This window comes from Zalophus californianus, chromosome X (assembly GCF_009762305.2).
Source record: "Zalophus californianus isolate mZalCal1 chromosome X, mZalCal1.pri.v2, whole genome shotgun sequence".
Classification (NCBI taxonomy): Eukaryota; Metazoa; Chordata; class Mammalia; order Carnivora; family Otariidae; genus Zalophus; species Zalophus californianus.
This window is the reverse complement of record NC_045612.1, coordinates 20,638,320-20,769,468: the sequence shown is the minus strand read 5'-3', so window position 1 is coordinate 20,769,468 and position 131,149 is coordinate 20,638,320. Positions and strand designations below refer to the sequence as shown.

Genomic DNA, 131,149 nt, shown 5'->3' with positions numbered 1-131,149 from the left:
GCTCCCTGCGCAGCGGGAAGCCTGCTTCTCCCTCTCCCACTCCCCCTGCTTGTGTTCCCTCTCTTGCTGTGTGTATCTCTCTGTCAAATAAATAAATTCTTAAAAAACAAACAAACAAAAATCCCACAAATATCTTCTCATAGTAGCTACTCTGTATTAATTCCTGAGATTTCACTAGAGGATGTTTCTTCTCTCTAATAACTTTCTCAGCATCAGAATTCAGTTGTATTTTGGGCTGTGCCTAACTCACTATAAACACTCTATGCATTCTTGTCTTTCCTGTTTATTTAGCAAATTAGAAAAACAATTTAATGCATAATTGCTTAACATTACTAAGAGATGGGCGCCTGGGTGGCTCAGTCAGTTAAGTGTCTACCTTTGGCTCAGGTCATGATCCCAGGGTCCTGGGACCGAGCCCCGCATCAGGCTCCCTGCTCAGTGGCGAGCCTGCTTCTCCCTCTCCCTCTGCCGCTCCCCCCTGCTTGTCCTCTCTCTCTCTCAAATAAATAAAAATAAAACCTTAAACAAAAGATTACTAAGGGACCTGGTAATCTTAAAGTGGTGCTTGTCCTCTCTCTCTCTCAAATAAATAAAAATAAAACCTTAAACAAAAGATTACTAAGGGACCTGGTAATCTTAAAGTGGTGGTTGGAATTTTGGATTATGAATCTTTTCCACACTTGAAATAACCTCATAGCCATTTGGCTATAATTTCTTGGTTTAGTTTTCTTTCTTTCTTTCTTTTTTTTTTTTTTTGAGAGAGCATGCCAGCAAGGGAGGTGGGGGGCAGAGGGAGAAGGAGAGAGAGAATGTGAAGCAGGCTCCACACCCAGCGCAGAGCCCGACACGAGGCTCGATCTCATGACCTGAGCCAGAATGAAGAGTCGGATGCTCAATTGTCTGAGCCACCCAGCTGCCCCTAGTTGTCTTACTTTTTAAGCCACTTCTGAGATGACATGACACCAGTTTGCTTTTCTATAGAAAGTGCTTTAGTATTTGTTGAATGGCTCGGTGGGCAAATCTGCAAAAATATTATGAGTGGTAAAAGCACAATGAACAGCTTTATAAGACAGTGTGGCATTTTTTTTTAAGATTTTATTTATTTATTTGAGAGAGAGAGAATGAGAGATAGAGAGCACGAGAGGGAAGAGGGTCAGAGGGAGAAGCAGACTCCCTGCCGAGCAGGGAGCCCGATGCGGGACTCGATGCGGGACTCGATGCGGGACTCGATGCAGGACTCGATGCGGGACTCGATCCCGGGACTCCAGGATCATGACCTGAGCCGAAGGCAGTCGCTTAACCAACTGAGCCACCCAGGCGCCCGACAGTGTGGTATTTTATTGGGCCAACGACTGTTATCTCAGCATGTTTATCAGCTTTTTAGTGCTTTAATGTCAACACAACCGAGACAGAACTGGAACTGATACGGATTCATTATAGTAAATAGGAAATATGATTCAATCATGGGATTGTTGGGCAACATACACCAAATAAAAATAAACCTAAACAAATAAAGAGACCCTCCTCAGGCTCTTGGTCTTACATGACTTTAGTCCCCTCCTGTGTGCTGGAGCAAATGGATCCTGCCTGCCCTATTGTGTGGAAGGCATTTTAAAGAACCAGGAACTGCTTTATCATTAAAACAGACTCTGAGACCCTTGACAGCTGCATTGGTTGTTTCTAGGACTCCTCATGAGAGGGCTCTTTGAGCCCAGTGGCTGATTATGGTCCAACAGCTTGTAAATCCAGTGAACATATGGCTGGGTAGTAGCATGTTAAGCTCATGCACTTTAGCCTGCATGGTTGATCCATTAGGTGGAGCACACCTTTCTCTTTCAGCAACTCAGCAAAACTATGGCCTCAAGACCTCATGTGCATCACGACCGGCCTCCTGGCTCCATGTGATTATGTGTTCATATTCTCATGCCTACTTAGCATTTTATGGTGTTGCACAAAGCAACTAACTCAGAAAATTTGAAGAGTGAAAACACACTGAAATTGATACCTGAATATTACACAGTGCCATATTGATGATGCAGTTGTAAGAGGTGTTCTTAAACTGCGGTGTCCCATTAATCCAGATTTCTAAATCTGCAGATTAACTCTAGCAGTAGGGTGTATCAATAGGCTTCCTTTTGTAAACAAATAAACAAACAACAACAAACAACTGGTTAAACCCTTGGCATGGTTTATGCCTTCAGAAGCCATGTACTTTTATATCTTTGAGATATTCATATCAGTGTGGTCTTTTCATTTATGGCTTGCTCTTGACTTCTCTTAACAAATATCTTAGGCAAATGTTACACTTTACGAAATGCCAGCAAAAATATGAATCAAAATTCTTATATATGTTTAATGCTTCTTGACCTGGTAATACTTCTTTGTAGAATTTATCCTAAGGAATTAAAAAGATGTGTCAAAGATTTGTACACAAAGATATTTATAGTGGTATTATAACAGTGAGATATGGGAAATAACAAATGTACAACTATAGGGAAATGGTTAGAATATTATATACTCATATGTTGAAATAACATGCAACCATTACCAGTCATGGTTTTTAAAATTTTATTTATTTATTTATTTTAGAGAGAGCAAGCGAGCGCAGGGAGGGGCAGAGGGAGAGAGAAACTCCAGCAGACTCCTCTCTGAGCTCAGAGAGGGACATGGGGCTCAATCTCAAGACTCTGAGAGCACCACCTGAGCCAAAACCAGGAGTTGGATGCTTAACCAACTGCACCACCCAGGGGTCCCACAAGTCATGTTTTTGAAGAAAAGTTAATTACATAGGAAAATATGCACAGTATAATGTTAAGTGAAGAAAACACATGGAGAATAACAGTGATCATCTCTGCATGGTACAATTACAGGGACCTTTATGATTTTCTGTATTTTTAAAAATTTCTGAAATGAACAAAGATTATTTTTATAATCAGAAAAGAATAATGAACCTCATATATACATCATTATATATTTCTGAAAGAAATCCCAGCAAAGCTGGGGCAATTTTAGCACCTAGCTCTCAAAAAATGTTTGTGGAGTAAGTAGATAGATAGATGGACAGATGAATGAATGAATAACAGTTGACACTTGTAGGTACCATTATCAAGTTTATATGACTGCAGAAATAACAAATGATTTGTTAGTTAAAAGGAGAAGATTCCAGACCAGCCAGCAGTTTGAAGGATGGCATGGGAGGTACTGAAGGAGTCACAAAATGAGTGGCTGATGGCAGCGAAGGAGTTGTGGTCTGGCCTTGGGTCCATTGTTGCTCTTGTTGCCCAGCTATCAACACCATGTTTCTTCTTGTTCTCTGTGTGTCCTTGAAATATATCTTGTGCTTGCTATTTTCATTGGTCTCTATTCAGTTTGGCCACTGATTGAGCAAGTGTGAATGAAATCAAAGTCACAAGTTCATTTTCCATTTGAATCAGTAAATGCTTTTCCTTATGGGGAGAAGATACCCCAAGGCTAACTCTGGCTGGCCAACTCTCAGAGTTTTAGACTTATTAGACAAGCAGGAGAGTTTGGTAGATCAGGGCAACCTGCCTCTAACACTTGTGAGACCACTCAAAATGCCCCCAGACAGAGGGTTTGTGTGTTCTTATGTTCTTGAGAGTAGTCCTCTGAAACAGGTGTGCTATGCATAATGTTAGCTACCCAAAGAAGTAGTAGAAAACTTAGTCATGTCACATTTTTTATAACAAACTCACAAGCTCTTTATGGTAAATATAAATGGAACCGATTGACCTACATTCTGTCCTACAGGGTCGTAATATCTTTTGGCCATTTTGATCAAATTGCTGAACAGGATCTGGCTTCTTTGCAAGTCCACCAGGAGACAGCATCGGATGTATGAATGAAATCTAAATGTTTCCTCTCCAGTGCATTCCCTTACCTGTGCTGGAGCCTACATCAAAGAGCCATTAGACTTTTGCATAGCATTCTGTATCTCTGCTCTTGGTGGCTTATTAGATACCGTGTCCATAATTGCAGTTACTCTTAAACCCAAGTGTACCTTGTTTGTATCTGCTGTCTCTTGATCCTGCTAAGCTATTAGATTTACTGTTTGTCTTTTTCAACCTGAGTCCTCTCTCATCACTCATTTTCAAAAACATTCAGGGGTTGAGGAATTCACAGTTTGGAGCCTAATTGTCCTTGTCCTGGAGGCCATAATATCTACAGATATGACAGACTCCCTAAATTGGTCAGCTGAATATTTTATTCTTCAGGATTTTTAAGGATGAGGAAGAGAACATTTTCTGAGTACTAACCATCTGCTGTAGTTTACTAGGCATTTTCCCATACATTATCTGAGCTAATCTTCTCTATAATCATATAAGGTAGGCATTATTACCCCAGTGTTACAAATGAGGAAACTGTAGCTTTGACAGTTTAAACAAATGAATCATAATTTGAACACTGGTCTATCGGACTTCAAAGCCTGTGATTTTTCTACTCAACATACTGCCTCCCAGGGATAGCAAGGTTTCTTACACTGAACCTAACAACACAGCAGTCACTTAGCTTCCCCTCAGCTCCTGCCTTTCTCCTGTAACTGACTAATTTCCATTCCACTTTGCTGGTGTTACCTTGGCAGGATCAGTCCTTTGCAGCAAGGCCAGGAAATTAAGCTTTGAACCACCAATAAAGAGGGCATGGATTTGAGCCAGCTTCCCATCTTGTCCCCAAACCCAGTTACTGTTTGTGTTTTACATAGTTCCCAGTAACTCCTAACCCAGTCCAAGAGGGTGCCTTATTGGTAGCATAAGTGGTACTTGCTGGGCGCTCAGCACTTCAAAGCACATTGGGTTCCATCATCCACTTGAAAGCCAAAAAGTTCTTCAGTTGTAGGAACATAAAGCCTGCTGCGGTGAAGGCACACACAGTCCTCCTCTGGGCCAGAGTGGCAAGCAAAGCAACTGCAAAAAAAAAAAAAGTCTACCAAAGGAGGGTTGGTGTGTATTAGAATAGATCAGTGAGCAACAGACCATTTGTGCTGAAGGAAGAGGGTGAAAATAGAGAGAAGGGAATTTTCCAGAGTATGGAAATGGAAAGGGATGATCATTAACCTCCAAACAACTGAGGGAAGCCAGCGGGGCATTAATCTAAGACTGAAGGGGAATTAAAACCCAAGTGCAAAACATCATGGTGTGGTGCCATCCTGTGGAGAGGAGGATGGCCAGATTCCCTCCTGGTTCCGAACATTATAGTTTCAGATTTGAATGAAAAATTTCATGGGCCTCTTGGCATTAGCCTTTACACATGGGATTCACATGCATCCTCAGGCCATCAGTTTAGACATGTCAAGGGGTTAACCTTCCAAGGTTGTTTTGGCACCAAATCCCAGACACATTTAATCCATTCTGTATTGGTTTCTTCTTGCCTTCTTTGGTTGTCCACTCAGCAGCTTTCTAGGGAGATAATCTAGTTGAGGGCCTTAAGAGGCAAACTTCCCTGCAATCCACTGTGGAGCCCAGGAGATTGAGGAAGGGATTACAGGGAAGCTCAGGAAGATTGAGCTTATTTCCCGGGTTTCTTCCCCACTCAGTTCTTGAATTTCTGCTGCCAGGGGTGCCCTGAGGGAGCCTGGCCACAATTCCTGGCTGCCAACAGCCATTTTCTGTACCCACCGAAAGCAGGAGGAGACACCGCTTCCTCAGCTGGTCTCCTGGGACATGTCAGAGGCATCCTCTTATGCCACTGAGTTTCTTAGGAAAATGCAGATTTAAGAAGGTCAAGCTCAAAGGGAAAAAGTGGGTCCAGTGTGGAGAGCTTGGCAGTGCCTTTCTTGGTACCTACCCCTTTTCCCTCTTTCTTCCCTTTCCAGTGTCTCAGAATTGGTGGTTCAGCATTGTTATCAGCAAGTAGCTACACGTGACATAAGAAGCCAACTGAGGGGATAAGGGCACCACAGAGTTAGTTAGAAAAGTGGTGGATTGGGAGGGGTAGTAGCAGAAATAACCACAAGATTCGCTATTTCCAAAGAAACAGTGTTTTGAACACCATGAAATGTAAAAGAAGACAAGCTGTAGAATCTAATTCAGGTCCCTACATTTTAGGCAAACTCACTGCCTAAAAAGTCCGATTTACATCAGGGAGGGCAGGACTCCTTACTTTATTATAGCCAGTCACTAGTCAACAGTTACAAGGAACCACCTCATTTCTCTAGTACTGTGCTGTCCAATATAGTAGCTACTTAGCCGTATGTGGCTACTAAGCATTAGAAATCAGGCTAGTTTGGATGGAGACGTTCTGTAAAGGTAAAATACACACCCGATTCAGAGATTTAGCATGAAAAACACAGTGCAGTAATTTTTATATCGATTACATATTGAAAGAATGTTTTAGATATGTTGGGTTAAATGAAACAGTAACATAAATTTTGCCTGGCTCTTTTTCTTTACCTTTTTAATGTGGTTACTAGAACATTTAAAATTATATGTGACTTGCGTGATATTTCTGTCGGATAGTGCTGCTGTAGGGCATTCAAAAATAGGATTTGATTTTTTATGATCATTTCAGTAGTACATTTCCTTAGGTAAGTATACCTGTACAGGAGAAACAGACTCATTGCAAAAGAAAGATAGGGAGGAACGGAGCTTTGCAGAGAAGGAAATGGATTATAGAAGAAAGTCAGCACCCTACCTCAGTTCCTCTCAGTCTGAGGTGAGGGGTGGTCAGCTGCCTGAAGCAAGGACTCTCATTCCCCTAGCTCCATCTGATTTCCTAGTTGGGGCCCAGAGAGGGGAGGGAGAAGACACTTTGAAACGTCTCTGCCCTTACCGTCTTAGCCATCAAGATGTGAGTGGGAGATAATGGCAATAGGATAGGAATTTTCCCTGGGCCCCTCTGAGGGGCCCCTCTCCCTGGCTGAGAGAAGGAGGAGGCACGAGGTGAGCCCCTTCTTCACTCCCAGGGCCATCTGGTAGAGCTGCTGCCGCACCTCCTTCTGCCAATAGGCATAGATGAGTGGGTTGAGCAGGGAGTTGCCCACACCGAGCAGCCACAGGTACCGTTCCAGCACCAGGTAGAGGTAGCACTTCTGGCAGGCCACCTGCACAATGCCAGTGATAAGGAAGGGGGTCCAGGACAGAGTGAAGCTCCCAATGAGAACAGCCACAGTGCGGAGAGCCTTGAAGTCGCTGGGAGTCCGTGGAGACCGGTATGCCCCGGTCATGGCTCCTGCTTGTTCCATCTTTCGGATCTGCTGGCTGTGCATGGAGGCAATCTTGAGCATGTCGCAGTAGAAGAAGACAAAGAGGAGCAGGGCTGGGAAGAAGCCAACGCAGGAGAGGGTCAGCACAAAGCGTGGGTGAAACACAGCGAAGAAGCTGCAGGTACCGTGGTAGGTAGTCTGCTGGAATATGGGGACTCCAAGTGGGAGGAAGCCAATGAGGTAAGACACCAACCACAGCCCGGCAATGCAGGCCCCAGCCACGAACCCATTCATGATCTGGAAGTAGCGGAGGGGCTGCTTGATGGCAAGGTACCTGTCAAAGGCAATCAGCATGACCGTGAGGACAGAGGCAGCGGCGGAAGAAGTAACAAATGCCATCCGAAGGCTGCACAGGGTCTTCTGTGTGGGCCGAGCCGGGCTGGAGAGCTGGTCTGTGACTAGGCCAGAGATGGCCACACCAAGCAAGGTGTCAGCCACAGCCAGGTTCAAGGTGAAGCAGAGACCGACACCATCATTCTTGTGGATCAACAACAGCACAGCCACGGCCACTAGCACATTAACAGCAATAATGAGGGAGGCCAGGACAGCAAGGATGGCTCCAAATGGGAAAGATGACTCCATGTCTTGAAGTGGCAGGATTTCCACTTACCGGGGCATGCCGGCTCTCCAGCTCAAATGGTCATGGGCTGGGGGAGAAAGAGCGGAGTTCAGAGCCGCAGCACAGCTCTGGCCGCCACTGGCAGTACAGGCCGGCAGCTTGCCATCTGGAGATCTTGCCGGTCCCCACGAATCTCCCGCTCTCGCTCAGTCCTCAGCCTCTGGCCTCTCCCACTCTCTGAAGGCGGCAGTCCCAGTTCGGACCTCCCCCTGGGCCCCGAGCTAGGCCCTCCCCCTCCAACACTCCAGTTGCTAGACAACTCCCGAGTACCTGATGTACTCTGTCTCCCCAGGCTTTCTTCCTTCATGGGTGCTTCAAGGACTTTCTCTGGAGGGACTGGGGCATTCATCGGGTTTCCTGTCTGGCAGCAGATAGATTTGACTCTAATCACACTTTTTCTTTCTCCACAGCTTGATATTAAACTTCCACTTCTTCTTTTCCTAAGCCTCAAGGACTAGCTTAACAGCTAATCTTGGCTTAATGAAGCATTTACTTACTAACGAATTCTCAGTCACTACTATTACTGCCTTCAATCCAGCAGGATGATCATCATCAGTTGAAGTGGGAAGTGAGGGCAGGCAGGCAATTTCAGGGCCCAGCATACCTTAAGGGGAGTCACCACACATTTAAGCTGTTTTTTTTTTTTTTTATCTTTTGTTTCCTAACACCTCGGATTCTAATTCTCTCAAATAGGTTGTGCTGTTCCCCTCATTCTCATCCCTCATAACTCAGCTGATTCAGAAGGGCAGGAAAATGAAAGGAGAGAATTGTTAATGGTTGTTATTCTGTTTGGAAGAGAGCCCAGTCCCTGTCTAAAGCTGCTGTCTGGGGACACCTGGGTGGCTCATTCAGTTAAGCATCTGCCTTCGGCTCAGGTCATGATCCCTGGGTCCCAGGATCGAGTCCCACATCGGGCTCTCTGCTCAGCCGGGAGCCTGCTTCTCCTCTGCCTGCAGCTACCCCTGCTTGTGTGCTCTCTCTCTGACAAATAAATAAATAAAATCTTTTTTTTTTTTAAAGCTGCTGTCTGTTGGGTATACTCAATGAAAACATGTCTCTGATCATAAGTAGTGGCTGCCAACCTTGCCCTTCTTGATCCTGTAGACCCAGGGTTTGAGACATGAGAAGAGGAGGTGGGCTGCATTCTGGAAAGTATCTGTTCTCATGTTTGGTTGTGGAATTTTCCATTTTCCATTGCGGAATAGCGTTAGGCTGAAGGGTGACAGTGTTGCTGAGGTAAGGGAGATGTGCTCAAGCAAGGCAGCTGTGTTGGTCACTCCTAGTTTAGGTCGTATATCCATTTGTTCGGGTACATTAGAACTAACCTTTTGCCTGCTACTCTCGGATACCAAGAAGAGAGGGGTGGGGAGAAGAGTGGTTTGAAGTGTATTTACTCAGTTCAGGTGAGAGCACAAATGGGCAAGGTTAGTGTTTTAAGTGAGGGAGCAGAGAGCAAGGTACAGTGTTGGAGGCAAATATTATATTCCGGGATGTTTTGACAGTCTGAGAGGGCCTCTGACAGATGTCTCTTCTACAAGGAGCAGAAGGGCCATGGCATGGGGGCTCGGTATCCCAGTTGCCAGTCTGAGAACAGTTCTTATTCTTATTCTTTGGTACCCCTGTTAGGAAACTGACTTCAGTTGCTTGGTACCTGGCCTGATTTTATGCCTGGATTGAAGGTTGTGCTCTTGTTTCCCTAGCTCTTGAGTACATGCATGGTGTCAAGATGGTCCTTTTGAAGCCCATTCTCAAACTGGAGAGTGCACCAGAATCCCCTGAAGGGGGATGTGCGTGTTTGTGCCCAGATTCTTGGGCCTCACTCGGAGTTTTGGATTCTTTATGGCTGGGGTGGGCCTGAGAATCTGCATTTCTAACAAGTTCCCAGGTGATGCTGATGCCGACTCGGGGACCCCATTTGAGAACCACTACTCTAATGAAATGTTTCTTAACCTTAGCTGTGCTGTGGAATTACTTGGGGGTTCCAAAAATACGGATGTTTGGGTTGTACACCAAGAGATTCTGATATTTTACTTGGACAAATGACTTCACCTCTCTGACTTAGCTCTGGCTTCCTCATGTGGTAACATGGGGACAATAATTTTGATGTCACAGGGTTGCGGGGTGACAAAATGAGGTATGATGGATAATTTGTAAGTAATCTCAATACTCAACGTGGGGCTTGAACTCACGACCCTGAGACCAAGAGTCACATGCTCCATGGACTGAGCCATCCGGGTGCCCCTGAGGTATGATGGATATTAAAAGGCTTAATGAACTGTAAAATGCTACACAGGTATTTTTATGGAGTGCCTTCTAGTCTCTTGTTAATCAAGGTGTGTTTCAGATCAGGAGCATTGGTATGACCTGTGAGCTTGGGAGAAATGCAGATTCTTAAGCCCTGCCCAAGACCTACTGAAGCCGAGTCTGCCTTGGAGCAAGATCCCCAGGTGATCTGTATGCACATCCAAGTTGTCCTTTCTTCCCTCCCACTCTCAGGTGCCTGGTTATATTAGTTAACTTTTGCTGCTGTAACAAACCGCCACAAACTTAGGTTGGGTATAAATGTACTATCTTAACCATTCTCGAGGTCAGAAGTCCAAAACAGGTCTTACAGGACTCAAATCAAGGTGCTGGCAGGGCTGGATTCCTTTGGGAGGCTCCAGGGGAGAACAGTTTCCTTGCCTTTTTCAGCTTTTATTTATTTTTTTAAAGATTTTATTTATTTATTTGACAGAGAGAGAGTGAGAGCAGGAACACAAGCCGGGGGAGTGGGAGCGGGAGAAGCAGACTTCTGGCGGAGCAGGGAGCCCGATGTGGGACTCGATCCCAGGACCCTGGGATCATGACCTGAGCCGAAGGCAGACGCTTAACGACTGAGCCACCCAGGCGCCCCACCTTTTTCAGCTTTTAGAGGCTGCCTGCCTGCCTTGGCTCATGGCACTTCACTCCAACCTCTGTTTCCATAGTCACATCTTCTCCGACTCTGACCCTCCTGCCTCCCTCTTTTAAGGACCCTTTTGATTATATTGAGTCTACCTGGGTAATCCATGATATCCTCCACATGTCAAGATCCTTAACTCAATCACATTTGCAAAGTGACTTTTGCTGGGTAAGGCAAAAAAAAAAATATTCACAGGTTCTGGGGATTAGGGGGCACATCTTTGGGGGGGCATTTTTCTGCCCACCACACCAAGTCTTCTCTGCTGCTCACGTCTTCTCCCTCCATCCCCGAAAGATGCTCTTCTCAGTGTAATCTTCCTTTGCTCGTGTCCTAGGCATTTATTTCTTTTAGCCATCAACACTCTCTTGTTTTCTGTCTTGTCCTCTCAGGCATCCACAAGCTGATTTAAACTAATCTCAGCAGCTTTGTAAAATAGTGAACTCCCTGTCATTGGAAGTATGCAAGCAGAACCTGAATGCTCACCTGTCGGGAGGGCCTTAGAGGGAATTCCTGCGGCAGTGCAAAACATCTGCAAAACACTGTTATTCCCATTGAGTTGGCTTTCAGTCTCTATACAACCTGTATCTGATGGGCCCCTGGTAGTCTTTTCCCTCCCTTAGCCCCCTCCCTTCCTTCTTAGCTATCCCCACCTCTGTGTCCTCCTTGGGCTTTTCTGTCCCCTTTCTCACACTACCACATGGACTCAGCTGTATGTCCTATGGCTGTGCCCAGGCTGGGGGATCAAAACCACAGAGAACATGGTTCCTTCCTGGAAGGTCGGTGGTTGGTCCTCACGATCCTGAGGCTGAGGGTTCTCAGAGTCTCTAGAGTGGAGCACTGACAAGGTAAACAAGCTGGGGTTGACAAAGGGGAGGAAGGTAAAGGATGAGAAGGCTTATTCTCTGGTCAAACTATCCTGTAACCAATGCATCAAATGCTGGTCATAGCAGGTTGTCACCAAGGATGCAATAGGGTGCTTTGTCCACCCTGAGGGCATGGGACCGAGGACCAGAGGCTTCACCTGGAATGGGAGTGGAGAAGCCAGGCTTCAGTAGAGACCACCTTCAGAGTGGGGCCTCTGGGAGAGGAGCTCTAGGAAGCTATCCAAGACAAGTCATGCCTGATTCCTTGTGGTGTCTAGACCAGCCATCTGCTTCTATAGTTTAGCTGCATCTTGCCCAAGGACAAAGGCAGCAGTGACATTTAATATCTCTTCGTGAATGACTAGACTGGTACCTCCATTGCTATTAGATATTATGCAGTGGTATTAAAAGAATGGGATAGGTGTATATGTCCTGACACAGACCTCCAAGGCATATTGTTGATTGATAAATCAAGTCACACATCAGTATGTAGAGTCTGGACCCACTTAGGAAAATAAAGCCCCAAACCCCAGCTTTGTGTACGTGAAAAATGCATAGAAATCACAATAAATGCATGTTAACAGAGAATAACTGAGGAGAGTAACTGTCACAATTTACTTTGACTACTTCTGACTTTTTATATATTTTCACAGCAAGGATGTATTCATATAATATCAGAAGGAAAAAACCCCTCAAGCCCCTCCCCATTCCAGCTCAAGCACCGCTTTGCCAAGGCCCTTTGCAGACCACACAAAAATGTATGTGGCACACACACACACATTTTATATATGAATATATATAGTAATGTATTTATTTTGCTTATATTGTTGTTACCTGCCTGTGCTGTAGTTGTAGAAGGAGGTGTGTGTGTGGATTGGGAGAAGTGGCAGGGCAAAACAGGGGAGAAATCAATCAGTATTTGAGGCTTTAGTCTCTTCGTGGGGTGGGAGGCACTTTAAGGAAACTGCCCTAGGTTTCTGGGGCTTCTGAGCCTCCTTGTAGCAGTGATACAAGCTAACATTTATGGGACCTTTATTTTTTATTTTTTAAAAATATTTTTCCTATTTATTTGAGAGAGAGACAGAGAAAGCATGAGCAAGGGGAGGAGCAGAGGGAGAAGCAGGCTCCCCGCTGAGCATGATCCTGGGATCATGACCTGAGCCGAAGGCAGAGAGATACTTAACCAACTGAGCCACCCAGGTGCCCCGGACCTTTATTTTTCTTCTTAAGATTTTATTTATTTATTTACGAGAGAGCGAGAGAGAGAGAGAGCAGGGGGAGAAGCAGAGGGACAAGGACAAGCAGACTCTGCGCCCAGCGTGGAGCCCAATGCAGGGCTCGATCCCATGATGCTGAGATCATGACCGGAGCCAAAATCAAGAGTCGGACGTTCAACTGACTGAGCCACCCAGGTAGCCACCCAGGTATCCCTTATGGGGCCTTTAAATGCCGAGTACTGTGCTAAATATACAGCATCTTCTCCTTTTATCATCACAAAAATTCTATAAGGTAGGTATTAGTAATACCTCAATTTTACAGATGGGAAAACCCAGTCATGCAGAGGCTGACTTATTTGCCCAAGGCCACATAGCTCATAAGCAGCAGGTGTTGGAAACAGTCAGGTTGGAAACCTGTGTGGAACAGCCACCGAGAGTTTGTCTTGGCTCTTATCAACCATAGAGACTACACGTTGTCCCCTTTCCTTCCAGTTTGTGCCTCTGTGCCTTTGCCCATCCTACGACTTCCGGCCTTCAAGCTGACACATCTATGCTTTGGGTTTTCTCACGGGTGCTTGAGCTGAACTTAAGTAGAAGACCCTCCCCTCTTTTTTGGTCACTAAAGCCCAGTGATTGTGGAAAATGAGGATTATTTTTTACCCTGAGCCCAAGGAAATATAGGATTCTGGACTCACTTATACCTCTCCATTTATCTTCCCACTCCTGCTTTCCGTTCTGGCTAGTGCCTCTCTCATTTAGCACTTTATTGTCTTTCTTTTTTAAAAAGATTTTATTTATTTATTTGACAGAGAGAGAGCGTGCAAGCATGAGTGGGGGGAGGGGCAGAGGGAGAGGAAGAAGCATGTTCTCTGCTGAGCAGGGAGCCTGATGCGGGGCTCCATCCCAGGACCCTGGGATCATGACCTGAGCCAAAGGCAGACGCTTAACCCACCGAGCCACCCAGGTGCCCCTAGTACTTTATTATCTTTCATCTGCGTTGTGGTCATAGCCTTCTAAATGCTCGTCCTGTCTTTCCCCATGTTAACTTCCCCTTCCAGCATGTTTATGGAGTGCCTGCTCTGTGCTCACCACTATGCTTAGAGCTTTTCATACATTCAAGTGTCTGACACCTTGTGAGCTGGGTGGTATTATTCTCCCCAGCTTACAAGTGAAGAAGCTGAGGCTTGGAAAGGCCAAGGGACCTGCCTGAGGTTACCCAGCCAGAAAGTGGCTGCAGAGCTGGGAGCGGCATCCAGTTCTCATCACTCTTTGTCCACTAGCTTTTTGCTCCTCCAAGCTGCGGAAGCCTGGGTATGGTAGGCTGAAGAATGACCCCCAAAGATGTCTGTGTCCGAGTCCCTGGAACCTGTGAATATCTTGCCTTACATGGCAAAAGGGACTTGCCGGTGTGATTAAGTAAGGATCTTGAGATGGGGTGATTATCCTGAGTTTCTGGGTGGGCCCAATGTTATAATCCCAAGGGTCCTTATAAGAAGAAGGCAGGAGATCAGTGAGTAATATTGGGGAAGATGGAAGCAAGAGATTGGAGTGATGCCAGAAAGGGGTCACAAGCCAAAAATTGCGAGAGGCCTCTAGAAGCTGGAGAAGGCAAGGGGACAGAGTCTCCCCTAGAGTCTCCAGAAGGAACTGGGCCTGCTGATGCTTTTTTTTAAAGATTTTATTTAAAGATTTTTTTTATTTATTCATTTGAGACACAGAGATACAGAGAGAGAGAGAGAGAGAGAGAGAGAGAGAGAGAGAGAGCATGAGCAGGGAGAGAGGCAGAGGGAGAGGGAGAAGCAGGCTCCCTGCTGAGCCAGGAGCCTGATGTGGGGCTCGATCCCAGGACCCTGGGATCATGACCCAAGCCAAAGGCAGACGCTTAACCATCTGAGCCACCAGGTGCCCCTAAGATTTTATTTATTTACTTGACACACACACACACAGAGTGCACACACAGGGGGAGTGGCAGGCAGGGGGAGGAGAAGCAGGCTCCCTGCTGAGCAAGGATCCCGACACAAGAGGTTCAATCCCAGGGCCCTGGGATCATGACCTGGAGCAAAGGCAGACGCTTAACCCACTGAGCCACCCAGGTGCCCCCCTGCTGATGCTTTGACGTGAAACCGATTTTGGACTCCTGACCTCAAGAACTGTAAGGTAATAAATTCATGTTGTTTTAAGCAGTAGGTTTGTGGTGATTTGTTACATTGGCAATAGGAAACTCATACATCGAACTAAAGGGTTAATATGAGGAGACAGTTCAAAAACTGGGTTTTGGTTATACTGTTTCTACTTACCAGGAAAGAGCAGCTTGCGGGACTGAGGTGCCAAATGCCAATGACCATGAAGCCCAGCAGAGGGCAGGCACTCTGCAGGAAGAAAGCGATCCTTGGAAAGCTTTGCTCCCATCTAGCTATATACATAGGAGGGGTCTTTGAAAGGAAGAAAGATCCTTCTAGGCACTTCTGGGTTGCTCTGATTGTTTTGCATCTTAGCTATACCTTCATGCAGGCCAGAGGGGCACGGCGAGTACAGCGATGTTTTCATTTGCCACCCAGGGCTCAGAAGTTTCTTGCTCCTTTTATTTATTTTTATTGTTGGGACTAGAGCATGGAAAGCCTTCCCTCTCCTGCAGATTAGGAGTTGGGTAATGAGGTACAAATACTTTTGGTTCATTCCCATGGCTTGTGCAGTGGGGGTGGGGTGAGGGGAGAAAGTATACATTCAATTAACACTTCTTGCTTTTTCTCATTGAAAGTCTTTCTTGAAGGCTTTTCAGGGTATGTTTCAAGAAAGACTGCACTCAAGGGGCCATTCTAGCCTAGTTTTATATTGCAGCCCTCTGGCTCTCAGACGGCCATTTCCAGCTTCCTACCGAGGAAGATCTGGGGGTAAGATTTAGGGGTTGCAGAAGGGGGGGAGGGATTGTAACAATGGCCGGAGGTATTTGGAATCTGAGAATAAGATTATTATTAATATTAATAATACCTCTTATCACACACACTTTCCATGCATGAACTCATTTAATCCTCACAATATGCCCGTGAGGTGATACTATCACCAGTGCACATAGAAGTTAATCGAAGCTAATTAAATCCCCCGAAGTTCCATGGCTAGCATGTGCTAGAACTGGGATTTGAACCCAGGCCTGCCGAGTCTCAGAGTCTAACTATGCCAGCCGGTCTCTCCAGAATTGCAATGTTGTTACAGAAGTGTAAGTTCCTGACCAGAGGCAGAGTGAAAGCCGTGTGGCATCACCCTTTGGCTTTGAAAGCTTGTGCCCAGCCTCGTGACAGATGCCAGCGTCCACCGTGCAGAAGAGGAATGCAGCCAGCCTGCCTGCAATGTCACTGGGCTTTGAGCCAAGACAGAGGCCTGTCCCGTGTCTCATCTCTGAGGGCTTTGCCTGCTTCTCAGTTTGTCCCTCCGATCACCCATCTGCTCTAGTCTCTATAAGCATGTGTCTCAGTTGTCTGGCTTCTCTGCCACGTGGCCACCTACCCCTTTTCCTAATATACAGACTGTCTCCTACCCTCTGGATCAGCGTTTCACCTGGCACCTCTGCTAACTGGCTTCTTCCCCCTTGGTCTCAGTATGCTATCCTCTGATGTGGCTCAGCAACAGAACACCCTAGAAGAAGTCTGGCTCAAAACAGTGAGAATCACGGAGAGGGCGATAAAAGCTGGTAATGCAAGGAATATTTTGAAGACTAGAGGGTAGGGCACTCACTAGTCATTGGCTTGGAGATTGACCTGCTTCAGTGCCAAGACCTTTTAGGAACTCCTGCTCTAGGCAGGCTCCTGCCATCCCTCAAAAATACTTTTCTATTCAGCTCCAGTCCGATTGGCCCACCTCTACTCCTCATCCCACCCGGTCCGATGATCCCATTCAGTTCAATTCTGCTCGCATGGTCCTTAGGCCTGTATGTCAATGGGGACTTCACATCATGAATTGAGAGAAAATTTGTGATTACAGGTGGGCTCCACTTGAATCAGAGCCATCTACTGCCCCAGCAATTTCTTCTTTAGAAACCGGATTCTGTTTTTAAAGTCAGTTCGTCAGAATTCTTAGCCACTTCTGAAATTTGTGTTGCTTGAGGTTTGGAAAGCTACTGCTTTGGCCTGGGCACTGGAGAAAAGTTGAACAACGACAAGCAGGTGATAAAAGGACATCTGCCGTGTATCTTCTAGAAGGCATGTTCACCCCTGGAAGTGATTTGGTCTCTTCCTCCTCAAGATTTTGGGATTCTCTGTCCAGCTCCTCAAGATTATACCTAAGAGTCAGATTGTTGGCAGCAAGCAGCTGTGCTGAGCCTTGGGGGAGCCAGCGGGGGTGTGGTGTGCTTCCATTTGGTCAATATCTGACTCACAGCTCATGCCAGTTCTCCTGCAACAGTTCTTGCTAAGCTTTGCAAAGTGCTCTGAATTATCTGCACATGACGATATTCACAGATAATGCTTAGATGCTCTAAGGCAGTGGTCCTTAGCTATTGTTTTCCCAACCACGGAACCATTTTGGAGTCTGTTAGAAGCTATGGACCTTCTCCTTAAAAATGCACATGTTCATGTAACATAGACATCATACCAACAAAGCAGGGACCTTATAGACTCACTGAAGCCCATGTATGGATTCAGGTTAATATCCCCAGAAGAGATGGTAAGATGCTATTAACACAACCCATCATTTCTTATTCTCTATTCCTCCAGACAACCTATAATTAAGGACCAGACATTGTTTTGGACCAATTAAAATAAGTAGGCAGAAACACTGAAAACTTAGAGGTGCTTCTACCACGAGAACTTTTATGTGGTGTTTGATAGCACTGATGACCTTTTGCTCTCTTCTTTTTTTTTTTTAAGATTTTATTCATTCATTTGACAGAGAGAGAGGGAGACACAGGGAGAGAGGGAACACAAGCAGGGGGAGTGGGAGAGGGAGAAGCAGGCCTCCCGCGGAGCAGGGAGCCCGATGCGGGGCTCGATCCCCGGACCCTGGGACCATGACCTGAGCCGAAGGCAGACGCTTAACGACTGAGCCACCCAGGCGGCCCTTTTTGCTCTCTTCTTGAATCCTACTTTCTCCTGCTGCTTCATCTTTATCTGTCCTCCTCCTCCTTGGTCTCCTTTGTTGGCTCCTTGGGTGCTTTAAACTCAACAATTTGCCAACCAAATCCATCTGTTTTCTCCCACCCCAGCCCTCCTCCCTGCTTTTCAACTGTCCCCTGCTGCACTGTAGCTTTCCCTGACACTTGCTTTCCACCCCCACCTCCCTCTGACCCCCAGTAGTCAGAATTAATTGATTCCTCAACTGGTTCCAGTGACATTTCACTCACACCTTCATTTTGACCCTCATCTCTTTGTATTATGTTTATTCACATATACAACTGTCTGGCAACTTTGTGAGCTGTTCAAGGGCAGGGACTGGGTCTTGTGATCTTGCTTACTGTAGTATCCTCAGCATCTAACCCAGCACCCGAGCACTCATAAACATAATATACCTTTCTGTTGATGTCATGTGTGTTCTTTATTTTTTTAAATATATTTTTTAGTTTAAAAAATACCAACATGGGCCACCCTCTCCTTAGCTGCTCCCTGAGGCAAACCACCATCATCTCCTGCCTGAATTATTGCAAAGCTTCCTAGTCTCCCTGACTCTACCTTAGGCACTCTCTCCAACCCACAGTTTGCAGCCAAGGTCATCCTGCTAAATTGTAAGCCAGATCAGAATCCTTTGTTGGCTTCTCACCTCACATTGAGTCAAATCTAAAGTTGATACCCAACATGTCCCTGCCTGATCTGTTCCTCTTAACCCCACTTAGCCTGTGCATAGTGGCTAAGGGTAATCTTTTAAAAAATAAAAATAAAAAATGTAAGTGATAATCTGGATAAAGGGAAGAAAATTCTAACAGTATAGAAAGAAACAAAGGGTAAGTAAAAGCCTCTCTCCTCCTTTCCTCATCTGCTTCCCCAAAGGTAACCATAGCTCTGCGTGTTTTCAATTTCATTAACCAATAGTTGTATTGGTTACTTGCTATGTGTGCAGAGAAATGTTTGAGGTGCTGAGGGCTTAAAAAGAAAGAACCTTTCTTTTCCAGGATCTCACACTCTTTCTGGGGAGATAACATGAAAATGTTATGATGTGCTGCAGAGTTCAGAAGTGGGAACCATCACTGTGTACTGATGAGGTCAGGAAATGTTTCCTGCTTAAGGGGTGCCTGGATGGGGGTTTGGAGCTTGGGCAGGTTTCAGAGAGAGAAGAGCCGTCCAGGGGTGTGGGGCTCTCCCAGCAGGGTGTCTAGGTTGGAAATGAAAGGAGCCCCTGAGGAAATGGATAGAAGTGAAACCTGACTGAAGTTGAGGCTTTGTGTTGGGGAGCAGTGGGAGGAAAGACAGGAGAATAGGGGCCAAGGCAGTTCTACGAGTAGGGAAAGAACTAGAAGGCATGTGATAATGAAACAGAACTGTTGGGGCGCCTGGGTGGCTCAGTCGGTTAGGCATCTGCCTTTGGCTCATGTCATGATCCCGGGGTACTGGGATTGAGCCCCGTGTCTGGCTCCCTGCTCAGCAGGGAGCCTGCTTCTCCCTCCACCCCTCCCCTTCCACTCGTGCTCTGTCTCTCACTCTCTCTCAAATAAATAAAATCTTTTTAAAAAAAGAAACAGAACTGTGACTGGATGAGATGAATTTTATAGACACTGCAGTAGCACAATGATTAGGACTTAGTGATTGGATAGATATCTTTGGGTGAGGAATAAGGATGACTGAAATATGAAACCCCTGTTTTGTACCTGGGCAACCAGGAAAATGGTGATAGCATTGCTTGAAACAGGGAAGTCAGGAGGGAAAGCTGTTTTGGGATGTGGTGTGGTGGGAAGCGAAGAGATGAAATTGGCTGGACATTATTACTTGGCCTTGCCTTGAATGTGAGGATTGCCTTTGGCTTCCTTAGCATTGCCTAGAGGACCTAGACCTGAGCTGTCCATCCAGTGGGTGCTAAATCAATGTTACTGGTGGAGATCACTAGTAGCCACCTTGAATAGCAAATCCTGGTCCTCCTCTCAGATACTAAGATCAGAGGGTCCCCTTGATCCTCATCCCCTTTCCACTTAGACTTGTGGATATCTCTAGGCATCATCTTACCTACCAATTCCTACCAATTGGAAGCATGTTGATGGAGATGTCCCAGGTAACCTGGGATGGTTTTAAGTTCTCCCAGGTTCAGAATATCTCTGCTGAACCCACTAGCTAGATAGTAGCAGTCTTCCCACACCCTCCTCCAACTAAATTGTCCTTCCCTTTGGTTGGTCTTAATCTCCTCTTTCACTTCAGCTTCCTTTTGAACCCTCCTGATGACCAAGACACAGGTTTAGCCCTATTTCTCTCATTTCACAGTTGCCTGAGGAATCCAGCCAGATAATGCTGCATGCTAGTTTACCACTTTGCAGTGGCTACTTCAACCCTACAACTAAGCAACCTATGATTCCCAGGAGCAGATAAAACCTGTATGCAATCTGTCACCGTTTAGTTTTCATTGCCAAGATAATTTCACAAAGTTAATGAATAGCTGGTTTGGACTGGGGGAGGGGCACAAACACAGAATGAATGAAGAGAAACTGTCATTGGTGGGGAGTTTCCTGCTTTTTGGCAGGACATGGGTAGATGGTGAGTCATTGAGGGTAGAGTTGTCATCATCATCATCAAAGTACTTGGTGAAGTGCCTAATTTCTGGGGCTCTGAGCTAGGCTTACAGAGAGAACTACACAGCTCTGGAACTTCACTTTTAGACCATGCATGGTCTGATACCAGTTATTGATGAGGACACATGCAAGATGGATTCAAAGCTTCAGTATGGCTTAAATCACACATTATATGCCACCATCTCTTCTATGGGTTCCTTGTTATTTCTGGAGTGAAATCTACCAAGCAAATTTATCTTGTCTCCTTAATGATATTAGCTCCTTCGGGCAGAGAACCTCACCTTACATTCCTGTCTACAGACATGCCTTATACGACAAATATAGATGCTCAGTAAGAACTGATTAAATCAACCAGACCTGATAGGTAGAGGAAGAGTACCTCTTTTGAATTAACTAATTAACTCCTTTGAATCTCAGTTTCTTCCTCTGTAAAATGAGGAGGGTAATTGTATGTATAGACTCTATGGGGGTGGTTGTGAGGATGGAGGGCCAGTACATGTGAATTTCTTAGCACACAACCTAGCATCTGCTCAGTTATTAGCTTTTTCACTATTTCTTTCTGCATCCTGCTTAAGTAGGAGCGAGACAATGGAAAAGGGTGGGTGAGGGTAACAGCTCTTAACACAAATCTGGGTATTCAATTCAGCCTATGGAGGCACACTGGTCAGTTGCCTATGCATTTGAATTTGAGGAAGAAAAAAATTTACCCTCTCACATATCTTCTTCACTTTGCTGTAATTCCTGAACAGGGATGCTTTGATGGGTGTGCGTGTGCGTGAGTAATTGGCTGGAAATGAAGCCCCAGTAGGGATTTGCACTGAGAGCAAGCAAAGGCTGGGACTAAAGTCGCCATAACGGGCACATTTTCCAGTCTTTTTTTTTTTTTAAGATTTTATTTATTTATCTGACAGAGAGAGTTAGCGAGAGCAGGAACACAAGCAGGGGGAGTGGGAGAGGGAGAAGCGGGGCTTGATCCCAGGACTCTGGGATCATGACCTGAGCAGAAGGCAGACGCTGAACGACTGAGCCACCCAGGCGCCCCACATTTTTCAGTCTTTATTCAGCAAACATTTATAGCTAGCCCAATCAATGCCAGGCGTCGTGCAGGGGCTGAGGGTCCTATAATAAACCCGGCTCACACCCATGTCCCCGTTCCATACAGGGACGGACCGAGGGCCTAGACAAAAATTCTCTGGTGCAGCGATAACTGACAGAGCGAGGAGTTCCTGTCTGCGCTAGTGCGCAAGCGCCACACCCCGGCGCGACCCAGCTCTTCCGGCGCGACGCGAGCTCCGCGGAGTCCAATGGGAGCGCTGCGTCGGGGCTGCGCACGCGCGGTGCAGACTCGTCCGGAAGTAAGTGTCTCGGTGCTGAGCGCGAACCTGAGAAGATGAAGTAAGGCCGCAGTTTACCTCTGAAGAAGTAGGGATGGGCCGCGGGAGGTGGTCCACCAGGACTGGGGTGGTAGAGCGTCTGCCGGGCCTAGGGGCGGCAGAGGCGCAGAGACTGGAAAACTAGTCCCCTAGTTTTGCTCACCCTTAACTCTGGCCAGGCCGCACTTAAGGTCCGCTTTTCCGCCCTTTTTGCAGCCCTTTAACTAAAGTGAAGCTGATCAACGAGCTGAATGAGCGTGAGGTCCAGCTTGGGGTGGCAGATAAGGTGTCCTGGCACTCCGAGTACAAAGACAGCGCCTGGATCTTCCTGGGTAAGGTCCACATCTTTCCCCTGCACGGCTCCTCCTCCTCTCCTGGCCTGCTTCCTAACCTTTCAGTATTCCGGCCGTTCATTTCTCCCGGCATTCATCACGCACTTTTATTTCCTTCTGCTGGCTGCCCCGTAAATCCGTTTTCCGTATCTCTTTTCTCTCCCATTTTTAGTTTGCTCCCCCTGCCAAACCAGTGTCCATGATAGTTACCCTTTGCCATTCACTGTGGTAAGAGTCTTGCCACTTGGTTTCAGAGACCATTGTTACACCTCGTCTCTCTATTACACAGCTGAGGAAACTGAGGTGCAGGGAAGTTAATGGACTTACGTAAGGTCACATAGCTAGTAAGTGGGACAACCAGAACTATGGGATTCTAGAACTCATGGTCTCAGGCACGATCCTGTATTACTGCTAGTCCCCTGCCCTTTCCCCTTCCCTCAGAATTCATTTTCCTCATCTAATTAGCTCCTGCCTTCTGCCCATGGCCATATTGTCATCTCTCTATTCACTTTTGTCACTTCCAGTAATTTGACAGTCTGTTCTGTTTTATTGTGCTAAGCACTTTCTATCCATTGTTTTATTTAATTCTTAAAATTCTGTGAAGTAAGTACCAAAGTCCCCATTTTACAGATGAGGAAGGAAAGATTTGCAGGGGAATTTATTTCCTATGAAGTGCTGAACAGTTGTTTATGAAGACAACTAAGGATTATAAAATCCTTAGTCTATGTGAGGTCGGGTTAATATTTTCATATTTAAACTGATTTTTGGATCTTAGCTGTGAATTTGTGGGTAAAGAGCAGGTGAGTTCAAGATATGTTTGTCGAAGCAGAGTTTTATGCCAGAAACTATCTGCTTTGTCCATAAGATTTTGGGTGTAAGGAGTATTTGGTTAGTGGGGACACCAACCTTTCCACAAAGTTAATCACTCCTTTTGCTGCACTAATGCTGCACCTTATATATGCTTCTCTTTTGTCATCGGACTGTGAGTTCTTTGAGGGCAGGCTCTGTGGCTTACTCTTCTTTGCACCCCCAGTGCCGGGCCTAGTGCATGGTATGTAGTAGACGCTTGGTAAATGTTTGTGGAACTGAAATGTGGTTTTCTCTTCTAGGAGGGCTTCCTTATGAACTGACTGAAGGGGACATCATCTGTGTGTTCTCACAGTAAGTCCTTTTTCATTTCCTGCCTTCTGGGTCATCAGAGTATGCTTCCATAATGCATTTTATGGCATCACAAAATCCGTTTATTTTATTGTAGGCTGACTGGCCTCCCTGCATGGGGAGGGCTGGAGCTTCTGTTCTAGTCTAGATCAGCACCAGGACATGGTTGTAGAACTCTTCCAATATGGACAGTCCAAGAAGTTGGATGATTTAGGAGGCTGTCTTGGGGATTCTGGTCTGTTTTTATTGCTTCTTCAGTGAGGCTTGTTCAGCCTGGGCCAACACTGGAACAGACGGGAACTCACAGGAAGCTACCATGTTGGGCTCTTTGGGCTCCTGCAAACTAAGGGTTATCCATGATCACAGAGCCCTTCCGGCTTACACCTGTGTGGTGTTGTAGGATTAGGGCAAAGCACAGAGGAATGGGAGAAAAAGCAAAAGGTTTAGGCAGTAGTTTGTTTTCTTTGTTTCTAGATGAGCATAAGGTTATTGAGCTAGAGCCAGTCTCTTTACCCAGAAGCTGAGACTTATAGGCTGTTGAGGAACAAGAATGAATAGATCAGCCATATATTCTTCATTCCACTATGAGATGAAAGCAGCAGCATTGGGTGGGAGAGCGTCTTGGCAGCTGGTAGAGAGGGGCTGGTCCCAACCCAGAGCTACACAGAGTGGTTAGACAGTCGGTAAGGCCAGAGGGGCCCCGAGGGCAGAGGACTGTTGCAGAGAAGTTGGACAGCCTGTACAGGCAGAGGACCGCAGCAGAAGGGTTTGGGGAAGCAAACACAGCCAGCCATGGCAGGGGATGGTTGGGCTGTCCGATGGGAGGAGGACCCTCGCTGAGTGGTTGGGCAGCATATGGGGGAGAGGGCCATGGGAAAGCGATTGGGCAATACACATTGAAGGCCATGGGAGCGGGCCTCTGCAGCCCACACTGCAAAGCGCCCAGAGAGGGACAGAGGCTGTTTCCTCCAACTTCTGGGGAGCTGGAAGGTCACAGGGGGTGCAGCCTGTAATTTCCACCCCTTATGATACCTCTGCCTGGTCCAGCCTTCCATCTAGAGGCTGTTTTTGTCTTATTTGCATTGAGTGATGATCAGCTAGTGTGTTTGTTTATTTTCATTCTCTCTTCTGGCTGTACACATTGCTCTCCATGAAGATTGCCTTTGCCATTGGTAGCAGTGGTTTTCAAAAAATGTTGTTTTCTGATTATCAAGGTAATGTATAATCCCTTTAGGACATTTGGCAAAAAGGAAAAGCATAGAGAACAAAACAGAATGTACTTTAAGGAAAAACTGTTAACATTTTGGTGTATTTCTTTATTATCTTTTTTTTTTAAATGTTGGGCATTATTTGCTGTTATAAATTGTATTGCATTTTAGTATATATATGTATATACACACACTATATGTATACATATATATAGTATATACATTGTAGCATATGTGTGTGCATGTTTAGTATATACATTGTAGTATATACATCCTTTGTATGCATTCCTGATAGTTTCCTTAGTGAAATTACTAGATCAGCATTTTTAAGATGTTTTATAAATATGGCCAGATTGCTCTCTGAGAAGGTTGTATCAGTTTCTACTCTCACTAGAATGCCCATTTTTCTGAATCCTAATTGGCAGTGATTATTTTAAAAAAATATTTGTTGTATGGTTTCTCATTATGAGTTTACTTTGCCTTTATTTAATCATCAGTGAGGTAGAACACCTTTTCATAGATTTACATGCCATTATTTCTTGTTTTTTTTAAGTTTCATAGCCTTTGCTTGTTTTCTTCTGTTGATGTGTTCCTCATTTTCTTAGTGATTTTACAAAAGCTCTTAATGGTTTCAACTCTGTTTTACCACTTTGTCATGTATTGTGTTACTGTGGACTTATTTTACTTAATTTGATGTGTTTTACTACATTGCCATCATTATTATTTCTTGATGCTCAGATTGTCCCAATTTGGTCTGTAGGAGTCAGACCCGTTTAAACGAGTTCCTATATTCTCTTTACATTTTATTTGGAAATAATTTCAGACTTAAAATAGGAAAGTTATAAAGTACTGTAAAGAATACCTGTTTCCCCTTCGCTTAGAATCCCCAGATGTTAACATTTTACTACTACATTTGCTTTGTCATTTCTCCCCACGTATACCTATTATTTTTTTCTGAACCATTTGAGAGTCAGTTGCAGGCATGATGCCCATTTATCCCTAAATTCTTCAATATTTGTTTCCCCCCAAAACAAGGACATTCTCTGTTTAACCTCGGTATGGTGATTAAATTCAGGAAGTTAACACTGATCTAATTCATAGACTTTATTCAGCTTTACCAGTTGTCCTGATGATGTTCTTTATAGCAAAAAGGAAAAAAATTACTTTCCGGTCCTTTATCTGTAATATGAGTTGTAAATATTTTCTCCTGTTTTGTCATTTGTCTTTTGACTTTGTTGTGGGTTGTTTTTTTTTTTGCTGTGCAAAATTTAAAAAAATTTATTCATTCATGTGTTTAAATTATATGGTAAAATTGACTTTAGGGAGTGTACAGCCCTGTGAGCTTTAATGTGTGTATAGATTTGTGTAGTCACCCCCACAGTTAGGATGAAGAACAATTCCATCACCCCAAAAACTCCTTTGTGCAGACCCTGTATATCTCACACTCTAGTGTTTTATATGGTCAGATTTATCAGTCTTTTTTTGTTGCTTCTGGATTTTGAGTCATAATTAGATAGTATTTCTCCCCACCCACCCATCTGTGTTCCCTTCTAGTACTTGTATGGTTTCAATTTTATGCACTGAAATCTCTGATCCATTTAGAGTTATTCTGATTATAGTGTGAGACACGGATGCAATTTCATGTTTTTTCAGTGGCTATCCAGTTGTCCCAACATTTATAAAAAAGTCATTTTCCCCCAGCAAACTGGGATGTCACCCATATCATCTTACTAATTTTTCCATATATACTTGAGTCTCTTTCTTGCCTTTCTATTCTGTTCTGTTGGTCTGTCTGTCTCTTCATGTGCCAGTACCACACTAATTAATCACAGTGTTTTCAGTGTGTTTAGTATCTGGGAGAGTTACTCTCCCTCATTGTTCTTTTTTAAAGTTTCTCCATCTACTCTTAACATGTTCATTTATCCATGAGAACTTTAGAATCAACTTATCCAGCTCCAGGAAAATAAAACACAACTTGTACTACATTAAATTTAAGTATTAACTTGGGGGAAGATGTTGCTGTCTTTATGATGTTGAGTCATCCTATCCAAAAACAAGGGATGTCTTTATATTTGTTCAAATCTATGTGTGTGTCTTTCAGTTTTAAAAAATTTTCTCTATATAGACTTTGTACATTGCTTGTTGCTAAGTTTATTTCTAAGTATTTTAAGTTTTTTGTTGCTAATACAAATGGGGTTTCTCCTTGGTTACATCTTCTGATTATTGTTTTTGTAAGAGAGTGTTTTATTTTTTTAACTTTATATCCTCTTACCTTACTGAATTATCCTACTGTTTGTTTTTATCATTGTTTATCATTAATTCTCTTGGGTTTTCTATGCATACTATTATATATAAATCTTCAAATAGAGATAGTTTTACTTTTTCATTTTTTTACATCTGTTTTCTCCTGTCTGATTGCACTGGCCTATACCTACACTGTTAAACAGTGTTAAATAGTTCCTGACCTTAGTTGAATCAGCTCCAGTACAGGTTTCCCCTGCTATCCGGAGGTAGAGTGTTCTGTGAAAGCTTTCTAAACTAAAACGGCATAAAGTGATGAAGCAGTTACCATGTCATAAGAGTGAAAATCCTCTTCAGCTTTCTTTCGGTTAGTGAAAACAGGTACTAATGTAGGTCTTTTGTAAAAGCGAAGTGGCATAAAATGAACATTTGGGTAGCGGGAGAAACCTGTATTTTCTGTTAGGTAAGATGCTAAATATCTGGCTGGAATGTATGTATGTGATCATGTTATTAAGTATCCACCAATTCCTGTTTTATTTTTATGACTTTACTTTTTAATTTATGAATCTTTAACTTACCTGGAATTTAACTTTGTATAAGGAGTAAGGTTGAATTTTTTTCTATTTTCTCTTAATTTCTGCTTTTATCTTTATTAACTCCCATCTGCTTTCCTTCGATTTGTTTTCTTTTATATTCATTCTGCCTTTTTAACAGTAAAATTCTCTAAGGTTACAGATTTTTCTTAATGTGGTTTTAGCTGCATCCCATAATTATGTTTTGGTATATATTCTTCTCATTTTTGTTATTTTTTAAGTAATCTGTTGATTTTTTTTTTTTATTTTACTTTCATCCAATTGTTAGCTAGGAGAGTAGGTTTCAAGTTCTAGCTAGTAGGGTATTTTTTATTTAAAATATTATTTCCAGCTGGATAGCATTGTGATTGGAGAACATATTCTCTGTTTTTGGAAGTTATTGAGGTTTATTTTGTAGTCAATTTTAATACATATTTCATGGATTCTTGAGAAGAAATTGTCCTCTTTTTGTAAGATTCAAATATATCTATATATCCACTGGTTTGACATTAATATTTCTTAACAACATAATTGTTATTTATTTATATTTATGTTATATAATTATATATTGATATTAATTCATCTGACCTTAGTTTTATCAATTTTATGTGTTATAAACTTAAGTGGTATGTTAAAATATCTCATAACCTTTGTTGCCAGTTTCTCTTTGTATTTTTAATAGTTTCTTTAAATTTTTGATTTGTGAGCTTATGCATAAAGGTTCATGACATTTCTTTGTAATGTATTAGGACCTTTTTCAGTGTAACAGAGCTCTCTTAGTCCCATTTAAATATCTTTTTTGGCCTTGAATTCATCTTTGATCTTAATATTACCACCCATTTTGTAATTGGGTGTTCCTGCTCTGTCCTTGTCTAATTTTTATTCTTAACCTTTTTATGTTATCTTGTTCTAGATGTGTCTCCTGTACAGATTATATTACTTGAATTTTGTTTTGTCATTCAGTCTGAAAGTTTTTGCATTTTAAATCAATAGTGTCTTACTCTTTTATAAAATAAATAGATATGGGGAGATTGTTAACATTAATCTGGTGCGGGACAAGAAGACTGGGAAATCCAAAGGATTCTGTTTCCTTTGCTATGAAGACCAGAGGAGCACAATTCTGGCTGTTGACAATTTTAATGGAATCAAGGTGAGTGTGTTCACTAAGCAGGATTTGGCTGGACTTTCCCTGTATGTAAGGGTTAGGTTTAATTTCCCACCTGATTGCCACAGGTTCAAGGGCAGTACTGGTCACCTGGGTGCATTGAGAGAGTTGCAGAGGTGTGGGGACATACTGACCAGGAAATGATCCCAGGAAATAATTTCATTGGCGTATGACCCTGCTAACACTTGTTCCTTTTCCTCATGTTCATCTTCCCAGGAGCAGAGGTACCATGCCCCCCACTCCCACCCACGCCTCTGGTTTCTCATCTTTCCATTCTCACATTCCACTCTCATTTCTGATGTATTGGGCAGCAAAGAGACTTCCATGCTATGCTCTGTCAGGGGATTTGGGGCTTTTTCGTGGCTTCATGCTCTAAGACATAGCTTTGTGGGTCTGTCATATATCTCCACTGACATAGCATTGCTCGGCCCTGGAAATTCTCTAGTTAAAAGTCTGATGACAAATTCTACAAAAGTAACTCATTCTGAAGTTGTTTCTCCTCTGTTCGCTCTCACTCCAGCCTTGGCCTGAGAGAAGGTGATGGGCAAGTCAGGCTTATCTATGCTCTACCTGGTTCCGATGCTTATTTAGGAAAAGCACTGCAGTTGGATAAGCATTGTCATAGCTTGGGGGGGGTGACTTTTGATTTGGAGAGTTTGTCACTGATTGCACCAGTATGGAATAGCTGGCAACTATAGGACAGGGTGGAACAAGGTACTAGGCTTGATTTTTAAGAGAGCCAGCAGTCAAGTGGAGTTACCATAAAAGGGAGGTTTTCAAAAATGTTTTCAAAAGGGGAATAGGAAAGATGACCAACTGCTCAGGCTTAAAGGTAAGAATAAAAATCTGCTCTTGTGTGGGAATATAAAAGCCAGACTTTTAAAATTTTGGATGATTTTGCCTGTAGAATAGGTCTGTACCTGCCTGAATTTTTTTAAGATTTTATTTATTTGAGAGAGAGAGACAGAAGGAGCAGGGGGAGGGGCAGAGGGAGAGGGAGAAGCAGGCTTCCGCTGAGCAAGGAGCCCGACATGGGGCTCAATCCTTGGGGCTCGATCCCTGAGGCTTGATCCCAGGAGTCTGGGATCGTGACCTGAGCCAAAGGCAGACGCTCAACTGACTGAGCCACCCAGGTGCCCTGCCTGAATGTTTCTAAGTGAGGGGTTAATTTTTGTTGTTCACCCGGAGAGTTGTGATTCACAGCAAAAATACCAGTGTGAGCCAGTTGTCCATTATGGTGGGGGTAGAGCAAGGTGTGAGGGCTTAAGAAAAAAGCTTCCTTCCCCCTTTTTAGCTATTGGTCTTCCTTGGCCTCATCCTAACTGCTGTATCAAGAAAACAGCTCGGCACTGCACTTGATTTCAGGAATTCTTTTTAGCTGCCAGGCCACAGTATGTTTTACTGTGAATAAATGTTACAGATTGAGGGTAATTCATTGTTTATGCATGTAAATTCTCATTTTTCCCTGCTGCTTGTGCTTTGGGGCAGTACTGCCCAGCCTTTCTTCACTTAATGGCACACGTAGAACATGAGGTTATTGTGTCGCACACTGGGGTAAACTGAGGAGGCTGTCTGGTACAAGTGCCTCAGGGACTCCAGCTGCCCCAGGCCCTACCTGGCCGCCCCAAGGGCTGAGCAAATTATTATCTAGGTATATGTGCTGTGACACATCAACTGGGCAGGTCTCCTTTAGAGTAATTTCCCCAGAAACAGAATTAGCAGGAAGGTAAAGGGTGTGGTTCAAACCATGGCATTTTGCAGCTGGGTTCAAATAGTTCAATGGGAGGGCCATCTCTGCTGAAGCACTGCCTGTCTGTCTTAGATCAAAGGAAGAACTATTCGAGTGGATCATGTGTCCAACTATCGAGCTCCCAAGGACTCCGAAGAAATAGATGATGTGACCAAAGAACTCCAGGAGAGGGGCTGTGGGGCTCACACCCCCTCAGTGAGTTCATCAGAGGGTTCTGAAGATGACAAACCCACAAAAAAACACAAAAAAGGTAAAGCGTTAAGACCCAAGAGAAGATTCTGGGTAGTCTTATTGTTTGCTCTTCCTAGCATTCCCTGAGAGCTGATAATCATTTCTTATGTATGAAGGGGAAAGGTGTGGGGAACCTTACTTTAACTGGGAAAGGAGAGGTGTCAGTGGAAGACTAATATTAAGGGCTGAATTCTGTCTCCTCCAAATTCATATGTTGAAGTCCTAATCCTGCAGTGCCTCAGAATGTGACTGTATTTGGAGGCAGTGTCTTCAGAAAGGTAATTAAGGGTGAGAATTGCCTTATACAGCAACTTGACCTCTCAAGGGGGCCAGACATCCAAGTTGGCTTCTCGGAGACACTTTCTGGAAGTGTCGATTATGACTGCTTCCCACTGCCGCCAGCAGTGCTTTCCTTTTGCATACCTTCCCCTCCTCCATCTTCCTTTCCTCATTGGTTGTGCCCCTTTTGTCCTCCAGACAAAAAGGAGAAAAAGAGAAGAAAGAAAGACAAAGAGAAGACTGACCGGGAGGTCCAGGCGGAGCAGCCGGCCCCCTGGTCGCCACCCAGAAACAAGGTGGTAAGGGAAAAGGACGACCCTGGCTCTAAAAAGCACAGCGGCAGGAACTCAGAGTGGGGTCAGAAGTCAGAGCCCAGGGAGGTGCGGAAGCACCAGCCCAGCTCTCCCGAGGTCAGGGCGACCTGCCGCGGTGGAGAAGGGGACAGAGAGAGGGAGCTGAAGAAAGAGAGGCCGAAGCATGAACATAAGTCCTCAACCAGAGAAGAAAAGAGCCGAGATAGAGACCGAGGCCGAAGCTCAGACACACACTCCAGCCGGCCCAGTGGGCGTTCTGAGGGGCGTAGTCAGCGGAGTAGAAGCAGGAGCCGGGAGAGGTCCCACGGGCCGAAGAGGGCCCGGCGCTCACGGGACCAGGAGTCCTCTAACCCCGGTGACCGCAGGCACCACTGAAGCTGCGGCCTCTCTCTCTTCCCAATAGAACTGGAACTGGAAATGCACTTGGTCTTTAAAATGCAATTGTGCTTAGTTATGCTTTTACTGTTACTGTAAGTAAAATCTCGGAGGCCGGATTCTTCCAATCCCTTGAGTATTAGAGTCATTAAGAGCTGTGGTTTTAACAGCCCCATAGGCCTGGATTTTTGAGCAAAATCCATTGTTCCTGGGAATATGCTCAGTACTTACCAGAGGAGGTATTCTAAATTTGGTTTCATAAATGTGGCCCTTGAATTTATGACCCCAGTGTATGATGAAATTGCCAGGAAAGGGGAAATAGCAGGCAATTCTAGAATTCTGGTCTTTGTGCTAGAGGTGTAGGTGACCTTTCCAGTTGGCAGGTACAGCCGTGCATAAAGAAGGGTGGTTTAACTAGGTCTAGACAGCTCGATGTGAATGGGATAGTGATTCTCAATGCCAGGCTGCTCCCTCTGCACCCCACCCTCTTTTTAAAAAATTTTTTAAACGTCTCTTTTTTAACATCCACGCACCTCCTTGCTATTTATTTATTTATTTATTTCTATTGAGGTGAAATTCACATAACATCAGATTAACCATTTTGAAGGGAACAATTCAGTGGCATTTGGTACATTCATAGTGTGCCAAACTACCGCTCCTGTGTAGTTCAAAAACATTTCCATCACCCCAGAATGAAACCCTGTGCCCATGAGGCAGTTACTCTCCATTCCCTCCTCCTCATCCCTGTTGACTACCAGTCTGCTTTCCATTTCTGTGGACCTACCTATTCTGGACATTTTATATAAGTGGAATCATACACCATATGGCCCTTCTGTGTCTGGGGTCTTCCACTTAGTATGTTGTTGAGCTTCATCCGTGTTGTAGCGTGGATCAGCACTTTGTTACTTTTTAAGATTTTTAAAAATTTATTTGTCAGAGCGAGAGAGCACAAGCAGGGGGAGCGGCAGGCAGAGGGAGAAGCAGGCTCCCTGCTGAGCAAGGAGCCCAATGCGGGACTCCATCCCAGGACCCTGAGATCATGACCTGAGCCGAAGGCAGACGCTTCACCAACTGAGCCACCCAGGCATCCCAGGACTTCGTTCCTTTTTATGGCTGAATAATATCCCATTGTGTGGATAGACCACATTTTGTTTGTCCATTCCTCAGTGGATGGACATGTGGGTTGTTTCTACCTTTTGGCTAGCCAGCTCCCTTTCCGAGTTTCAGACCTAACCAGGCTACTTATGGGCTGAATTTCCTTTTCAAGTAGCTGTTCTTGCTGAGATGGGAATACTTTGTCAGCTTCATTGCGTATCTCTCTGGTCTCCTTGGCAGTTTTTTCTCATTTGGAGAATCTTGTCCTTTTATTTTGTCAATCAGTCCCTTATGAGTTAGGTAGGAATTAGTTCATAGGACCTTAATACTGCTGCTGAATCACTAAAATTGAACTTCTGACCCTGCAAAACAAAGGAATAGAGCTTTGATAGTGAGCACATTTAATTAGTTTACCTGGTATGTTTGTTTGGGTCCAAGATTAGATGTGCGAGAGATTTTTTTTTTTTTAGGGGAAAATGCCCATGAAAGAAAATGGGAAAGGAGGTTGGAGGAGTCTGGGAAAGCAGTCAGACTCTGATAGAGGTCTAACCTCTGGAGAAGAGGGAAGGCAAGAAGGAAGGTTGGGTAGGAAAAGTCTCACACTGCTGTGGAGTTCTGAGAATGTGTCAGCCAGATCAATGATGCAGTAAGTCCTTGAGGCAGAGCACCTGTCACGAGGAGTCCCACTAGATCAGCCTTGGGAAGCAGGAGTCCTTGCTCTTGGGCCTTTGTCAGCCGTGTGGCCCTGTGTTTATGTGTCCTTTGTGCCAGTTGTGTGGTGGCCGCTGACCAAAGGCCCGTGCACCTGGCTTAGCCACTGTGTCTGCTTGGCAGTTTAGTGCCTCTTCCATGGTGGATGCTCTGATGGCTGTTAGCATGGGATACAGAACTAGTCACACTTTGCTCCTCCCACATGTCAGTCCCCAGTCTTCACACCAGCTCTCCTTGTCTCTGATCTTCAGCCTTGGTCCTTCCAGTCCCCCAACGAGACGGCCAGGCTATTGGCCACTGCCCAGGAGTCTGCATATCTGATAAATATTCTTACTTTAGGCCGCTTCTTTTATACCAAGTCAGGTGCACTGCTTGAGGTCCTGTCCATTGGAAAAGTTTTACTTCTGTACCCCTGCATGTGGGTGTAATGCAGATACCATTCATCTTCATTTTGTACCCACATACTGAGCTGACCCACCTATAAACCAAGCTCAAGTTGTTTTCTGTCTCTGCTGGTCACAGAGGAACCCCCATTTGGCTATAGGAGCAAAGATATAGGGGCTGCCATTCTCTGTGTCTTTTAGGGAAGTTGCACTGTTCTACTGTCTCCCCTGAGATGTAATACTGTTTTGATTTATGTATCAATTAGGGTTTTTCCAGGAAAACAACCAGGATATATGTATCCTGCTGTAAGCCAATTCCTAATGAGAAAGCCTACAGGCGTACCTCGTTTTATTGTGCTTTGCTTAACTGTGCTTCACAGATAACTGTTGTGGTTATTTTTATACAAATTAAGGGTTTGTGGCAACCCTGTGTCGAACAAGTCTTGGTGTCATTTTTCCAACAGCATTTTCTCACTTCGTTTCTCTGTCAGATTTTGGTAATCACAACATTTCAAACGTTTTCATTATGATTACATTTGTTATGGTGATCTGTGATGAGTGGTTATGATTCACTGAAAGCCCAGATGATGGTTAGTATTTTTTAGCAATAAAGTATTTTTAAATTAAGGTATGCACATTGTTTTTTTTTTACACATGATGTTATTGCACTTAATAGACTACAGTAGGGTGTAAACATAAGTTTTATATGCACTGGGAAATAAAAAGATACAAGTGACTTGTTTTATTGCGGTCTGGAACTGAATCCCCAGTAGCTCTGAGGTAGGGGTGTGTGTGTGTGTGTGTGTGTGTGTGTGTGTGTGTGTGTGTGTGTGTGTGTGTGTGTGTGTGTGTGTGTGTGTAGCTCTGAGGTAGGGGTGTGTGTGTGTGTGTGTGTAGCTCTGAGGTAGGGGTGTGTGTGTGTGTGTGTGTGTAGCTCTGAGGTAGGGGTGTGTGTGTGTGTGTGTGTGTGTGTGTGTGTGTAGCTCTGAGGTAGGGGTGTGTGTGTGTGTGTGTGTATGGCAAGGAATTGAATTATGCAGTTGTGGGGACTGATTAGGCCAGTCTGAAATATATAGGGCAGGCCGGCAGGCTGGAAACACTTGGGCAGGAGCTGAAACTGCGGTCCACAGGCAGAATTTCTTCAGGGAAATTGCAGTTTTGCTATTAAGTTCTTCAACTGATTGCATAAGGCCCACCCTGATTATCAAGGATAATCTCCTTTACTTAAAATCAACCAATGGTAGATGTTAATCACAACTGTGAAATACTTTCATAGCAAAACCTAGATTGATGTTTGATTGACTAGTTGAGTACTTAGCCTGAGCCAAGTTGACACAGAAAAAGTAACCATCTCAATTTATTGTTGTCCCTGGGGGAGGGGATCAGTTTCAGAGGTTCCCACTTGACTTTCCTCACCGTGACAGCTCTCGCCCTATTGGCCCAGGGCCCCTGTGGGCATTACTCTCAAGCACCACCTCAATCCCAGTTACACCTCTGAGGAGTAGGAAATGACCACTAGGTAGGTTTGCCGGCCCCCTGTGAGTCTCGTTTCAGGCCAGGACTTTAGTGATTACTCAACCCTGAAGCCCCCAGTCTAACTGGGCCGTGGTCATGCTTCAGGTCTCTAGGTATCAATGTCAACTTTGATCTTGAGTCCAGTATTCCTCAAATGTCCGGCTATGTACACTGTGTATATACACTGAAGTTAGTGGCTGTAGGTCCCGTTAGGGGAAGTACTTGGGGGGGATATTTGTCATTGTCCTTCCTTCTAGGGACCCAGCTACCTCTTCCAGGTCAGAAAACAGCTGAAGTCTGGAAACTGAGCAAGGAATTAGAGGACTTTTTATTGGGAAAGCTCCCTCACACCCCTGCTCCTCCACTGTTGTCTTTTTCAGCTTGTAGATCTCGATACCCTTGCTGGCTGTCCATCTGTATTATTCCTAGGGACACTTAGTCCATTTGCCATCTCTGCAGCTCCTTGAGGGGAAAGCTCCCTTGGCTGCCCCTCAGGCCTTGTGGTTTGTTTTGGTATTTGTGGCCTCCTGGCTTCTGGTGGGTAGCACCTCCACCTGGTCTCTATTACTCTGGGCCCCAGCTCTGTGATGGTCTCTTACCGCCATCCCTGGCCTACAGAGGAGGTCACCTCTGAATATAGTGATGCTGGTGCCCCTTTTACCACAGCCTTCCTGATGGCCTTGGTAAATGAGGTACCCTCTGCCTCCCACTGTTGCCCCCCCCTCGCCCTCACTGTGGAACACTGCCCTCTCATGGGGTTTTTTACCTCGTGCAATTTATCCACTGCATCATGTCTGCTTCCCTCTGCCTTTTCATTCTTTCTTTTGCCGTTGGTCAGGGCAGCTCAGGCGTTTCTACTTTGCTCAGTGGTAGCCATCACTTTCTCTAGGCCTCTAAGAACCACTTAGTAGAGACTTTGTATCCCCTGTGGGTCCTTGCCAGGGGATTAAATCTGTATTTTGAGGATGTGCTCCCAAGTCTCTGAATTTTTGCTTTTCTGCCCTCTTGATATATCACCCTTGAAATCCAACCCCAGTGCTTCCGTAGCTCCTGTCAGTACCCATCAGCTAATTCTTGCAGCTCTTTGGTGTATACTTTCTTCTCTTAATTAGGCTCAGGACTAACGTGGCCAGGTTATGCTGGGATTTAATCCTAGTTATCAGCTTAGTAACCAGGAAAGGGGCCGGGCACAACTCGGAGGGGGACGCGAGTGGCTTTGTTGGGGGAACAGGCTCTGCAGTATCTTCCAGCACAGAGGAAATGCTAGCTGTTAGGAGGGAAGAGTGGTCCCCTCTGCAAACTGAAGCCTGGGTGGGGGTGTCCACAGAGCCAACACCCTGAGGAGTGTCTGGCCACATGCTCCCACTCCATGTCTCAGGGTCCCAGGATTTCCCAACCACATGGAATCATGTGGCCCTGACTTGCACAAAGCAGACAGGCCACATTGTTAAATACTGAGTATTTAATCTCCTTTGTTTGAGTTCCGGCCACTCCATTATGTTCTCCGTTGGTCTGCTCCTTCACTGCAGGAGAAAGGGGCTTTGTGAGCTCCGGCAGAAGCCCTCTGGCCCCCACTCTTGGTCTTTAGCTCCTTATTAACTATCCTCCATTTCCATTCCCCGGCTGCAGGGCGTCCAGTACAACTTCACAGTGTCCAGCCATCTCCACCGTCTCTCTAGGCGTTATTCTTCTCGTGTATTTCGAAGATCTGAGTCACCACATCTGCCAGGCCATTCTCCCAGTGTTCCCAGGTCATCTCCGGAGAAATCCTGAGCAGTTGGACTGCCGCCCTGTGCCTGGGACCATCGGTGCCCCACACCTCCATCAGGACAGTGTCCATTCTGTCCAGCAGGCAATGCCTGATGTCAGAGGAGGTCAAGGAGAGCTGCCGGACAGACTAGGTGCAGGTCTAAATCCTGTGGGGGAGAGCGGGAAGGGCGGAGCGGTGGGTAGGAAAGACCTTGGACTGTGCGGTGCAGTTCTAAGAACATCTGGCAAAGCAAATGCGTCTGTTGGGAGAGGCGGTCCACTGTGGGTCGTGAGCATCCTTGCACGTTCTTGGTGAGGGTTTTTAAAGCCAGGCTTATTGGTCTCCAAATACTGAGCCATTTCTGTAGGGCAAGGTGACCACAGTGTGACTACCATTTAACTGCTTGCTTCCCAGGGGAGGGGCACTGGTTTGTTTGCTCATTGCTCAAAAAGTCCCAGGCCCTTGAGCCCGGGTTCCTCAGCTGCCATGCAACCCAGTGCATGGGCGGCACCCACCTGAGCCCATTACATTGTCCTGTGGGACTTGGGACAGGGGGGCCGGCACAACTACGCCAGTACTCCTGCTGATGCTATTTGCTGTGCCGTAATACACCCTCTTGTTCTAAGCCAGTAAGTCTCACTGTCTACCTCCCGCCCTGTGACGTGGTGACAGGTCTAGTCCTTGCTGTCCTTTGTGAGGCTGGACTTCTTCCCTGGTAGCATCTCTGACTCCCAAGTCGCCTGTGAAGGGAGCCCCATGTCTCACAGGAATGGCCTGTCTCAGTGTCCCTGCCACATTCGGGCACTGACGGAAGCTTGGCCTTCGTGGAAATGCAGGGATAACGGATTGCCGCGGCCGCAGCCGCCACCGCTCGTCACCCGCGCCCCGTGCAGTCAGAAATCTGAGAGGTGCACGTACACGCCGCACCAGGCCAAGCCTGACACAACCAGCCAGCAACTGGTTTAACTGATCCCTGGGAACAGTGAATGTTTCCTTGTTCCTTTCATGGATCCACTTCACAGAGGACAGTTGGAATTCATTGGTGGGCAAATTCCCAGTGATCTCAAGGCTAAACAGCCACGTTGAATGAAGTGCTCTTTAAGGACGTTTTTCGGTTCTTGCCGTATCAGCTTTTCTTCCATGGTGGCCTAATTAACACCCTAGTCTGTCTGTCCCTTTTTGCTTCCTCTAACCTACTGGGGCATGTACCTAATAAGTATCTATCTCAGCAGTTTATGGACTCATTGAATCCGAAATTGGAGATAATCCTTATCTGGTATAGGACATGCCTCCTGTAAACATGTTTTGAAGCTCTTTGAAAGGAATAACCTGGTCATCATCTAAGTGGGATTCTAGTGAAGTGTAAAATGCTCTTCCCTGTGCTGTTAGGACCAAAGAATAAAGTTAAATGCTTCCTGATGTCTTTTATTTTATCTGAAAATGTAAACTTTGAAGACATAATTTGGGGTGTGATTATTTGCACTGGAAGGATTTAACCTAGCATTCTTCCTTTACTAAATAAGTGGCTCCTGATTCCTGCAAGTGTTACTGGAAGCTGCATCATAAAATAGATAAGAGCAGGTCATAGTTTTCAGTAGGAAATAATCAACAATTACATTTATGATAAGCATTTGGTATTCTATAAATTAAATATGACCAATAGTATGTCATCAAAGATACATTGGTCTCTAGATAAATCACTAAAAATACAGAAATGATGTGCCAGGTCCTATAAAGGGGCAAAACTGTATGACATATGTTAATTGTTACTCTTAAGTGTATGTGAAAAAAAATTTTTTTAAAATAAAACATGTATCATGCAGATATATGGCTGTTGTGATTGTATATTTAAATTAAGGCCAGTATACTCTCTACAATGAACTTCAGTCAAAAACGTGACTACCTTTTGCCAGCTTAGGCTTTAGAAGAGTACCTTGGGGATGATTGGAGATGACCTAGCCTCATTAAAGAAGCCATTTTAAAAAGTGAACTGATGTTTTCCTTTTCGTCATGCCTCATAAGAAACTGAGGTATTAGATACCATTCCATTTGGCTTAGAAGAGGGTTACAAGTGGCTTAAGAGGTGATGTTGATAATGAGTATGATGATGTTTCTTCAAGAGAAAGGCATTTATTAGCAAGTAGCTAACAACAGAAAAAAACCCTCATGATTATTAAATTAAACCTCTAACTTCTTTAGATTTTTTTTTAAAGATTTTATTTATTTATTTGAGAGAGAGAGAACAGAGGGAGAGTGAGAGGGAGAAGCAGACTCCCCACCGAGCAGGGAGCCCGATGCGGGGCTTGATCCCAGACCCTGAGATCATGACCTGAGCCGAAGGCAGACACCCAACCCACTGAGCCACCCAGGTGCCCCAGATTTTTTATTAGTATGCCATATGATTACCAAATCATAAAGTATACTCTGGTTGTTGTCAGAGCACACATCTTATTTTGCAGGCTGGTTTTGCTTCTTTCAAATGTGCATTTCTGTTTGTTTAGGTTGTCACTAATCCTTGTCATTTTCAGTGTCTATATAGCATTCTTTCTTGTTAATAGGCTGTCCAGTTCCCCCCGCTTGGATTGTTTTAATTTTTCATCATGATTAATACTACTGTTATGAAAATTTTTATACAGAGTCCTTTTTAAATTTTTCCTTTTGTATTATTCCCTTGGACCACATTCCCCCAAAGGGGTGTTACCAGATCCAAAAGTGCAGACAGAACCATAGCTTGTCTTATTGTTAGATTGCTTTCCAGAAAGATCAAATTTGTGGCACCATCAGCACTGTAGAGTTCAAATATAATTTTTCCCCTACATTCTGGACAACACTGGAATTTATCATTTCCTTTTTTTCTTCTCTGGAAGGTATATTGTGATAACTTCAGGTTATTCTAATTTGCATTTTCTTCCATTGCAAGTGAAGCTGTGCATCTTTACTTTTAGTACTTTCATCTATTCCTATACATTTAGATGGTTCCATCTCCAAGGAGTGTAGCTACTAGCTCAAACATGCTTAGTGTATTTTGACCAGCAGTCTTTGAATTGCTATGGTAGGCATCTTTCCTCCCATTATGGGGCTCACCTTTTGGCATTTAGCTCATTTGACAAAAAAACATTTGTTTAAAATGAGGTCCGACTTTATTTGAAGCTACAAATGCAACCGTAGAAACAGACCAAATCAGTGGCTTGGGACAATAGTATCTGTCAAATAGCATGGTTGCATTCTCTCTCTCTCCTTCCTTTCTCACCTCCCTCCACCTCTTCCTTTCTCTGTTTTCTGCTTTTAGGAGGGATCCATTGGTAAAAGAGATTGCTTCTTTTTTTTATTATTTTATTTATTTATTTGAGAGAGAGAGAGAATGAGAGGAGAGGGTCAGAGGGAGAAGCAGACTCCCCGCTGAGCAGGGAGCCCGATGCGGGACTCGATCCTGGGACCCCAGGATCATGACCTGAGCCGAAGGCAGTCGCTTAACCAACTGAGCCACCCAGGCGCCCAAAAGAGATTGCTTCTGGAGAGCAGAGCCAGGTAGCAGCTAGAAGAGCAGAGGTGAAGAGGCTTACTTTTCATTGCACCATTTGTACTTTTGACTTCAAACTGGATTCATATTACTTATTAGTAAAGACAAATTAAATCCATATGTAAGATTAGTATTTGTCATTATTGTGAACCATTACAAAATGCCTTTAAAACTTAGGCTGCTGCATGTGATGAATTTCAGTATGTAGGGGAAGGAATGAGGGAGCAGATGAAGGTGGCCAACTTGGGAATAGGTGATATTTGGGCAGAACTGCCTGCCGTTTTATTTGCAAAAGTTCAGTTAACATAACATTTATGGACTATAGGTACAACATAAAAGAAATGTACTTGCCTGGAAATATTTCCCCAGGGAGTTTTGGATAAGGCTGGGACCTTCCTCTGACCTCTAACTTTTTGGATGAAGTTGGGGTATGAGAATGACTAGTTGAGTGATTCTCTTCCTGTTAGTGCATAGAGGGAGGCCGGTGTGGTGGTTTCAGTACCAGAGTGGTGTTTCTGTCTCATGGAAGCAGTTTCTAGCCAAGCACTGTGTTTGAAGCCAGGTGGCAGGTACAGGTTCTGATTTGCTCTTTGTGATTCCTTGACTTTGGTGTTCTAGAAGGGACCTATCCTTTCTCCATCAATGGAGTTTTTTTTTTTTTTTTAAGATTTTATTTATTTGTCAGAGAGCAGAAGCAGGGGGAGTGGCAGGCAGAGGGAGAAGCAGGCTCCTCACTGAGCAGGGAGCCCGATGCGGGGCTCGATCCCAGGACCCTGGGATCATGACCTGAGCCAAAGGCAGACGCTCAACCCACTGAGCCACCCAGGTGTCCCCATCAATGGAATTTTGGCAAGTGCAGGAGCAGAGATGTGACTGGAAAGCATGAGCTCCCTCTGGCCACTTCGGTGGTTCATGTGTCTTGAAGGGGCCAAGAGGATAACTGGAGGCTTCAAAACCCCTCTGAGGAGTCAGAGCCTTGCCTTGCCCTAGGTATTTGTGGATAGACGTTGGAACTGAACTTTCAGGGAATTCTTCTCCTGATCTGAATGGGCTACTGCCCATGAAGCCATGTACTAACTAGACTGACACTCTCGAATGAAGGAGCCGCTAGCTCCACATGGCTATTTAAATGGAGATAAAATGAAAAATTCAGTTCTCCTTTACTTATACTAGTGACTAAATAGCCATGTGGAGCTAGCGGCTACTGTATTGGAATGAAAATGTGGCCAGAGGGAGTATATCTATATATCGATGTACCTCTGCATGTGTGTGCGCCATTTCCATCATTGTAGAAGATTCCACTGGACAACACTGAATTAGATCATCCAGACATGGTGGCTTTATATGCAGCTCTGGCACCAGAGGTGAAAGCCTTCCTGGTGCTTTCCAGACCTACCTGCCCTTTGAGGATTGCCTCAATTCCAGTTCCTTTTGGTTTTAAGTTAGTCTTCTCATCCCAGCAAGGCTTCAGTGCCCTCAAGAGCAGAGATTGAGTCCCACTGGCAGATGTATCTCGATGGGAGGCACAGTCCCTCTTTTTGTGCCAAATGCCTATCAGAAGCATTTATCAAATCCTTCTTTTTTCCAGCTGCCTTTTTGTACATTCTTTGTTCTTATTTATTTATAAGAATTTAAAAGTATTTGTAAGAATCAGTGTGTAGGACACAATGTCATGTTTTAAAAACCATTTTTTTTTGAGGAAGGTCAAAAAAAACTTTATTGATGTTAGCTGTCGCAGCCTCAGCTTCTGTCCTGGTTGGGGGGTGTGGGGGTGAGGAAGATTTGGAAACATTGGCATTAGATCTTGAAAATACTTTGGACAGAGCTGATGATACCTTCTTCATCATTTCAGACCCCTGTTTGGAAGTACTGGGCTTATCAGCGTCTGTGAACAAACCAAAAGAGAAATCTGGTCATTTATTATTGGGCTTTCCAATTAAGGCTGTCAGGCTGGGGGTGATGATTTAGGATTCAGAAAGAAGCATTTATATAATAACTTTTGAGTTTTAAAGTGCTTTCACAGAGACTCTTAAAGTTTTTTTTAAAAAAGATTTTATTTATATATTTGAGAGAGAGAGTGAAAGCATGATGGGGGGCAGGGTCAGAGGAAGAAGCAGACTGCCTGCTGAGCAGGGAGCCCGATGCGGGACTCGATCATGGGACTCCAGCATCATGACCTGAGCTGAAGGCAGACACTTAACCGACTGAGCCACCCAGGCGCCCCCCCCCTCCTTTTTAAAAAGTTTTTAATTATCATTCCTGGGTAGTTAATACACAGTGGCATATGACTTTCAGGGATACAGTATAGTGATTCAACAATTCTATATATTACTCAGTACTCATCATGATAACACACTCTTTATTTGCTCCTTCTGATCCCCCTTCGGAAGGAAAGCAGAGACATTCAGTGAGGTTGGATGCCTCATGTCAGAGGGCCTTACTTGGCACTAGAGCCCAGGCTCTGGTTTGCAGCTCTGTCCTCCCTGCACGTGATGCTTCTCAAGCCAGCTCAGCAGTACCTTCTCCCTCATCCAAAATAGCCTGAGGAGCTGACTCCACAAGAAAAGGTAACTTCCAGTTCTCAACAGTGTGAGCATCCGTTTCAGAATGTCCAGGTAAAAGCAGCAGTGCATTAAAAAAGGTTATCGTTTCTGACTTGCTTTGGGTAAATTTTCAGTTGACTGACCCCAAATGATCTGTTTGTTGTGTGAGCTATAAAGGACTTGTGTGGCCAATAAGAGTCTCCATTTGGACCCATTTCTTCTGCACCACTTGTTTTGTGCAAATCATATCATAGTTTATGTTAACAGAATGATTACTCTGTCTATAAGGACAGAAATGAGCATTTATCTGTGTTGCTGATGCATCATGACAGGATGTCATGAAAAGACACAGGGCAATAAAGCATAGACTTTCTTGTTTCCAGTAAATGACAAAGTTCTCCTCTAGCTTTTGCAGTTACCTAGCTTTTAATCTCCAGCCATATAACCTTGGGAATCTCAAGAATCTATGATTAAAAGTAAGGTAGGAGACAGCAAATTTGCTCCCAAATAAGGGGGAAAATTTAGCTTTTCAAAGTAATAATGCAGTACTGGATTGTGCTAGTAGTTGACAAAATAAGAACCACCTAGAAATTAGTCAGGAAAAAGTCAAAATCTGCAGAGGCAAAGATAAAGGCTTGAGTGGAGAGATCTACGGTCTGAAAAAGCAAGCCAACGACTTTTAGTTACAGGTTTGAGACATGCGCTACAAGGCCATATTTGGGAAATCTCACTGGAGGGGAAAAAATGAAGATTTGTTTTAGCAATCTGAAGATCTTGTTAAGAATGCAGATGCCTGGATCCCATTTCCCAGAGATACGAACTGGGCCGCTCTGGGAGGGGCCAGGATTCTGTATTGCTAATAAGCATCCTGGGTGATCGTGACACAAGCGAGCCGTCACTGAACAACACTTTGGGACACTGCCCTGGGACATGGTGCTTCACAGGGTGGATGTGAGAAAAGCACTTAGCAGAATGCCTGATAAATGTTACTGCTAGGGACTGTCACCCCTTTGCTGGGAGGTTCAACTGAGAACTGCATACCAACTTGCAAATCACAATCTATATACGTAGTAATATTATTGCAACCCCATACTGGTGGCGGGGGAGGGTGCAAGGCAGGAGCCACTCACTGCAGGGGGAGTGAATATATTTAGAATGACATCATTGAAAGCTTTATTAGAAAATCATAAATATGTTGTACCTGAAGTGCCATCATTTGAAGAATACAGGCTGGCCAGAGCACTTTCGCGTTGATAGAGGGTGATAAACTGCCAAGACAGAGGTGAAATACTAGCTTAAGCCTCTGTCCTTTATTGGACAGCAAACACCAGAAGTACCTAGAAACCCTCAAGGGACAAAGCACAACCATGTGGCATTTGTACACCCCAGTGTTGGTGTTCTGCAGTCTCAAAAGAATAATTCTCTGGGATTTTGGCTGTTCCTAGGCATGACTTCTCGATTTTTGTCAATTATGATACCCAGGATTGGCTCCAGGCTTGGACATGCACTGCCCCTATAGGATCATTTCAAGGGCTCAAGTGTCCCAGGTTGCAAAAAATGCCAGCCATGCATGCCCCAGCCCCCTCCTGGGGCTTGGAATAAATGACATGTTTTAGATACTTCTCTGAGAGAAGATAATGGTGGGGGGGGGTCTTTAGGGGAGAAGGGGGAAAAGGGATGTCCAATTCACTACCTCAGTCTTCCTTTAAATAGTTCTTAACAGTTGTGAGGTGTGGAGCAAGTCAGTGGCCGTGTGGGGCTGCAGGAACATGGAGGCGGTAGGGCAGGGACAGTGGCTCGGATGCTGGCTCTGCTCTATGGACTTTTATCACCACCTAGGATGCAGAAGCGGCCTGATCCCAGAAGGACAGGCTGCAGGGTAGCCACTCCATGGTGGCGGCAGTTAAAAAGGAAGTAGCAGATCCATGAACTGAGGAATAAATGCGTGCAAGATGAGAGAAGTTGTGTTTTATATCGATGGGGCGGAGTATTATTGTAAAAGTTGACTCTAATTCTTCTAAGAGGATTCAAGGCAGCTTATGGATTAAGACATTGCAAAATAGGATATTTAAAGGGATCAGCCGGGACAGGGACAATCTAAAGAACTGGTTCTCAACACTAGCAGCACAAGAGAACCATCTGGATAAATATTAAAAATAGGCATGCTTTGGCCCCACCCCAATTGAACAGGAACCCCTGAGGGTGGGGCAAGCATTTATCTGTTTTCTAAGCTATCCAGGTGACTCTTAATGTGCAGCCAGGCTGAGCGCTCCTGGTCTAAAGGAAGGTGGGGGGTGGGTGCTTCTGAATGGCCTGACATGAGTAGGTAGAGTCAATGGTTTGCAATGTTGGCTATCCATTAAAATCACCTGGGCAGCCTTTAGAACTCCCCAGGCCCAGGCTGCGACCCAGACCAATCAGAATCTCTGGGGCTGAGGCCTGGGAATCCATTTTTAAAGTTTGCCGGATGATTCCAATGTGCAGCCAGGATCGAGAACCTCTGTGTAGTAGTTCCCAAATATGGCTATACATCTGACTAATGGGGAGAGGGCTAGGGAACTCCCAACATAGAGATTAAATTTGGCTCTGATGGCTAAGGCTATTCTTTCAAAAAAATGTTTGTTGGCCTTCTACTATATTTCAGTCCTGTGTTAGGTGTTGGGCATACAGTTATGAACAAAACAAAGCCCTTGCCATCATGAAGCTTATTATGAAGTCGACCAGAGGATGAGAGCAGGAATATTTGTCTGCTTTCTTTACTGCTGAATCTCCGGTGCTTGGCACATAGTAGGCACTTGATAAAAAACTTGTTAAATGAATGAATGGTTGACTGAATAGTGACTTAAGTGCTGTGAAGAAAAATAAAGCAGGGTGAGGGAAGATAGTGTGTGTGTTTCCATCTTACATGGGGTGGTCACAGAAGGCCTCACAGAGATGGTGACTCTTGAGCAAAGACTGGCAGGAGATGGGGGAGGAAGACACACAGCTATCTGGGGATAGTTGTGTCCCTGGCAAAGGAAGAGCAAGTGCAAAGGCCCTGAGGTGAAGCTTGCTTGGCAGTTTAGGGGAGCAGTAAGGAGGCCAGTGTGGCTGGAGGAGTGACAGTGAGTGGACAGAGGGGTAACAGAGTGACATACGGGTAATGGGGGTTGGGAAGAGAGAGGGTGGGCAGCTCATATTAGGGCCCTGTAGACTACAGCAAGGCCTTTGGCATTAAGGGGAACATGATGGCTTCTTTTTCTGTGTCTTGATGCTGGAGAGTGTATGTATTCATGTGTACAGTGACTAATGTTTACCTGGAGCTGAATGCAAGCAGAAATTTCTGTGCTACTCTATAAAGAATGCTGAATATCTTAGTGGATCAGGCCTTTAACTACAATTTACAATGGGAAAAAACTCAGCAAGCAAGAAGGACAGTCAGCAAGGAGTCACAATGAGCCAGGGAATCAGCTTGGCAATGGAAAAGCCTGTCAGCAGGCCTCCAGACTCGCCTCTAAGTGATGCCTGAGGTTGTCAAATAGATGTTACTGTTGCTAAATGAGAAGTGTCTAGAAAACCGACGGGGGGTGTATGAGAGGGTGTGTGTACACGCTCACTGGGGAGCGGTTAGAGTAAACCTAGAGGAAAGCAAAAGTGATATGAAACAGAGAAGAGGGTCCAGGCAGATCTGTGGCTTCAGCCATTACTGGAAACTTCCTAAGAGCACCTTAGGGAAGGGGAATTTCTTGGGATCACACTGAGGAGTTGGCCAGACATTTGGAAAGCTGCCTACGAAGGGTCAGTGCTCAGGGACATTTGGAAGTAGTTGGAAGCAGCACTCATTTCCCTCAAGCAGTGCCCCTTCCTCTTCAGAGCATCTGTTCTCTCCCTGCCCTCACCAGGTCCCTTGCCTGGGCCTACCTGGGAGTGTACTATGACTCACTCCTGTTCAGCTTTTCTCTAGAGGCTGCAGGAACCAAACTGAGTGGCATTGTGCTAAGGTGCTAAGGGGGCCATGGCTTACTTGGTGCATTTGCATAAGGACAATAACCCAAATGCGAGGATTTCGATGAAGGGATTTTCAGGCACCAGGGGTTGGCCCCAGCTGGGAGAGATTTGTGTGTGGGAAGGTGTGAACAAGGGAATGGTTCCTCAGGCCCCTCAAAGCATGACACACAAGCAGTCCCTTATTTGAAGGGAGTCCCTTATTTCTGTAGGGGCTTCACTAGCCACAATAAGGGGCCAGTGAAAAATATTTACCTTAATACTGCTTGCATTCTCCAGATCTGGATATTCAAAACTTTCTGTGGTCAAAATACAATATTGGAAATTAGTTATTTCAGAGATGTACAAATTTGGACACGAAAATTACCTCAAGAGTTTTATCAAAGAACTGCAGAAGTTAGGCAAACAGAAAAAGCTGAAAAGAGGTGAGATTCCCTAGAATTCTGGGCACAGGTCTTGACTCTACTCCCAAACTGGGAAAGATGGGGCATGATGTGGTGGGAAGAGCACCGGCCAGAACATCAGGGAAGGCTGGGGCTGTACAACTAGCATCCTTGCACAACAACTCTGTGGGCTTCTTTGTTCATCTGTAAAATGAGAAATTAGGCCGTGGGTGATTTCTAAGGACCCCCACAGCTCTCTGGTTGTAGACAGTTGAAAAGAACTGAATGAGGCTGCCAGCTAAAGGAATGCTAGAAAGGAAGGTGGCTGGTCTTAGGAAATGGTTACTTCCTGTGAAAATTAGCAGAGCGCTGAGGCATTATCCTGAATTCCAGGAGACATTGGGGATTGAAATTTGGCCTAAGGAGGTAGAAATGATACCAAGAGGGAAGTTTCCAAAAGACCCACAGCGAGGGAGGGAACGAGCAGTAAAAGGAGAAATGGACTTGTTTGGGAGTCAGAAAAACTGTGTTTGAATCTTAGCTTCACTCTCTAAAGCTCTGTGAATACGGTGAGTTCTAACTTCTCTGACTCTGTTTCCTCATATGTACAATGGGGATGTGACTACTTTCTCACAAGAGGGCCAGGTGAAGTAATGTGTATTTGATATACATTTTATACATGTGTAGTCATAAAGGACCAAGATGAGAAGATCCTGGATTAACCTTTGAGCCAAGGATTCTAGAAAAAAATACAGTAAAACCTCAGTTACCTTGAAAATGAGAGAGATCCCATTACTTGAATTATGTGATGAAATTGGTTAACCAGAATATCCACTCAATTTTATTATCAGTTGCTAGTTGTTCAAAAGTGTCTGAATGTATTTTCCTATTTTAGGAAGTCTTGTACACTGTACATATTTGCACTGACTTTTTTTGGTGATTGGGGCCATTTGGGTTTATCTGGGCCATCATTCCAATATAATTTTTAAGCATCTAGGCTAAATGCATGGCATCCCTTCTAGATATATCTAAGAAGTTGTTTTGATAAAGAGGGAATGAAAAAATTCCAGAGTTCCAGATGGTCAGAGTCAAGTTGAGATTTTATTGTCTCTTCTGTGAAACGAAGAATTCGTATTGCCAGCCCTGACCTCCCCACTGAATTCTAGACTTAACTATCCAACTGCTCGTGTGATCTGTGCATTTGAGTGTCCAATGGCTTCAATCTCACACAGCCCAAATGGAATTCTTGTTCCCTCCGCCTTCACTCCCCTGCCTGTCTCACCACATGGTACCACAAGCCACTTAGTTGCTCAAGCCAAAATTGTAGGACTCATCCTAGATTTTTCTGTTTTCCTCACTTCCCACACCCACTCCATTAGCAGTTCCTGCTGATTCTACCTTCAAAATACATTCCGTATCTGTTCACTTTTTACCACCTCCGTGGCCACACCCCTAGTCCAGGCCACCATTATTTCTTGGCTGGATTATTATGAAAGCCTCCTAACCGTTCTCCCTGCTTTAATCCTATCTATACTTAGCTCACTCTCCAAATAGTAGCCAGAGGGATTTATTTTAAAAAATTCATAAATTAGATTATATCACTTCTCTGCTTAAAATCCCCCACAGGATTCCTACAGCAACCCAAAAAGTAACCTACACTCATTTCCACTGTCTGTAACAGGCCCTAACATGATCTGACCCCTAGCTATCTATCTCTCTAACCCCATCTCATACCACTTTCCTTCTCACTGGGCTCTAGGTGCAGGCCTTTATTCTTTTCCGCTAACATGCCAAGCTCATCCCATCCTAGCGTCTTTGCACTTACTGTACCCTGTGCCTGGGATCCTCTGCTTCCAGATCTTCCTGTGGCTGCTTTCTTTTGTCATTAAGGTCTGATGTTGCTGGACTTCTTGGATCAGCCTAATCTAGCCAGCCACTCTCTAGCTTTCTTTTCTTCTTACTCACTCATGAATTCCACAAATACTTACTGAGTGCCTACTGGGTGCCTGTTTTCTAGGTATGTGGGGGTATGGCGGACAGACAAAAATCCCTCCCCGCATGGAGCTAAATTCTAGGGGAAGGAGACAGTCAACAAACAAACAAAAACACACAATCTATCAGATAGTATAAATGCTAGGGAACAAATTAAAGCAGGGCAGGAGGATAGGGAGTGCTGGGGTGGCAGTGAGTTCTGGGGTTGCAATTTTAAAGAAGGTGCTCAGAGGTGGCTTTACTTAGAAGATGATACTTAAGCAAAGATCTGAAGAAGGTGAGGAGTGAGCTCTGCAGATACCTGGGAGAAGAGTGTTTTCGGCAGCTCAGTAAGTGCAAAGGTTCTGAGAAAGGAAAATGCCTGGCATGTCTGAGGGTGAGTATGGCTGGGGTGGAGTGGTTAAGAGGGGATCATAGGAGAGGTGGCCAGAGAGGTCATGGGGAGGGGGGAATGCTGTCCCAGACCATGTGGAGCCTTGTAAGCCACTGGCTTTTACCCTGTGTGAGATGGGGGGGTACTTATTTTTATCTAGATTTATTGTGTTTATGTTGCCCCTGGCTCCCAAGTTAGAATGAGGGTAAGGACTTTGTCTCTTACTCATGGCTTTATCTCCAGAACTCAGGACAGTGTCCAGCACAGAGAAAATGCTCAGAGAATCTTTGTTGAACGTGATTGAATGAACCAACTGAACAGGTGCAGTATTACCAAAGGATACAGGAACTAAGCATAATGTAGTGCAATGAAGTTGAGGAAAACAATACAATGGATTCAGGTTTAGGAGACTTAGGATCTATACTCTGACTCAATGTATGACCTTGGACAAGTCACTTCCCTACTCTGAACCTCAGGCTCTTCATCTTTAAATTGAGGTTATAGTAGATGGCTTCTTTCTGGCTCTGACAGCCTATAATGATTCCATACTGCAGGCTGCACACCATTGATACGTTCTCTCATCGTCTGACTATGACCTGTTCATGGAATTCTGGCAAACTTAACAATACTCTATGGTTCATCTTTTTTTTTTTTTTTTAAGATTTTATTTATTTATTTGAGAGAGAGAGAGAATGAGAGATAGAGAGCATGAGAGGCAAGAGGTTCAGAGGGAGAAGCAGACTCCCTGCTCAGCAGGGAGCCCGATGTGGGACTCGATCCCGGGACTCCAGGACCATGACCTGAGCCGAAGGCAGTCGCTTAACCAACTGAGCCACCCAGGCGCCCCTATGGTTCATCTTTTAATAAATGTTTCCACTTACAAATGGAGAGGATAGCTTTCTTGAGTAACCTTTTGAGTGGGTTGCAGGCTTGAAATAATCAAGGTCAACTCCAGTCCTGCAGTTTGTATTTCAAGGCCACCTTTATAGTAAACATTACACCCCCAACTTTAGGCCAGTGCTGCCACTGTGAGAACCACATTGATCCTTTGCAGTTTAAAAGAATAGGGGACTGGGGCGCCTGGGTGGCTCAGTCCGTTGAGCGTCCACCTTCGGCCTTTGGCTCAGGTCATGATCCCAGGGTCCTGGGATCCAGCCCCGTGTCGGGCTCCCCACTTAGTGGGGAGTTTGCGTCTCCCTCGCCCCCTGCCCCTCCCCCTTCTCATGCTCTCTCTCTCTCTCTCTGTCTCTCTCAAATAAATAAATAAATAAAATCTTTTTTTTTTTTAAAGATTTTATTTATTTATTTGAGAGAGAGAATGAGAGATAGAGAGCACGAGAGGGAAGAGGGTCAGAGGGAGAAGCAGACTCCCTGCTGAGCAGGGAGCCCGATGCGGGACTCGATCCCGGGACTCCAGGATCATGACCTGAGCCGAAGGCAGTCGCTTAACCAACTGAGCCACCCAGGCGCCCAAATAAATAAAATCTTTAAAAAAACCTGGGAGATGGCCACATCACGTGGGAAAATAAATATTTGAAAACTGTATATTACACAGTTTGGAGAGATATTAATTAGGGTAATTAAAATAATTATTTTAATTAATTAAATATTTAATTAAAATAATTAATTAGGGTAATTAAAATAATTTAAAATTATGCATTGAAAGCTTTTATAAAAGTCCTTCCTCTTTGTCTTCTAGAATTTTTCCTCCAGACATATTTGCAGAGATATAGAAAAGTATCCGTCACTGCCTACTCAGTACACATAAATATATGCATATAAACATACGAACATGGATATCTATCTATTTATCTAAATGGAAAATACCCGATAATCTTTGAAAATTTGTAAGTAGATGATACTGCATCTATATAATGAAATAAAAGATTTAAAATTGAAAAAAAACTGTATATTATTTCATGCTTTAAAAATTCTTTAAATTTGTATTGTGAAGTCCATTGCACTCAGAAAAAAAATAAAAGAATGGGGACTAAAAACTCAAGTTGTAAATATTTTAATGAGCCAGTTCTAACAGAGACAAAAGATAAAGTGAAGTCTACCCTAGCCAGATTCTAACATAAATAAATTTAGGTTTAATTTTTAGCTTTAAAAGCTTTTGGGGGCACCTGAGTGGCTTAGTTTGTTAAGAGTCTGCCTTTGGCTCAGGTCGTGATCCCAGGGTTCTGGGACTGAGCCCCAGGGCAGGCTTCTTGCTCAGCAGGGAGTCTGCTTCTCCCTTTCCCTCTGCCTCTCCCCTATGCTAGTGCTCTCTCTCAAAAATAAGTAAGTAAAATCTTAAAAAAATAAAAGCTTTTTAAATATATTTTACTGGGGCTAAGCTAGTCCTACAAAGGAAGGATACACTCTTAAAGAGAGATTAAATCCTCACAGCATGAGCTCCATCCACATTTAGATGTGATAAACCCATATTTTCTGGATATTTCCTACAGGAGCATGGCAATTTTACACCCATAATATCACACCATGTACTTTATACCAAAATTATTAATGAAATTTTGGTGATTCAGAAAAAGCAAATTCGTTGGCTCATGTTAACTATTCCCCCAAAGTAGGTCAACCTATTAGAAAACTTAGTGTTAATTTCATGTTTCATAAGAGGAAATTTTATCAATTTTATCATTTCAAGCAAAGAACAAAGTCTCCTTTAAATAGTATCTAAGAAAAAAAATCAATCCAACCTTCTTTTATTTTGGCACTTGGATCTGAGGGACGATCATCATCATCACTAAAAAAAAAGGAAAAAGACATTTTATTTACTGTGTATTTAATATATGAAGGAATACTGGTTAAGTAAAAGAACAATGTCAAAATCATTACTCATATAGAAGTAAATCTAGAATGGTATGTCTCTGAGTTCTCAAATCAAGTGAAAATGACTGCTACATTGACTTTTATTTGGTTTTATATATGCCCTCTTATCTTCTCTGGTGACACAAATAATTGAGAATCGCCTGCTTTACTACTTAGGTATGTTACAACAATCTTGAAGGGAGAAAGGATCAATGGTGGGTTAGGGGCAGGTGTCCTAAAACAGCATCAGGTCAAAAAGACACCTTAATTTCATAGTGCCAAGTAGAAAAGAATATAGTTATAATCAGGTAGATTTTTCTCCTTATACCCTAGTTTTCCCATGATACAAAATGCTACCCTTCCCAGTTTGTGGATATTCTTATAAACACTGGAACAATTTTAGGCATGTTTAGGCTATTCTAGAAAAAGCGTTAATCAGACTTCAAGTCTACAGTGTACATTATTCCTCTTTGTCTCCTATAAATACTGCAGAGTCCATCCTTTCTCTTACAGTCTTCCCCAATTTGGATGGTCTTGTCTAAAGCTCATCCATCCTTCAAGGCCCAACTCAAACTCCACTGCTTTTGAGGATTCTTCCCTGAATGCTCCAACTTACATAACCTCTCCATTTTGGGGATCCCTGTGACAGTCAGGGCCACACTGTTGAGTGTTTAGGTACATAAGGAAACTAAGTAGGAAGCCCTTTAGGTGGGCCATTAGTGCAGGAACTACTGTTGACCCAGGGCCTGTCTCTTAGGTTCCAGAATCTAACACATTAAAGACTTAATCTAACTATACTAACTAGACCACTATACTAGAAAGAAGGAAGTAGAGACCAGATAAATAGAAATAGGAGAGAACATGGAAAAGGGAGGCCCAGGAAGTAACCACAGAGAACGAGGGGAAGGAGTGAGGGGAGTTTGAGGGGAGAGACACTGGCTTTCTCACATGTTTACTTGAGGGGCCCGTGCTTCGCATTAACATAATTTTCATTTTGGATTTCTATTTTCTTAGCCAACTCATATTGCTTTAATTGACTGTACCTAGAAAATGAAGGCAGACCCTCTTCATTGTATGAGGATGAACTCATAATTCTATGTAAGAAGTAATATGCCAGTTCAGTACTAGCATTACTTTCTTCTCTCTGGAAAAGTACAAGTCAGGTAATTACAAAAGGAGATTTTGTATTAAGTAAAATACACTATAATGTTTCCTTAGTTATCTATGTAGCCAGCATTCTGATCAGGCACACTGTGTTTGCCCCTAAAATCTCACATGGCTTCCTAATAAATAGATCCTAATAAATAGATGTGAGTTTGTGTTGAGGCTACTGTCCTGGTGAGCCTCTGAATTGGCCAGAGTTGTATCTCTGTGTTTTCTTGTAGTTTCTGGGTTAACTGCAGTTTCTGGGTTAATTTGGAAATCATTGCAAATGGATAATCCAGGGGGACTGTCTCACCAGGAAATCCTAAATCATGTGTATCTTCCAAATGCATGTACAGTGCAATTTTTTTTTTTTTTTTTTTTTTGGGTAGGGCCAACCCAAGAGGATGATAAGTGATCAATCACTAGAATGATACAGAACCAGGGACAGGAGCTGTGTGTCAGAGTGATAGTGGGGCTTATGGACTGAGGAATATTCAACATACTTTGAATAACTTGCTATGTTTCAACAAATTGGGTAAGGAATTTTTGAGAGTAACTTGCCCAAAGGTCACATAGCTACTAAGTGGCAAAGCCAGAATTCAAACCCAGATAGGCTGAATTTGCATGAATCTTTTTACTCTCCTCCAGCCCATTTTCTGGTCCTGCCCACTGGCATGGAGTTTCTGCAAACAAAACTTCCAGTGACTTTTTATAGGTCAGAGTACAAAGAAAAATTAAACATATGATTTTAAATAATTAGACTGCTCTTCTCCTAACTGGTTTCCTTTTTCTGTTTTTCTTGTGCTTCTGACTAACCTAGAACATTTTCCATGATCTATTTTTCTTCAATTGAGGCTTCTAACTTCATCTGTTAGTCATTTCCCTGTAGTTGTAAATACCATCAAAGTTGGGAGAGACTGTCCGGATTCAGTTTTTGCCCTCTTCTTCCTACCCAATGTAAATTACTTGGACTAAGTTTGTGAAACTCTGTACCTTCTCTATAGAAACCCGGTCACTGAGAGTCCCATTTGTCACTTACACTTAGTTGTGTTTTTCTCTCCCAAAAGGAAGAATCTGTGCCAGTCGAGGATTTGGAGGTAGTCATATCAGCATTAGAAACAATTCTTCGCTGTGTCTCCTCAGATTCTGTCCATTGATTTGGTGATGCTTCAGTATTTGTTGTAGTTTCAGTGGATTTGCAATGATAACATTTTCCTAGTGACAAAATTTTTTTCAGATTTCTCTTGCTCTTCAGTGGCTTGGAAAAAGCCACTGTGCTTGTAATGGGCTTCATGTCTTCTTTTACTTGATCTTCCAATGGGCCTTCTGGAAGTTCTTCTTTCTCAACGTCTTGTAAAACAACTTCCTCTTCATTGGAAGTTAAGCCCTCTTCCACTTTATTTTCTGAAACTTCTTGATTAATATCATGAGTTACCAAACGAATGATAAGATCTTTTTTGCTGTGGACATCTTTTAAAAGCTCCACTTTGGTGATGTCAGGCATGAATTCCTACTAGCAGTCTGGAATTGAAGAGAAAATATTAAAAACTATTGCCTCAGTCATTTTTCCTATGGTTCTGTAGTAATAAAGCAATTTTCACATGGTTTTCCGCTTCAATTTAGTAAAATTATCCTCAAATGCCACTTACTGGTAGAGAGAGAGAGAGAGAGAGAGAGAGAGAGAGAGAGAGAGAGAGAGTGTGTGTGTGTGTGTGTGTGTATGTAATAGTGATATATTTAAAAGAAGAAATAAATAAAAATCATAAGCAATATTTGCTCATTTCAGTAATCCTTTCTTTGCATTCAAGAATGTTATTCTTGGGCCGCCTGGGTGGCTCAGATGGTTAAGTGTCTGCCTTCGGCTCAGGTCATGATCCTGGGGTCCTGGGATCGAGCCCTACATCGGGCTCCCTGCTGAGCAGGGAGCCTGCTTCTCCCTCCCCCTCTGCCTGCTGCTCCCCCTGCTTGTACTCTCTCTCTAATAAAAAATAAAAAATCTTAAAAAAAAAGAATAATGTTATCCAGTCCAAAGAAGGGAACCCTAGTAAGTTTTGTTTTTGCTTCAAATTTTACTTTTTACTTGCCAAGAAATGCAAAATGCACAAATACTGTAATTACATTCTGTTTTCATCATTTACCTGGAAAGTTCTGTGACAGACTTAGGACATGTTTTTCTAAACTTTTAGTGAGAGAACCAATCATAAGAGCAATCTAAATGTAGATATTTTCATGAACAAAAGACAAGGTATTGGCTGACCTGGATTTTAAAACATGATTGTGAAAGACTTTGCATGTTCACTTTTCACCCTCCACATTCTAACCCTTGAACATATTTTCCAAAGGCAGCTTCAGAGAGTAACTTTTCATTCCTCCTCACCTCCCTGGTCAAATGTTACTTTCCATTTTGCAATGGTAAAGACAGATCAGTCATAAATGACTTTTCCATTTCTGTAGCCTTTGATGATGCCACAGAACCTTTACATTAATTTGGGTTATCAATCTTAGATCTCTGTAAAACTGCAACCCAGAGTTTCAGATAAATGCTGCCTTTACCGTAGTATCTTTTGTGCAAAACAAAATGAAAGAAGAACTCCTGTAAGAAACTGAAACATAATCAGTCTTGATGATCTGTGCTGGTGGAGGGAAATAGTGGTTCAAAAGCTCAAAGTCGTCTCTGTGGCTCCAGGATGTGTCACTGTAGGAGTCTGATAGGCATTTGTCTGGTGTGTTGGGAAGTTCTGGTACCTCAGAATAGCAAATGAAGCATTGCTTATGGATTCCTAACTGAGGACTAGCCTGGGAGTTGCCTGGGTTCCTTAAACTGATCTCCTGTTCTTTTTTTTTTTGGTTTTACTTTCATTTATTTGAGAGAGAGAGCACAAGAGGGAGAGGGAGAAGCAGACTCCCCACTGAGCAGGGAGCCCGACGTGGGGCTCGATCCCAGGATCCCGGGAGCATGACTTGAGCCGAAGGCAGACGCTTAACTGACTGAGCCACCCAGGCACCCCTCTCCTGTTCTTTCTGAAACCTCCATGCCCACGTTGGGGATGGACGGCACCACTGTCCACCTAGCTGCAAAGCATCTGTCTTAACTGAGCTAGCTAGGTCCATTTGCTTTCCCTGAGATAGCCTTTGCTTCCCTTACAAGTAGCAGCAGTAGTTTCTTTGGATTAGCTATTCTCTTCCAACTTTCTGTGGGCTATAAAGAGATAGTTAAAGTACTGATAAAGGATGTAAAAGAAGAAAGCAGGTAGCCAAAACTGACAGGTGATTAAGAGGTAATCACTTAGAGGAATGTTCTATAGTTTCAACACATAGATCTTGTGCCCAAGGAATTACTTATATATAAGTGAAAGCTACTAAGCAAATGATAATGTAATTTTGAGGAACCCAGAGAGAAAAGGACATTTTAGAACTGGAAAGGACCTTTAACTGGTCCAAGAAACTAAGGACCAAGGAGACTCCATCAGTGTCTACGACAATCTCAGTATTTGAGACTAAAAAAAAAAAAAAAAAAAAGTACCCGTAATGTATTCACCAGCTCTGAGACTTAGTTCAATGGGCTGGAAAATAATGCTAAGGAAAACACCCTCCTAGGCTTGTGCTCCAGGCAGGCTGGTTCTATAGAACTTTGCTCAGTTTGTAAATCACAGACTCTATCCTGAGTGTGAGTGCATACCATCATCCTTGCAAGAGGCTCATTTATGCAGATGGACTTTGGTATTATGTGAGAATGTGGGGCTGGATTAGTGTAACTCCATCTCCCTGAAAGACCATCCCTATGCCCTAGTGCCCTAAAATCTGTAAACAGAACTACTTTTGCAATAGTTATATTGTACCAAGGACAGTGTTTTGGCATTTCGAGCCCCTTTAAAGTATATTTAAAGCCCAAATATAAGACTGCAGAAAAACTAGTTCATAAAAATAGAAGTATGAAGACAGCTGGGTCTAGAACAAGGGTAGACTAGGAAAGAAACTGGGTCCCTCCTCAGTATGTAAGAGTATAGGAAACTGGGAAAGTATTATGTAATGGAAGTGAAATAAGAAGCAAATGAACTCTAAAGAGCTTGCAGTCTGATGTTTGTTGATGAATGTTGCTAAGTAAAAACAATACTACTGTGGAGCCTTAAGTTTGAGGATTTCAATTTTTAACAGGTTGACCTGTTATTCTAACTGGCCCTTTTGGACCCATATAATACTATGATAATGTATATCCATTAAAAAGAACTGTGGGGACTATAAAAATTGCATTTCTTTCGAGTTGCCAAATGAGGACTACAGTTCCATTCAGTCCTGTTTGCTGGTAAGGGTATTTCCCTGTATTCCATTCTTCAAGAAATGGCAGTTTAGTCTGACTGGCTAATGGAAGATAGCCTGCCACTTTTACGCTGAGCCACACTGCTGATGGGTGAGTCCCAGGAAAGCAGAGAAGTGGCTGAATCATAGTGTCCCAATTCTACAGTGCTGGGCAAGAGGAAATTGACCATATTTTATAAATGCATTCTCATAGACCTCCCCGAGGAAGGAGATCACAGGACAACCAGGACTCATCAACTACTCATTTCTTTTCACCATTGCGTTTAGCGCTTACCTCTAATGGTTTTACATTCAATTGTCCCACCTCATCCAATGAGATGCGTCTTTCTCGCTTTTGCTTTCCTGCATCAGGTGTGCCCATTGAGTGACTCCTCCCACTCACTGACACTCTTCTCAGTGCCTCGATGCTGCATCCGGTTCTAGTTAAACACTCCAACTGCAGTTTCTCAAGAGGTGGTGTTTTTATAGAAATGACTCCTAGGTGATCTGCCACAATGTCTGGATCGATATTGATTGGTTGTTTCCCACGGTGAGGAATTATTTTAATTGGAAGTTCCTCTTCACTTAAATCTTGACCTAATTCTTTTTGCTCTAGCTCAGGCCCTCTTTTAACAGCATGCTCATGCACCTTTTCAACAATTCGACTAAGATCCAAATCGCCAAAGAGATCAGCCTGTGAATCTTTTGGGCTAATTGTTTCTAATGGACAATTGGAAATTTTACTGATGAGTAAAGAAGCTACCTCTTTAGGGAAGACATTGTTTGTACCTTTCATGTCATAATAAAGTTCTTCATGAGTTCCAGGTTGTTGTAGTACCTGATTATAAACAGAATCGATGATCTGAGAAATAATTTCTATACTTTCTGGACTTAAAAATGTTTCTTCAGGCTTAGCAGCTACACTAATGTTATTTCTGGAAATTTCAGCTGTCACAGATTTTGTCAATTGAGATGCAATTTTATTTACCTCAGACTTTGATAAGTTTTTCACATCTCTGCTTGAGACACTTGGCAACTTTACTAGTTTAGCCAAGAACAAGGCCAGCATTTCCTCTAAAAATCTAGCATCTAACACAGTCTCTTTTTTGGTTGAAGGCTTTTTCTTTGACTTAAGGTCATCAATGATCTTAACCACTTTTTCCATAATTTTGACAGCTTCCAGAACTAACTCTGAACTTGATGCTTCCTCTTCTACTTGAGGATGAAGTTCTGAATTGGAAATTTCCTTCACCATTAAAAATCCTATTATATCAGAAAGGACATTGCTCTTACCAATTAAATCTTTATACACTGAAATATGGGAGGCCAGAGCGCCTTAAAACACTGTTATAAACAGAAGTAACTACTTTTTCAATAGTTGTACTGTCTCCTAAAGATACAGTGGGTGATTCTTTGCCTGTGGCACTACTATAATTAGACTTTTAGAGAGATATTCTTGGAATGAATTTAGGATTTTTGAGATTATTGTTTGCATTTCAGCATTTAGAGAATTGTTTTGTTTCTTATCCACTTTTGGAAACATAGATAAAAGCTTTGACAAAAAATTTACAGCAGTTTCTTCTATTATGTAAAAAGGCAGTTTGTAAGCCCATGATGGCTGAGGCTGGGGAACTTCAGTGGTTTGGATGACATCTTTAAGGATACTTTCAACAACACTGTCAACTTCTGTATACTCATGTGACGTTAGCTCTCCAGAAAAATAGTTCTGCAATTGGTTGCCAGTCACTTCCTATACAACTAAATTAACTATGGTTTCTGAAAGGATTTTGCAACCACTGCTGACACAATTTTGTATGCTCTCTTGAGATCCAAATTGTGGCAAGAGATTATTATAAATAGTCTGAGCCACTAATTGAATAATTTCATCGTCATTAGGATGTAAGGATTCTACCTACTGTTCAATCATATCTTCATCTTTGGAGATCTCTGTCATAATTGTACTTACTAACTTCATTTGAAGGAAATCCAGTTCTGTGTGCAAATTATCTTCAGATATTTCTGTTTTAGCATTGGCTACTGTTGAGAAAGTTTTTGATAAAAGAAAAGAAATTATACTTTCTAAAAATTCATAAGGTAGCATTATGGTATATGGTGATGATGTTTGACATTCTTTGCAGGCTGTTTGGACTACCTTATGGACCTTTTTCATAACCTCCTTAGATTCTAGAGGCAAACATGCTGCAGCCGGAACCTCATCATAAAGTAGCAAGTTTAGCTGATGCTGAAAAATGTCTTCTATTACTGCATTAGCTAGCTTTCTTGCTAAATTTTCACCATTACTATTTATGTCTTTATAAATGGAGTCTTGAGATCAGTATTCCTGCAAAATATTGCATATAGAGGAGTGGACAATCTTGTTGACCAACATTTTATCGCTTGATGATATGTTAGCCATAGAAGGTGCCTCATCTAAAGAATCTATCTTAGTTGCAGCTGCCATTTTTTTCTCTTGAGGTGCTATAAATTCACAGATGGTTCTTTTTGCCTGAGAGGTACATTGTGAACTGATGAAACTTTATCTATAGATGGGAAGAACTGACTTCCCTGACCTAGGTTCAATACTTTAATTTGAGCATCTGAAAACTCCTTTAACAGGCAATCAATCAGTTTCATAGCTGTGTCACAGAGCTCAGTTTGATTTACATTTTTGGTTACTTTGACATGCATCATCTGTACCCAGTGAGGAATCAAAAACCAATTTGTTTACTGTTTCAGAGAGAACATCTCCTAAAAAGTTAGCAGGAAAAATCCCACAGTCATTTTCTGGTGGATTGTCTGGTTTACTAGGTTTACTTTTAATCTCTTTATCTTTACTTTTTTTATTCTCTTCCTCTTTTGCAGGAGCATTGTGTTTAGCTGGATTTGTTGAGTCAGGCTGGGCAAAACCCTTGCCATCTGCTTGAGTTACATATACTGCTTTATCACCTAGGGGATTTGGGGATTTTGAATCATCTACTGGTTCTTGGAAAGGAGACAATTCTAAAACATTTCTGTAAATGCTTTCAGTGAAATTCTGGATACGTTTAAGACGCAAGGTCTTTTTGTCATCTGTAACTCCATAAGCTGGAGAATCTCTCCTCTTCTCTTGGATCTTTCTGTTTCTCACTTTGGATTTCAGAGATGGTAATTCAGAAGTTCTATTGTCTTTTTCTAATGAACTCCCTCTTTTCTTGTCACTCTTCTTTTTATCTATTTTTAAATCTGGTTCCAGGACAAGCTTCTTGTTTTTTGTATCATCAGTAGCTGATGAAAGATCTTGGTATACCTCATCACCTTGCCCTTTTTCCTCTTTTATACCCAAAGTGTCTTTCTTCTTGCTTTCATTCTTTTTAGGTGCCATACTCAAATCTGGTCCCCGAGTATCTTCACTTTCCACATTAGTTGTTGGAGAAGTAACTTTTGATGCCTTCTCATTCTCTTTTCCAATTGACCTTTCCTTTTTCTTTTCATCCCCTTTCTTCTTATCTGCCACACCTCCAACTACACCTGATGCTAGGGTAGTTAATTCGCCCTTCACAATGCTAGTTAGAGAGGTACATATCGGCTCCTGGATGCTGCCTGTCTTCATAAATGTCTTCTCCTTTTTGGAATTCTCTTTTCCATGAAGTGCTCCTCTACCTATTTCCAAAGTGTCCATTATGTCTTTCAGGCCTGAGGTTAGAGGAGTAAGTGTAGATAATTGTTCTAGTGAAGAAACTGGGTTCTCCTTCAAGCTTTTATTTATTTTTGTAAAGGTATTATATGGTAGGTGTTGAACTCTTTGGATGATATTATCCACATTTAGAAATGAAAAGAAGGCAGAAGACCAGTCTCCTGAAAAAAGTGGTTGAATCTTGAAAGCAGAGATTGCCTTTTTGGCTAAAGCAGCTATCATCTCTATAACAATGTTACTTCTATCATCTTTCTGAACATTGTTAGATCCATACATTTCTGTGACCTCATCATACACAGAATCAGATACGTTATTGACTGTCTCTTTATCTATTGGTGGAAAAGAAACATTTCTCCAGAATTTGCTAGGACTTTAATTTTACTTTTCCTAAATTCTCCTACCAGGGCATTTGCAAATTTTATAGCCATGCCCATGGGGTCTTTTTCTGATATCTCTTTGTTCTTAGGGTTTTCAGCAATACTTGGGAGAGTATAAAATTTGCGAACAAGGTCAATTATGACATCTTCCAAAAATATAGCAGAATACACAGAAGCCTGTGGGAAGCCTGTATTTTTTCTTTCTCAGGATTCAAGAGTTCAATGATATGGGCATTTTTGGGTAAGTCACAGGAAGGTGATTCTTCGTCATATAAAAATGGCTGCAGATGGTGGTCCACAATTTCTTTCATAATGAAACCAGCTATTTTCCTGAGGAACAAGCCTCCCTTTTTGTATGTATCACGCTGTGTTTCATTTTCTAATTTAAGTTTTTTCATAATACCATTACATATGGAGTTAACAAAGTTCTCACTTGCCTCTAATTGCATACTTTCCACATGCTCCGCTGCTGTGGCAAGTCTAATTTCATGTTCAGAAATTTGTTATAATTTCATCTGTCAGTTTTGAAGCTGTATTCACAAACTCATAATCTGGTGGCACCTCTTTCTCATTGAGTTCAGTTTCGGTCTCAGATGAAGGGAATATATGTGCTAGAAGCTTATAAGTAATATCTTTTAAAAGGGAACGCGGCAATACAGTGATGCATGACGGCAAGACATGGCTATCATCGTTGATGCTGTCAAGCACATTTCTGATGATGTTTTCACCTTGGAGGGTGGAATAGGAAGAAGTTGATAATTCTCCCAAAACTAATGACTCCACTTGATAATCATAAATTTCTCCTAATAGCAAATAACATATTTTTTGCCCAAAACTGACAGCATCACTTTGTATAGCTCTATAAATACGAATCAGAGATTTATAATCATCTAATAGTTTTTCATAAATTAGGCTGACAGTTTTTTTGACTATTTCTTTATATCCTTCTGAAAAATACAGATTTTCATCCAAGTGATCTGCAACTAAAATTTCTGATGTGGTGAATTCCAGCACAATTGATTTTACTAATGTTGTAACAATGTTCGTTACATTGGTTTTTGCTTTACATGGGTTTTCAGCAGCCAAGACATTATGTGAGAATACATAGAGGATTCTGCCTAAAAGATCAGAAATTATATCCTCTAAAAAGACCGCTTAATTCACAATAAACAACAATTCTCTCTGTTGAGGATCTGTTGCTCTCTGTTGATAAGTTTGACCCACTGTACCTGAAGGAAGAATTTTATCTGCAGATAAAAATGACTCAGGATGATGGTTAAATATTTCTTTTATTATATAACTTGCTATTTTTGTAACAGGTATATTACTTATGCCTTTTTTATCTTTTGTAACAGACTGATATAGATTTGAATGAGAAATATCAGCATAAATGGCATCAACTATAGCCTGGATATCTTTCTCTGAAATCGCATTTTGTTTTTCATTTCCATGTTTAATAATGCATATTGCATGTTTAGAAATTATTGACATGATCTCATCAATCAGCCTCACAACTGTGTTGTGGAAGTCTGACTGCAAAATGTCTGGGTCTTCTGCACTGCAGTTCAATGGATTTATCTGAGATAAAACCTGAGTGACGATTTTTTCCAAATGTGTATGTGATAATATGGTGGTATATGATGTATAAGTCTGTCTCCGGAGTCTTCATTTACTAATAGCATAATGAACTCTCTTTATCAAAGCATCAGCATGGAGTCTTGAATATGATTTAAAAGGCAGCTTTGCTATGAAATATGGATGAATTTGGAAATCAAAAATTTCAGCCAGGATAATTTTAGTTACCCTTTCAGCCAATGTTTTTGTATCATTGAGAAAGTCTTTACCAGGTTCCAGTTCATATTCTTGTAAAACTTTGCTATATGTCATGTCAATAATTTCGATCACTACTTCTGTATGCACTGGTGGCTAATTGTTCCCTAGCATTTTCTAGGATGCTAACTTGAGCTTTTGAGAATTCTTCCATTATCAAATATATGAGTTTTTCAGCTGTTTCCAATAGTTCTTTTCCTGAATCTCTTAATGAGTTTGTTTGCACAATCCCTAACACCCTGTGGAATATTTTGCTTAAAACCCCAGAGATTACATCTTCCAAAAAGGCTGAGGAGTAAACACCAGCAAAAAAATGGTGCCTTCTCACATCATCAAAGTATGTACATGATGGAGGAAGTAATGACTTTCCATACACAAATGGATGGAGATGCTGTTGACAAATATTTTTAATGATAAAGACCTGCTATTCTATCAATAAGAACATTGTTACTGCTTGTAATATTGTGCTCAACTGCTTCTTGAGACCCAGAGTTTTGCAACATATTTCTAAATACAGAATCGATGAGATGCTGAACATCGTCCTCTGAATAAATAGATTTGGTTTCTTCTTCATCTTTTGAAAATCGAATTTCATGTTGGGAAATTTTCATCCTAATATCACTGATTAGCTTTGAAGAGATTTCATCACAATTAATTCCGGATCTGCCTTTTGGAGTTTTGCTGTATGGAACCATGTTATATGTAGAAGGAAAGATTCTAGGTAACAGCACTCTAATTATGTCTTCTAAAAGTGTGTATGGCAGCAAGGTGCTATATGGAGATAAATGCTGGCTTGGTTTGGTAGATTCACTGCTGCCACTAAAGATATTCTGAATAATGTTCTCTGCTGTTAAAGTAGCATAGGAGGAAGCCGACAAGTCCCCAGAAAACAGTGGGTGAAAAAGATAATCAGAAATAGCGGCTACAATTAAATTGGTAACATTTTCTGCAAAAATATCACTGTCTTTGAGTTCTTCATTATCAACCTCAGTGGTTAGTCCATGCTGTTGCAGAACATTCTCATAAACTGAATTGACGAGTTCATCCACAGTGTCTAGATCTATGGTGGGGAAAGACTGCTCTTGGTCATCATGAAGAATGCAGATTTTAGCTTTGTTAAAATGGTTATTTATTGAGTTTACTATTTTTGGGGTCATTTTATCCAGTTCACATTCAGTGTTATATTTTGGATTGAAGACCTTTGATAATAGCCGGGCAACAATATCTTCTACAAATGCATTAGGATAAAAGTCCATACCTAGTGATGATGGCTTCTGGGGTCTATGTGACCCTGTGACCTCACTGAGAACCTCTTTAACCATATCTGATATTTCATCTAGTGGAGTCATTGCACAAGGTAAGCCCTCTCCACACAAAAAGGGTTGAAGATGATTTTCAATAATCTCTTGAATAATGAGACTGGCCTTTTGGTCAATCATAATTGGGCTTTGGCTTACTATACTTTTCTGGACTGACACAAGAGAGTCAGACATCTGTAAAACATTATTATAAACAGACTCCACCATATTTTGAAGGCTTTTTTCTGTATATAGATGTTGACAATCATATTTAGTGAGCCAAATCTTATGCTTTGAAATGGCTGACAAAATCTTAGTTATTATACAGGTGGGTACCTCATTAAAATCTGAAGTCAATAAATACTTCTTTCCCAAGCATGAAGGCTTACAGGGTGGAGAAATGAGCTGAGATAATAACTTCCTGATGACATCTTCTAAAAATGAGTGTGATAAAATGGTAGTGTAGCCCGTTGAATGTTGACCTTGGTAATTAAGTTCTCTCAGGTTGTTTTGAAGTTTCTGCAATATATTTTTAGCTTTAAGAGGGTAATATGAATTAGGCATGAGCTTTCCTACAAAGCACAGTGGGAGTTGGTACTCTGCACTCTCTCTCAATATGCTGTTGGTTATCTGTTCTGCTGTTGAGGTGGTAGCATGTGTCAGATGACTGCCACCAGTAACTTGTAATGCATATTCTCATGAAACAGCACTATTAACTGAGTCAACAATCTTTCTAACAGTTTATCGATTGGTGGAAAACATACCCTTTCTTCAACATCTCGTAAAACAGTGACTCGAGCATTGTTAAACTCATTCACCACAGAGTTGACATCTAATATATTTATCTCATTGAGCTGAGCTTCAGTGATGTTTACATTTTTGCCCTGCAAGGAGGTGGAGAGATTAAGGAAAATGTCTGCAATTATTTCCTCCAGAAATGTGGCAGAATAAACTCCTTGTGTTTATGCCTCCTGGATATTGCATGTTAAGAATAGCTGTTGCATTCTCTTCCTTTTTACCTGGTCTTCGAAGAGGAGGTAGAGGAGGGAATTTTCCTGAAAACTGCTTACCAACTGGGGCTTGTATTTTGGAATGAGTCACAGTGAGATTATTCAGTGGTTCTCTCAAAGGCTTGCTGTCATAATTCATGAATCTTGCAGAGCATTTACCCTGTCTTGATTATTTTAATTTTGGCCTTTCTATTTTTGGGAAACCAGGGAGTCTTTGTCTTCTTCTATACATTAAATGCTTGTTTGCAAAAAGTGGACTTCTGGGAGGTCGATTTATACCACAGGACAGTTTTTCCATTAAGGATTTTACTAAGGTATGGGAAGTAACACTAAGCATAGATTCTTGATCTATTTCTGCCAGATTTTCCAAAAGGGCTGACATGTTATATTCTTCAAATGGTGAGCCACGGTCCATTGTTCCCCTGCAATAATTCTCTATGTTTTGAAGTATGTTGGGGAGTTGACCTTCTGCTGGTATTTCACCAGAAACAGCACCATCTGTAAGGGGGTTGTTGGCTGTACATTCTTCCAAAAGTATTTTGATAAATTTCTCACATACCATGTTCAGAAGAAAAACTGATTTTGGGGAGAGCCCTGGGTTATTTCTAGGTATTCTATGACTTTGCTGGTTATTTGAAGATAGGAACCTTTTTCGTGGTATTTCACCAGAATCCATATTCCAATTTGGGCATTCATCTGGCAAAACCAAATTGAAAACAATATTAGAAATTTTATTGACTACTTCTTTGGATTCATGAGTTTTTAGGCTACCAACCAGAGTGCCTAATTTGCATGCCAGAGATTTTTCTGTACTAGTTGATTAATTCGGTGAGTAGGAGATGACTTCCAACCTCTGGAGCCTGTCTGTCTTTTCATAGTTTTGGTTTTGTTGCGAGTGGGCAAACTATGGCTTTTAAGACTGGAGAGTGGTTTGTTTCTTCCTCTCCTGTCAGGCTGATGCTTTATTCCTATTTCCTTGGACAGAACATGGATCACTCCTATTAAGAGATCCTGAAAGAGATCATCGAAGTCAGCCACAGCTATTCTTGGGCAGTAAATATATTTTGTTTTCACAGAAACCATTTCTTGTGTAATGTCTACCTTTAAAATGTCGCTATTAAAAAGGATTCAAATAATGATTTCAGAAATGCTTAAAGCAAGTCCTCTGATAGAAACTGACTGACTTACAAATACTTGTGAATGAATTAAAATAACCTTGCTAAAAGCTGCATCTTGGTTTTCCAGTGATTTCTGTTTTGTTCCACCATCTTCAATACAATCACAAATGTTTGACATTACATAGGAAATAACCAATTCAGTGAGATGTTCACAAAATTGATAAAGTGAAGTATCATAGTTAATGCTTCTTAGAGGCTGTTTTGATTTATATTTTTTCCTTAACGGTGTGGAAACAATAAATACTTTTTCATCAAGAGGACCTTAAAACAGAAAACATTACTATTTTTAACATGCATTAAGGGAAAATGTTGAGCATTCAAAATACTAGCAATATTTTATACATGAATTTTACCTAACTCAAGAAATAGAAAAACCTAGTCAAGAAATTTTGGAACTGAGTTGTCTTCAAATCTCTATTTCCCACTTGTGGAACCTTACTTTGGCCATGAAGTTAAGAAAATAGCCTAATAGAATTCAGATCTCTAACTGCTGGTTTCTTCCTTGTACAAGGAATTAAAAGCTGGAAATCCTAGGGCAGAGAAATGATTTTTAGCTTTGGTTGCAATGCCCTAGAGTGATTCCAGTGATGACTACAGACCTCATATAATTCTTGAAAATATTTTCAGCTGTTTATCTAATTATCTAGTTTGGGACTATATAGTATACAGTAAATTGAACTGGATGAAACTACTGATGTTTGACAGTGTTTGACACACAAAATGATTATTTCATATGGTTCAACCCAATATATGCATGTAAGCATTCGTAGAAAGGGAGTGCAGATATCCTATTTGTAAACATGGGTTTGGAGTACTGTACTTAAAAAGAAGTCAGAACACTGGAATATGAACAGAACAAGAAGTTTAATGCCATTGTTCTTATAAACTCTATCATCAATAACTGCAAAGACTTTAACTGTATATCTCAAAAAGAAGTTGGATCATTACAGTCAACTATGTATGAAGTCTGACTATACTTTAAGAAGTCATTTTTTAAAAAGCACATGAAAAAGAAAACCCTCTTTGAACTTCAATTTGGGAATTGCCTTTGGAGCAGTTGTATGTCCCAAGCAAGACAACTGGTTTCATCATGTCATAGTCATAACTCACGCCCACCCAAAATATCTCACTTTAAATTATGCCCATTTAATTTCATCTGTTGATAGCAAAAACTGAACAATACTCCTTCAAATAACAATTAGGTAAATGTGCTCAACATTTTTTTCTTTTAGCATACTGACCAGTTTAAAAGCACATAGTTAAAAAGCCACCCCACATCCAAGGCTATTTTCAGAGAAGTAATGAATACAGCTTCTTGGGTGTGAGAGTGACAAAACTCATTGACTTTTTTTCTCTAAAATGATGCCAACTCTTTATAAGTCATCCCTCACTCACCTCTGGTTTCAAAGTTCTTGAAATGTGTGACCACAGCTGTAGTAACATATCTTGCTACTAGGTGGATTTCATGTGGTCCCAGTTCCTGATCTGCAAAAGCAATGACTTCAGCCTCTTCAGGAGATTCTGGTTTCTCTAACTTTGGGTACTTAACTTTCCACTTTTCCAGTAAAGTGAAATCTTTTCCACTTGCTGCAAGGCTTTGGTTTTAGAGCTGATTCTTTTTTCCCATATTTTAAGCAAACTTTTCTCATCCTTTTGTTCTTCAGACATCACAAAGGCCCTTCCTTTGATACAAAAAATGGCTTCATTGTTTCTATACTTTCATTAGTATATGCGGTTTGGCTTGGAAGGCCATAACTCAACAGCATGGTATTAACAATATTTCCTGCAGCTATACCTATTTTGAGTGGAGAAACGGTTGTCTGTATTTGGTTTGGCTTACTAACTGGCTTGGGGAACTCATCATGAAGAACTTTTGGATTTTCACCTTCTTCCATTTCTGTGAAGGACATGGGGTGCTCTGGTGCTGCTTGCACAGAGTCACCGGATTTCTGAAGTGGTTTTTGTAATGGGAGAGAGCTGTTTCCTTCCACCCCTTGATCAAAATGGCTAAGGCCTTGGGCTTCACTTCTAGAATGTAACGGTTTAAGTTCCGATTCGAGCCCTTCCAACAGCTCTGTGATTTTAAGTGTATCTCCTGAAGAGTATCTGACATATGAAGGTAGATTTGATGAAGCCTTCTCCTTTACTTTACTATCTTCCTCTGAATAAAAAAATAAGCCAGGGATTTGTGGAAGATCATCCCTGCAGCTAATTCCCTTTGATTTTGAAGTAAACATTCCCATCCCAGTTGCAAATCTGGGCCAATTGGCAGTGTAGGCATTTTCAGCTAGTTGGAGCAGATTTTCCTTTGGATGGCTTTTGATCATCGACTCATAGAAATGAGTACACTGGTCCATCAGTGTGCTGATAATCCGACTTGCCACAATGTTTTTTTCAAATATGCTTATTGACGATGGTTCCATTTGGCATTTTCCTTTGTCTAACTTGTTCTTAATTATACCAAGCATGTCATTGACAGTATTAGCAGCCTAAGTAAGCAGTTCTGAATGTAACGAGTGAAGCTGTCGAAGGGTATTGTGCACGTTCTCCTGGGAAATCATACTACTTGATTTAGATCCATTAGGAAGCTTATTCAGTGGTTGTAGCTTGGGCAATATTGTTTTCATGAATGGTTTCTGTTGGACAGCAAAAAAGTTTCAAAAGGTATTTTCACAATTTCAGAAAAAGCGTATATAGAGATATGTTTAAATTGTAGGTCTACAAATGATTCTAAGGTGTTCAGAACCCCTTCCATGATCTCTTGAGCAGTTTGGTGGTTAGAGCCCCCATATATTTTGTATTTCAGCTTTGTGTTATAGATTGGTACATTGTTGAGGTTGTTTGTTCTTAAGGAGCTACATTGACTTCTAGAGGTAGTTTCTTTCTTGCTTTCTAGCATTTCTTTACCATCTGTTATGAACATCTGAGTCATGAAGTACACCTCTAATTTTTCTAATAGCTTTTAAACAATTTCCTGACCAAATATATTAATTTGTGCTTGGGAACCCTCAGCTCCAGAAGCAGATCTTTTAAAGTTATGGTACCTGCCTTCACAAGCCTCAAGAGGTGACAAATTTAAAAGTGAAACAGATTGTTCTAATTCCTTTGTTTTCATTGAAATTTCATTCAAAACAGTCTCAGCTATCATCAATAGCTTATATTTTTCATTTTCCATGTGATTTGATTCCGTTTGCCATTTATCAAACATTTGACTAAAAATACCTTCTTTAGGGAAGAATTTCTCTAGCTGGGAAGAAACATTCTCCAAAGAGAAATGGACTTCTGGATTTGCAAGAGAGATTGTCTTAAAATTTCTCTGTGAAAGTTTGAGATCATGTGAGTATGAGCCTTTTATCTGGTCGGCCAGATTGTCATTCTTTGTAGCATATAATCCTTGCAAAACTGCATTAACTATTTTACTTGCTGTCATGATTTGATCAGAAGTTAAAGTGTTTACATTTACCATTAGTCTATTTTGCCTCACCTTTTGAAATTCATTCACAGTTGTTTCCAGAATATTGCTTACTATATCCTTGGCATACATTTTTAGTTCTGCAGTGGGGAGTTTTGTTCTCACCAAGGAGTTTTTGTCATCCCCTGTGGATAGCAGGTATGGCAGACCAATGGCAGTACTGGACTGACTGCCTCTGAAAGTCTTCTCTCTAGGACTTGGACGTACTTTTGGCCTTAGCCCCACTAGGTCCTATCTGTGGTTTTGTTCTGAATTTAGGCAAAGAGATAACTTTTGATTTTGCTTTGAAGTCTGTTTTAAAACTTACATTAGGGCTGCCTTTGGAACTAGCATTAGAACTGCGTGGCCTCAGAGACTGCATTCCATCAGACTGATCTTTCAGGGACAAATTCTCTTCTACACTCAGCAAAACAAAATTCGTAATCTTTTGGAGAACCTTTTGGACCAATTCTTCGCCCATTCGCAATGGAGAAAATTGCAGTGAGGTGTTTTCCAATGAAGTGACACTGATACTGCCTGTGTAAGGGTAAGCTCGCAGTATCACAGGTTCAGGGGGGACACTTTGTTCTGCTTGTTTTGATTCCCGAAAGCTTGATGGGGTCACCAGTAATTCGTCATGGCCAGATGCTTCCAATTCTCCCCTGGCCTCATTCTTTTCATATAAGGATGTCATGACTATTGAGAACATTTTTCTGAAAACACTTTCAAGTATGTCATTTGCAACACTGCTTATATGTGACTGCAAGGTTTTTTTCCAAGCTGCTGCTGTTTTCATTTTAGAATCAGATGTAGAGTGGGGGGGGGTTCAGTGGTCTCTGTCTTCCATTACCCTCTGATATACCTTCTTTAAAATTTCCTTAACCGCCCTTAACAAAGCAGTTGTTTTTTCAAGTATGTCATTTGCAACACTGCTTATATGTGACTGCAAGGTTTTTTTCCAAGCTGCTGCTGTTTTCATTTTAGAATCAGATGTAGAGTGGGGGGGGGTTCAGTGGTCTCTGTCTTCCATTACCCTCTGATATACCTTCTTTAAAATTTCCTTAACCGCCCTTAACAAAGCAGTTGTTTTTTCCTGTCTAGAGTCTCCATTTCTAAATATTTCTTCCAAAACCCTTCTTGGGTTTTCTGCTTCTGATATAATTTGGTTTTGATATGAGTATTTTGAAAAAAGAGACAGTTCAGAGTTGTCTTCCATCTTCCTTTGACCTGGCAGTATTTCATTTTGTACAGCTAGTTGTGTAAACAGGCTGGGATTCTGCTGTGAGTAAAACCTACTTGCCTTCAAGGATATTTTATCATGTAAACTCTTTAAGATGTTGTTGACAGTTTCACTCACAATTATGTTTTCTTGGAATGAAGTATTGTTTGGATATGAATACATCTTTTGGATTTCTAAATCTATGTCATTTTTTATAAGCATCAAAATGGTATTGGCAATTATGTCAGCATATTCCCTAAGACTAGCTTGTGATATATTAATTGCAGGTCCATGTTTTTCCCTGTAATTAGCAAATGTGTAGTCTGTGACCTCTTGACTGAGAACGGTTCTAGCTGTTGAGATTTCTAGGATATTCACATCCGATGGCATTTGGTTTGCTTCAAGGAATACGCTATTGTTTTGTTTACAACTTGTAAATTCTGGGCCAACATGTTTTTTCTGTAGTCTTAGTATCAAGAGTAAGTATCAAATCTTTCTGTGGCAAAAGATTTTAATCTATTCAAAATGGCTTTAGTAATAAAGTGAACATTTTCCTCACATGGGTTGGAAGCAGATTTCTTGGCATCTTGTTTTTTAAGTACAGCTGTCTGATTATCATCAGAATAAACTGATTTCAGCTGTACATCTCTTCCCTTTCTTGCAAATGGAATTATCTCCCTTTCCCCCTCATTCATTGAGTCTGTAACAGGAGATGGTTGATGCTCTGCTTTGGGAAATGCATCAGAAAATGTCAGGGGCAATTTCAGAGAAATAGAATCCTTTGCATGTATGCCAAGCATGATAGCAGAAGTTAGATTTTGAAGAACAATATCCACCATATCACTGGAAATCATTGTGACACACGACTTAGGAACTAAAAGCATTGGAATAGCTTTATTTGCACACTTGGGGTTTATTTCAGAGTTTGCTTCTAAATGTTTCCCACTTCTGTTACACTTGTTAAAGAGTGGATGCAGCAAGTAGGAGATTATTCTCGTCTAGTGTTTTCTCACAGATGTCACCTAAGATACCCTCGATGGTATCAAGTATTTGAAATTGAAGTTTTCTTCGATAGTCACTTTTATTGAACAGCTTTTCAACAATATCTTCTGGCTGACCTGTATCAATTTCTCTGTCAAACAGGTTTTTTTCATATTTGCCTTTAGTAGACACAATACTTAACACTGTGTTAACAACCTGGCTTGGGATACTGTCAGAAACCACAGTATTATGGATTAAGAATGGACTTTTCATTTCCTTATCTAACTTATGTTTGATTCCTTGTAAAATCTGTCTAGCCACTTCTGTTGAATATGAATTTAATTTACAGGCAGTCAGTTGACATATTGAGGTGGTCTTTCCTGACTTGTTATGATCCACTGAGCAATAGGAAAACTGATCACCAGAATATGAATCTTTGAGTGATAGCCATGGTTGGCTGAAAACAGTCTCATCCTCTTGTAGAGGCAAAACCATTGGAATTGTGAAATTGATGTGAGGACAAAAGAGAGTTTTTACTTTGGAAGTAGCAAATGTTTCTAAATTTGTTAATACTGACTGTATAATATCTTCAACTACATTCACTTTGGTCATTTTACCACTACTAAATGTGGACTGAAGTGTGCATGGATTTCTGTCCAGTATGGTACACTGAAGAGAGGCCTTTTCTCCACTGGCGTGTTCAGGAAAAGAGATATGTGTTGGACAGGTGATAATGTTAGATCTATTTTCACTTGCATGTCTATCTGTCATAACAGCAGAATAAAGTTTTTGAAGTATGGTCCTAACAACATTATCTACAACGGTTATATCTGCCTCAGACACTAAAGGATCCATTATTTTATCCATAGACTGAATTGATTTTTGAGCAACTGGCTTATCACCAGGATGAGGAATGTCACATAAAGGGGACTGGGAGAGAGTAAGCACATTTAATTGATCAATTAAGTCATTCTGAAAAATTTCATTCAAAATATTTCTTATAATGGGCACAACTGGGGACTTTTCTGGTTCTTTGAGTTCTACTTCAAATTTTTTAAATGTTCTTTCTAGTTCCCATTGCTTAAGAGATTCTGATTTAGTTTCTTCTGGTGGTCTTTCCTCTCCAGAACTTTCTTTCTCTGTATCTGCAGGATCTTCTAGATAGGACTCTGGGTCAGCCCCTCCTGGAAGAAAATTTCCATAGGTTGGCCTGTATCTGTAATTTTCAATGCCTTGCTCTTCTGGTTCAGTTCCATTAAATATATGAGGAGGCCCTGCATCTAAAATTAAATTGACTAGATTCTTAAGCATTTCTTTCTCCTGTAGTGGCTTGGTTATGCCTGTTTCCAAATCTGGCAAGCTCACATTTAATTCTGTTTGAATAGCCTTCAAAATAGTACTTGATACTGGGCGCCTGGGTGGCTCAGTTGGTTAAGCGACTGCCTTCAGCTCAGGTCATGATCCTGGAGTCCCGGGATCGAGTCCCACATCGGGCTCCCTGCTCAGCAGGGAGTCTGCTTCTCCCTCTGACCCTCTTCCCTCTCGTGCTCTCTATCTCTCATTCTCTCTCAAATAAATAAATAAAATCTTTAAAAAAAACAGTACTTGATACTTTCTCTGCATGCATATATAAAGCAGACGGCAGTTGTTTTTCATGTGTGTTTGTACAAATGTTGATACTTTCACTTTCCCAGTACCTCTTGTTGCTCTTTTTATTTCCATTGATTATAGTGCCCAGAGTTTCTAAATTTCTTTCGGCAAACCCTTTCAATTTGGCAAAAACCATTTCAAAGCTATCAGAAGCCATGACTTCCAGTTTATTTGGGTGCTCTTCTTTTGTGGTTCCTGTTTTGGGGGCAGTTGTCTTTCCCTTGTTGTTAGTCACCTCTTGACTACCTGGCTGGATCACACTGAACAACATGCTAGAGATTATGTGAGAGCATATGCCCATTTCCTCAATAAGCAAAGCAAGTGATAGGCTGTCAGTATCAATATAATCTGAGATAGCCTTAAATTCTGAATTTGTGAAAATCTGATCCATCTCAGCACTACATAATTTTCTAATGATATCTTCTAGAATTGTATAAGAAATGAGCTGAATATTTGTCATGCAGTAGTTGTTCTCAAATTCTCATTGATCCACTCTATTTTGTTCATCAGATAGGGGAGAACATGGACGGTCTCCTATGAGCTTGTGTAACATGTCATATAAGGTATCCCCAATTCTAACACTTGCAATCTGGTACATTTGTGAACTTCCTCTTGCATATGAGGGCACTGAGAAGGCACAAGTTGTTGTTGATCAATCTCAGCAGTTCCATATGAGATTTTAGACCTTAGCTTATCTGAAGGGAGAACATTGCTTTTACCTGTATTTCCACTTAACAATTCACAAATGCAAGTTGCTAACGAACTTGTCATAATGTCATTATTTAGCTTTGTGACAACAGAGTCTAATTCCTTTTCATTGTCAGCAAAAACTCCTGTATCTATAAAGTCTTTGGGAGGGCCACACTTCCCAAGATTTAGATTTTTCTTATTGTCTTTGAGTTCTTTCTGGATAGCATCCAAAACAATTTTTACCACTTTAGTTGTGTAAGTACTAAGGTGAGATTGAAATGAAGATTTCTTGTCAGGTGCAGGTTTTGAATGGTCAGCATGGCTTTCTAGTTTAAAGCAGTTTTGCAATTTTGGACAAATGAGTTCAGCTTCTTAACTGTGTAAGTGATCCTATCATTAATGTGAACTACAGGTTCAGGTGTTGATTCAGTTTCTTCAGTTTCTAACCAGGGATGTTTTGTAGGGTCTATGTCAAGTACAGATAAAAATTTCATCTTCCTGTTACTCTCAAGCCATATTTCTAATGGCTCTTTATTTGGTATGTCAGCATTATCTAGAGAAGTTTGAGGTACTGATGAAGAATGTCTGATAATGTGACTATAAGCTATGTGAGGTATTTTTTATAAAGATTTTATTTATTTATTTATTTGAGAGAGAGAATGAGAGAGAGAGTACATGAGAGGGGGGAAGGTCAGAGGGAGAAGCAGACTCCCTCCTGAGCAGGGAGCCTGATACGGGACTCGATCCTGGGACTCCGGGATCATGACCTGAGCTGAAGGCAGTTGGTTAACCAACTGAGCCACCCAGGCACCCCTATGTGAAGTATTTTTAATACAGCATCTACAATTTCTTGAGCTACTATTTGGATTTCTGATGCAGAGAACATCTGGTTCATCCATTCTTGATTGGACAGATCTCGTGGGCTTCCTGATGTAAGAAGTGAAGCTTCCTTATCATCTTTATAACCTGAGTGACCAGAGAGCCCAGAAGATAGGTCTTGGAGCATCTGTGCTAAAATGCTTGTAATTATATCTTCTGAGGCTTTTTGTATTTGATGCTTTTCATCTTGGCTGAAAATCAAAAGGTCTTTATTCAAACATGGCTTGTCCTTAAAAAGGTCGTTATTAGTAAAAGCTGGAAGGTCAGTCTTTAATCCCCAATCATGAAATGCTATTTCGTCTGGATAAGCAGGCTTTGTAGATAAGTTCATATTTCTTTTGTACTTCAAATCAGCATTTTCCCTTGTTAACCAGTGATCAGGAGCCTGTTCTTGTAATTTTGCTTTTTCATCTTTGATAGATGAAATCAGTACATTTTCTACAATCTTGTCTATTTCTTTATTTTCATCTTCAGAATAAAGGACCATGTCAGGAACATTAATGGGTGGAAAGAGGCATCCATGTCTAGGATCATTAGCTACTCTGGTGCTGGTGAGTCTGTGCTCTTCTTCAGTGCCAGAAGGACTACTCAGTCTTGGGTGTCTTCTCTTTTGGACATCTGTTTTTGCTGGTTTCTGATGTAACTGAGCCAAGACATCATCAAGTAGATGAAGGATGATCACTGTTTCCTCAGATGCAATGAGTCTCTCGTTATTAAGTCCAATTTGTATATAACTTAGTATAGTGTTGATTGCTTCCTCTATATAACCAACCAGAGAGGATTGGGAAAAAATATTTGAAACTAAATTTTGTATGTCTTCTTTGCTAATCAAATTGGCTGAATCAGGTTCAGCACTGGATTTACTTTTGCTGGCTCTTTGAAGGAATGCATATGTTGGACCTTCCCTGTGTTGCTGATAAGTAGGTTCAGTCGTGATTTCAAGATGAGCAAGTTCATTTTGCTTAGAAGATGCAAGAGATGTCAGCTTTTCTAAAATCACATGAACCATATCCTCTGCAATACCACTCATGTTCTCTATAGTATAAGGCGGTGAAGCTTTTGACGTTTTTTCTTCTGGTGAAATGAAATGTTCCCCACTGGCTGTTAAGTCTGATTTAAAGTGAACTGACAAAGTTTCTTGTGAAAATACCTCAATACATTTTTTCTCAACTGCAGACTGTAGCTTCTCAAGCACATTTTCCATAATTTCAGCAGCTGCTGAGGAGATATTGACATTGGAGAGCAAGTCTCCTTTGTCAGTGTCAGTTTGATCAACCAAAGTTTTGGCTGTAACAGAAGCAAGAGTGGGGATGGTCTTGGTTAATTCAGACACCATTTCATGAAAAATATTTTCTAAAATCAACTCGGATTCCTCTTTTAGGTGATATTTAAAGTTATCAAAAACATTCTTTAACTCCTGCATCTCCTTTACAACTTTTGCTTTTTCATCAGAAGACGGTGGGTGTTCTAAGGCAACTGTTTTAGTGGTAGCATCTTCAGATTTCTTTGTGCCTGTTTCAATCAGTGCAAAAAGGTGACTATCGGGTTTACAGGTTTTAAGTTTGGGGGATTCAGCGGTCTTATTATATTTAGGTTCAGAGGTTTTAGGTTATCCTTTCCTGTGATGTGTTTTTCCCGTAACTGTTCTTTTTTTGTGGGCAGAAGATGGTTTTACGGGTGCTGCTGGTTGCCCTATTGACCTGTCATCTGTGTCAGCACAGGTCTCTGCCTGAAATGTCTCTGCCTGAATACCTGTTCATATAGAAGCATTTCACTGCATGTGCTACAGCAACTTGCACTATTTAAAGAGAGGGTAGAGTCATCAGGCATCGGGTATATAATATTTTGCAACCTTTCTTCATATTTTGTGATGGCTGGATATAATATACTGGTCACTGCAGCCACAACCCAGATCATTATATTATGAACTACACTGTTCAGTTCTTCTGAAGTTACCTGGAAAGGAGGTAAGCAGGACACAAGGGAAATCACATATGAATTTACTCTACTGTACAGACAGGGGCTAACCTTTAATTCCTTGTATCAAACAATGCATAGCTAGAATCCAGCCATGGTGTATAGAGAGAACATAGGAAAGGATCTACTTAGAATAAGAGATTAATTTCAAATTGGTTTATTCTCTGTGGCTGTGATCTGTTCTTTGAATACGATTCCATTTGATTCAAAATCCTTAGGAACATTGATTTTCAGCATTTATTGCTGAGCATAAATGGCTTCCCGGTTTAAAAAATAGCCAAGAGGGTGTCTAGACTCATAGAAGACAAATGCTCTGGCAAAAAGGAAGACTGTGTTGATGATCCGAGCAATATTTCTTAAAAATACAAACCATGAGAGACTATGGACTCTGAGAAACAAACTGAGGGTTTTGGAGGGGAAGGGGGTGGGGGGATGGGTTAGCCTGGTGATGGGTATTAAAGAGGGCACGTACTGAAGGGAGCACTCGGTGTTATACGCAAACAATGAATCATGGAACACTACATCAAAAACTAATGATGTAATGTATGGTGATTAACATAACAAAATAAAAAAATACAAACCAGATTACCTCTGACAAACTATTTCACGAAAAAAATTTGCAGTCAAAACATTTATGTGCCTTTGCAGAGATAGCCTCCTTTTATGTAGGCATCTGTCCAGCTAGCAGGTAAGGGTGAAAAAGTACCACAGCAGAAGGGTCAGCCTGTGGGCTCTGTGGCCCACTGGCTGCTGCCTTCCTTTGTCCATTCACTGTGTTTTTATGTATGCAGATGACCACAGCTACTTGTTAAGGTTTAATGAATGGTCAACAATTAGCAGTGATGATTTAGCAGAAATGAATAGGCTTTGGGTCCAACAAGAGATTATCAGTGCAAACTCTTGGAGAGGGAGGCAGAGGATGGTTCATGGAATAAAGAAACACATTAATCTCGGTCAAAAAGGCTGAGCTAGAACTGGGATGGACTCAAAGGGCCAGAAGGCTGGGCAGTAGAGGGAAGTTGGGGGTCTCCTTCACTGTGAGCTGAAGTAGAAACCCAGGGACCAGACCTGAATGACCTTTTCCTCAATGGTTAATTGTACTCACTGTCACAGCTTAGACTGGACCGGGGGCAGATGCAAACTGCACCTGCAAAACTCTATACTTGTTTATGTACCTCTTATTGCAGATATATTTTGGAAACATAAAAATCCTCCTGCCTATAATAAAATAGTATTTGTTTCTAAGTTATTGTTACCCTCAAGACAGCTAGACCAAGAATGCATACTTCCGCAGACACTCTCATTTCTCAAAGCTGTGGATACAAGTTGGTGGCAGCAAAGGTGGGATGCCTGGCATTCTGGCTATGCATTGTTTGATATCCTGGCATTTGGGCACCAGATTCCCTAGAATGTGGTTGCCTCCCAGTTACCTCCAAAGTTAGCTTCCAGATTGTTCAGGTTTAGGCCAATATTCAATGAAAAGTTAACACTTTATCAAATATAGCATATCTCTCCTGATCCATTAGAGAAGGTTTGAGAACTACTTCAGATAAAGCCATTTTTTCCCACTCCAATTCCCAAATCTTTTAATGCATGTTTATTGTGATTAAATAAACAGAACATAAAATGTACCATTTTACCATTTTAAAGCATACAGTTCAGTGACATTAAGCACGCTCACAATGTTGTGCAAACATCACCACTGTCTAGTTCTCTTAATGCATTCTTTGTCACCTTCTGCCCCGACTAGAAAATGGCTATTGAGTTTGAAAAACATAGTTGGGGATGACAACATATGGTTGAAAAACACTTCTTTTACATAAACATGTCCTAAATCAAACACTTCTAAGAATAATAGCTAACCATTAATAGGTAAGTTACTTACCTTCTTGGTCTAAACTGGTCTAAATCTGTTCTAATACATATGAGCTAAGAATTTCAATATATATTATTTTCTTAATACCAGAGAAAATGTACAGAAGACCTACATTATTACTCTTAAGGTAGCTGAGAAGAGGCATTTTCAACCTTGATATGTAAAACAGGAGCATTCCTAAAGTTTTTAATGAAATGAAATGTGATAAATAGAATCTGATTTTCAGCTTATTTTCACTATACATTAAACCAAGAAACATCCTTTTGGTTCCAGTATGTCTAGGTCTTTGTGTTTATTGCATGTTCTCTGAATTGAGCGGGTGTATATGTGAAAGAGTGTGTGTGTGCACTAGTCCCCTGAACCCCTCTCATGTTCATGATTCCTCTGTCTAGCCCCAGAGTTGGGGCTCATCAAGTTCACCCTCATCTTTGCCTGGTCCAAGCTGCAGTTCTCAGGTGACCAGGTCCCTTCTTTTGATGGAGTACCATCCTAAGATTTTTCTTACTCCCGGGAAAATTAGGAGATAGATCTAGGCATCCTGGCTCACAAGCCCAAGGGACAGGATGCTCAGCCCTAAGCCAGATCTCAATGGTCTGCAAAGGCATTTCCCTTAATGGTTTCCCATTATGGAGTGGGTTTGTGGTATTTGATGCTTTTCTCATGCTAACTAAACCTCCTAATGCTCCCTTAATCTAGCCTCCTGAGCCCCCTGCCCAAAGGGCCAATAACAGTAACTTTGGACCCCTGCAAAACTCAAGATTCACTGAGAGTGAAAATCAAGAAGAGAAGAAGGCAAAGAGGGAAACTGACTAATGTCAGCAGATGATTTTGCTCATTGTCTGATTCACAGACTTTTCTCTTTCATATTACAAAATAGCCTTAACATGTTGCTTTATCAGTGAATTTCATCATACATACTTTTTCTTGACAGCAATTTTGATAGTGTTGTCTGAAAAGTAGAGACTAATTTTGTTACCTCTGATCAATAATTTATGTAACTTCCCCCTCCCCCAATTCCTAAGCATTAAATCAGATTATTTCCTTTGTGCTTGGGAGATTTTTTTTCTCCCTAGCAATTCACAAAAAAGAATAAGCTTTATTTTTTGTCTAATTCCCTTATTTAGCCTCCTACTTAGATATTGGCCCATGGGTACAGGACATGCTCCATTACTCACAGGAGTAGAATGATAGCTGAATAAACAGTAGAATAGTAAACAGCTGCTGCATAAACTAACATCTGTCTGATATTACTATTCATGAACCACTTAGCCATGTTTGTTTCGTAGCGAGTTGGGAAGAGCATGGGGTTGGGGAGAAAGGGGGTGGGCTAGTCCTTTCTGCCTGCTCTGCTTGATCACAGCTTCCTGATAACTCACTTTCTGCCCACCTCCTCAAAACTCCTAGTCTCCTCCCCTCACCCTACAGTAGGAAAAGATCCATGGATGATTCTTGATAACGATGGCTTAAAATGATGGGTTTCTGATCATATGCAATACCAAATTAGATACAGTCCTTTTCTAGGTATTATAATATTCTATTCTATGTTTTTTTCCTCTTATTTTATTTTATTTTTTTAAAGGTTTCATTTATTTATTTGTCAGAGAGAGCGAGAACAAGCAGGAACAGAAGCAGGGGGAGCGGGAAGCAGAGGGAGAAGCAGCCCCCCCCCCCAGCAGGGAGCCCGATGCGGGACTCAGTCTCAGGACCCTGGAATCGTGACCTGAGACGAAGGCAGACTGAGCCACCCAGGTGTTCCTTTTTCTCTTTTTTAAACGTTTTTATTTTAATCACCCAGTGCTTTTCACGACAAGTGCCCTCCTTACTCCCCATCACCTATTTCTCCCATCCTTTAGTTCTGGTAACCATCCTTCTGTTCTCTATAGTTAAGAGTCTGTTTCTTGTTTGCCTTTCTTTTTGCCCTTTGCTCATTTGTCTTGTTTCTTAAATTCCACGTATGAGTGAAATCATATGGTATTTGTCTTCCTCTGACTGATTTATTTCACTTGCCATTATACTCTCTAGCTCCAGCCATGTCATTGCAATCTATTCTATGTTTTAATCAAAATTATTTATTATCACCTACATGGAACCAAAAATATATTTTACTAAATTGTAGCAAGAGAACAACACAATCATGTAAATTATAGAATACTAAAAAAAGTTAAAAAAAAACAAGGCCTAAGACTCTAATTCCGATTTATTTTCATATTTTCCTGCCTACATGGATCATTTGCTTCTCTTCTTCCTGACCTTCTTAAAGGAAAAAGCATACTCTATCTTCATTTTTACTTGGCCTGCCCTTCTGTTATCAACATTTCTTTTACCCCCAAGGCCTACAATTCAATTTTGAAAAACAGCTCATCTCTGAAATTACAACCTAACTTCTAGTAGGAAAAGAAAAACTTATAGGTCTCAGCTAGGGTTAGGGAGCAATAGCCCATCCTCAGACTAGTACCCTTTTGTAATATGGAACCTGGAGCATGAGTGCTGATGTCAGTGACACAGTTCCTATCCTTTGGCTTCATTTATTTTTCTAAGATTCAGTTAGTTTCTCAGGCCAACTCCAGCTCAATTTCTTCTTGTAGGTTCTCTGCAACCTAATGCATCCAGATTCTTTTTTCTGCTCTAACTCGTACCACTGGCAGCAAGTGGAACCCAGTAAGTCCTGTGTATTTGTTGCTACCTGTCCTCAAAGCCTTTCTGTCCTAAAGGCATGCATTTAGATAAAAGGAAATAGCAAAGATCTGAGAACAAAACTAACCAGATAAATGAGAAAACCTCATATGAGACCACTAGAAAATAGTTGTGATATCACATACAATCTACAATTTGCAACGAATTATCAGATTTTTGTTGGAGTCAATTGAACAGAAACATGCAAATGAACTTGCTGTTATGTTGGAAAGGCCCATCACCATTCCAGGAGTGACACGATATTCCATCTACTTTTCCCTAGTCTTAGGTGGTTTTCCTTGACAGCTTGACGCTACTAGAGAAAAGTGTCTAAGGTTTAGGTCATCTGTACTGCTAACTTCCTACTTCTTAAAGAGGGCAGTGATATTAATGACCATTAGTCCAGAAGCCCCAAAGAGAAGGCATACTTTTTCAGTTTAACTTGCCATGTCACAAAACTATAAATATACCTTTCTGCTTCTGACCTTCTCCTCCAAACTCACTTTAGTCCTGAAGATAACTTAAAGACATCTTCATATGGTTGGCCAGCACCCCTTGGGGATTAATGTGACAAGCCTAAATTTTAGTCTGCCTGATCCTTCTGAATATCTAATTTTTAATGTAATTGGTGGCCTTCTGTTTATATCTCAGGCCCATAGCTTTGAGGTGATGCCTGATACCTCCTGCTCATCCACACACATAGTCTATCCTATTGCCTAATCTATTTACTCATTCCAGTGGCTACCCGGGAATTTATTTATTTATTTATTTATTTAAAAGATTTTATTTATTTATTTGAGAGAGAGAGAATGAGAGATAGAGAGCATGAGAGGGAAGAGGGTCAGAGGGAGAAGCAGACTCCCCGCCGAGCAGGGAGCCTGATGCGGGACTCGATCCCGGGACTCCAGGATCATGACCTGAGCCGAAGGCAGTCGCTTAACCAACTGAGCCACCCAGGCGCCCGCTACCCGGGAATTTAAAGCAGCACCTCTGTATCCTAACATCAGTGGTTTAATCTGAAACCCCAAAACTAGGTGGTACCACGGGTGGCCTTCCTTTTTCCTGACATTTTATCTACTGTCCTGCACTCAGTTCACTCTCTGGCATTCCTCAAGTCTCCCTGTCTTTTGTCCTGTTGCTGTATAAAGCACAGCTGAAGTCAGAGGTAGTGCTTTTTCATCTTGGTATCCCTCTAATACCCAGAACTATACTTTGAACATAGTAGGTTCTCAAGAAAGTTTGGCACATAAATTCCCATTTAACATGTTTTAGATGCATACTTCTCTCTACTCCAAAAGGAAGGCTGTTGTGCAAGGCCACAAATCATTAATGGACTTCTGTAATGGGCACCTATTTAACTATCTTTCATTTGTCCTACATGCTGTTGTCACAGGTGTTCAGCAGAGATGCTGACTTGTTAAGTTTTCAATTAGTAATAATCGCACCTCGGATAAACCTCATTGGCTACGATACTGCCACTGCACAAAGCTTGAGATGCTGACTTGATAATATCATATCCCAACTCAAAACCATTAAACTGTCATTCAGTGGATGAAATACAGACTTCTGAGCACGGTCTTCTCCTCTCATCTTCCATCCCAATCGTAAGAACATACTCAGTATCTAAATGCAAAGCTTAATTATTCCAACTGTCTACCCCACTGCTATCTTATCACATTTGCTTCCTTTTGTCCTGATTTCTTTGGTTTCTAATTCTATTTTGTTAAGCTTACGGTGTATGGCCTTTGTGTAAGCGTTAGGAAAAACAGAGAAGAAGTTGAGAGGAGAGAAGGGAGAGAGGGAAGTGGTGGAACACAGGGGATGCATCTAGCACTGAGGCTTGGGAAGCAAGGAGCTGCATCAGAGAAAGAGGATGAAGTCCAAGCCCTTGAACCTGTGTTCTTCTCTGTAAGGTAAGGTGATGTGACATGGGTGCAATGGGCAGAGCCAGACCAGATGGTCTTGTTAGCCATGTTTTATTGTGCTCTGGCCTGGAATTGTCCTAGGTATAGCTAAACGTACTTTAACCCTGTGTATTTGAGAGGAATGGGGAAGAAGCTCCAGGTCATGTGCAGAGCTCTTCATCTTAGCTGAGCTAAGATTTTTAGCAAAAGGGTATCCAGAGCATCTGCTTTTGAAAAGACTCAAGTGATTCTGTAGCTCTGTAGTCTAGGGTGGCGGGAAGGCAGGAGGAAGAGGGAAGCAGGAATTTACACTTTCTAAAACTACATAATCATCACTCCTCACCTTTATTTCTTTAAACTGTCCTAATATTGGGCTAGTCAATTTCCTTCAGCATCTTTGCATCTTATGAACACTCAGTAAGTGAAACCTACTTCATCACTCCTAAGCATAAAATCCTTCTTCTAGGAAGCTCGCTCTGAATGTCAATACCATTTACCACCACACGCTACTTCACCTTACCCAACCATTTTCATCAGAATTTGGAATTTATAAAACCTATCCTGGACCTCATTTGGTTTGAGGGTTTAGAAGATGATGGTGTTGGATATGTGTGTTCCATCAGGGGTTATTTGATGTGCATGAAATATTCAAGTTTGAGGGGAACTGCACTTTAGCAGACTAAGGGGCCAGCCACCAAGGTTTGAGGGCTGAAAGGCACCTAGACCAAAAAAAAAAAATCTCCATTGTCCTTGATTTTTGTATCATTAGAGTTTCATTACTTTAGATTACAGTAAAAATATCCTCAGGATGGGGTAACAGATTAAGTCATTAATACTATATGGTAAACTAATTCATCATCATTAGAGAACCAATAACCTCAAAAGGCACAAGTAATGTATGTTTGAATGTGGAGAGGGGAAAAGAATAGATCTAGATCCCAGAAAGTTACCTCGAAAGAAGAGGTAGGGGAGTGAAGGCCCTGGGGATTAGGGGAGTACAGAACAAAAGTGAGACTAGAGGGAAGGTGAAAGAACATAAATAACTTTGCCTGCTTTGTAATTTTAGCTTAGTCCTGAGAGGTTGCAAAAAAAAATGAATGCAAGTAGAACTACAAGAACTGAGGATTCCATGGGAGCATCTAGCCTTAAGCAGCACTCCTGTGTAATTATTAAAAGGTTAACTTAAAATAACACATTAATTTATTAAGCTTTCTTAGATACTTACTTAATTGACGAATCACAAGAAGGGAAGATTCCTTGAGCTACAGGTGAATTTTCAGAGAGAAAAAGAAAATAACTACTTGTTGGTAGCCTTCCCAAGCTACTTGTAAATGATAATAAACATCTATTAATAGCTCTTTATTCCCTGTTGTCACTGCTGTGTTTAACCCCTCCAGGGACTGCCAGGGAGGCATAAAATATACTTTATGATCTGGGGCCACTGCCTACCTCACCAGCCTCACCTCTGGTCACCATTCTACGTATATCCTGTGCTCCAGAGATCCTGAACAACATGCAATTCCCTTTGCCTGTGCCCTTACTATTTAGTTTATAACTTTAATATCGCTCTTCTAAATTCCTCACCTTTTAGGATTCACTCAGCTTGTGTCACCTCTTTCAGAGAGCCTTTTGAAATCGCCTACACAGACAGGCATCCTCTGTCAATGCTCCTGAAGCACCCTATACTTCCTTCTATTATAGGACTTACTATGCTATAGTTTACAGTGTCTGGCATATAGTAAGCACTCATTAACACTTATTTATTGAATCAATTCTTTAACACAGGTGTTGGGTCAATGTTTGTTTATTAGTCTAACAGTCATTAATCTCTTCCCACTCAAATACTGTCTAACATGCCATCTAGCAAAGTTCCATAAGCGGATATTAGAAAATATTTCTAGGTAATTATAGTAAAGCAAGTCTTCATGTAGAATATCTCCATAGGAATACTGGAATGGTGTATATCAATTATACACATGCGCCACTAAAGTCTTAGACAAACAGAATGCTCTGAGTAATAGAAAGTAGTATTACCAATTGGAGCCAAAGTCAAGGCAAATTGCTATTTATCTTTCTCCTAATAAATGTAAAGTGTATTTGGAGTAACCAGTAAATTCCAATGACCTGTTTGAAAACATTTACTTAAAATTCTATGTGCCTTCTTGAGTTTGTGTATGAGCATATTTTTGCATGTGTACAGTTTTGGAAGGAGCTGGAATTAATAGTGTATAAACCTGAAAAATTAAGTGTGAAGATAATACTGTTGTGGTGGTTTCAAAGTATGTCTACAAATTCTTTGGTAATACTCCCACCTAGAAGTGGAGGTTAACTCTCTTCCCCTTGAGTGTGGGTTGGACTCAGTGACTTGCTCCTAATGAACAGTCCAGGGTAGAAGTGATGGTATATAACTTCTGAAACCAGGTTATAAAATATATCGTGGTTTCAACCCCTCTACCTTGGATCACTCACTCTGGGGGAAGCCAGATGCCATATCATGAAGATACTCAAGAAGCCTGATAGAGAGGTCCACAAGGTGAGGCACTGAGGCCTCCTGCTGACAGTCATGTGAGTGAGCCATCTTGGAAGAGAAGCCTCCAGTCCCAGTTAAGCCTTTAAATGACTGCAACAGCCCTGGATGACAACTTGACTATAACCTCATGAGAGACCCTGAGTCAGAACCACCCAGCTAAATTATTCCTGGATTCCTAACCACAGAAACTATAAGATAATTTTTTTTAAGCTGCCACGCTTTGGGGTGATTTGTTACTTAGCAATAGATAACTAATATGACTGTTAGAAAAAATAAATAACTCTTCTATGGTTTCTAGGAATATGATGGATTAAATATCCTGAAGAGCCTGTGTGAAACCTATTACAAATGTAATGGGAATTTGATAAATATACAATTAGAGTGTAGAATTTGAATGCACCTCTTTAATAGCTGGACACATTTGTAGACAATAAAAAAAAGTCTAGTAGACAAAAAAATCTGTAAAGACATAAAATCAGTAAATGTAATTTGATATCCATTTAGAGCTTTCCATCCTTCAAATAGAGAATACATATTTTTTTTTGGTATGTCCATGGAGCACTTTCAAATAGCGATCACATATTTGGCCACACACAAAAAAACAAAAAACAAAAAACAACAACCTTAACAACTCCAATGTGTTCAAGATTTACAGGCTATATTCTCTGAATTTAATTAAAAAATTGTGACCCAAAATATTAATTTCTTAATAATTAAGAAACATACTTACGTTGATAACTCTCGGATCGAAGAGGGAATTAAGAAGACAAAGTATAATCTACCTCAAAAAGCTGAATTAATTTCGCCTCCAAACTTGTTCATCTTTCTGTACTGCCTGTCTACTGAATGGTGCTACTATTCACTACCCATTTAGTTGCCCAGTCTAGAAATCTGGGTGTTGTCTTCAAAGCCTTCATCTCCCATATTCAATCAGTGACCAAATCTCATCTATTCGACCTCCTTAGTTTGAGTCAAATCTGTACCCTCACTGTCACTGAGTTTGTTCAAGACTCATTTCTAGCCTTGACTATTGTAATAGTCTCTTTAATTGTAGTAAGTGGCAGCATGGCATTGCGGCTAGAATTGGTTGAGTAAGACAGACCTGGGTTAAAACCTTGGTTTTGTCACATATACTGTGAAACCTTGGGCAGGATAATTCACCACTCTGAGACTTAGTTTACTTATATATAAAATGGTAGATAAAAATACTTCTGTCCTCATTAAATTGTTGGGGGGGTTAAATGAGAGGATATAAAAAGTTTAGTGTAGTAACTGGCAAGTGTTCAATAAATGCTATTATTTTTATTGTCTCATTGCCTCTAGTCCCCTCACCTCTAATTCTTTTTTCCCTTTTTAGAAAAGACAAATTCTGATTATATTACACCCCTGACAATATTCTTAAATAGTTGCCCTTCAATAACAGGATAAAAGGTAGATTTCTTGGCATGGCCTACCAGAAACTTAATGATCTAACCTTTCTCTAGCAGTCTAGCTTCATTTCCTGCAATTCTCTAGCTTGAACTTTTAGATAAAGCAATTCTGAGAAAAATCTGTATTTCCAAGAACGTACTATGCTCTAATGTCTATATCTTGGTAAATGTATTCCCTTTTCCTGGAAGGTTCTCCTTCCATTTGTCTGCTTAGGAAATTCTTTCTTATCCTTCATGTCTCAGCCCAATTGTGGCTTCTTCTGGACAAGTTTCCCTGGCTTCCCTATGCTTCCCCTGAACTATGTACATACCTCCATTATTACAATTATCATAATGGGTTGTGATTATTGGTGTGAGTGTTCCCCACTAAACTGTAAAATCCAGGATAGGGAGCATGGCTTTTCATTTTGTATGGTTTCTACCTTGTATGCATGCAATAATTAGCACGATGTCTGTCATGTAGTGGAAGCTCAATAAATGTTTGTGGAATGAATGGATGAGTAGACTGCAGGATTTACCTAATAACTGTTGCTATTGTTTACCTGAGTCATGGTTAAAACTTGGTTTCTTGATCTTTTTTTCATTAACATCAGCATATGTCACCTATATATGCCCCAAGAAAAAAAAACAATGAAAATCCTCAAAGGAGTTTTAAAAGAATTTGAACATCGGCTATTTCTCACATTTGAAATACAGAAATTTAAGAAAATGATTTTAAAAGTCCATTTGTGATAAAAGTACGTTTTATTTGGTTTATACTACATGTGTTACTTAGAAAATTCACAGGTTTATAGAATTCATCATTATTCTAAAATTAACTGAGGAATGCACTGAGCAGCATGGATGGTAATCAGTTGAACAGCTAAAAAGATGATGTGTGGTTTTTAAACAAAGTTAACTATAGGGGACATGATTTTAGAAAGCTGGAAGGCAGAGGGCAGGTTTTCCGCCTACATAGGATGTGACTCTTTGATTTGGCTGAGAGCTTTACCTACCGAGATCATTGTACAGAAAGATAAATCCAACAGAGTAGACCAATTTTTTCCCCAGGTCTGAGAGCTAAACGCAAGCCACAAGAAGTACCTTTCCTGGCACTGATGGAATGGGTGAAATAAGTTGGGAAATAGTATCCTATTCTATTGTAATAAAAGTGGTCATGCTATTTCTCAAAATAAATTAGGTTTCCGTGGCCATTTGCTGTAGTCATATTGTTCATGTGTATTTTAAAGCCTCCTTTAAAAACAGATAGTCTAAATTTGTTTATTGACTTTTTGGGGGGCAAAGTATGTAGGATGAGGTTTGTCATCCATGTGACAACTCAGGGCATACTTTTCTTCCTGGCTCTATAGTGAGGCTAGTGAAAAAAATGATTCCTGATGTACAACTACTAAACTAACTCAAAGTAGTGACAACTACTAAACTAACTCAAAGTAGTGAAGTTTTTTTTCTTCAGAAACTAAGCATAGCGATTATGGATGTGGACACAGTGACACAGTGCCCTGTCACAGCAGGTGTTTGATAAATATTTGTCTATACAGAGAAGCATACTGTGGCTAACATGCTACATTTGAGCAGCTATATATAATTGGGTCTGTTGCTTTCTATGCATTTCATGTAGGACACTGCAAATGATGCCACTTTCTACCCTAGTTGTGAAGGTGGACTTTTGGGAAGACTTTAGTGAATTTCCTGCTTGATGACATCTCTTTCAAACCATGTTAACTTTTTAGAACAGCTGAGCCAGTTAATACAGTGCTAAGAGAGCCAAGGATGTGGATTTGATTCTTAAAATGACAATCTGGCAGTCCACAAAGGCAATCCATGTTGTGACCAGAGGCCACACCCTGAATGCTGCCAACTTTCCACCATCAGGTGAGTGATCACTGGTCACAGGGGGGCCGGGTAAGGCAGCATGGCTGTCTCTGCACAACCCATCAGCACTAGAAGAAAATGATTCTCAAAGCCCGATTTGTTGCTTTCTCTGCAGGGCACAGGTCTGTACTTTGAAGCTCTTGAAGCTCATCATTTAGGAAGCCTCTAACCTAAGGGCTAAGTGGGAGCATTCAAGTTGCTTCTGGTAAATCTCTATTAAAATGGAGGCAAATATAACATTCAAATTTTGGATCTGTTTAATAAATTTAAAGTCTCAGTCTTACTACTTTTGCTGGCTTACAACTTGTTACTGATATTCCCTCTACTTACAGTATGACAACACTAACTGATAGCTGTGAGCTTTGGAAGTCTGAAGTAGCACAGAGTTATTACCGTGGGTTTGCATTTCAATTTTTATAAAATCTTACTATAGGGTGGCTAATTTCAGGGAATAAGGCTGTTCTGAATTGTCTTTTGATGAATGAAACTCTGGTATACCAATCTTGATCATAATTTCATACTTCATTTGTTCTGTCTGTATCTGGGACAAAAGAAATGTTACTTGCCTCTTGTTTCAAAATAGCCTGTATAGAATGTCTGGGGACATTTTCTGTTTTAGCAGAAACATCTGGAGCTTGATGTGAGCTACTTTTAATTCCTGGGGGGGCGGGGAAGAAAAGGTACCTTTAAATATGAAAAAATGATATAGTTCTTGCTGCCATAATGTCTGGAATTACTGCAGTCAGGGATGTATTTATTTATGCAAGTAAAGGCAGTATGTCCAAATATAAGATGCCTTCCAGTGTCTTACCACCACTGTGAGGGACAAGCCTGAATTCCCTAACTTCTGGCCCTAAATTACTCTGCCAGCTTAATCTCCCACCACTCCCCCTGCCCCAGAATGAACTGCTTTGCACTTTATTCAGTAGGCAAGGGGGAACCACCAAGGACTTCTGAATAGAGGAATTATATGTTCAAAGCTGTATTTCGAGATTAGATTACATTCACAACAAACTGTAGGCTAGACTGCCAGGAGGAAAAAGAGACTGGAGGCAAATTATTGTGGTAGTTAAGGGCATGGGTGGTGTGAATGGAAAGGAGGGAAAGATTATGAGATAGTTAAAGGAGGCAGATTTGACAAAATGTGACAACTTTTGGATGTAGAATATGGGCAATAGGCAAGAGTCAAAGATGACTCTGGCTTTGTGCCTGAATAAAAGGAGGAACAGAGAACAGGTTTGGGGGTGACTGGAAGATGAATTTGGTTTTGTGCATACTGGATTTGAGGTACTAATTGGTCACCCAGACAGAGATGTCCTAGTGCTCTTGGTGTGTGTATAGAATATGCATGGGAATCTTTTGCTGAGACTAACAGAGACTTAGGTAACCTCTAGTCTAGCTGGGGACATGGGAAACTGGATGTATTTTTATGTCTGGGGAGAAAGGATGGCATTAGAGGATAGAGACTTTCCTGGGGGAGAATTCTCTGCACAAATTGCAGTACTTCAGAAACTTACTCTGCCTATCCATATAGGCAGCCACAGCAGAGACTCTAACTTCTCCCTGGTTTGCAAATTCCAAAGGGCCTATTCACCCAGCAATCACTCAAAAATGTGGGATACTGACATTTACAACCATGAATAATTTTTACATCTTCCTTAATCCAAATAATCACAGATTTTATAATTGGGAAAAAAGCATAACTTGGAAAACTACATGACAAAACTATAGTTATTTAACTGAAAGATAACTGAGCAATTATAAATATTGTTCATTTTCTTACCTTCCATCATTTAAAGTATGTGATGTTTTAGTCATTTCTTTATCTTTCTGTATGCTCTAACATTCAAGAAAAAAGCATTCATTAGTAATTGAGCTTCTAAAAGAGACTTGCTGGCTCTAGAGCAAGCAGATTGACATAATATCTCCCTTTGCTCCAGATCCCCTACCTCTCTCCTAAGCTCTGGTCCCAATGCTAATACATAGGATCAACCTCTTTGATGAATATCTCCCACAGGTACCTAAGCTAACTAGTTCAAAATGAAGCTTATCATGTGCCCATGTACTCCCATCTTTCCAAACTTGCTCCTCCTCTGTCTTCCATATTTTTGGTTAAAGATATAACAATCCATCCAGTGATCTCTTCTAGAAAGCTTAGAGTTACTCCACGTATTTCAGATGGGGCCAATCCAGTCCAATCCAATGCTTATTGAGCACACTGCTTGGAATTAAAATAAGATACACAATTCCTGACCTCAAGAAGTTTATCATCCAGTAGGACAGACAGGAAAATATGATACAGTATAGTGAGTTCTGACAGAGGCCAGCGTGAGCACTATGGGGGCACAGAGAAAAGACATCCCACTTCAAGAGAACCTATATACAAAAATTAAATCTTCATCATCACCCTCGTCCTCTCCCTCTCTCTCAATCTACATGTCTATTGAGTCACCAAATTTGGACATAGTCTGACTCTGAAGTATCTTAAATCTGTGGCCTCTGGCTCATCCTCATTGCCACTGCCCTACCATTTTTTTTATTATTTTTTATTATGTTATGTTAATCACCATACATTACATCATTAGTTTTTGATGTAGCGTTCCATGATTCATTGTTTTTGTATAACACCCAGTTATACGTGCCCTCTTTAATACCCATCACCAGGCTAACCCATCCCCCCACACCCCTCCCCTCTAGAACCCTCAGTTTGTTTCTCAGAGTCCCTAGTCTCTCATGGTTCAGCTCCCCATCCAATTTCCCCCCCTTCATTTTTCCCTTCCTACTATCTTCTTCTTTTTTTTTTTAAACATATAATGTATTATTTGTTTCAGAGGTACAGGTCTATGATTCAACAGTCTTACACAATTCACAGCACTCACCATATCATTTTTATCTGGACCATCCCAGTAGACTCAAAACAATCTTCCCTCTAATCTCCTCTTCCTCAAACACTGCATCTATGTCACACACTTCAACCAGATTATCTTTTTATTTTTAAATAAAAAAAAAGACTTCTCTCTCTCTTTTTTTAAAGTGTCTTTATTTGGGGCACCTGGGTGGCTCAGTCGGTTAGGCATCTGCCTTCGGCTCAGGACATGATCCTGGAGTCCCGAGATCGAGCCCCGCATTGGGCTCCCTGCTCAGTGGGGAGTCTGCTTCTCTCTCTCCCTCTGCTCCTCTGCCCTCGTGCTCTCTCTGGCTTACTCTCTTTCAAATAAATAAAATCTTTTTTAAAAAAATAAAGTGTCTTTATTTAAGTAATCTCTATACCCAACGTGGGGCTTGAACTCACGACCCCTGAGATCAAGAGTCGCATGCTCTTCCAGCTGAGCCAGCCAGGCATCCCCAGATTATCCTTTTAAAACCCATCTCATTCTTACTTCACATCTCTACTCAAAAAGCAGCAATGGCTCTCTACTACGGAGAGGCTAAACCCATTCTCCAGCAAGGTGTACAAAGCCTTGGTGGCAGCCTATCTTGTCAGTCTCCTTTCTGGCCCTGCCCTGGCTTTGCTGGCTCGCACTGCGGCTCTCGCTTAACACTTTAACACCTGTCTGTAATACTGCCTCACTATAGCTTCACATCTGTTCATCTGGAAACTTCCTACTCACACTTCAAGACCTAATTCGATGAAGCCCTCCTTTAATAAGGCCTTTTTAGGCTCCTGTAGGCAGGACTAGTCTCTAAATCCTCTGTGCTCCTTCTGCATTTTCAACAAATCAAAACTCTCCTCTTATTTTATTGTAAGGACTTTTGTTTACATGTGTGTAAGTCTCTGGACAGTGAGTTCTCATGAGTAGTGATGATGTCTCTTCCATCTCTGTATCCTGTGTCAACTGTTTTGCCCCTTTCTCCCCCTTCTAGCTTCGCATGGGCCCTAGCCCACAGCAAGTTTTCAGTAAACATTAGCTATCATCAGTATCATCAGATATTTAAGTCAGTTTCTGCTAAACCGTATGGTACATTTAACATGAAGCTGACTCAGAACCTTCTCTGCTAGGGAGAGGAGCCAGATCTGTGTAGGACCCCATTATCTCTGACCAGTCAGTACCACGCCAGTGAAGAGGATATCCTATAGAAATAACAGTTAACCAGATAAATTAATGATCAATACAAAGCATCTACCTTTTGTTCTGCTTTGTTTTTCTGTACATCAGGCTGAGAAGATACGAAGACTGATGATTTTTTGGCAGGAATCTTTACAAAACTATGAGAATGGCCTGGTTCTAAAAGTAAATGAAAGAGAAGTCATAGAATTTTAAAACAATTTTATCAAAATACAATTGAAGTACAAGAAACCACACACATTTAAAACATACCATTTGTTCCATTTTGACATATGTACGAACCCATGAAACCATTACCACAATCAAGATAAACATTTCCATCACCCCCAAAAGTGTCCTTGTTCCCCTTATAATTCATCCCTCTCTCTCTAGTTCTCCCTATCTCCTGGGCAACCACTGATCAGCTGTCACTATAAATTGTTTGCATTTTCTAGAGTTTGCTATAAATGGAATCAAACAGGATATACTCTCTCTCTTTTTTTGGGGGGGGGTCTGGCTTCCTTCATTTAGTATATTTATTTTGAGATTCATCAGTATTGTTGCCTGCAACAATTGTTTATTCCTTTTACTTACTACATAGTATTTCATAGTATGGGAATGTACTACATTTTATCCATTGGGCCACTGAAGGGCATTTAGGTTGTTTTCAGTTTTTTTTTTTTTTTGCTATTATGAATAATGCTGCTATGAGTCTTTATGTGGACATATATTTTCATTTCTTGTGGGCACATACCTTGGAGAGGGGTGGCTGGATCACATGGTAGTTTAACTTAAGTTAGCAAACTGTTTTCACAGTGGTTCTACCACTTCACACCCCAACCTGCAGTGTCCGAGTTCTAGCTGCTTCAAGTCCTTGCAAATACTTACTTAAATTCAGTTATTTATTTATTTATTTATTTATTTATTTATTTATTAAAGATTTTATTTATTTATTTGACAGAGAGACACAGCGAGAGCAGGAACACAAGCAGGGGGAGTGGGAGAGGGAGAAGCAGGGTTCCCGCCAGGCAGGGAGCCCGATGTGGGACTCGATCCCAGGACCCTGGGATCATGACTTGAGCCGAAGGCAGATGCTTAACGACTGAGCCACCCAGGCGCCCTCAGTTATTTAAATTCTAGTTATTTTACTGGGTGTGTAGTGGTATCTCATTGTGGTTTACTTTGTATTTCCCTAAGGACTAATAATATTAAGCAGCATTTTTATGTGCTTATTTGCCATCTGTATGTCTTCAGTAAAATGTCCGTGCATTTTCCCCATGTTTATTAGGTTGTTGCATTCTATACATCACAAATTTTTCTATACATTTTTTTTTACAGTGAGCATACCTTCTAGATGTAGGTCTGGAGACCCATCTTTCATTGTGCCTACTTTTGGGGCTTGACAGATGTGAAACAGCCATTATACAACAGGGCTATTGTTTCAGAATTTTATATTATTTTCTCATTTTTGACTCCCTAAGTACAAGAACTCTACCCTAGTCTTCCATAATCATCTACCTGCTTGGGGGTGGAAGTAGGGGAGAGGAGGTTAGAATTTTTAACAGGAGGGATGCCACAATAAACACCCAAGTAATATTCAGCACCTGTCATTCAAAATAGGATGACATAGCCAAGACAGTATGCTTTGCAGGCCATGCAATTGTCTTGAGAACTTCCCAAAATTTAACCTTCCTTTTTGTGTAGCAACAGACTGGAATACTTAGCTCAGAAAACTCTCCCTTAGTGTACTGGAGATACCCTAGCCCACCAACAAGAGTTATCTGGGCTCAGAAAGAAGGAAGACATGACTTAAGGAAAGGTAGGAGGGAAAGTTCACTCCTTTAATAGCTCAGAGCTAGTGGGAAAGTGGAAGGGTGGTGGGAGAGGCTAGAGAGCAAAGGTATCAGATGAGGCTTCACATTTTTCTTACTTTGGGCCCTGGTTGCTTCAGACAAGTGAAGTTAGCACAGAGAGAAAAGAACTATTGCTCTGCTTCCCATCTGGGACTCTAGAAAGAAATCTCTTAGGCTACCTCCCGCTTGCCGCCTCCTCCTCCTCACCTGGGACATGGCCCAGAAACTCTGCAATATAGTATGGTCAAGCAGAGCAAGGCTTTCCCTGAGGTTGGTTCTTCCTTCTTCCCTTCCTTCTTTCCCTCTCTCTCTTCTTAATTTCACTGTTAGTGATGTATCTAATTGACATATAAAATTGTAAGATAGTTAAAGTGTACATTGTGGTGATTGGATATATGTATATATTGTGAAAGGGCCCCCCATTTAGTTAATTAACACATCTATCACCTCACATATTTATATTTTGTTGTTGAAAACATTTTAAGTTCTGCTCTCTTAGCAAATTTCTGTTATATATACAGTGCTGTCAACTATAGTCACCATGTTTTTCCATTGGCCCTTCAGACTTTATTCATCTTATAGCTAAAGTTTGTACCTTTTTACCAACCTCTTCCTATTTCCTCTTGAGGTTTTGCTTTCTTAAGCCACTCTTGGTTCCTATGTGATGGACATGGCCCAGAAAGGGCTGAGAGTCTAGGTGGGGAGCTTGCCAAGGCAGGTCACGGGGGTGGAGGTGAGAGCGCTCCACCCTGAGCGTTATGGGGCAGCCAGCCAGAATGGAGGTGGGATGGGAAAGCCAGAGGGCTCTAAGCTCAGTGAGACCAGACCATGAGTCACTGAACTGTAAATGCCAACAGGCCAAGCACTATCTCAGTGCAGGGAAGGACAGTTCTCTGGAGACCAGAAGAGGCAGAAGACATTTTGTCCAAGTGCCATGACTTTATTCCACCTCCATGAGGTCACGGAAGCCACTGTTCCCCAAACTTTAATGAGCATATAAAGCCCTGGGGATCTTGTGAAAATGTAGATTCCGATTCAGTAGGTCTGGGGCGGGGCCTGGGAATCTGCATTTCTAATAAGCTCTTTAGGTGATGCCCATACTGCTGACACATAGAGGAGTAAGAACATAAGCCACACCTCTGACCCCAGACATCTGGACATCATCTTTAGGAAAGAAGCAGAAAGATGGGGGGAGGCTCCCTGAAAGTCTGGGCCATTATGGGGGCCCCACAAAGGCAAAGTCCAGAGGAATAGGTTAGAAAAATCGGTGACTGAGCGAGAAAGCAAAAGGAGGGAAGGCACTTAGATCCAGCAAACAGTGCTAGCCCCACGTGTACTAAAGCCTACTCAAGAAATCTGTTGACATTTTAGAACGACAACACCTACTACTCTGTCAGGCTGTTCTAAAAGGAACAGGGGACCGAGAATGGGCAACACTGAGTAGCAGGTCCACTGCTGCAGAAAAATATGTGGCAGAATAAAATATTTCTGCCGCCAGCGAAGCAACAGAAGTTACTTCAGGCCTGGAAAGTTCAAAGTCTAAGGGCGGGCAGGTTTTTGAGAAGGAGCATTGGTTGGGGTCTCGGTCCTCACTAGGTCTCTAGGGCCACTGGCTTCAGAAACCTCCGTGGCACCTCCAGGCAGCAATCTGCAAGGATGACTCTCCAGGGGAAGGCAACACATGAGCTGCAGGTGAAAGCTTCCCTGGGAGGCAGAGGCCAAACCAGCAGAGGCGGCAGTGGCGGCCAGTGAGGAACAGGTTTAAAAAAAAAAAAAAAATGCCGCGGGGGTCTTGTTGGTAATGGAAAAGTACAGAAAGGAGATTGGGAGCAGGGGCCCTGGAGAAGAAGGGCCCTGAACTGGGCGTGCAGAACTTGTCAGCTGCAAAATGCGGGCTGCCCTGCTCCTGGGCATGTGGGGGCAGCGACATGAACTGAGTGTTTAAGTGGGGAGTCTGACCCAGAGGGCAAGAGAGGCCGTGGCCCTGTGGGTAAGCATTCCTCGAAATCCGTCTTTCACAACAGGGGACAGAGTGAGGATCTCTCTGCCCTGTAAGCAGAGGAGGTCAGTACCAAATCCCGTCTTTCCACAAATTACTATACTAGCACTTCCAATCATAATCATTTCAATTACGTTTTTGTTCCTGGTGCGATTGCTGGTCACTGGCGGTATCACTTGCTTTCTTGATCTTTGAAGAAGCTTAAAGAAACACAGGAAAATATTTATTTTTTAAAATAGTGGAAATGACCAAGTTATCCAAGAGATATTCTATTTATTCTTTTGGGCCCAGTAGGAGGAGAGCCATATGCTAATCTACATATGGAGATGTAGGGAGGAATTGGAGAGGGTAAGTAGGGGGTTCTCAGTGGGAGGCACTTATGTCCCCTAGGGGACATTTGGAAATGTCTGGAGACATGGTGATTGTTACAGATGTGGCGGGGGAGGGTTGCTCCTGGCATCTAGTGGGTAGAGGCCAGGGATGCTGCTAAACAGTCCACAAGGCAAAGGACGGCCCCCACAACAAAGCACTATCCAGCCCAAGAGGTCAGTAGCGGCAAGGCTGAGAGACCCGAGGAGAGATGCGATGGGGAGGCAGGACAATCGCTTTTACAATATTATCTTGTGTAGTTAAAGCTCTACTCGGAGAAACAGAGTTGTCTTCTGCGAGGAGGGAAAAATGCCATCCCTCCAGCATGCCCAGTGAGAATGTGGCCTTTTCTCTGCGTGGGGAGGCACAACAGTGCAGTAACTACGCTGGAGACCCCGCAAGAGTGCTCGTGATCATCCTGGGCTGTGCCTCAGAGCTCGGGTGGAGGCAACAATGCGCATGGACCTCAGCTGGGAAAGAGGTGACCGAAGTTCCTGTTGCTAATCATTTAGATAGACAAATTCCAAACTGTATGTGCTGACTGGATTTCTACCAGAGTTTTAAGATGTGCATCCCTGGGGCACCTGGGTGGCTCAGTCAGTTAGGGGTCTGCCTTCGGCTCAGCTCGTGATCCCGGGGTGCTGGGATCGAGTCCTGGTGCGTGGGGCTCCCTGCTCGGTGGGGAGCCTGCTTCTCCCTCTCCCTCTGCCCTTCCCCCTACTCTTGTGTACTCTCTCGTTCTGCTCTTTCTCTCTCTCAAATAAATAAATAAATAAATAAACAAAATCTTTACAAAAAAAGATGTGCATCCCTTTGGGTCTACGTGGTGGAAGATGATGGCCTTATTATAGTGGTAGAAGTCTATTTCATATGTGAAAGAGATCTCTTCATTCTCCTGTCCACCTATGTGATACTGTGAACATGATTTTTAATATTTTCCTTTTTAAAAACCATTTGAGGTGGCCACTCTTTAAGATGCCTACCTGAAACTTTTTCCCTACCTAAAGTAAGAGTTAACAGTCAAAGATGGAGGAAGCAATATAGCCGCTGAAGTGATTTTTTTTTTTTTATCCCAGAGGCAGAGGTTACAGCCTCATCATTTCACTGAACTACATACATTATGAGCTTTTCTTACTGACTCCCCTTTCCTAAACTTTCATTCTTTCCTTCCTTTCGCATTGTCTGTTCTTACTGGCTCGTCCTTTAAAAACTTTCTCTTGCACACATTTTCTCTCTCATTTTTTTTTAAAAAGCCCTTTATATAGGGGCATCTGGGTGGCTCAGTCAGTTAAGCGGCTGATTTTGGCTCAGGTCATGATCTCCGGGTCCTGGGATCGAGCCGCGTGTCCAGATCTGTGCTCAGGGGGCAGTCTGCTTCTCCCTCTCCCTCTGCCCCCCGCCCCGCTCATGCTCTCTCTTTCTCAAATAAGTAAGTAAATAAGTAAATAAGTAAATAAAATCTTTTAAAAAGCCCTTCATTTTCTGTACTCCTTTTAAAGCTTCTTCTTTTCTCTCTATGCCTTTTCCTCTCTCCTGCTTCCCTGCCCTAGCCTACCCTGCTCTACCTTACCCTCCCTTGCCCTATTTTATCCTATCCACCCATCCACTCTTTTTCTGTTACTCTACTGGCCCACTTTAAAAAAGTTTTCCATTTCTTTTCTTTCCCTTTCTAACTCTCTCTTTTATGTACTCTTTACTGGTTTGTCCTTTTTCACATCAGGCTTATCTATTTAGGTATATATCTTTCTATCCATGTCTGCCCGTCTGTCCAACCATCCATCCATCATCGACCCACATTTACCTACCTAGAGATCTATCCATCTTTATTACACTGTATCTTTTATTGACTTTATGTTTTTTATTGAAGCATAGCTGACACACACCTGACTTCTCCTTTGTAAGTCCTCCCCGCTCCCCGCCATCATACACGACTGCACTTGCTTTACTCAGCGGCCCCTCCCTCTCCCACTGTCTCCCTCTCTCTCTCTCCTGTATTTAACACTTTCCTCTATGGATTCGTCGCTCATACACTTGTCTTTTTCCCCTTAACTTCCTACTTCTGCTCTTTCTTCCTTCCTTTCATCCTCCTTCCCTTCTCCTTGCTACATTCCTTCTCTGTCTCTCTCTTCACCCTCCAACCCTCCGTCCCTTCCATCTTCAGTTCTCCCTCCCTTCCTCCTCCCCTGTGCCCCCATTTTCCCTTTACTCTCTTTGTACTGGCTCCACTTCCAGACACTTTTCCTTTCCTTCTCTCCTTCTACCTTTCCTATATATTCTCTTCTAGCGGCTTCCACCTTTTATTATCTGTATAGCTACCATCCACCTCCCTACCATGTAGCTGTCATCCTTCCATCTTTGTTTCAGTTTTATGTGACTTTTGTTAGCTTGCTTCCTCCTTGTCCTCCACTCTGTGCTTCATGCTCGCACCAGCTCCTCCTTTTCAACTCCTGTGTCTCACTCTAATATTTCTTTTTATTTTCCTATTTTCCTAGCCTCCCCCCAGTTTAGAATTCTTCTCTTTCTTGCCTTCTTCTTTCCCTCTCTCCCCGCCCCTCCCTTCTACCTTTCCACCTCCATCCGCTGTGTCTACATCTCCTTCCTACTCCTTTCACTCTCCTCCTCTGGATTGCTTTGTCTTCTTTTGGTGAACCTGCACTTCTGCCTTCCCTCCTCCCTCCTCACCCCTACTTCTTGCCTTCCCTCTATCCTCACCTCCTCCCTTTCTTCTTTTTCCTGCTCCTTTCCTCCCTCCTGCCCTCCATTCTTCATATACTCCTTTATACTTGGTTCCCCTTTTAAACTTTTTCCCCTTCACACTCTCTCCCGTTACCTTTTAATACTGTCTTTTGTATGAGGCCCTCCTCAGAAAGTCTGGTCTACCTAGCTTTGTGGTTTCCATCCATCCCTTCACCCTTATTTTTTATTTTTATTTTTTAAAAGATTTTATTTATTTGACAGAGAGAGAGAGAGAGAGCACAGGCAGGGGGAGCGGCAGGCAGCGGGAGAGGGAGAAGCAGGCCCCCTGCTGTGCAGCGGGGGGGGGGGGGGGCTCGATCCCAGAACCCCGGGATCATGACCCAAGCCAAAGGCAGACGCTTAACGACTGAGCCACCCAGGCGCCCCTCACCCTTATTTTTTTAGCTCACTTCTCTTGACATCTCTCTACCCTCTATTCCTCCCTTCCTCCCCCTTCCCTCCTTCCCTTTCTTCCAGATACCCTTTACCTTTTCTCACTCCCTTCTTTGTCTTTTTCTTTCTTTTCTTTTCCTGCCTGCATGCTTGCCTTACTTCTTCCTCTTTCCTCCCCTCCCTTTCCCCTCCCTCCTGCTTCCTTCATCCTTCCTGCCCTATTTCCTTCTTTCTTACCTTCAGCCATCTGCTCACCTGCTCAGTCTCTCTCCCATTCGTGTTCCTTTCTTCGATCTCCCCTCCTTCCTCTTTCCTTTCTTCCTGCCATTCTTCTTCTACTCTCTTTTCTACTACTCCGCTTTTCAAACTTTTTTCCCCTTTCCCCTCTCTTTATGCATCTTTGTCCTGCCCTCACTGCTGCTTTCCCCTATTTAAAAATCAGTTTTTTTCGGGGCATCTGGGTGGCTCAGTTGGTTAAGCACCCACCTTTGGCTGAGAGTGCTGGGATTGAGCCCCGAAGCAGGCTTCCTGCTCAGTGGGGAGTCTGCTTCTCTGTCTTCCTCTGCCCCTCCCCCTGCTCATGCACGTGCTCTCTCTCTCTCAAATAAATAAAGAAAATCTTTTAAAAAATCAGGTTTTTTTCTACCTATACATCTGCCTAGCTGGCTCTCTATGCAGCTATCAATCATCTTTCTGTCTTTATTTTACTGTCTTTCTTTACTGCATTCTAGTTTTTAATTCTCCTGCAAATCACACAACCGTACTTGATTTTCTTGCTGGTCTTCCCTCCCCTGTAAGTATCGTTTCCTTATTGACTCATCCTGTACAAACTTTTCTTTGCTTCCTTCTTTGCTTCTTCTTGCTCCCTCCCTTCCTTTTTCTTTTTTGTGGCTCATTATAACAACTTCTTTCCTTCTCTCTCTCATCTTTTATGTTTTTTTGTCCTCTCTTACTACTGATTTCTCCTATATGACATCCTGTCTATCCGTCCACCCACTACTGTTGAGCTGTCTCATCACTTTACCTGTCTTTATTTTACTCTGTTTTTAAGTAATTTCTTTTTAGATCTTTCTCTCTCCCCGCCTTCCTCAGTTGTACTTAATTTTCACAGTAGCTCCTGCTTTTTAAACTCCTATGTCCCTTACTCTCACATCCTGTTATTGTTTAATTTACCAATTTTCCTAGCCTCATCCCTTTCAACATTCTTTGCTTTCTCCTTCCCTCCTTTCCATTCCGTCCTTCCAGCCTTTCCTCCCTTCTTAAGCTGTCATACCCACTTCCTAGAACATCTTCCTATTTATCTTTTTTATGCTCCTTTTCCTTTTCAGTGTACTGTACTTTTAAAGTCCAGTCTTTTCTATCTATGTATCTCTGTATCTATTTTATTTTACTATATTTGTTAACTAATATCTTCTTTTTAGATCCCAATCTCCCTGCTCCTGTCCATGATTATGTAATTTTCTCACTAGCTGCTTCTTTTCGGCATCCTGTCTCTGTCCCTCAGGTTCATACTCTTCGTAATTCCTTTTCCCAGACTCACCCCTTTTATAAACTTCTTTACTTCCTGCCCCTTCCTTCCCTTAATTCAATCCCCTCCCTACTCCCCCCATTTCTTTTAATCTCATTATATTCACTGCTTTATTTTTCCCTTTTTTCTCTATTTTTTTGTCCTGTCTTTACTACTGGCTTCTCTTTTTAAAAATCAGATCTACGTGTCTGTATATGAATGTATGTATGTAAGTATGTATGAATTGATTGATCCATCCTTCTAATTTTAATGTATTTTTAAACTGACTTCTTTTTTAAAAAGTTTTTTTTTAAAGGTTTTATTTATTTATTTGACAGAGAGAGACAGTGAGAGCAGGAACACAAGCGGGGGCGGGGTGGGAGAGGGAGAAGCAGGCTCCCTGCTGAGCAGGAAGCCCAATGAGATGCGGGGCTGCATCCCAGGACCCTGGGATCATGACCTGAGCCAAAGGCAGATGCTTAACGACTGAGCCACCCAGGCGTCCCTAAAAAGTTTTTTAAGTAAGCTCTATGCCTTACATGGGGCTTGAACTCATGACCCCGAGATCAAATTGCGTGCTCTCCCAGCGGAGCCAGCCAGGCGCCCCTAAACTGACTTCTTTTTAGATGGCTCTTTCAAACTCCTTTGTTTCTCACTCTCACAATCTCCCTTTTTATTTGGCTTTGTCCTACTGACTTAGCTTTTTAAACTTCTTTCTTCTCCATCTCTCTTTCTCTCTCTCTGTTCATTTATTTTTTCCCCTGTATGTCTGTTTCTTCTCCCTTTTCTTTCACTCCCTTTTTTCTTTGCCTGTTTCTTTCTCCTCCGTCTAGTCTCTTTGTCTCTTATCTCTTTGCCTTTGTTTCCCTCCCACCCCCTCATCCAGTGTGTGTGTACATACGTGTGTGTGAGTGTGTGGGTTTTCTTACTGGTTTCTTCTGTTCAGTTTTCTTTCTTTTTCTCTCTTATTCATTCTTTCCCTCTTCTTCTCTTCATTTCATTCTTTCTTTTTGTACCATCTTTTCTTACTGCCTCTGACTTTTTAACCTTTTTGGTCTTTTTTTTGTTTTTATCTATCTCTGTGTCATGCTTGGTATATTTTAAATGACTCTTCTTTTGTCTCCTTTAAAAAAACCTTTTTTTCTTTCTCTTGCTAGCTTGCTCTCTTTGTGTTTTGTATAATCTTTTCTTACTGGTCCTCAGTTAAAATTTTTTCTTCTTTTTTAAAATATTTTTTTTTTGCCTCCCTCTGTTTCAGTCTATTTTTTTGGTAATGTTTTCTCTTACTGGCCCCTCTTCTCTCTCTCTCCCTCCCTTTAGATACATCTTTCTCCTTCTTTGTTGTATCTTTTTTTTTTCTGTAATGTCCCATCTTACTGGCTCTTTTTTAATTAATTAATTATTTTAGAGAGACAGCGCACATGAGCGGGAGTGGGGAGAGGGAGAGAATGAGAATCTCAAGCAGGCTCCACGCCAGGCACGGCCCTGACTTGGGGCTCAATCTCATGACTCTGAGATCATGATCTGAGCTGAAATCAAGAGTCAGACGCTTCACTGCTTCACCCACTGAGCCACCCAGGTGCCCCTGGCTCCTTTTTAAACCTGTGGTACAGACAGTGTTGTCTACTGAGCCACTTTATAGAAGTATTGAATTTGTTATAATGTATATAATAATATTGTATGTGTACATTCTTTACAACTTGAGCTGTAACTGGGAGATGCCTTGCATAGTGCTTGGCACAGGCAGTGTGAGCTTCTAGGATTTCCCTTTCCAGGGGTCTTCTGACCTCACCACATAAGCACACAGAGGTGTTGTTGTTTTTTTTTTCCCAAGCCACCAATATTTAACATATAGATATGCATCTTCTACTTAGATACTTTATCATTTATTGTTTCTCTCTCACCTTCTCTTTCATTCTGTCCTCTGTTTTCAAATATATTTCCCTCTGGTCTGTCTCTCTTAACGTCATCTCTTTGCTGCATTTTTTGTAAATGATGAGCGACTTTTTTCTCTAGACATGCTTATTTCTAAAATATTAAAAATATATATTTAACGCTTAAAAATTTAATTAGCAGCTTGCCACTGGAAATGCAAAACAGATATTTCAAATATGATGGTCTACTTGAAGGGCACCCTCATTCCTATTTTGAGATTTCTGGTCACCATGAGTGCAAAACTAGGAAGGTAGTAAGGGGTAAGTTTCATTTTGTTGTCCAGCATGAAGAAGAGTGCCCTTTCTAGAGACTGGTCCCATTTCAGAGTAGTCCTTGAAGTCCAGGTTCAGATCAAACCAGGTTTCTCCATCAATAGCTATCCTCGTGAGTTTAGGCCACTTTTGCTAATTCACACTTTAAAATACCAAAATTGGCAGAAGCTTTGCCTCAAATAGCCCAAGTTATCAGTAAAAGCTCACTCTACCTTCCGGTGAGCTTCCTCCCTGACTTTTTGACGTTGTTCCTCAATTCTTGCTTCTCTTTTTACTTCTTCTCCAATCTTTGTCAAAAGTAACATCTCTTTTGTCTTCCATTCCTAAGGAGCACAATGTTATGGTAGTTAGCAGGGGTTCTCTTTCATTATCTTTTTTTTTTTTTTGTATCATGTCAATAAGCAAATTAGATCAAGTCAAGGGCCTTACAAAAATTGAGTTAACAATAATGAAAATCTCATGTTGGCTTTAGAATGGGCTTCTCACTGCTTTTTACTGGGAATATGTTGGTGGATGCAATGGAATGGCAAAAGGAAGGAAATTATTTTGCTTTTGGAAACTTAATTCAAGTATAAACATGGCTTCAAAGATGGATCTAAGAAGATGTTGGCAAGAGGGTTTTCTCTTATTGCCTAAGGGTATATCATATGTGATCTGTTGCTCTTAAATGTATTTTGGTAGAGAAGATAAGTAAATGGGCTTGTCTGAATTTTGAGAGAATACAACCATGATTATTTTTCACTAGTTAATTTCTAAAGCTTTAAGAGCAGATGAGGTGTTACTATAAATGTAAAATAATTTGTGGTATCAGTCTCACTATGTTAAGTAAAAGCTTGTCTATTATAACAGTGATAAAAGATTAATAGTGGTTTATTCTTTATTATTATTTTTAATAGTGGTTTAATTTTTAGACCTGAAATAGCTTCAGGTAATATGGTGGGACTGCTAAAAATGTTTATCAGTGCAACAAACATATGCAGTTTCCCCTCCAATGTTTAAAATTTGGTTTTCCTCACCTCTTCGATTTGTCTACGGAGATGAAGTTTTCTTCTAATGTGGTCCTGATGTCGTTGTTGTTCTTCTTGCATCCGGACTATGCTCTGCTTTTCTGCCGTGGGCTCAACCTTGTCTAATTCCCTACCGATCATATCTAAATATCTAAGTAAAAGTGCAAATATAAGTGAAGGTAAATTGGGTGCTTCCCTTACGATGGTATTATCAATTTTGATATTCCCAAACCACCTTCTGGGTTGCTTTTTATTTCTTGAATACAGAAAATGTAGAGTTTTTCAGGGACCTTTAAGCTAACCTGATCCACCAGCTCACCATACTGTACTAATTTTACCAGACCCTGTTATACAAGTCTCTTATTGTGGTTGGAACAATGGCAAAATGTGGAACAGAGTGATTAAAAGCATTTTACATAGAGATTACATACAGCTCTGCAGTTTTAGGAACATGAATTTCCAAAGACAGCTGAAATCAACTTACAGACTGACTTCAAAACACAAGTTGATTTGAATTGCCTTTAAAAATAAGTGGGTACTGGCCTCTCTGTAATTTCCAAGTCCTTGAATGACCTTCCATGTACAGAGAGGTCCGCAGCAGACTCCCAGTCTGGGACCCTGGTGGATCAGCGTGTATTCTGGCATATCATGACATGAACCCATGGACTTCAAGAGGCAGGGTAAGGGGAACTGGCCCTTGTACCTGATAAAGGAGAAAGAGAAAGAACTATAGCTCATCTCTGCCTCTTGGGGCATGGGCTTGGCCTCTGAATAGTAACACTGAATGTGTGTGGCTGGTAGCTGAATGAACATACATGACTGGTTGGGGAACAACACCTGTTTGTATTAGTATCAGATAAAGTTATAGGAACTCTCCCTTTCTGACCCTGCAGTGACTTCCTTCAACTTAATTTTGAAACATGCTTAACACACTTTCTCTCTCTCTGCTACTATGGATGTGGGTTTCCCAAGCTCAGGCATTTGGACTTTGGATTTCTTCAAATTCAGTTTGGCTTACCTCTTGGGCTTCTAGTGAGTCCAGTTTCTCAGGTAGAAACTCTCCCCCCAAGCCTTGGTACCAGGGGGTTCCCAATCCCATTACCTCTTAATCTCCTTTCCTTTCTCTCCACATTAAAACTACAGGGGGTCCAATAGTGTCTAATCCTTTTTTTGAGTCCTGCTTGCAATTCCTTCTAGTACTTCCACAACTTTCTAGGGTCTACAATATGTCCATGTATTGTCTTCAGTCATACCTGTGCTTTATTATCAGCTCTTGGTCTGGAGTTGTTTGTGTGTCTTCCTGTAACAGCCATTCTTGGAACTGTTCATTTCCATAACTGTTATAGGCTCTTCTGGTTTCATACAATTTATTTACTTGTTTTTCAATCATTTTCTGAGAGAAAAAAAATCAAAGTCTTTATACTGGCTAGAAATAGACCTGTCCTTTGATAGGCCCTCTTGAGTGTAGGGCTTGGTAAACTCCTATACTTCACAAATGGTTAATTCTGTTAACTTGCATTTAAGCCTAGTGTGTCTCCATTCCAGATAAGTGAAAATTTCTCTCTGTAAATTAAAGGCAAAGGTCTAATTTTTTATCTCTTATAAATCTCTAGGGATCTTATTTGATCTGTTATCTTCATAATTCTAGGTCAGGTAATTATAAGTAAATATTCTGCAAAGGACCAAACCTTTCTTCCAAACCCTACATAAAAACTATCTTATAGACCCCAAAATAAATTTAAGTATTAACTTACTTGTTCTCTTACATAGTTTCTTTCAAAGTCTAATTTTAAAGTGGTCAGATGAACAATTCTTTCAAGGTACATATCACCTATAAAAGCAAAATCAAAAACCAAACGTATAAATAGAAAGTTGTAACAATGATAAAGCTTTCCAGAGAAGAGTGTCATAAGAATATTCATTTTAGTAACAATTTTAGGATCAAGGGTAATAATAGCCCATTTTGGGAGCAATTTGGAAAGCGGTATCTAAAATTGCTGTATCACCAGGAAATTTCTATCTAAATGGTATTATTTCAATAATATGGTTCACATCATAATCAGAAATTACAATTCTCAATGAATTTTTTATTAAAACACCAGTGTAATAATGACATTTAACACTCCCCCAATTTACTTCATCATGCTTTTTTCTGCTAGGTTTCCATTTTGTCTCTTCTCAAAAAGTATAGGAAATATTCCATGATAGGTATACTGTGCCTTTATTACTTTTAAAGCCAGAGGAAAGGCACTACACTACAGTAGGGAAAAAATACATAAATAAAAACATTTGTATGTATGTCTTTACATATTTGACAAAAGAAAAAAGGTCAAGAAGGAACAAGTAGTCTTATTTAAAAATCCAAATGCTGAGTAATTGAGTTTTCTAATAAATATCCTTTATTGTTTAAACAAAGCTGAAACAGGCTCCTAGTGAAGTACAGAACCGAGTGTCTATCAAGTCCCTAGGGGTTTCTACTGGTTAAGAGGAAGGAGGCTTCAACCTATTTTATTATTGCTGGTGATGTAACCGCTCTTCTTTAATCTCCTTAGGATATCCTTTCGCTTATGGTATGCTTTTAAATGGGGATCATGCAGACTTTTATAGCTGGTTTCCAAACGTCGGCAACAAGGATCAGTCAGGTTAAAGTCATAAGAAGGCTGATAAAGCTGTAAACACACAGATTCAAAAGCATTATGTGTGTAAAATGAATGAAGTTGCACTTTTAAACCTCAAGTTGTTGAAATGACTAGGTTGGTCAGTGAAAATAAAACATGAAAGCAGAACCTGAGGTGAGGGAATCCGGAAAATGGATTGATTTAGGTAAATCTAATGCCCATTCTCTTCCCCTCTCCTCTACCAGAGCTGTCTTTAGGCTGGGGGTGGTAGCCTCAACCTCAGTTCAATTCATGAACACTGAGGTGTGGCCCTAAGAGTCCTGCAAGGCAGGTAGGATGCTTCATATGTGGGCAAAGAAACACATCCTTCTGGGCAATGATTTAATTTACAGTGAGACTAGATAGGAAGCCCATATCTTTCCTAGAAAAGAAGTGATCAACAGTGATGGCAGCTGAAACACTGCTGCAATTAGCGGATTGATTATTGCTTCTTCTTTTAGATATTGACTTTTGTTGGTAACAGACATGTGTTGACCAACGCTGAGCTACTGACCTATCCAGAAAGAGACAAATCCATTTGTTGAGGCCAGTGTAAGCTTTCTATTGTCAATTACAATAATTGGCTTCCCTGAACTGAAGAGTCTATTATAGCATCACTATGTGCCAGGGGGAGGTCACAAGGGAGACTTTCAAAAGTATGCAAATTGTTCCTTTCACTTAACATGTTATCTTTTCTTAAAAGCAGAATGTCTAAGTTAATTGGCAAAGTATTTACTATTAACATTCAATAAAAGCAATTTAAGGAGTTTGTGAACAGTTGCTACCTTAGTACATTAAGTGAATTAATATATAAATACATTACCTGAGAATAAGTTTGGTATCAAAATGTTGTATAGGATCAGTTGTCAGGTTTGGATTAATGCATAGCTAAAGATAGGTAGGTTATATTGTTACATTTTAATCTGACTGGAAAAAAGACAGTCAAATACCATAATTTTGCTTCTATCTGCATTCAAAACATGAAAGACCTTTAAATTCCCTGTTTCTGTAGTGATCTGCTAAAGCGGTCTGCAGCTGAGGAAGCAGCAAGGTCAGGTAACAGAGTATGGCCTAAGAATCAGGAGACAGTGGTTCTGGTCTGAACTCTGCTACTATCTGCCTGTGACCTTAGATAAATCATAGCTTCACCTTACAAGGTAGTCATGAGGGTAAAATGAGTTTAAAAAAACAACAACACCTAAAGGTGTAAAATATAAAGTCTTACTTCCTTGAGGAGATCCTGCTAAAAGATAAAGGTCCCACAAAGTTAGTCTTCAGGGTAGCTGAATATAGTGCCTAATCATGATCAAATGCATATATTTTGGGGTAATCAATATAATAAAGTACAGAGATAATCAATATAATTTAGTATAGAAAAAATCTGGAAATAAGAAGTAGTTCGCAAGTGAAAAACAGGAACAGAATAGAAATAATAGCAAATAGAAGATATTTGAGGAAAAAAACCCAGCAGATAGGGCCACAGTTACAAACTAGGAAGCAGTGTTATTACTAGTAGTGAAATAGGTTTTGAGTATGTTTCAGGAAAGCTAACTTGTGGGAGTGTGACTCAGTCAATTTCTGTGAGGTTGGCATATATTTAGTAGAACATTATGCGTTTTCAAAAGAGAAACTCTATTGTTTTCCAGCAATAAAACCTAAAATAATCATATATATTAGACAGTTATCAGAAATACCAAGAAGCCCCTACTCATCCTTGATGATGTGCTAGACAGTGCAAGAGTAAGGAAGTCAGAATTATTCCTGTAGAATCTTTTGCTATTGTGATCAAAGCACATTCTAAACTAGAAAGTTCTGAACCTCCTTCGGGCTTGGCCTAAATTATGGACAGAGCACGGGGTGTTAGGCAGAGGACTTAAAATGTGTAACAATGTGAGTGCAACACACTGCATCACTAATAGTGCTGATTCAGTGCTGAGTAAGATAGTACAGACCAAGGGCAGGTAAATTCTAAGGAAAGATGAGATCGTTGGGTGTTGTGACACTTGGGAGAGGCTTTGTATAGCAGCTCTTAAAAGATGGCTCAAATCGAAGGTCAGGAAGAAGAGTGCCTTCCAGGTTGTGGGAGCCAGATGGACAAAGACACTTATGTAAGAATTAGCAAGATAAGTGTAGGTAGGCAGAAAAGACCCCACCCAACCTTTGGGAACTGAGGCTCTGGGTTGGAGATAAGGCTGAACTGGATGGCTGAGGCATATCATGAGGCCTTCCATCATTAAAGTGAAGTTCAGACACTAATCAATTCATTTAACTTAACTTGGTGTGTTAAGTTGAAGTTGACACAAAGCAAAATCATAGCAGTGTTTCAAGTTTAATAGCAAGCTATTAAAAAGGGTAAAGAAAATCACTTAAGCACTATTAAAACTCAGTTTACCTTTTCACTTATATTTGTAGTATAGAATATATTGTTGCTTCCTGGGATAATAGGCAGCTTGACCCCAAGAGGAAGATCCAAGAGATAGATGCTCCGACCTCTGGAATGTTTTTTTTTTGTGTGAGCCCTGTCAGATACAGTGAGGAAGTCTGTCGATTTTTAAGAACTGTTCTTTTAGTTTAGACCAATCTACTCACATTAAAGTGGGCTAATACTTCCAAATAAACCAAAGAATCCTACACTCAGGGTTGAAAGAGCCCTCCCTGCTGACAACCCGGAAGCCTCCCAGCTTCCCTGGGTTACCAGCCCTATCTCTGTGCCCCACCCAAGGCTGGTCCTGGCCACAGGCAGCTCTCGCTACTGGCTGCGGGGCCTGGGAGCCTGAAGCTGAGTCGTCAAGCACCCGCCCTTTTCCCCCTCGCTCTGATGAGGACTCCGCCCCTTCCGTCCGCCCGCCACCCCGAGACCCCTCCCAGGAGCAAGAAGGAGGGTGACTACAGACTCGCCACCACTCACGGTGTCGCAGTGCTCTCTGTCGGCTGTTAGGCTGCTGGCGGCCGCCTTAGTGGCAGCGGCTTCAGCAGCCTTATAGCAGTTGTTGAGGTACAGACCCATTGCCGCGCGTCAGCCCCCAGGGTGCCGGGGGCTAGGGCTGCAAGCCGTCTTCGTTTCTCCTCTTCACGCACACCTCTCCCGCTCTAAGCTCTGATTAAGTCTGGGTCGCCGAGACGGTGGTCCCGGGTAACGCGTCCTCTAGGCCACGCCCCTCACTGGGCGGCGCTCCGCGCTGGAGTGCTAACGTCCTCATCCCGCAGAGCCCGCCGGGAGGGGAAAGGGAGCGGTGACCACTCACCAGTCACGCTGCTGCCGCGAACCTTCGGCGCATGCGCGGGTTTAAGAGCCTCAGAGTTTGGGGAAGTGGTCCAAAGGTGTGGTGTGAGAGCGCGCGGCGGAGGTTACGTTTCTCTCTGAAAGCAACACCCCCCATTTAAAGATTTTATTTATTTATTTACTTCTCGGAGGGAGTACAGACAGGGTAAGTGGCAGGCAGAGGGAGAAGCGGGCTCCCCGCTGAGCAAGGAGCCCCACAGGGGGGGCTCCATCCCAGGACTCTGGGATCACGACCTGAGCGGAAGGCATTTAGCCCACTGAGCCACCCAGGCGTCCCAACACCCCCTCATTTAAACTAAACCGTTATGTACCAACTTGTGTCAGTGGGTAGCTGGCTGTAATTCTTACAGTTCTTCCTGCCCCCCCTCCCCGACAAGCTATGTGATTCTGTTCAATACATGTCCCGAGTAATTGTGTGGTTTGTCCTAGTGCCAGAGGCTTGGCTTTCCACATCAGCCAACTTTATAGATACCATGACCCCCCGTTGCCCTAGGCATATCATCTCTCCAGGTCCCACATAGGGCACAATAACATTTTTAGGGCTCAATGCTTTCTTCCCTTGTCTTCCTTTTTCCTGTCTTGGGCTCTTCATCTCCCTGGCCTCCTCTCGCTCCCTTTCTCCCCCTTTCTCCTATTTCTTTCTACCTTCTCATTAGCTTAGCCAACATTTCTTGAGTGCCTGCCCTATGCCAGACACTGTGCTGGGTGCTGTGGAGTAACTGAGTAAAACATAGTCCCTGCTGCCTAGGAGTTCGCTAGACGGTAAATACATTAAGGGCTGGAGACTGCACCTGGTGTGTCAAAGAGTTTGTACTTTGCCTCCATGTTTTTTTATGCATCTTTTTATTGTGATAAAAAAGCTGGGCAAACATAAAATTTACCATCTTAATCATTTTAACCGTACAGTTCAGTAATGATAAGTATACTCACATTGTTGTGCAGCAGATCTCCAGAAGTTTTTCATTTTCCAGAACTGAAACTCTCTACCCATTAAACAACTCCTCTTTCTTCCCTCCTCCCCAGCCCCTGGTAACCCTTTCTGTTTCTATGAATTTGACTACTTCAGATACCTTATATAAGTGGTATAAGTGGAGTCACATGTTATTTGTCTTTTTGTGATTGGCTTATTTCACTTAGCATAATGTCCTCAAGGTTTATTCATGTTGTAGCATATGGTAGGATTTTTTTCCTTTTTTAAGACAATAATATTACATTGCATGGATACACCACATTTTCTTTATCCATTCAACCATCAATGAACATTTATGTTGCTTCTACCTCTTGACTATTGTGAATAGTGCTGCTATGAACATGGGTGTGCAAATGTCTCTTTGAGACCCTACTTCAAAGTTTTTTAGCCATATACTCGGAAGTTGCTGGATTTTACAGGTGAAAAATTGCTGGATCATGTGATAATTCTATTTCTAAATTTTTGAGGAATCTTTGTACTGTTTTCCATAGTGGTTGCACCATTTTAAAGTCTCACAGGCAGTACACAAGGGTTCTAATTTCTTCACGTCCTCACTGTTATTTTCTGTTCATTTTTTTCCTCATTTTTTGGACAGTGGCTCTCCTAATGGGGTGAGGTGATATTGTGGTTTTGATTTGCATTTCTCTGATGATTAGTGATGTTGAATAGCTTTTCATATGCTTGTTGGCCATTTGCTGTCTCCATGTGTTTTGTCTACTTCTTTGTTCTCTTGGGCATTTAGTAACAATAACTACCATTTATTGAGAATTTACGAATTTCAGACGCTATGCTAAACACCTATCTCTTAATCCTCACAAAACCTCATCTAATGGCAATGGCTATTATGTGATGGAACTGAGATTTGAATCCAAGTTAACTGATTCCAAAAGCTGTATTTTTTTTTTTTTTTTTTTTACTTTGGAACACAGTAATCAAAAACCTCCCAACAAACAAAAGTCCGGGATCAAATGGCTTCAGAGGTGAATTCTACTGAACTGATTCAATTTCATTGCAAGTAATCAGTCTGTTCAAATTTTCTACTTGTTCCTGATTTCATTTTGGAAGGTTATATGTTTCTAGGAAATTATTTCTTCTAGGTTGGTTAATTTTTGGCATATGATTTTTCATAAAATTCTCTTATAATCCTTTGTATTTCTTTGGTGTCAGTTATTATTTCTCCTCCTTCATTTCTGATTTTATTTATTTGTGTCCTCTCTGTGACGAGTCTGACTAAAGTTTTAATCAATTTTGTTGATTTTTTTCATGGAATCAGCTCCGGGTTTCATTGATCTGTTCTATTATTTTTTAAGTCTCTATATCATTTATTTCTTTTTTTTTAAAAGATTTATTTATTTGAGAGAGAGAGAATGAGAGAGAGAGAGTACATGAGATGGGGGAGGGTCAGAGGGAGAAGCAGGCTCCCTTACTGAGCAGGGAGCCCGATGTGGGACTCGATCCCGGGACTCCGGGATCATGACCTGAGCCGAAGGCAGTCGCTTAACCAACTGAGCCACCCAGGCGCCCCTATATCATTTATTTCTGATCTAATTTTTATTATTCCTTGCTTCCACTGGCTTTGGGATTTTTTTCTTCTCTTTCTAGCTCCTTTAGGTGTAAGGTTAAATTGAGATTTTTCTTGCTTCTTTAGATAGGCTTGTATTGCTATAATAGTCCCTCTTAGAATAGCTTTTGCTGCATCCCAAAGATTTTGGACTGTTATGGTTTCATTTTCATTTGTCTCCATGTATTCTTTTAATTTCCTCTTTGATTTCTTGGTTGACCTTTTTATTGTTTAGGAGCATGTTATTTAACCTTCTTGTGTTTGTGCTTTTTCCAGACTTTTTCTTGTGGTTGATTTCTAGTTTCATACCCTTGTGGTTGGAAAAGATGCATGGTATGATTTCAATCTTTGTGAATTTGTTGAGGCTTGTTTTTGGCCTAACCTGTGATCTATTCTGGAGAATGTTCCATGTGCACTTGAAAAGAATGTAGATTCTGCTGTTTTTGGATGGAATGTTCTGAATATATGTTAAATCCATCTGGCCCAATCTGTCATGCAAAGTCACTGTTTCCTTGTTGATTTTTTGTCTGGACTTCCTTTATGTCTGTGAATAGTTGTTTTATGTATCTGGGTGCTCCCATGTTGGGTGCATAAATATTGACAATTATTATATCGTCTTGTTGGATTGTTCCCTTTATGATTATGTAGTGTCATTGTCTCTTGTTACAGTCTGTTTTAGTCTATTTTGTCTAATGTAGATATTGCTACCCCAGCTTTTTTTTCACTTCCATTTTCATGGTAAATGTTTTCCCATCCTTTCACTTTCAATCTGCATGTGTCTTTAGGTCTGAAATGAGTCTCCTATAGGCAGCATATAGATGGATCTTGCTTTTTTATCTATTCAGCCATTTATGTCTTTTGATTGGAGCATTTAGTCTATTTCTATAGCGATAAGTCTATTTCTGAAGTAATTATTGACAGGTATGTACTCATTGTTGATTTGTTTTATGATTCTTTTTGTAGTTCTTATCTATTCCTTTCTTTTCTGGTTCTCTTTCCTTGTGGTTTGATGGCTTTATTTAGTGATATGCTTAGATTCCTTCCTCTTTATTTTTGCATATATACTAGTGGTTTTTGATTTGTCGTTACCAATATGTTGACATATAACATCCTATGCATGGGGGCGCCTGGGTGGCTCAGTCAGTTAAGCGTCGGCCTTTGGCTCAGGTCATGATCCCGGGGTCCTGGAATTGAGCCCGTGTTGGACTCCTTGCTTGGTGAGGAGCCTGCTTCTCCTTCTCCCTCTGCCTGCTGCTCCCCCTGCTTGTTCTCTCCCTCGCTCTGTCAAATAAATAAATAAAAAGCTTTTTAAAAAAATCCTGTGCATATAGCTGTCTATATCAAGTTGATGGTTGCTTAAGTTTGAACCCTTTCTAAAAGCACTACATTTTTACTCCCTCCCCCATGTTTTATGTATATGGTGTCATACTTTACATCCTTTTATTTTGTGAATCCCTTGGCTGATTTTTATAGATAGAATTGATTCTACTGCTTTTGTGCTTTAACTTCCATACTGGTTTTATAAGTGATTAATCTATTACTTTTATTATGTTTCTATATAACTGTGAAATTTTTTTCCTTTCCTAATTTTCTTACTCCTAGTTATGGCCTTTTCTTTCCACTCAAAGAACTCTCTTTAATGTTTCTTGTAAGGCTGGTTTAGTGGTGATGAACTCCTTCAGTTTTTGTTTGGGAAACTTTTTGTCTCCTATTCTGAATGATAGTCTTGCTTGATAGAGTATTCTTGGTTGCAGGTTTTTTTTTCCTCTCAGCACTTGAATATAGCATACCATTTTCTTCTGGCCTGCAAAGTTTCTGCTGAAAAATCAGTTGATAGTCTTGTGGGATTTCCTTTGTATTTAACTGTTTTCTCTTGCTGCCTTTAAAATTCTCTCTTTATCATCACTTTTTGCCATTTTAATTATTATGTGTCTTGGTATGGACCTCTTTTGGTTGATTTTGTTGGGGGCTCTCTGTACCTCCTGGATCTGGATGTTTGTTTCCTTCCCCAGATTACAGAAATTTTCAGCTATTATTTCTTCAAATAAATTTTCTGCTCTCTTTTCTCTCTCTTTTCCTTCTGGGATCCTTATAATGTGAATGTTATAATGCTTGATGTTGTTGCTGAGTTCCCTTAACCTATACTCATTTTTTATTTTTCTTTCTTCATTTTGCTGTTCAGCTTGGTTGCTTTCTATTACTTTATCTTCCATCTTGCTGATCCATTTTTATCTTTCCTCTAAGCTACTATTGATTCCCTTCAGTGTATTTTTAATTTCATCTGTTGGGTTCTTTATCTCTGATTGGTTCTTTTTTATATTTTCTCTTTGTCGAAGGTCTTACTGAGATCCTCCACTCTTTTCTCAAGTTCAGTAAGTATCCTTATGACCATTACTTTGAATTCTCTATCAGGCATATTGCTTATTTCTGTTCCATTTGGCTCTTTTGCTTTGATTTTGTCCTGTTCTTTTATTTTGGACATATTCCTCTGTGTCCTCATTTTGTCCAACACTCTGTGTTTGTTTCTATGTATTAGGAAAGTCAACTACGTATCCTGATCTTGAAAGTAGTGTCCTTATGAAGAGATCCTTTAGTGCCCTGTAGTGCAGTGTTCCCTGTTCACCTGAACCAGGTGCTTCAGGGGTATCTCCTATGTGTGTTGCATGAGCCCTACTCTGTGGCTGAGCTGCATTTGCCTTTAGTCCAGTCAGCTGCAATGGCCCACTTTGTCTTTGTGGGCAGGGTTTTGTCCCTGTGCTCTTAAGGGTCCAGTCTGAGGCTGCTTTGGGTTTATAGTTGAATCAGACCAGATGCCTGCCCTCAGCTCATTTGCAAGGGCTGTGGTGGCACCAATTGCAGGGCACTTTCCCTGTGTTGACCCCCGAGTGGCTTTTTTTGGTGAGTGTGGCCTACAGTTGGACCAGATGACTGCTGCCTGTCTGTCGGGTTTTCAGTGATCCCAAACTACAGGGCTTTCTCTTTGTGCCGTTCCCTGTGAGGTTTTTGTTAGGGGGTAGGGCCCGCAGTCAGATCAGATGTCTGCCCCCAGCCCGCTGCTCTCAGGCTGTAGTCGAACTGGTATGTGTGGTTACCTTCCCCTCTCCCCAGGGCAGGAGTCATTTTGGAGTGGCACTGGTCACTGTCATGGCTGCTTGCACAATGAGATTCCACTTTGGAGGGACTCCTGCTGAGTGGGGCAGTTTGAATGGGGTGGATCCTCAGGAAAATGCAGGGGTGGGGTTTGCAGTGTTGACAAGCTAGGTAGAGAGTGTTCATGCTGGTTCCCACAGGTGTCTGGGTCCAGGCTGGGAGGAGCAGGGAGAGAAATGTTGCCCTCCAACTCTTTTGTTCTTGGAGAAGTCTCCTAAAGATCTCTGCCCTTCCAGCATGTGTTCCGAGATTAGTAAATAAATCTCCTTCCCATATACCCCAAATACTTTTCAAACTGCTTCTTCTATGCTGTATCTCTGAGGGGTTGTTTGTTATGCTGTCTCTTTAAGGGTGAGAACTTAGTTTCCTATAACCATCTGGCTGTCCAAGAGTCAAGGCTGCTGATTTTAAAGGTACCCAGAGTTAAGCTCCGCTGATTGTATAAACTACTGAAGTTAAGCCCTACTGGTTTGCAAAGCCAAATGTTAAAGGGGACTTGTCTTCCCAGTGTAGTTCCTCCATGTGTGGGGTGCCTGGTGTGGGGTCTGTTCCTCTCCCTTCTCCATGATTGTGGTGTCCCTCCCATTTGTGGTTAGTCTCCCCAAGAGTTTAGTTTCCAACTGGGTCTCTGCCCCTCCTACCTTCTTGATATGGCCTCCTCTTTATGATTAACTGAGGAGAATCTATTCTGCCAGTTTTCAGGTTGTTTTCTGAGTTAGTTGTACTGATGTGGCTGTAATCTGTGTGTATGCATGGGATAAGGTGAGTTTAGGTTCCTCCTACTCTGCTCTTTTCCCAGGCTCCCCCGAAAACCTGTATTCTTAATGCACTGCACTCTTGCGTGTGTTCTTGTTTTAATTCCACATATATAATTAAAACTCCTGCGTTTAAAACTCTAGCCTGGTATATACTGCAGGCCAAACATCTCTACATGGATGTCTGACAAGCAACTGAAATTGACATACTCAAAATTCAACTCAACCTCCCCTCAGTGAAACAGAACAAAACAAAGGCCTCATTACTCTTTCTGTATTTCCTCTTTCAGTGACTGGTACCACTTCTATCCAAGCTAGAAACCAGAGAATCTCCTAGATATCTCTGTTTCTCTGCAACTTTGACATTCAATCTATCCCAGAGTCCTACTGTTTTTATCTCGTAAATATTTCCCATATCTCTTCCCTCTTTGCCATTTCTTCTACCACTGCTCCAATTAAGCCACTCACCATTTCTTGTCCTCACTATTATCACAGCCTCATTATATCTCTTCTATCTTTCACCTCTCCAACCCATTTTTAATTTTGCCATCAAAGTGATCTTTCTAGGGCGCCTGGGTGGCTCAGATGGTTAAGCGTCTGCCTTCGGCTCAGGTCATGATCCCAGGGTCCTGGGATCGAGTCCCGCATCGGGCTCCCTGCTCCTTGGGAGCCTGCTTCTCCCTCTGCCCCCCCCCCCCCGTCTCTCATGAATAAATAAATAAAAAGTTTTTTTTAAAAAAAGTGATCTTTCTAAATTGCAAACTGATCATGTTTCTCCCCTGCTTAAAACTCCTAATGATGCTCAGGAAGAATGAAAGCAAAGCATAAAATATCTTTGTGGCTTGGTCTTCCAAGACACTATTGCTATGCCACCTCTCAAAATTGACCCTACAGTAATACAGAACTGCTTGTAGTTGGTCCTCTGCATGAAGCCTGCTAGTTTATAACTCTGTGCCCTTGCTCATGTTGTCCCTTCTGCCTTGCATGACTATGCTCCTTTTTTGCATGGTTAATTCTGGGGTCTCAGTTGGAATGACTGGGATAATTGGGTTCTCTCTTCATGAGTTTTTTCTTTTTAATCCTCTAGCAGGTAAGGCCATGCTTCTTCACACAGTGATCTTACGGGTCCCGGCATTGAGAAAGGACAAGCCCCAAAGTACAAGTACTTTCAAGATTGTGATTGAATCACATCAGTCAAAGCAAGTCACATGGTCAAGCCTAGGAGAAGATTAGCCAAGGACATGGATACAGAGAGGTGTTCATTGGAGGTGATTAATATAAAAATATAGCACAGTCCACCCTCTCATCCCTACAGTTCATGTTCCTCCTATATGCAAAATATACTTACCTTTCCCAAGATCCCAAAAGTTTTATCCTATTATAGCATCAGCTCCAAAGTCCAGGATTTGTCATCTACAAGTATATCCAGAGGTAGCTTTTTGTTATTCCAGAGAACTATGAACTATGAACAATTTGCATTACTTACCTATTACTGTGTAACAAATTACCCCTCCACTTAGCGGCTTAAAACAATACAAAACCATTTATTACCTCCTTGGCTTCTGTTTCGGACAGCATCAGAAGGTATAGCTTATCTCTGTTCCATGATGTCTGGGTGTTGGAAGACTCTAAGGTAGAGGCTGGAATCATCTTAAAGCTTCACTCACATGTGTGACAATTGATGCTAGGTGTTGGCTAGGAGCCTATCTGAGGTTGTCAGTCGGAACACCCACACCTGGTCTCTCCGTATTGACTGGGCTTCCTCACAACATAGTATCTGCATTCCAAGGGCCGAGAGAGACAGATAGACGGACACAGAGAGAGAGGGAGAGAGAGAGCATGCACTAGGTGAAAGCTATGTTGCCTTTTATAAGCTAGCCCCAGAAGTCGTGCAACATCACTTTCATGGCATTTTATTGGCTGAGGCAGTTACAAAAGTCCACCCAGGTTCATGGGGAAGGAACAGAGAAGCCACCATCTCAGGGTCTTGGCACAGCCATGCTCCCTCTGAAGCCTTCCGAGGAGTCCTTCCTTAGTCTTCTTAGCTTCTGGTAGTTTGCAGGCAATCTTTGGTGTTCCTTGGCTTGCAGCTGCATAACTCCAATCTCTGCTTTCGTTGTCACATGGAATTCTCCAGGTGTGTCTCTGTCTTCACGTGGTTATCTTCTTATTAAGACACCAGTCATATTGGATTAGGGACCCATGCTACTCCAGCATGATCTCATTTTAACTTAGCTAATTATAGCTACAATGACCCTATTTTCAAATAAGATCACATTCTGAGACACTGGGGGTGAGGACTTCAATATATCATTTTCTGGGGATACAATTCAACCAATAATAGTTTGCCCTTTGCCCTCTCTCCCCAAGTTCATGGCCTTCCCACATGCAATTTCCCCTATTCCGACAGCCTCAGAAGTCTTAACCCATTTCAGCATCAAGGCTAAGTCCAAGATCTCATCTAAGTGTCATTAAATTAGGTATGGGTAAGACTCAGGGTTTGGTTCATCCTGGAGCAAAATTCCTTTCCAGCTCTGGATCTGTGAAACCTAGAAAACAAATTATCTGCTTCTCAGATACAGAGATGGGACAGTATGGGACAAACATTTCCATTCCAAAAGGGAGAAATTGGAAGGAAAAAAAGTGTCACTGGTTTAAAGCAGTTTGCAACATAACAGGGCAATTCAATTAAGGATTTATAGCTTTAGAATAATTCTCTGTGGCTCTGTTCACTGGGCCCACCTCCTCAGCTCTGAGTGGTAGTCCACCATCTGGAAAGAAGAGATAACTTGGCCCCTGGCTCTAGGTGGCCTCCCTGACGCTCACCCCTGGACAATAACCCTACCCCCTGCGCCCTGGGTGGAGGTCCCACCCCCTTAGTCTTGGGCCGCTACCCTACCATCTATAGCTGAGGAGGTGGATCCTCCCTCTGGAAATAAGATGGTGACCTGGCCTTCTTAGCCCTGGGAAGAGGCCCCAGTCCCTAAGCCCAGAAGGGAGCTCTGATCTCTGGAACCCAGGACATGACCAGTCCCATTATTGCCCCCCATCCCCACCCCGGCCACCGCATCACCCTTGTCCTGAGTAGTAGCTCCACCCCCTTCATTCTAGATGGTGGCCCCACACTCTCATTCCTGGGCAGTGGCTCTGTCATCTAGAAGGAAATGGTGGCTCTGCCCTCTGGAACCCAGGCCTGATTTGCCCAGGTGCATCAGTGGCTCTTCCAGTCATTCTTTCTTCATTTTGTCCCTCTCTGTTCCTTCTAGTCCATGCTGGTAGTGTTTGTGAGGAATAAAATTCTCAAAAAGTTTGCCAGCCTCCCCTGCAATTCACAGAAGTCCAAGCCATCAGAAAAGAAAATTCTCCACATATCTTAACTGGATAACTGCATCTCTTCCTAGCATCTGTTGAGATGGTTGATTGGATCCTTGAATCACACACAATCTATCAAAGATTGCCCAGCCACATCTTTTTGTTCTCTCCAGAGCATGCTTTCCCATTTTTTTTTTTGCAATGTGGTTAGACTGAGAATATTCCAAATCTTTAAGTTCTGGCTCCTTTTTGCTTAACAATTCATTCTTTATCTCTTTCTTCTATCACCTTACTACAAGCAGTAAGGAGAAACCAGACTGTGCTTTCCATACTTTGCTTGGAGGTTTCCTTAGCTAACTAAGTTCATCACCTAAAAGTTCCACTTTCCTCCCAATAGTAGAAAATAATTTGGCCAAGTTTTCAGCCACTTTAAAATAAGGATCAGGTTTTTTTCCAGTGTCCAACAACTTGTTTGCTATTTCTGTCTGGGACCTCACCAAAGGCACGTTTAACATTCATATTTTAAGAGACATTCTCTTCAAGGCAATCTAGATTTTTTCTGTCATGAACCTCAAAATTCTTCCAGCCCTTACCTATTGCCAATTCCAAAGCCACATTGTTAGGTATTTGTTACAGCCTTATAGTACCGCACTTCCCAATACCAAAATCTGCATTAGTTTTCTGGGGCTGCCTTAAAGTACCACAAACTGGATGGCTTCAAACAACAGAAATTTATTCTCAGTTCTGGAGGCTGGAAGTCTGAGAAATCAAGGTATCAGCAAGGCTGTGCTCCCTCTGAAACCTGTAGGGGAATCCTTCCTTGCCTCCTCCTAGCTTCTAGTGATTTGCCAGCAACCTTTAGTATTCCTTGGATTTCAACTGCATAATTCCAATCCTTGCCTTCATTGTCATGTGACACTCTCTCTGTATGTCTCTGTCTTCATAGGGCCATCTTATAAGGACACCAGTTATATTGCATTAGGTACCCACCCTGCTCAAGTATGATTTCATCTTAACTAATTACATCTGCAACATACTGAGGTACTATGGGTTAGGGCTTCAAAATATCTTTTTTGGGGAGTACACAATTCAACCCATAATAGAACTTAAACAAGGTTAAGAGATTCTTCTTTTGTGTGGGCAGCCTGGCATGGGGAATCAGAGCTGGAGCAAGGTAAGGAGGACATCCGTACATGTGAGTGGCATGGTGTGGGGTGTCAGATCCTGAACAGTATGAGCAGGGCATCTATTCAGGAAAAACCTTGGTGAGGGGGTATGAGCCCAAGCAGGATGAGGAGAGCATCTGTGAGAGGTGTGTCAGATTTCTGAAACTGAACAGGGTGAGCAAGGCTGTGCTCTACATGAGGGCAGGAGGGGAGGAGTCTGGTATGGGTTGCCAGAGCCTGATGGGGTGAGAAAGGCATCCATGTAGGAGGGACAACCTAGCTTGGAGTGTTGGAATTCAAGCAAGGTGAGGAAGGTGACTGACTATCTGTGTGGACAGTCTGGTATGGGTTATCAGAGCCACCATGGGACATTACTGAGACAATTGGCAGAATGTGAGGTCTGAAAATTTTCATGGTTACATGGTGATTATGTAGGAAAATGTCTTTGCTCATATTGAATACTAAAGTATTTGGGGCATCAAATCGGCAACTAGAAAAAAGTTCTGAATTGTACTTGTCACTTTTCTGTAAATTTCAAAAGAGAAAATAATTAGAAACTCTGAAACAAATATGGCAAAACATTATAATCCTAGAGACCTGAGTGGTATATGCACAGGTATAGTTTTCTATCTGATTATAACATTTCAAAATAAAAATATTTGAAAATGAAAGGTATTGCATGCTTATTAGAGGAAAGAAGAAAGCAAACATGAACTCATCACTCAAAGACAAAGTGAACACTGGGTATCTTCCTTTATGTTGAAAAAAGAATTATTTTTTTATTAACACAGTGTATTATTTGTTTCAGGGGTACAGGTCTGTGATTCATCACACTTACACACTTCACAGTGCTCACCATAGCACATACCCTCCCCAATGTCCATCACCCAGCCACCCCATCCCTCCCACCCCCCTCCACTCCAGCAACCCTCAGTTTGTTTCCTGAGATAAAGAGTCTCTTATGGTTTGTCTCCCTCTCTGGTTTCGTCTTGTTTCATTTTTCTTTCCCTTCCCCTATGATCCTCTGTCTTGTTTCTCAGATTCCTCATATCAGTGAGATCATATGATACTTGTCTTTCTCTGATTGACTTATTTCGCTTAGTATAATACACTCTAGTTCCATCCATGTTGTTGCAAATGGCAAGATTTCATTTCTTGATGGCTGCATAATATTCCATTGTATATATGGACCACATCTTTATCCATTCATCTGTTGATGGACATCTAGGCTTTTTCCATAGTTTGGCTATTGTGGACATTGTTCCTATAAACATTGGGGTGCATTGCCCCTTTGGATCACTACATTTGTATCTTTGGGGTAAATACCCAGTAGTGCAATTGCTGGGTCGTAGGGTAGCTCTATTTTCAACTGTTTGAGGAACCTCCATACTCTTTTCCAGAGTGGCTGCACCAGCTTGCATTCCCACCCACAGTGTAGGAGGGTTCCCCTTTCTCCGCATCCTTGCCAACATCTGTCCTTTCCTGACATTGTTAATTTTAGCCATTCTGACTGGTGTGAGATGGTATCTCATGGAGGTTTTGATTTGTATTTCCCTGATGCCGAGTGATGTTGAGCACTTTTTCAAATGTGTCTGTTGGCCAGAAAAAAGAAAGTTATTAAAGTAAATTGAACTTGATGGTATAAGCTTTTGAAGGGTGGGTGATTTTTTAAAGTTAAAATCAGATCATTTTCCTTTTTTTACCTCTAGAGAATTTGAAGTCGCTCAAGGTTGGAGAGCATCAGACTTAAGGTACCCGTTCATTTGCAAGTCATGGCTGGAGCCACAAGAGGGCGCACTCTCATCAAAGACCGTACAAAGTTCTGAAACTAAAATACTGTTAACATTTTTTGAAATCTAACAAAAAAAAGAACTTCCAAACATCTTTTGCAACACCAGCATGGTATCCTGGCATTCTTTTCATTTATCTTATGTCTGCTTACTTTACTTTTAGGATGAGAAGATATAGTCTGTGGTCTGCACCGCGGCTGTCAAAAATATTGGCTTTTCTGGGCGCCTGGGTGGCTCAGTTGGTTAAGCGACTGCCTTTGGCTCGGGTCATGATCCTGGAGTCCCGGGATCGAGTCCCACATCGGGCTCCCTGCTCAGCAGGGAGTTTGCTTTTCTCTCTGACCCTCTTCCCTCTCGTGCTCTCTATCTCTCGTTCTCTCTCTCTCTCAAATAAATAAATAAAATCTTTAAAAAAAAATAATTGGCTTTTCTATTTAAGTCTAATTCTACTTCTCGCCCATAGGTAGTAATATGAACCCTCTTGAGGTTCTGTAGGTTCTCCTTAAGATTTCCTCACTTTTCCACAGGGGTGGAAATCATCACTACTACCCTGTCAATGATCCTGCCCTAATAGGTCATCCTCCCTTTGGAGCTATGAGGCCGGTTTTTATTTTTATAGATTAAAGGTTTTCTTTTGTGAGTTTTTTTAAAAATTTTTTATTGTTATGTTAATCACCATACATTACATCATTAGTTCTTGATGCAGTGTTCCATGATTCATTGTTTGTGCATAACACCAGTGCTCCATGCAGAACGTGCCCTCCTTAATACCCATCACCAGGCTAACCCATCCCCCCACCCCCCTCCCCTCTAGAACCCTCAGTTTGTTTTTCAGAGTCCATCGTCTCTCATGGTTCCTCTCCCCCTCGGATTTACTCCCCTTCATTCTTCCCCTCCTGCTATCTTCTTCTTTTTCTTTTTTCTTAACATATCTTGCATTATTTGTTTCAGAGGAACAGATCTGTGATTCAACAGTCTTGCACAATTCACAGCACTCACCATAGCACATACCCTCCCCAATGTCTATCACCCAGCTACCCCATCCCTCCCACCCCCCACCACTCAGCAACCCTCAGTTTGTTTCCTGAGATTAAGAATTCCTCATATCAGTGAGGTCATATGATACATGTCTTTCTCTGATTGACTTATTTCACTCAGCATAACACCCTCCAGTTCCATCCACGTCGTTGCAAATGGCAAGATCTCATTCCTTTTGATGGCTGCATAATATTCCATCGTGTATATATATCACATCTTCTTTAGCCATTCATCTGTCGATGGACATCTTGGCTCTTTCCACAGTTTGGCTATTGTGGACATTGCTGCTATAAACATTGGGGTGCACGTACCCCTTCGGATCCCTACATTTGTATCTTTGTGGTAAATACCCAGTAGTGCAATTGCTGGATCGTATGGTAGCTCTATTTTCAACTGTTTGAGGAACCTCCATACTGTTTTCCAGAGTGGTTGCACCAGCTTGCATTCCCACCAACAGTGTAGGAGGGTTCCCCTTTCTCCACATCCCCGCCAACATCTGTCGTTTCCTGACTTGTTAATTTTAGCCATTCTGACTGGTGTGAGGTGGTATCTCATGGAGGTTTTGATTTGTATTTCCCTGATGCCGAGCGATGTTGAGCACTTTTTCATGTCTGTTGGCCATTTGGATGTCTTCTTTGGAAAAATGTCTGTTCATGTCTTCTGCCCATTTCTTGATTGGATTATTTGTTCTTTGGGTGTTGAGTTTGATAAGTTCTTTATAGATTTTGGATACTAGCCCTTTATCTGATATGTCATTTGCAAATATTTTCTCCCATTCTGTTTCTTTTGTGAGTTTGATAGTTTTTGAGAAAAAGGTAAAGGATTTTTACTTTGTTCAAAAGGCAAATCAATCCTGATATTGGGGTGTGTTGGAGGGGCAGAGCTGGGCTTATTTGAGGAGGTGTTTAGGGGTGGCAATACTTTTTGGGGAACTCCGGCCAAGAAGCAAGCCCATTGTAAGACTCAGGATTGTGCCAGTTCATGGGTGCTATGATGAATACATCATTTGGACACAGTCAGAAAGTGTCAGTGCTGAGAGAGACCTAAACAAACAGCATCATTTTCTATCTGTACTTGGTGAAATCCTAGGGTTCCACAAATGTTTGACACGAATTTTATTAAGAACTTTTTAAGCCCGCACTTGTCCTAAAGGAAAATGTGTCCATTCAAATGCTAACCTAGCTTATTCTTCAGTAGACCTCAAAATAATTATTCTTGGTGTCCCAGTACTCATATTTAAACTTCTTTTAAATTTCATTGATTAGTAATGACAATAGCTGGTATTTACCAATGCTTGCTATGTGGCAAGCACCTCACATGCATCATCTGATTTAATAGTGCAGTTAATTTTTATTTTCTCACTTTACAGATGAGGAAACAGAGGCCTGGGGGGGTGATTTTTTAAAGTAAAAATCAGATAGGTCATTTTCCTTCTTTCACCATTAAGTAATTTGATGACTTAACTTAGGTCTTTCAGACTCCCTAAGTTTTATTTACTTAGCCATTAAACTATATGGCCTTTCCAAGTGGGCAGTTTGTAAAGCCATGCTTTTTCCCCCTCAATTCCAGCCTGTATGCATTTGTTTATATGTAAAGTTGTATAAGCCACAAAGCACATATGGGCCACACTCAGCTTAAAGCTAAGCAAACCTTCGGGAATTTGCACTGGGTCAAACTCTGTTATTGTTATAACAGATAGCATCAAATGAGAAGACTTGATGGAAGCCTTTGTGGAAGTTTGAGGGGCAGCAAAGTAGGTCATTGTGGCTGGAGTAGAGTGAATGAGGGGGAGAGTAATAGAAGGGACCAGATCCATAAAAGGGGAAGAGATTTTATAGGGACTTAGAGACCTTTGTAAGGCTTTTACTCTATATGAAAAGTGGAGCCATTGCAGGGTTTGAATAGATGAAAGACATGATCTGACTCAGAGGTTTAGCAAGATCATTCCAGCTGCTGCATTAAAATGAGGCAGTAGGTAGTCAAGGGTAGAAACAAGAAAACCAGTTAGGAGGTACATCAGTTTTTTAGGACCATAACAAAGTACCACAAATGGGGTGGCTTTGAAACAATAGAAATTTATTGTCTCACAGAGCTGGAAGCTAGAAGTCTGAAATCAAGGTATCATCAGGGCAATGCTCCCTCTGATAATCTGGGTAGAATCCATCTTTGCCTCTTCCTGTTGGTTGTTGATCCTTGGAATTCCTTGGCTTGTAGCAGCAGCACTTCAGTCTGTGCCTATGTTGTCATGCAGCTTTCTCCCTGTGTATCTATCTTCACATGGGTGTCTCCTCTCTGTGATTCTCCCCTCTTCTTTATAAGGACACCAGTCCTATGGGATTAAGGGCCCATCCTCCTCCAGTATGACCTCGTTTTAACTTATCAAGTTACATCCCCAATGACTCTATTTCCAACTAAGGGAACTTTCTGAGGTATTGGGGGGTTAGGACTCCAACATACCTTATTGGGGAACACCAAACAGGAGGATGTTGCAGTAATCCTGGCAAGAGATAAGGGGAGCTTGGGGCAGGGCAGCAGCATAGTGGCAGTGAGAAGTGATCTGGTTATGAATATATGTTGATGGTAGAGCAAAAAAGCTTTGCTGAGGAATACAGACTGAGGCCCAAGATAAAGAGATGAATGCAAGATGATTCCAAAGCATTTGGCTTGAGAAGCTGGAAGGATGAAATTAGCAAGAACTGAGATAGTAAATGTAGAAGAAGAGCCGATTTATGGGAAAAAATTACAGCTTGATTTTGGACAAATTAAATTTGAGATGCCTATTAGACATTCAAGTGCAGATGTCCAGTACTGGAAGCAGTTAGCTATATGAGCCTGGAATTTAGGAAAGGATTTAGAGCTAGAGATAAAAGTTTGGGAGTGATTTCTAGGAGCATAAGAGCCCATTTATGATCTGAGATCATGAAGCTGAAATTGAAACTTGCTCCAGCTAGGATCAGTTGCTGGAATACAGATATAAAGAAGATGGAGAATCCAATTAAGTCTTGGTTCAGGTTTCTCTGGGTAGGTGTGATGGTGGAAGAGGGAGTTGGAGAGTTGAGAATGGATGCCACAGAGTGATTATAATAATGGACCATGGGATCTAAGTTGGAGAAACATGGAAATGAGGATATGAGGGAAGTAATGGAGAGCAAAAAATAATGGTTAGGGGTGGGAGGATTGGTGGCGTGGATGTATTAGAGGGAATTAGATAGAAAAAGATGAGACTGGGGTACTAAAATCGAGATTTTTAAGGTGTTGCAGTAATTTGTATTGACAAGGTCTAAGAAATGAGTGTTAGAATGGGTGGCTGAGCTTGGTAAGAGGATAAGATCTTTGGATTGGTGATCAAGCAACTGACAGGCCAGAGTATTGCATGGATTGTTTACAATGTAGACAATGTATGTATGTATATATGTATGTAGACTCCACATCGATATTGAAATCTCCAAGAATGATGACACGAGCAGTTGTGAGAAAGAGTGAACCCATGAGCTAAAACCAGGAATGAATAAGGGAGATTGAACAGGAGGAGAATAGATGACTGCAATAGGAAGGTCTAGTAGGTGATATAATCTGATAGCAAAGTGATTAAAAGGAGTTGGGCCAGGGGGTTTAGGGAGGACCCATGAACAGAAAGTGCCAAGGAAGATCAAGGACACATATCCTGCCCTTTAGCCCAGTGGTACATCGTGTATGAATAAAAATAGCCACCACTTGAGAAGCCTGTACAGGAAGCAGTGTCTTCAGAAGGGAGCCAAGTTTTTGATAAAGCATGAAATTCAAGGGAAAATTTAAAGAAATTAAGGATGTCAGGGATTTTGCAGAGAGCAGAACAGAAGGGTTGGGGAAGTTTGAGGAGGGGTGGTAGACTGAGTCTGATTAATGGATGTAGGAATTCATTTTCATGTGGAAAAGAAGGTGAGTGAGATAATGGATGATCTAAGTGGTTTGAAATTTTTGTGATAACTGAAGTAAATAGGCATTTAGAACTTGATAAGTCCCAAAGATCTCTTGGCTGGGGAGCAGATGGTCAGTTTTAGATGTAACCTCTTCTTGGGACTGGTGCCCTATTCAGTGCACAGCAATTGATAACAGAGATTATAGGGGAAGAGGAGTGGTGGTCTCAACAGGAGCATGCAGGACGTTGGGCACCCCGTGACCTTCTCCAGAGAGGTGTCAAGTCTGGAAGAGGCTTGATCTTACCCTTAGGAATTGTAACCCTTAGGCCTTTCTTTTAATCATGTTAGGTAATTGCAATACTTTTTTTTCCATAGGTTGATCATCACTTTAAAATAGTGCAATGATGTTTGTTTTTATAAAAATGATACATGATCATTATAAAATATTCCAGAAGTTGAGGAAGGCAAAATGAAAATAAACGTCCACAAATAACCGTCATTAATGCTAGGTGAACATCATCTCAGACAACTGTATGAATTTTTACTTTTGTAACTATTTTACATGCTCTTCAGTTTCTTTTAAATAATATGGGCCCATTGTTATAAACAATTCAAATACTATAAATTTATTCTCATTCTCTCACTTGACAAATGAGGACATTGAGTTCCAGAGACAGGAAAAGACCTGTCCAAGTTCACTCATCCAGTCAGTTAGATCCAGGTCTCTTGACTCCCCATTTCAGTGGGGTTTTTTCCCCATTAAACAATACTCCTCTCTTCTCTTAACCATTGATATGGCATATCCTCTGCTCTTTCACTATAAGGATATCTGAGTGGCTCATTTTGTCTTTTGATTTGAATATTTATTCATCTAGTCTTCCAACAGATATTTACTGAA

At 41.7% G+C, this 131,149-nt stretch overlaps 3 protein-coding genes, 1 long non-coding RNA gene and 1 other non-coding gene across 7 annotated transcripts; 2 read left to right on the top strand and 3 right to left on the bottom strand.

The window, feature by feature from the left end:
• Positions 1-6,790: 6,790 nt before the first annotated feature.
• On the bottom strand, positions 6,791-7,918 carry GPR119 (G protein-coupled receptor 119). The gene has a single exon (XM_027609694.1). The coding sequence runs from the start codon at positions 7,799-7,801 to the stop codon at positions 6,791-6,793; it is 1,011 nt and encodes a 336-aa protein (XP_027465495.1). The 5' UTR covers positions 7,802-7,918.
• Positions 7,919-15,792: 7,874 nt separating this feature from the next.
• Positions 15,793-32,542, top strand: RBMX2 (RNA binding motif protein X-linked 2). The gene is made up of 7 exons (XM_027607631.2): positions 15,793-15,802; positions 21,770-21,950; positions 22,145-22,260; positions 23,370-23,421; positions 28,460-28,589; positions 30,427-30,604; positions 31,063-32,542. The coding sequence occupies exons 1-7, from the start codon at positions 15,793-15,795 to the stop codon at positions 31,551-31,553; spliced, it is 1,158 nt and encodes a 385-aa protein (XP_027463432.2). The 3' UTR covers positions 31,554-32,542.
• A 51,625-nt stretch (positions 32,543-84,167) lies between these two features.
• On the bottom strand, positions 84,168-84,307 carry LOC113931713. The gene has a single exon (XR_003522843.1). It is a non-coding gene; the product is annotated as a U4 spliceosomal RNA (small nuclear RNA).
• Positions 84,308-90,927: 6,620 nt separating this feature from the next.
• Positions 90,928-112,471, bottom strand: LOC113931041 (fibrous sheath-interacting protein 2-like). Of its 2 annotated transcripts, none has more exons than XM_035725680.1 (10): positions 112,236-112,471; positions 111,720-111,846; positions 108,425-108,501; positions 107,924-108,063; positions 106,680-106,821; positions 105,876-105,986; positions 98,586-98,651; positions 94,679-94,779; positions 92,337-92,392; positions 90,928-91,094 (listed from the first exon to the last, which is right to left on the bottom strand). In XM_035725680.1, exons 3-8 carry the CDS (start codon positions 108,494-108,496, stop codon positions 94,753-94,755), a joined length of 558 nt encoding a protein of 185 aa, XP_035581573.1. In that variant the 5' UTR covers positions 108,497-108,501; positions 111,720-111,846; positions 112,236-112,471; the 3' UTR covers positions 90,928-91,094; positions 92,337-92,392; positions 94,679-94,752. The 2 variants fall into 2 exon arrangements, with proteins under 2 accessions (XP_035581573.1, XP_027464580.2); XM_027608779.2 differs by having other exon boundaries at positions 91,089-91,211.
• Positions 112,188-125,634, top strand: LOC113931042. 2 transcript variants are annotated; one of them, XR_003522658.2, is made up of 3 exons: positions 112,188-112,322; positions 120,134-120,314; positions 125,234-125,634. It is a non-coding gene; the product is annotated as an uncharacterized LOC113931042 (long non-coding RNA). The 2 variants fall into 2 exon arrangements; XR_003522659.2 differs by lacking the exon at positions 112,188-112,322 and adding an exon at positions 112,632-112,755.
• The last annotated feature ends 5,515 nt before the right edge of the window (positions 125,635-131,149 follow it).

Coding starts and splice junctions, on each gene's coding strand:
- GPR119 (XM_027609694.1), bottom strand. CDS start 7,801: ATGGAGTCATCTTTCCCATTTGGAGCCATCCTTGCTGTCCTGGCCTCC.
- RBMX2 (XM_027607631.2), top strand. Junction 23,422..28,459: donor ATCATCTGTGTGTTCTCACA/GTAAGTCCTTTT, acceptor TAAAATAAATAG/ATATGGGGAGATTGTTAACA. Junction 30,605..31,062: donor CACAAAAAAACACAAAAAAG/GTAAAGCGTTAA, acceptor TTTGTCCTCCAG/ACAAAAAGGAGAAAAAGAGA.
- LOC113931041 (XM_035725680.1), bottom strand. CDS start 108,496: ATGTACCTTGAAAGAATTGTTCATCTGACCACTTTAAAATTAGACTTT. Junction 108,064..108,424: donor GAAACTATGTAAGAGAACAA/GTAAGTTAATAC, acceptor TTTTTCTCTCAG/AAAATGATTGAAAAACAAGT. Junction 94,780..98,585: donor ATCGCACCAGGAACAAAAAC/GTAATTGAAATG, acceptor ATTTACTTTTAG/AACCAGGCCATTCTCATAGT.